The sequence below is a fragment of the Peromyscus californicus genome, unplaced genomic scaffold (genome assembly GCF_007827085.1).
Source record: "Peromyscus californicus insignis strain IS unplaced genomic scaffold, ASM782708v3 Scaffold_4__1_contigs__length_199733344, whole genome shotgun sequence".
Lineage (NCBI taxonomy): Eukaryota > Metazoa > Chordata > Mammalia > Rodentia > Cricetidae > Peromyscus > Peromyscus californicus.
The window spans coordinates 67295672-67439850 of NW_026294562.1; the positions used below are offsets into that span (position 1 = coordinate 67295672).

The window sequence follows — 144179 nt, forward strand, 5'->3', positions numbered from 1 at the left end:
TCCTCCCACACATCCTCCATGCTTCTAGAAAGGACTTGTTGACTTGATTCCTCTCCTTTGAGCTGTGCGGGGACTTGGTCCATTAGGCCACTAGAGAATTGTGTGGCACCTCCAGTAAATCCATGTTCCCTGACCACAATCAGTCTCATCACTGGAAATGGAAGAAGTCAGAAAGCTACTACAGGGTGTGAAAATGAGGGACTGAGGTCCGTTGAAACCTGTCACAGAATCTGGGCTGGAATAAGCAAGGTTGAAAGACCATGAAACACATCTGTCTCTATCCTGTTATGGAGGAGGAACGATGCACTTAAACTTCGAGACTCAGCTATGAAAAATAAGGGCTGCAGTGTATTTACTGCAGTGAGGAAGGCAGAGCCATTAGCACTCGACATGCCAGCGCCTTGGTGCTAAGTTACTCCTTTCTTGGATAAGTCATCTTAAATTAAATATTAAAGATTAATAAATATAATGCCCATAATAAACAGTACACACTAATTTAATTAAAAATAGATGGTGGATTTTACAAATGGGGCATTACAGGGATGACAGAGAACAGACTTGTTATGCTAAAAATGTAGTATTGAGGGTATGCAATCTTGCTTCACATTACACCCTTATTGTGTCTCATTAAAATTTTAAAAATAGCTATTTTAATTGTCAAGCATTTGACAAACTGCTATAAAAACTTGACACTTAAGTTTCAATTTTACAATATGCATTTTAATGACTCCCTTTCCTCTGCATGTTTTGTTATCCATAATCCCAGGTTCTTTTTTTTTTTCAAAAAAAATTAAAATGTCATCTTCCAGTAGTGTGTGTGTGTGTGTGTGTGTGTGTGTGTGTGTGTGTGTGTGTGTGTGTGTGGTTTTCTTCAGAGAACAGAGTTGAGCTTGCTGCGGGGCTGCCAGAAAACATTTTAAATCTTTACAAATAAATATGAACATTAGAGCTCTATTTTATTTCTTCAGCAGTCTGTTTCCCTGTTGTTTGTGAAGCCTACAGGGGTACCAGGGAAGGAAGAGCCTCGGGGAGCTCCAGCCCGCCCTGGAAGGGCTTGTCAGAGACTTTTAGCACCAGCATTTTGAGAGGACTTCCCATGTCCTGCTCTTGGGATGTAAGACAAGATGACAGACGTGACTCACAGTCACCAATGTGTTCAAACCTTCTATTAAAGAAAATGAACACTTTTTTTTTTCAAGAGCCTCCCTGAAGGGCACTGTGGAAATGCTTTAGGCCTATCTGAACAGTCCAGTGGGGCCTTGAGGGCCTCTGAACTCCTTGCTACACCCTGGAAGGAAAATAGAATAAGTCAGGGCTCTCTAAACGCCTAGCCATTTAAGCAATTGGAGTTGCTAAAATCTCTCCTGCTGACATCATGGCAAACAATCTGTTGTTAGTATGAGAGTTGCTTTGGGTTAGAAAAAGTTCAACCTCCTTGGCAAACCAAATAAAAGGATGACAGTGATGGAATCCTGTGGTACATACTGACAAATAGCCTCTGTCTTAGTCAGGGTTCTATTGCTGTGAAGAGACACCATGACCGCAGTAACTCTTATAAAAGAAAGTGTTTAATTGGGATTGGCTTACAGCTTCTGGGGTTTAGTTCATTATCTTCTTGGCAGATGATGGTGGCATGCAGACAGATGTGGCACTGGAAGAGTAACTGAGAGCTCTACATCTGGATCTGCAGGCAGCAGAAAGAGAAGGTCACTAGGCCTGGATTGGGTTTTTGAAACCTCAAAGCCCAGTGACACACTTCCTCCAACATGCCACATCTACTCCAACAAGGCCATATTTCTAATGCTTCTCAAGTGGTGCCGCTCCTTGATGTGTTCAAATATATGAGCCAATGGGGGCCATCCTTAGTCAAACCAACACATTCCACTCCCTGGCCTCCATAGGCTTTTAACCACAATAAAATGCAAAAATACATGCAATCCATCTTCAAAAGTACCCGTAGTCTATCACAGTCTCAACACTGTTTAAAAGTTCAAAGTCTCTTCTTAGACTCATGGCAATCTCTTAACTGTAAGCCCCTATAAAATCAAAACCAAAAGTAGACCACATACTTCCAACATACAATGGCACAGGATATACATTACCATTCCAAAAGGGAGGAAAGAGAACATAGTAAGGAAATACTGGACCAAAGCAAGACCTAAAGCCAGTGGGGCAAACTCCAAACTCTACATCTCCATGTCTGATGTCAAAATACTCTTCAGATCTCCAACTCCTTTCAGCTTTGTTGACTGCAATACACTCTCTCTTCCGAGCTGGTTCCACAACTGGTCTGCAGTTTCCCTTGGCAGGTATCCCATGACTCTGGTATCTCCAACATCTTGGCATCTCCAACACAATCCAGGCTTCACTTTCACAGCTTCATGTAATGGCCTCTCTAGGCTTTCTTGCAGAGACACCCTTGACACGTGCTTGGCCTCAACAACCTCTAATCAGCATCCAGGCATGGGATGACTTAGCATCTTCTCTTCATAGGAACAGATAAAAGGGAGTCTTGGTGATATGATAGAGAGCCACACTGAAGCTCCTCAAAATGAAGGACTCCTCTAGTGAGGCACAACTGTATCCAGCTGGGACCCTCTAACAGCAAGATTCTAGGAATCTCTTACCCTAAAGTGTTCTAGTGGATTCCATGGCATTATATGCAGATTCTGGGAACCCACAGTAAGCTGTTTCCAAGAATCAATTCTGGGTGCTCGTTCATCAAGGCTTCCAGCCACCCTAAGTGGGTACAGTTGGCAGAGTCCTTTCCCACCCATCTACCAGTGCCCACCATACCATCTTCCAAATAACTTGACACGTTCCTGCTGAGACTGTGTATACAGATATCCTAAGGCTTCCTTGGACCCCATGCTGAGAACAAGACCCTACTGACACACTGCTCTTGAGCTGAAATCCATCCTGCCTGCTCCTATGTGTAGGTCACCTGGAGCAGCCTCCCTGAGAACAGGTAAACCAATGGAGGAAAGGGTATCTGTGCTGCATGGTAAGGGGCCTTTTGATCAGCTGACTCTTAAAGACCCTGCACAGCCCTTCTTGACACAGTCTGCTCCAAACCACGAGCAGCTGAGGCTGTCCACATTGACCTGAGCACCCTGGGGAGCATAGTGCCCTGGATGCTTCCACTTGCCTCCTGAGCGGGCCTTTGCAGCGTTCATCACTTCTCTTGTCATTGCAGCAAATGCCTGATGGAAGCGACCTAAATAGGAAGGGTTTATTTTGTTGTAGTTTGAGAGTGCACAAGCAGTTGATGTAAGGTATGGTAGAGTCCACAGCAAAAAGCAGAGTAGCAGGTGCCTAGAGCTAAGAGGGATGGTGGGTGAGGAGCAGACTTCACAGGAATAGGAAGGAAGCCCCAGGAGTGTGGGGATATTCTATGATCTCTAGACTCATTGGAGAGGTGTTTGCACAGGTCTGCACAAAAGACATAACCTGTCCAACTTCGAGTGGGCACCTGTCTTATATGCAAACCGCACTTTAAAATAATGAGTTTTAAAGAAGAGGCCAAGTACAAGACCAATGCCTGAAACTGTTGGGTGTAAGCATTGACCCACAAGCCAAAAAAAAAACAATCTCTATCTAAAATTCAAGATGCAAACTAAAATAAAGCAAGGCAGTCTTAAATCCCTAGGACCAGCTTAGGTTTTCATGAGTTTGCTTGGCAGTGAACATGGTGCTCTCCCATCAGATTTCTGCTCAACTTACCTGTGAGGTCATCTGGAGTTTCTGTGGATGTGTTGTAAAGAAAAAATTCAAATGACTTAACAGCTGTGTGTCTGTTGGGTTGGTCTATTTTAAGCCAGTAATGTTAACACACTTTTGAGAAAATTCCCCACTTTGTCCATGATTTCAAATGAACTCATAGAGGCATGGGATTTCTCTCTCTCTCTCTCTCTCTCTCTCTCTCTCTCTCTCTCTCTCTCTCTCTCTCTCTCATGAACAGACAGATGGACAGATGAGGAAAAAACTGATGATTAAAGGTGAAGAAGCAAAATAGTCAAGAGCAGGGAGACAGAGGAGGAGAGAATATATATATATTTCTCTTTTTAGAGAAATAGCCTTGTTTCCCTGAGTTCTCTCTCTTCTTTTCCACCTCAGAACATTCAGGGTCTCACAGTTCCATGACTCACAGCAGCTTTCCTTGGATTTATGTGACTATTTCTCTTTGAACCTTTTAAAATGGCCTTGTTGAAATGCAGTTGATGTATAAGTGAGCTTCTTAACATGCTATTTAATAATAGCACATATGTACACATCTGTGAAACCATCACCACCCTCAAGGCAGCAAATAAATACATAAAATAAAGCATCCATCCTTTCTGCGTAGTTTCCACAAACCGCTTTGCCCCCCTGTGTTCTAACCTCCCCATTCCCAGCAACAACCAACCCACCTTCCAGCATTATGCATTTTCTAAAATTTGATGCAGTAGACCTTCTTCAGAAGTCTGTTTTTAATCGACATAACTACTGTGTTTCCTCCATGTTGTTGTATCCACCAGGAATCTCCTTTTTGTAACTGAGCAGTATTTCATGGTATGGGTATATCACAGCTGCCTTATCTATCCCCCTGGTAACAGACATGTTGGTGATTTCCAGACTTTGGTAGTCACATATAAATGGTCTCTGTGTTCAGTAAGTTGTGTATTCTCACAAATTTTCAACTAGTGTTTGCAACGTATGATGGGTCTATTGGAACACAATCCCATTGTTAGTGTAGGCACAACTTTATTCTGGGTACAGGTTGTTTTCTTTGTAGGGTGTGGGTCTTTCCAACTCCTTTCTCTGTCTCACTTTTCATTTTGTTTTGTGATAAATTTGTTCTTAATATTGGTTAAACTTAATTCATCAGTTCACCAACTATCTTTGATATGAAATGTGTATCTAAGGAATCTTTTTCTAACCCAAAGTTACAAAGATTGTCCCTCCCCCAGGAATCTTCTGGAACTCCTACAGCTTTCAGTTTGACATTAGGGTCCTTAATCCATCAAGTGTTCAAACAAACAAAGATCAAGATTCATAACTGATGATGGCAGCTTGTGTCCTGTGGTTGTCTTGACCTGTCCTACCATTTTAACACTAATTACCTAATTACGTTAAAATTTACTCTATTAGAATTTAAGAATTTCATGTCTGACTGTTGTGTTGACCCCATGTGCACCCCACGTTCTCCCCTCCCCAGCACCCCTCTGACCTCTTCTCTCTCAACTTCACCACCTCTTCCTTAATTATTATTGTTCCAATATCAAGAACCAGTTGAGGCCTCGTTCATCTTCTCCACCGCATTGCTGCTTCTGGTCTCCATTTCTGCCTTGATTCCCCATTGTGTGCTGGTGTCTTAAGAATTTGTTTACCAGCTTAGATGGATAAGGTGCAGGTTCCCCTGGTCTCTAATGGGCCGTTAAAGCTATGGATTCCTCCTTTAATTGTGGCTTTAGATGCATCCCACGTGTCCTGGTTGCAGATTATTATTGTCACTTAGCTTGAACCATTTTCTCATTTCCACTGTGACACTGTGCTTTGACACATTATCTACTTGTGTGTTGCTGATGTGCCAGCCTTGAGAGGTTTCCCCTTCTCAGAGCATTTTCAACATGAATTTAATCAGCCAGAATTAATGGAGATTTACCTTATTACTACATATCATAAATTTCAAGTGTTTCTTCTTCACTTGAAGGAAATAAATGTTATTTAGGTGTTTGGAAAACTAATGCATACATACAATGCACACTGTATGGCCAGATAGAGATAAAGATGTCCATATATAGATATATATGAGTTGTAGATTTTGATTTATGTCAATTAGATCAAATTTTTTAAACTCTTTATTCAAATTCTGAAAGTTAAGGTTTATTTTATCTGTTTATCTAGTTACTTGACTGGAGAGTGGGAGGAAGAAGGGAGCAAGGGAGAGGGATGGATAAATGTGCAGTAATTCTTCCACATTTTATAGATGTAATTGTTTCCTCTGTGTCCTACATCTTGGACCTTCTTGTCTAATACACAGGATTTTTTACATTTTTCTGTATTCCTGGTATGTGAATCTTCTGTTCCTTCATGCTCATTTTACCTGTGACAACACCCTGCCATCTCCTTTCTCTGACACCTTCATAACTACACCAGTTTCCTTTATATGGTAGTTTCGTGGGATCTTCTGGCATTTCCTGCTCAGCTTTCTGTGTGTTTGCACATAAGCCTGTTTCCTGTGAACTGTGAGCAATGGTCTATGTGTCACCCAGTCCTGTGAGAGGGGTTGTGTTAACCCCACTGCCGCCTCCCACTCACCCAGTCTGTCGTCTGTCCCTACTCATTCCTGGGCTCATGGTCCTCCCCTCCTTTTCTCCCTTCCCTTCGGGTTCTTCTGTTTATTTTCTCGTTCTGGCAGTGGGTCAGGCAGTCCCATACCTCCTGTTCTTTTCCAGCACTGTCTACGCACTCTCGCACAGCTGGACTATGACAACCGCTTTCACGAAGGGACGACCTTAACATTTGATGTCCTCACCCCCTCTTTTCTGAAGCACAGCTGCAGTAGTGGTTTTCTAAACAGTATGGGCAGGGTACTCTAGTAAATGCTCATACAAGAAAGAGTCCACATAATTCTAAGATGAAACAGAATGGAATTACAGTCTCTCATAGGTCTCATCTGTAGCGTAGCACTGTGCATATTATTACTAGGTTTTATGCCTGTGCCCATCTTGGCTTCCTGTGTCAGCTTGCTTTTTCCTGCATCTCTAAGCTGTTTAGTGGGACCATTCTTATTATTCTGGAGGAACATCATATAGTATGTCCTTTAGTGAAAGCCTATGTTAACTCCATCCAGCTCTCTGAAAAACAGCTCTTTCACCTTTGGTATAAATTGCTGCTTACATGTTTACATTGTGTCCCATATATCTCTCACACCATCGTGATGCTATTCTAAAAACGGAGGAGGGGCTTTCTGCATCAGCCTGATGATTTTTTTTGGAGAACTGTCTTCCAATTCCCCAGTTTTGTCTCTAGCTCTGTGGAGTCTGCTGTTGAATCACCCGCTGAGTTCTGATTGCTTTCTGGGACGCTTCCTGTTGGGGCTCCAAGCCAGAACCTTGCATTTTCTTTGCCACTATTTTTCTAACAGTAGATAGACCTCTTAGAAGGCCATAGAAGAAATCAATGCGTCTCTGTTGTGTCATTCTATCATGGTTTGCTTACAAGCTCTAGCTTCACTGAGGGCAGAGACATGCCTGATGTGATAGCTCGGTGGTACCTTTCAGCAGCTGTCCTCATGGATGATTCAAGTCCCACCCAGCATCTTTGGCAGTTGTTATAAAATAGAAAAAGCAGATAAAATGGTCAAGGAACTGCTCTGTGTTGCACATAGAATTTAGGGGAGTTACAGTGAACCTAACTATCCTCACAGCTGACAAAGGATTTCAAATAAGAAATGACCTCCAAACCTGCCACATAGGAGAGAGGCCCGAGGTAGTACAGAGACAAGAATGAAGTCACGAGCACATCTGTAGGATGCTGTGCTTAGAGCTTCGCAGGGTGGCTGTGAATGATTTAAAAGCCCTCTTTGGCAGAAGGCAGAGTATCCACATCTCCTAAGAAGACTACCTCACAGTAAGCTAACAGACCGGATGGCCTATGTAGCCCCTGTCTCAGAAGACAGAGTGTCTACTGTCTAGTGGAATAAACTACAGAAAGGCTGACAGGAAACTAAAGGAGTTTTTTTTAGAGAATTGTGCTAGCAGAAGCCCAGCCAACATGGACCAAAAGGGAGGAGAGAGCTCGGATGAAAACCACCAGGGCTGCCAAGCTTCAGAAGTTCATAAGTCGACTTGAAGACTACCCAGAACAACCCAGCCATTTTACAAAGGAAACCAGAAACCAGACCTCAGCGCTGCACAGAAACAGGAGTTATTTGCAGTTCCTAACCAAAGTTCCCTAACCAAAAGAATTTGCAAGGAGTGTCCTACCTGGAGTTTGAGTTGACTTAAGTTTGGATCTTGTCAAGGCTTCTGCTGGGTCCTCTCTCCTCCAAGGTGGAACATTCCCCCATCCCCCACCCCCTACCCCCACTACCCTGCTAAGATGGAGAAGGGGTTCATAAGGCTCAGGAAACAGGAAACTTGAAGGGCTTAGGAAGCTCAAAGGTTGCAAGATCACATGGCCCCTCCCCAAGGTTACATAAGCAGTAACAATCGCTAGGGAAAGGAGATGCTTCAGGGGAGCTGCCTACAAGTTGAGCAAAGAGCTAGAGTGATGCAGCTTTCTTAGTGGTCACCCGTGTTGAGGTGGGCTTTTCAGTGACGTGTCTGCCTTTGAGTCACCCAGGCTCACCCATACTCCTGTAAATCGCCTTCACCCATACCCCTGTAAGTAACCCTATTAGCTCACCAAGCTTAACTTGAGTGGCACTGTTTCTTCTCTTGGTACCTATGTAGGGTGTATAGACATTTGTTTCTATCTACCCAGTAAAAATCACACAACAGCTTCCTGTCATACTCCTTTTGCATGGCTCTTCTGTGGTAGGCCCCTTGCTTGCCTTTTCCCTTCATGAGGCTGTAGGGAATCTGTCGCCATGAACTCTACACATGCATTTCAATTCATAATAGTCAACGCATGCAGCATCTCTGCCACACCTAGATCTGATTTTTTTTTTTTTTTTTTTTTTTTTGGTTTTTCGAGACAGGGTTTCTCTGTGTAGCTTTGCGCCTTTCCTGGAACTCACTTGGTAGCCCAGGCTGGCCTCGAACTCACAGAGATCCGTCTGGCTCTGCCTCCCAAGTGCTGGGATTAAAGGCGTGCGCCACCACCGCCCGGCCACCTAGATCTGATTTAAATGACAAGACCCTAAACTTCAAGCCAGTTATGATGTGGGAAGACTTTAGTAGTTGAGGAAAAGGTGAGGGTGACAAAAATATAAATGATTTGTATACAATGGGAGAACAGATTAATTGTACACACCCGTGCAGGGCTTTTCTCTTACACTAGCTCAACATTTTCCAGTCTCATCCACATGAAGAGGACACTTGAAAAGGAGCCTGCCTGATTTCCCTTGAACCACAGGTAAGCCAATAACCTCTATTGGGTACATCTTTGTGTTCCTCCCAGCTTACTGACTTGGCTCACCCAAATATAACCACCAGGCAAATTTGCTTGTCAATCCAGGAACCTAGGACTCTTCCATCAAGTCTTATTTATCCCCCTTTCAAAACATCCATCCAACCTAATCTGCCAGCTCTCTTTCTCTGGGGGACCCTGCACAATATACAAATTAAGCTCCAACCACTGTGTTTTAGATGCCTTTCTGGGGAACACAGAACTTTGTTCATGTCTCCCCAGGAAAAGCCACATGGTAAGAAAGAACCTAGCTATAGCATAGTTCTTTGTTTGTTGGGTAAGGGTGTCTTAAGAGTTCTAGTTTTGAAGGTAGCTAGTTTTTTTTTTTTTTTTTTTTTTTTTTTTTGGTTTTTCGAGACAGGGTTTCTCTGTGTAGCTTTGCGCCTTTCCTGAAACTCACTTGGTAGCCCAGACTGGCCTCGAACTCACAGAGATCCGCCTGGCTCTGCCTCCCAAGTGCTGGGATTAAAGGCGTGTGCCACCACTGCCCGGCAAAGGTAGCTAGTTTTGATGGAGACTGAAGAGTTAGAGATTGGTGTGGAATAAGGACTCCTGAACTCTGCATGTCTAGGAGAACATAAAGAGACTCTGGGAATGAAAGACATACATGGCTATTCTTGGTTGTCAACTTACATCTGGAATTAACTAAAACCCAAATGGGCTGGTTATACCTATGAGGGATTCTTCATTTGAAATGAAAAGGCTCACTTCTAATCCGGATCTTTGAGGTGGGAAGATCTACATTTAATCCGGGCCACACCTTCTGCTGGCAGCCTATATGAAGGCTGTGGAAGAAGAAAGCTTGTTCTCTCTTTGCCTTCTTTCTCTCATTCTCTTTGGCAATTTCATTTCCTCACCAGCATTAGAGTCTATTTCTTCAGAATTCCAGCATATACTGAAGATCAGCCCTGACATCCAGCCTTGTTGACTGAACAACTACTCGATTCTTGGAACTTTCATTGCTAGTCAGCCATTGTTGGACTAGCTGGACCACAGCCCATAAGCCATTCTAATAAAACTCTTTCTATACATATAGAAGTTCATCCTATAAGTGCCACTCCTCTAGAGAACTCAGACTAACACCTTTGTCTTTTTAGGACTCAAGTCTATTGATACTGGGGAGGCTGGAGTTACATTTGCCATTCAGACTCATCTTGGTCAGACACAGGACTGTAAGACATAGGACTGTGAGAAATCAACCTTTGCAGTTCATTTGCGGTGTAAGGTAAAGTTTAAACTTCATCAGGGCTACAGGTAAACAGGAAGAGCTAGGTCCCTTTTTCTCTTGGCTGACGGCTGAAGCTAGCTTGTCTCAGAACTCTGAGATGGAGAGTCACACAGCTTGTTCATTAGACACGGCTCTATGTTCTAAACAAACAAGATGAAAAATCTGGAAAGAGAGAAGATCCTGGCCTGTGAGAGAAGAGACAAGGGTGAGTTGAGATCAAAGTCTATAAAAACTACAGTCTTCCACCAAGGAAGCGTGGTAGCCATCTTTGCCTTTCCTACACCTTCTGCAGAATAGAATACTAACAACTGCTTCCATCTTCCCTGGTCTCTTCAGCTTGCTATTAGCTTATTTCCAACACGACCACACTCAGAACTGCCTTCAGTTAAACCTGAGGATAATTGCACTTAGCCAAGGACACCCACTTTCTGGCTAAGGACCAAGAACTGAGAGGATCTGCCGCTGTTGCTGGAGTTGCGGAGCCTAGCACAGGTGCGCGTCCCACTGTAATTGGCTCTTTTGAAATTGGTGATCGCTTCTTTTTTGTAAGCTGGAGTGCCACTGACAGGTAGGGCTGAGAGAACCCCACTGCATACATCAGCGACACAGGGGACCTTCGTGGTTTAGACAGGCATTGTTAATTGTCAACTTCTCTGAAACCCCCAACATCCTGGGAGGGACTCATTACGAAGACTCCTCTGGAATAGAGATGAGGTCAGGCTTTCTATCTCCTACAAATCATTTGTCGGCGAGTGTGTTATCAAAATATGAGCCAGCCCCTTCAAATATATTTTAAACACCGTTAATGTATTTCCACATGTCACCGGCTGACAGCTCTGCCATCCTCTCTCCTGCCACCAGGGAAATTTACATGCATTTGAATTCAGTGGGCCAGGCTCAGCCGCCCCACACTGACAGCCCCTTTAACTGGGTGATAAGTTAATCTGTGTGCCGTTTGATGGATTTCTGTCTTTTACCCAAAACAGAGTTTACAAAAACGAGGCTCTCTAGTTTCTGTGGTACTTGGGGCACTTTGAGAGGTTGGACTACATGGGGCCCACTGGGCCACACACTGATGGCTTCCTACCTCATGTGCTTTGACCTGCCTTACAAGCCCCTGCTCTTTCCTTCCAGAGACCTCAAGCATCTCTCCAAGGGAATGAAAAACTGATAGGCAATATGTCAAGACCCAACTAGACTTCAAGAGTGAGATCATCTACCTAGGTACTTCATGGTAATAAAATGCCTGTGACCAAATGCCCTGTTGGCTTTTCATTATTTCATTAGATTCCTAGGCTTGCAGGGTGGGTGAACCAGGGGCAAGCCCTCATCCAGCACGGACCTCAGTTGACCTGGATAAGGACTCCAACAGTGCTGGGAAGGAAAGGCGCTGCAGAGAAGCATCTCTCTGAGATGAGACACTCCATGTGGGTGTTGTTGCATGCAGGAGGCCATGATCACAAAGGAGAGAGCAAGGAAAAGTAATGAGTCAGAGACAGGAGCACTCCTACAAATGAGACCAAGAAGGGGAGATAGGAACAAAATTGGCTTTGGGTAGGACCCACGTTGTTCAGTGGGCCCAAAGACACTGTGGTCGTTTGAATGTATTTGGCCCCCATAAGCTCATAGGGAGTGACACTATTAGGATAAAGTGTGGTCTCATTGGAGGAGGCTGGATGACACGTGCCTTTAATCCATACCTTGAGGCTGGAGAGGCACACCTTTAATCTGGGCCACACCTTCTGTTAGAAGTATGTCGCTATGGGTGGGTCCGAGGGGATGGGGGACTTTGAGGTCTTTTTCTCAAGCTTCACTCAGTGTGACAGTCAACTTCCTGTTGCCTGCAAGATGTAGGACACTCAGCTATTTTTCCAGCATCATGCCTGCCTGCATGCCACCATGTTCTCGCCACTATGCTCCCCGCCATGATGGACTGAACCTCTGAACTGTAAGCGCCACCACAATTAAATGCTTCCTTTATAAGAGTTGCCGTGGTCATGGAGTCTCTTCACAGCAATGAAAACCTAACGACGACAGATACAGATGGTGGTAAGTAGAGATGGCAGTGGGGAAGGTAGGCTTTCTTATGATTATGTCTGCTCAGGGGAGTGTGGCACAGAGTCCATGCTGAGTAGATAGTAGTGTGTGGGGGGCGGGGTGAGTGAGAAACCTCTGAAAAGACAGAGAAAATTGACTGGAGTGATTCTCTGGAAGAGTGGGGATGGGCAGGCACATTGACCTCTGTGGCTGTCTTCTTTGAATGACATTCCTAACTTCAGGTTGAGACCAATCAGCGTGATTGGTCAGCCATGTCTAGACCCTCAACTGCAGTTGCAGGGAGATCTGGCCTGGGCCAGGCCTGGCAAATTGCCAGTTAGGAAGAACAGAAGCAGGAGGCCAGAGGTTTAGTGGTGCTCAAGGGTTACCTGCAGAGCATGTATCAGATGAAGTACCCAAGAAGATGTCTCCCTGAGGGAGGAGGGCGCAAGGGAACACATGTCAGCTGACTGACCCCATTTTCCTTCAGATATGGGGGGAGGGGTGTGGAACTCCCTTTTCAGCCCTTCCCCAGGCCAACCTCCTCCCAAAGAGCACACTTGCCTCTGTTCCACACCCTGGTCAAATTCAAAACCCATGTGCTTCCTCTGATCTGGTATCATAGGTCTTGCATATCCACACTGTCCTTGGTCCCCTGTACCTAGAATGAGGATCTCTGACCTGCTCATCTTCTAATGCACCTTCATCTGGAAGCATTTCTTCACACCTTCAGCCACCATGGCCCCATCTTTCAAGACTCCTTACAGCCTGCGCTGCCTAGGAAGACGTAAAGCCCAAATCCTTATTGGGAATCAGCCTATTGCTCTGAGTGTGCAGTCTCCCAGAAAACTCCCATAGGAGAGTGGTCAGATATGGACTCTCATACAGCTATGCTTATTCCTGAAGCCCTATGCGGACATAGTGTTTTCTGGAGCTTCTGAACACTCAGGACGAAATCCCGAAAGACCCACTAGAGGAGGAAGACACTGCCCAGCACCCATTACTTCACCCCACATGAGGCGGAGTTGGATAAAGCTAGGCTCAGTTGAGCTCTTTCCCACAGCATCATCCTCTCTCAGAGATAGATGTTTTGGTTTTGGGGTAATCATGAGGGCAGCGCCTGTAGTGGTTCAGAGCACCTCAGCACTTCCGACTGCTAACCAGTTCCCAAGCTAGAAGCACCTAGGCCTCTCTCCTGCGTGCTGCCTGTAGGAAATTTCCACTGTTGTTTCTAGATCATGAAACACCTGGTGGAGTTAGCATTTTCTTTGAGCCACCCACCAGTTCCCAAATAAAGACATGGAGACTTATTGTTAATTATGAATGCTCAGATTTAGCTTAGACTTGTCCCACTTTTTTTCTAATTTAATTTAACCTGTTTCTACTCATTATCTGTTTTGCCTTTGGACTTTGAACTTCTTTTCCTTTTTTTTCATTTTTTTATTAAGAAAACTTTTTTTTCATTTTATACACCAATCAGAATTCCCCCTCTTCCCTCCTCCAGCCTCCCTAGTCTTCAACACCAACTGACTCCCCATTCCCCCCCACAAGAAGGCAAGGCCTACGGGAGGGGAGCATATCCAGTAATGGTAAGTCCAAGCCCTTCCCCCTGCCTCAAGGCTGCATGAGGTGACCCATCCTAGGTAGTGGGCTCCCAAAAGCCCGCTCATGCACCAGGGATGGATTCTGATTCTACCGCCAGGCCACACCCCCCCCCCTCCCAAAGCAAATCAAGCTACACAATTGTCTCACCATGCAGAGGGCCTAGTCTAGTCCCATGCAGGCTCCATAGCCATTGATCCAACTTTCATGAGTTCCCACTAGTTTGGTTTGGTTGTCTCTGCAGGTTTCCCCATCATGATCCTGAAGCACTTGCTCATAGAATCCCTCCTCTCTCTCTTTGACTGGACTTCTGAAGCTCTGCCTGGTGTTTGGCTGTGAACCTCTGCATCTGCTTCCATCTATCACTGGAGAAAAGCTCTGTGATGACAGTTAGGGTATTCACCGATCTGATAACTGAGTCAAGCCAGTTCAGTTCAGGCACCCTCTCCACTATTTCTAGTAGTCTAAGCTGGGGTCATCCTTGGGGATTCCTGGCAACTTCCCTAGCCCTGGTTTTCTCTCTATCCCCATGATGTCTCCCTCCATCATGGTGTTTTTCTCATTGCTTTCCCACTCCATCCCTGTTCCAGCTTGACTATCCCATTCCCTTACGTTCTCATCCCTCATGCCCTACCTTCCATCTTTCATTCTGTATGTCCTACTTTCCTGCTTCCATTGTGTCTGGCTGACTGGCCTCTGGCATCTCCTTTTCCTTCTCTTCCAAGTCTAAATTCCTCTTCCTACTTATTCTCCCTACCCAGAAGTTCCATCTATACCTCCTCTCTCACTATTGGCCATCAGCTTTTTATTAGACCAATCAGATGCCTTAGGCAGGCAAGGTAAAACAGCAACACATCTTTACATAATTAAACAAATGCAACACATCTTTACATAGTTAAATAATTATCCTGCAACATAAACAAATGTAACACATCTTTGCATAGTTAAACAAATGCAACACATCTTTGCATAGTTAAAAAAAAATACTCTGCCACAACCCAGGAATACTTTATGCACAGAATCTGAACAATTCAAGTGCAGTGTCTGTATTATCCTTCCTTGAGCTGGTTATCAAGGCTGCCATCCAGAAAGGGGCATGCTTGTCATCCAGACTGCCGTAATGTAAATAAATGGTGTCTTAATTACTTTTCTATTGCAATGAAGAGAAACTATGACTGAGGCGGCTTATAAAAAAAGGGTTTATTGGAAGATTGCTTACAGTTTCAGAGGGTTAGAGTTCATGACCATTATGGTGGGGAGCATGGCAGCAGGCAGGCACTCATGGCTGTGGGGCAGTAGCTGATAGCTCACATCTCATGAGAGAGAGAGAGAGAGAGAGAGAGAGAGAGAGAGAGAGAGAGAGAGAGAGAGAGACTGAGAATGGTGTGGGCTTTTGAAAGCTTAAAGACCATCCCCAGAGACAAAACCCCTCCAACAAACCACACCTCCTAATCCTTCCCAAACAATTCTACCAACAGGAAACCAAGTATTCACATCTATGAGCCTATAAGGACCATATCATCCAACCCACCACAGGAAGGGCAGTGTTCCCCTCCTGACACCAGCTCACTTCCCCACAGAGGCTCTGCAAAGGCTAGTGCCATGGAAACTAACAATGCATCACCTTCAACAGGAGTGACCAGTACTGAAGCAGCAGATAAGGGCTGTGGACCTTGGAGAATAGCTTATCATGGCCCAAAAGAAGCTGGAAAGTCCGCTTAACAGATGAACATTCTGGACATTTAATAATAGTCACAACCACAGTGTATAGTCTCACCCATATCTTCTCCCACACTGCCTGTCTGCGTTTCCTACCACAGCTAGCAGTAGCCTGGCCCCTGTGAAAGTCCCACCTTCTGGAAGCTCTTACCTCTGCCTTCTGTTCTCCCCCCAGGTTGCTGTGAACCACCAGGTGGGTCTGAACTGACAGATCTCCTCTGCCCTCTCCGTAAACACGGGGATAATGTGGGGTGAAGACGCCACCAGGGAGGATAAATGTGTCATCCTAGATTCAGCTCTGTCGTCACAGGCCTCCTCATCAGGCCTCAGCAGCCCCCACTGTGCACACCTGCAGCTGTTGACTGTGGAGAAATGAGAAATTCAGAGGCTGCAGGGCACCCTGCAAATTCATAGAACCAGCCCAACCTGCACCGAGGTATTTAGCACAGGTGTTTCTGTAATTGTGATGCATAAGGAAGCTTCCCAGGGTTCAGTAGTAGGCGGCCCTCACCAAGCCTGCCTCCACCTGCCAGAGGAGGCTGGTGGCATGCGTGGGCCCAGGGAAGGAGCTAGACAAGAGGAGTCTGCTGGCAGAATCTACACACATCCCTTTGGCATGTACCCACTGAAGCTTCACCTCAGGATTTTCTGCAGCCCAAGAATCATAAAGAAAAAACAGCATGGTATTGCCAATAATCATGCCAAAAACTGTCTCTTGGAGCATCAATAATAAATTCAATTTTTTACCAAAAAATATTTCAAAAGCCTGGAATACTACTGCACTTGGTCTAATTAGTTCTAAAATTTTATTCTTATGATGTGAAGATGTAGTCATCAAGCATGCAAACAAAATTTGAGGGAAAGGCATTTAAATGTACCAGGCTGTTAACTAATAATAACAGTGTTTTCTGAATCCCAGGGTTATATACATACATACATACATATATATATATATATATATATATATATATATATATATATACATATACATATACACATACATATACATATACATCCTTTTCTAAATGTTTCATGTTTGAAACCTGTGGTGGTTTACTTTATTTTTATAAAGACATCCACATTTGTATCTCATTAAAAGGTTCTGAATAGAGCTGGATGGTTGGCTCAGCAATGATGAGCACTTCACTGCTCTTGCAGAAGACCAGGGTTCGATTCATAGTACCCACGTTGGGTGTTTCACAACGGCCTGTAACTCCAGCTCTGGGGGACACAGTGTCCTCCTCTACCCTCCTAGGGTACCCACACATATGTGGCATACATAAACAGAGACCCACACATACACATAAATAAAAAATAATAGAAATAAATCTTTTAAAAGATCTGCAGGCCCTCTGGCTTTGCTTCCTCCCAGACCACAGAGGAACTGCCAAGCACCTGCTAAGGCCCTGGAAGCAGCAGCCACAGACAAAGAGGCCAGCAGGATGTGGCCACGCTTGCACCTGTTGGCCTGATGAATTTGGAGCCCTGGAGGAGGTCAGCCAAGAGAGCTGTCAAGTGGTAACAACGGACTAAGGCAGAGAGTTTAAAGGCAAGAGTCAACTGGAGCTGCGGCCTGCCAGGGGTGAGGGCACCAGGGATGAGGAAGCCTTGACACGTGGATGGCCTGAGGTTTGAGCAGTCAGGCTTGGAGCTGAGAAGGCAGCAGGGCATGAGGCAGGGGGCACAAGGGCCCACTCTTCTTCCTGCAGCACAGCGAGAAACCCTGGCTTTTTTCCTGCCCCTTCCTCCGAGGTCACTCCCACTGATCTCCCCAGCTTCAGACTCACATGATCATAGGTAGGCAGGAGAGACTAGACCCACTTCAAAAGTGACTACCACTCTCCAGCACCTCCTGACTCAGTGGGTAGAGTGGACTGCAGCCACATGATGTCCCTTTCCCAAATACCAAATGGAGACTCACACTTCCCCGTTGTCTGCCCTTCGGCTTATACCCCTGGGTTAAGCAAGGAGGGAGAAAGCAGGAACAGGGAGCAGGACAACACTCCCTGACCTCACACTGCAAGCTCACACACTTGGCCACATTCTCCAGGCACACAAGGAACGGGAAGGGAGGACAGTGCACCTGCAGAGCAGCAGAAGGACACCCAGGAATGCAGCCTGAACCCACGCCTGGGCAATGCTCAGTCAGCCCTGGAATGGTCTTGCTTTTGCAAGTGGCGGGCTCCGTCCTCAGCAAGGGAAGCATCTGCAATCCAGAGTGCCATTTGGCACCTCTTTTATTTTTAACGTACTTTTCAATATTATTTCTCCGTCGCCACATGGTGAATTTTGTCCTTCTGAGAGCCAAAGACAAACACAGGCATGCTCCACATACACAATCAAAGAGAGCTGTTTCCTAGCAACAGGAGCCCTGGGTGGCCAGGAGCCACCTTCCCTTGCAGGGACTGGAGCTCGGCCTATGGGCTTAGAGGCTGGCACTGAAGCCAGACCCACGCAACCTGAGAGGAAGGCTGGGAGCCCGCATCTCCCCGTGCTAGTGGTCCAGTTGCTTGACATATTTGATGCATGTGTACAATCTCATATGTGTGCACAAAACACATGTACTCTCACTGCAAGCACACAGGGTCCCCTTTGCCTACATAAGCTGGTCAAGGCAAAGCCAATCACAGACCTGTACTCAGTGGGACTGTGATGGGGTTCCCTAATCCTGACTCTACCCTGGATTTCCTTAGATTACTGAAGCCAAAAGGGTGAATAGTGTGGCTCCCCAGGCATCTGAAGGACTCCTGTACCACTAGAGACCTACTGGATGCCCTATTGAGGCCGCCGCCAGTGTCTTCATACAGGTCTCTCTCCCCAGGTAACCTGTATGATTCTGAACCTGCCATCTCTACAGGGAACCTATCAGCTGCTCAGAGCTGTCCCCACAATGCCCCACTTAAGAGTGTTGTTACCCTAGGGTTCATCCACCCATGTCTATGCCAGTAGTTTAGAGAGGCTCCATGCATCCCACATGGGAGGATTTCTCGCGTTCTGTGAAGTGTCTCACCGCTCTGGGACTGGTATACATGTTGGGGGGGATGCAGGAAGCATCCCCCAGTTTTGACAGCTTACCTAGCCAGTGCTGTACATAAACCCTTTAACGGACTCTGTCACTTAAAAAATATGGTTGCTGTGGCACTGCTAGTGAAATCTTCCTACTTGATACAACCCTTTTTATTTTATTTTATTTTTGTTTTCCCACTTTCAGTAACAGATGCTGTCCCATGCCTTGCCAAGCCACCTTGAGCACAGAAGGATGACACCCAAAGGTTTTGTGGGATGCTAAGATGACAATAGCATCTCCCAAAGGAAGACACAAAAATTGTCCTGTGCTGGGAAATGAGAAGCCACTTGTAGGTAAACTTGAAAATCACATTTTCAGCACTGAAAAAAAATGCAAATCCACCCCAATATAACAGTCAAAGACTGAGTCACCCCACACTTTCTTCTCATTTGAAAGCTAGTGACCCCTCCCACTGGAAGCACCTCACCCCATGACATCCTCTCATACCTGGGGACCACCCTGCCCAGAGCAAGCAGTACCATGACTAAAGCAGCTTGGCATCTCCAAACCTGGGAAGGCACCACAGAGCAGAGAAACTCCTAAAAGGTAGTTCCTTATCGGCTCCACCTTTCATTTCTAATTTGGTTTCTGTTTACTTTCCATTTATTTATTTATTTATTCATTCATTTATTTATTTATTTATTTATTTATTTATTTATTTATTTATTTATTTATTTATTTATTTAGTGTTTATGTGAGATTCCCCAGGGATTGTAGATGTTATTATTTTGGGGTGCGTTTGCAAAGGAGCAGTTCTTGGACATGTTTCTCACTTCCCAACTTCCTAATTTTTCTGTCTGCTTGGAGAATGGAGCTCCACCCCCGCCTCCACCCCAGCCCAAAGCCTCTGCTCTTTGAAGTTAATTTAGCTTTTCTTTGGGGGCTTTGTTCGGTGTCTGCCAGCTTGTATGTCTGGATCAAAGGGTAATCTTTTAATTGGAAGGTTTTATGATTTTTATTTATATCTTCTCCAGTTCCAGAGAATGCTTCATGGAGACAGGAAAGTCCTGCTTTGGCAAAAGAGCTGTCCATATGTCTGTTTACCCTTAGCAGGCTTCCCTGTGCCCTCATCTGAGCTGCGATTCTTGATAGCAGTGAAGGGCGGCCGATCTCTCCCTGCAGCCATCTCCCTGGCCATAGCCACTATTCCCCACCGCTACGTTCTCACAGTACTTTAACTGCCTTGGTGCCGGGTTATGTGACCCTACTTAAGGAGTTTAATTAATGTCATGCATGCATCCATTTGGTTTTCTGGTTTTATCAAAAGTAATGGACATGCTATCTAATTCCTTAAATGAAGTTTGCTTTATCTGTTGTCCTTCCCAAGCCTTAATCCTCTTTTATCTGTAGCTGGATGTCTACCAAGCAGCATCTTGTAAGATCTGATTTTTTTCTTCAATCCACTGAGGGACATGTTTTGATTTTGAGGGGTGGGGGGGGTGGTGGTTTTGTTTTTTGTTTTATTTTGTTTTGTTTTTGTTTTTCCCAGTAGGTGAGCTTAAATGCTTGTGGTCACCAATGTAACTGTGACAACTCTCTAGTTGAAAGGCTCCATTTCTGCTGAGTTTCACACATTAATCACATTCTGTCTGGGCACTGTTGGGTGAGTACACATTCCATCCCTCCCTCAAACCAGTGAAATCTCCAGGCATGGGCACATAAACTCTGCATCTGCGGTACTTCAGAGCATCTCTTCCCCAGGACCCTTCTACCCCTTTTTATGGAGGACGGTGGCAGTTCACTATTTTTGTATGACTTGAGTCCCATGTTCTGAGTTCTTGTGTGTCCCTCTCTGCCTCTGGCATCTTTTGTTGAAAAAGTGTGTGCTCAGTTCACCCCCCTCAAGTGTTTCTCTAACCCCGGGGACGGTGACAAAGAACATGAGAACCAGAGTCCATGGTCTGAGGCTTGATCTAGGGGAAGGGAAGAAGACAGTAGCGGCATGGCAGATGGCAATAAGAGCCGTGAGAATGATGTAGTGGGGTCACAGGGAAGGAGAATCTCGGGTGAGAACTGTTCCCTGTGGCGGCTGGGGCAGCTAATGGGCTGGGCTGGTATTCAGACTGATACCTCAATGAAGACAGGAAACGAGCCATGGGGATATCTTGGGGAGGGGAGAGGGAAGGAAACAGAAGGCTAGCCAGTGCAAAGGCCCTGAGGCATGTGGGGATCTGAGCAGGCTGGGGTAGGGCGAGAGAGTTGATGGAACCCGTGAGGTTAGGTAGGAGGGTCAGGAGAGGAGGGTGGGAAGGCAAAGGGAGCCTTAAGGAAGTTCTGAGCAGGGACTTGATTTAGGTCGTGTTACATCCTTAACATTCTCACTGCTCAGTGGAGGCCAGAACAAAGGGTCACCAGGGGGCTGATGCCCCGAGACTGGTGAAAACAGGAGGAGTCCAGACCAAGCCAGGTGTGTCAAAGCCACGCTGTCCCACTGGATGTGAGGGGACAGAGTGCAGGAAGTTGAGGCAAACTGATAGCTGTAGTAGCTATCACCAGTGAGTCAGAGAGCCGCAGACGCTCCATTTTTCCATTTACTATCCCTCCGTGAAGAGCCGCGGACCCTCCCTTCTTCCATTTACTATCCCTCCGTGAAGAGCCGTGGACACTCCATTCTTCCATTTACTATCCCTCCGTGAAGAGCCATGGACACTCCATTCTTCCATTTACTATCCCTCCATGAAGAGCCGCGGATGCTCCATTTTTCCATTTACTAATCCTCCGTGAAGAGCCGCGGACACTCCATTCTTCCATTTACTATCCCTCCATGAATGACCGTCTGGTGCCTTGAACATGTGTCCTCAAATAATGGTGAAACACAACCCCTTGTGTGGAGGCATTGACAAACAGTGGCCCCGAGGATGTGAAGAAGTCTGAGGGTGGAGCCCTCAGGAGTGAATTTCTGCCCTTACATGGATTTTCCACACTTCTGCCCTCCTCCTTCAATCCTGTGAGGGTAGGAGAGCAATGCTCCATCCTGGAATCAGAAAACCCACAGTAGAAGTTCCTCACCAGACACCAGTGACCTTGACCTGGCCTTCTGCAGACTCCAGAACTCTGAGCAATAAATCGCTACCTTTTATACATTTCTAAGCCTCTGGTATTTCATTATAGCAGCACAGATAAACAAACTCCTCATCTCCCACTTGTGTGGTATATCTTTTCTCTTTTTAAAAACGGACAGTTTCCCAGAGTGCCGTGTTCATTTTATATCTGTGTAAAGTAAGAAGAGCAAAGCCTTCTTGTGATCTCTGGAAAGAGACATTGTGATGGTATGCTGTGGAAGTACCAGGCTAACGGGGGCTTTCCACTGCCTTCACACAAGAAGGTCATTGTTGTTTATGGACAGACTGTACTGCACCAATGCCCTGACTACCCCAACCTGGGAACTTCAGAATGGAACTATATTAGGACACAGGGCTGTTAAGAGTAGTTCAATCAAAACTAGTCCTCTTGGTCCAGTCTGACTGGCGTCCTTATAAGAAGGAGAAGCTTAAACACAGAGACACGTGTAAGGACACAACACGAGATGACCTTGAGCAAGCCAGAGAGAGGGCTGGAGAAAACACAGCCCGCCAACATGGGAACTCGGCCTCCAAAACTGACGGAAGATAAGCACCCATCAGTCAATCCCTTGGCCTCTGGAACTGTATTAGAGCCCACCCCCAAATCCACCACAACTGCCGTTCTTTCCCTTTAGAATTAGGAAGTTGAGGTTCTACTTTCTACACTTGGACTGTTGTCCTGACCGTGATGTTACCCTTACTGAGGAATTTCTGAGAGTGTTCTTTGTTTCCTGGCAACACATGACAGTCACAGTATTTCCCATCATCCAACATGGCTTGGAAGCCTTGTATTTTTCCCATAGGCCAAGCTATCTGAAAAAGGCCCTGATGGTAAGGGGAGCAAGCAGAGTTTCTATGGCAGAAGGTTCTGGGTGCTGAAATGATCACAGAAGGACTTGGACAAATAGGGATAAGGGGTTGATGCCCAGGAAGCCACTGCGAAGACATCTCAGTCTTTGCTGAATGCAGAAGGGTCACCTGATACACTGGAGAAAGTGGGCTACAGTGAGGACCCCCAAAGGATGGTGCTTCTGGAAGCATGCAAAGACAAGAAACCAAGCAAAACCATGGTGTCGAAGCGGCTAGGATCACAGCACTTAATGAGGAGTCCAACCCTGTCCAGGTTGGAAGGAGGAGGGGGAGAGAAAGGAGAAAGGAAGAAGGGAAGGAGGTGTCTGGATAGCCCGATAATGAAGACAGCCAACACCACCCACTGGTGCCTACCCAGGCACTTGAACCCCACTCCTGTCCCGTATGGAGACAACCCAATCCACAGCCTGAAGCATGAGTAATACTGGTGCCAAGTCTTCAGCTTAGACCCTAGTGTAGGGTCTCATGGAATTCATTCTGGAATATTCTAGCATTCTAACATTTTTAGAGGTAGCTGTTCCTGAGACCCTTTAGGGTTTCATCTTCCCATGACCCAGATATTTTAGTGTTTTGCAGAAAAATGGAACCTGGACCCCAGGGCAATCTCCTTAACATCTTTCTCTCCTTTTGCCGCCCCTTTGTGAGACCCTTTCTCTGTGTTCTTTCAAATACTATGCTTTCAGTAAGTTGAAGGTGGCCCCACTCAGAACCATGCGTCCTTTGAATGACATTTTTGGGGGATTGTGTCCTCGATGTTTTTTATATAAGAGGTGTTCCTCTGAGAGGCTGCCAGGCTGGTCTCGTCAGAAGTTGATGAGAAAGACCAATATGCTCGGTGCTACTGCCGAGAGGTCTTGGCAGGCTCGGGCTCCAGGCAGCCAGACTCACCCCGGGCTCCAGCACAAACACACAGACCATTCGGGCTTTGTCCTCAGCTGCCTGGTTCCAGAGTGGTCTCTGGGGCTGGGCATTCTTGCCAAAATGCTCATGACATCACTCATATTATTAATAATTACAGGTTATTCACAGATGGGTGGGCAGATGGACACACGGCCAGAGAGATTTGTTTCATCTCAGCCAGGCTATTTCCCCTATGCACCCCCCTTGGCCTGCTCTTGCTGCCTCCCTGGGGAAAGAAATAATGAAAACTAAAATTTTTGTGAAAGAAAAAATGAGAACTCTGCCGGGGAGTTGGTCGGGTTTTCTCCTGCTGGAAGAAAACTAGACCTAGAGCTCTTCCTTCACTTGACAGGGTCTGTGAGTTTCTGAACTAAAATGTTTTGAAGGGCTCAGGTTCCTGTCCCTCATCAGACCCTTGGATGGCTGTGGCATCATCTATAAGCCAGAATCCGTGGTGGGTGAAGAGACATAGCTGAACATGTATATATACATACATACACACACATATACCCACACTCACACCACCTACATATACGTAATGCATACTATAATTATATATATTTGTGTAATTATGCATAAAACATATAAAATGATTGTTATATTTAGATAGATAGTGGATAAATGATAGACAGATGACAGAAAATAGATGGGCAGGTAAATAAATAATAGATAAATAAATAATAGAGAGATATGCAGATAGATAGACAGACAGACTTTTTTAAAAAAATTCACTGTGTGATCCACAGTCACTTCCCAGAATTCTGGGAGGACCATGGAGACCTTGCTGACTGGGGAATAACAGGGCCTCTGCAGAACAGTTGAATACATGATCCTACAAATTTATCATTAATGGAGTTGAGGAGAGGTTCAGTGAGACAAAATTCTTGCCCTCCAAGCATGAGACTTGAAGTTCAAATCCCAGCATTTGTATGAAAGCAAGTCAGGCATGTTTGCCCATGTATCCCCAACCCTGGGGTGTGGGGTGGGGTGGCAGAGATAGGCAGATCCTAGGATCTTGCTGGCTTGCCAGCTTAGCCAAAAGGGTGAGCTTCTGGATGAATGAGAGATCTTGTCTCTAAGCAATAGGGTTGAGAGCAATAGAGGAAGACACTTGATGTCTTACTTTGGCCCCTGCATTCACATGTATAGGCACGCATACTCACATGTTCACATACATGTAACACACACAAATGTCATTAGAAAGACACACTGTGCTCGGCAAGGCACAGCTGTGTGCTGCCTTTTTCTTAGAATGTACCAGTTCTCAATCTGAGGCCTTTGCTCATGACCAAAATCATAGCAAGAGCTTAACAAATGTATTTGCCTTAAATAAGAAGATAGACAAATCTAAAACATGGATTCCATCCTCCCCAGTCAGGTCATCCAATCCCAGTGCAACAGGCAAGGCTGTTTTGAAATCAGGGAATGCTGGAGAGAGACACCAATCAGACCAGCCTGGTTGACACATTGCCCATGGTGTATTAAATATTGAAGCTCCTTATGAGAGTGTGCTGACCGCAGAGTCCACATCACCCATGGTGACTGAGAATATGTGAGTCGCATGAGTTACAACCCACTGCATACAGAACTTTCACCACACCAGCCTTTGGCACTGCCCCATGGGACCAAAAGAACGTGCCACAAACCAGCAGACACCGGCACTGGTGATTTTTTTTTCTGATGCCACAAACAGATTTATGACAAGAGCCCATTATTCTCAGCCAGCGGAATGTACATACAAGCCAATGAGCCAGGTTGGGGCTCTAGTCTGAGACCAGCCAAGGCAGCCAGACTAACTGGGCCACCTGGGGCTCCTACTTTTGACCTCAGTTTCATTAGCACAGTGCTTTTGCCCCATGAGCCAAGCAGACTGCTGAAATATAAATCAACTGCCTTCTCCAATTCCCTCTTCCTCTGGCCAAGGTGCTAATGAATGAGGCAGTGACCACGGGGTGAAACAGGGAGAAAGAATGGACTCTGGGAGGTCACAAATTGGATAATCTTGTTCCAAACAATGGTGAGGCAGATTACAAGGTTTTCTATGCAAAATGCATCCTCCTCCATGTGGGCCTTCTGGTCAACCTCATGCAGTTCTCTGAATCCTCTGTACCTCCATCCCCATGTATACCTCTCACAGACTACAGATCCCTACCCCTACAAGCTCCAGAACTGAAATAAAATGCTGTTCTGCCAAGCCTCGGACACACACAGGCTGTGGAAGAGGAAAAGGTGTGTGTACTGAAGTTAAAATTGCTTTTCTCTAAGATGGACTCCACTGTGAAATGGGTTGCTCAGCCCACTGGAGCTGGCCCTTGGTGGAGGTTGTCTCCCAGCTCTACTAGGTCTCTGCATCAGTCTTCCCTATCAGTGTCTCTCACCCACAAGCCCAGCTCCTGCTGCACTGGATGGTCCAGAGTCCCTGTAATGACCACCAGCTCCTGCCCTTTGTTCTTATCACTCTCAGTTCAGTCTCCTCAAATCCCGGGGCAGTCTGATTTCCCTTTGAGGAAATTTCCTAAGTCCCTGCTCCTTTTGGACTCCACGACCTTGATTGCCCTTCTCAGATGGATATTTTCACCAGGATGCGTTGCCACGATCTCTGCTTCATCTACACAGGGCTGCCGAGGCCCGCATGGCAATTCCATTTTTCTTAGCAGAGCTAAGCAATCATCATTCGTCTTAAAAATTGGCACATTCCTCCAAATACATTCATGAGATGGTTGGGCGTCTGCTTTGATGAGAGTGGGAATCTTAAAGAAGACCTCTCCGCCCACTTCCCCACACCCCAATGTAATGCAAAAAGAAAAGAAAAAAAAGATGGGTATGATGTGCCCTATAGAAGGAGGGATTTGGGGGCACAGGCATTGAAATGCATGAGGTGATGTGGGTCCAAAACTATAAGCTCAAAATTCCACTCTGTAATGAAACAGGTACCAAGTAGAGGGAAAAATTCTAATCGCATATAGAGAGCTCAAGAACATATTGCATTTCTATGTAAAACAAACTGATTTCTCAGAACTCTGTGAGAAATTAGAATTATTCATTCATAACTTCATAGATGAGGTTTCTCTGCTAGCATCTCACTAATCCCTGTTTCCATCACAGCTAGGAAGTAAGACGGACTCAAGCTTCGTACTTTAGGGACATCTGAGCTCCAGGAGCGGGGAAGAGAGGGCTATAGACTGTTTTGTGTGTCATCAATAACCCTGGGCTGAGCTGTACACCCAGGTCTTCTCAGAGCACCGTGGGGTTAGGAGTTGAGCTTCCTGTATCCCATGGGCCACTGCAGTTTGCATGCCCAACCTTGTTCCCAAGAGAACAGGAGAGGTAGCCGGTGACTCAGGGAATTAGCTCACAGACACATGGTCCAAGGTAAGGGTTTGTCACCATAGCCAAGATACATTCTATTATCTGCAGATGGTCTTGTAAATATAAAACCATTTGCCATTTGTGAGACCATGGGCACAAGGGGTCAATTCTATCATTCACTGGGAAATATCAGAAACGTTCCCCAGCCTTAGCTAACAGTCAGCACCATTCGGCAGCACAGGATAGCTCCACTTACAATGCCCAGAAAGTGTTGACTATAGAGACAAAGGCAGGGAAATTATGATTTACCTAAAAATTCTTATGGTTTCACTTAAGCTCCTGATTAAAGTTGAAATCCACAAAAGCAGTGGCTGTGTTCATGAGTTGCTATTTACATACATACACAAGTATGTGTCACTGTGTGTATGTATGACATCTGTGGCTGTGAAGAGGTAGCTGCTCACAGTTTCCTGACCTTTACTCCCACTATCTGGGTATCCTCACCTCCCCTTTCCCAGTGGGTGGTGTAGTAAGGTAGAGGGTGACAATGAATTCTAGAAGAAGTTGGGTAATGTTTTCTTGGCCTTTATTGCTTTTAGAATCGCCTCTGAAATTTAACTGGCAAGTTGCCAGGTGTTTCCCGGTCCTAGTATGGAACTCAAGGGATGGTCCTAAATCTAACGTGTGTTACTCTGGTACAAAGACAGCCTCCTGCTGAAATAGTAACCAAACTGAAGGCATCCACACGTTGGCTGTGAACCCCTAAACATATCCCAAGCTAATGCATCTGTGGTGCCCTTCTTTGACTCTCCTCCGTGATTGCCACCTGTGACCAATTTCCCACCATGGTTGGCAGATGTCTCTGAATATAGGGGAGATGATCACCCCATCTAGCTATTCTTAGTGAATAATTTTGGGGCTCATCGACAGTACACTAACTAAAACTTGATACCTTTTATAGATCAACTGTACTTTAAACACAAAAACTGACTTTAAAAAATAAGAAACATGGTCCCTGTTTACATCACTTAGTTTTCTTGTTTCCTTCTATAACTCCATGAAGACTTCTTAGCTTGTCTGCAGATAAGCAAAGTCATGGAAGCATAGGTAACACTTTTCAATGAGAGAGGTGATAGCAAAGATTCCACCTGGTACTCTGGCCTTATTGGCCTCTTGGTCCCATGAACTCCAGGCTCTAAACAAGACAGAACTTCCTTTAGGTATGTTATGAGTTTAACTGTCCTGTAGGCTATGCTGAAGTCCTAGATTCAAATGAATGTGACCTTATTTCCATCTTTGCAGCTAACTAAGTGAAGGCCACCAGGATAGGCAAAGATCCACTGGAACTAGTGTCCCTGTGAAAGGTGGAAATTTGAAGAAAAAGACATGCGTAGAGGGAGGGTTATGTGATGACAGGGAGTGATGCTGTGTCCCGGCCAAGGATCTCCTGGCATCCAAAGCTAAGACCCAGGCTCAAAACAGACTCTTTCCTTGGAAGCAACCAACTTTGATCTTGAACTTCTAACCCCGAGAACTGCAAGACCATGAATTTCTGTCATTTGAGACACTCACACCTGGTACTTTTGTTTTTGTTTTTTGTTTTTACAGCAGTTGCAGATGACCAATAGAAACCACTCACTCACAGCTAAACTTTTCTCCCATCTTGGCTCCATCTTTTCATGGAGTCATCTCCCTGGTGCCCTCAGAGACCTTGGAATTTTCTTGTGTTAATTTTCACATAATTAGCCATAGAAAGCTGAACAGATGTGCAAACAATGTCCATACCATTCACAGAAACACCTCTGACCCAAACTCTCTGAAGAAATTTGCTCAAAATGGTCAGAAATTGATCAATAATGGTCATTTTCTTTCATTTTCATGCCTGCTTCCAACTCAAGACCAACCAGAACATGTCAAACATGGTCCTCAGGTGAACCCCATTGGTCACCCCTCTTCCAATGAATATAACTCTAGCTCCCCAGCTTCCAACAGCACACCACTGTTAATACCATTTTTTTGCCTTCCTCAACCCAGCCAAACTCTAGTGGCAAATGATAGCTGGCTTCTTTAAAGGAGAAGTTCTGTTTATTCTCACTTTGGTGAGGGGAATCTTCACTGATTTCCTCATCTGTCTCTCATATCAAGTCACAGGTTCCAGGGAGAGAGCTCAGGGATGGTCTACCTATGGACTGTATGAAATATTTAGGGGATGGAAACAAAGTGAATGAATGTTGCAATAGTAAAGAAGTATCTGTTGGATGACTGAATGGGTTTTGTACAACTTGGGTATCTGGAAGAAGTCCTTGCTGAACATAAAACACAACCATGAATTGTGTAGCTTGGGTCTGATTGCCTCTGGCAGCTCTGGGCTTTGGTCAAACTAAGGGGGAAATGGCCAGATTGTGAGTTTCCAGCTTCCAATACAATAGGAATTATTCTTGCAGCCTTATTTATTGTGGTATTTTTCAAATTATAATAAATTTGCTTTCTTCTGAATATTCAGCTGCTTCAGAAGTTACCCAAAGGATGCAATTAGGCCCTAGGGAAATATGCCATTATGTGCACATATCATGCTTTGCATAGGGTTTCCATCATCTACATAATTTATGTGCTTCTGCATAATTTTGCTCCTTTTTATGTTTTCTATGTGTTTGTGAGATAATCTAGAAGCCGGCTTCTCACCATCAGAAACACAGAGAGAACTCAAGTCCGCCTCGATTCTTCACCCAACCTGCTTCACATCCAGTGAAGCCCTGATGGAAGCCCGGGGAGACAGCTGCCTTTCACTGCTCCAAACATCAAGGCGTGAAGAAGTAGAAGGTTCAGGGGCTTTCCAGAATGAAACAGAACCTTGTCCGTTTTTTTTATTCTTCTGAGTATTCGCTGAGGTCTCTGATGAATGGTGCTAGCATTTTAAAGCTCTTTAAACTGTTTATAATCCTCACTTGGGTTTTGAAACAGAAAAATAATGCCAAAATTAGTGGCTTTTTAAAGCTTCTGATGTGAGGTGGTTGCACACAAATTTCCCTAATACTGAGCAAGTCCATCACCTGGGAAATAGGTGAGTTATGTGCAGCTCTTGTTGGGCTTTTATTTTTCCCCTCTTATCAGTCTTTTCTACTTTCCATACTTTTAATTTCCTGCCTCTTATGATTTCTGGACTGCTCAAATATCTTTATAGTACAACTCTTCGATATGAGACTGAGTTACCAAGATTGAGTACTGGTTCAACTTGGAAAGCTTTGACTCAGTGGCCTTTGCTAATAGTCCACCTTGAAAACCTCTAGACTATGCCAAAAACCCTCTAGATTGTCTCTCTCCTCATCCCTAAGGTACCAGAGGGAAGCACCTCTTGGAACTGAGCAGAGAAGATAATGGGTAGGAAAGGATTCCTGACACTCAGAAGCTGTTTGCTCAGCAAATCCTTGGGCAGAATGTGATCTTCAGGCTTATGGAGTCTTGTGTCTGGGAGGCTCTGGGTTAAAAGGGTAGGAGCTGGGATCTGATATAACTGAAAGATGACACAGAACCTTTCCAAAAAAAAGTCACAGAAGTGCAAGTTTTTAGGGTAAGCTCAAAGGCCACACAGGCTATATGACAATCTCAATCACCAGAGGGAATGACTAGACAGCCGGGGTGACTTGATTATGAATGCCATGCGGTAGAGGACAAGCTTAACAATGTGAAGGAAACAGAAAACTTCAAGTGACAGTGGATTGAAAAGGGACTGAGAGAGGCCCTAGAAATAAAAAATGCAAGGACTGAAAATGTAATGCAATAGACACACTTAGCAGCCGGGTGGGCCCAGCAGATAGTGTCAGAGGATGAAGAGGATATCAGGGACGAAAGAAATGACAAAAAAAAAGAAGCAGGGTGAAAAATGGTGGGCAGTCCACAGGAGTCAGCTCAGAGAACTGGTGCTCTGGGAAGGCATCACACATCTGCTCAGAGTCCCTGAAGCAAATGGGGAAATGTCAAATAGGAAAGATCAAAAGACAACACGAATAAGAAATTTCAGGATCAAAATCAGCAGACGCTTACACTCACCCACAGTTTGAAAGATCAAGATATTCCCCACCCCCTAATAAAGAAAAATAAATAGGAGCCTAGAAAAGCTAAATGCACTGTCAGGAAACTGAAGATCAGAACAAGAACTCCAAAGGCACGAAAGTAAGAGATCTTCTCCCTTTGAGAAGGCCTTCAGTGCATGAGTGAATCCTGGGAAAATATGAGGGACTGTCGTGAATTCATGGTTTGAAATGTCCCATCAGGCTCCTGTGGTTCATGTGCTGAAGTCTTGGTCACCACCTGATGGTGCTCTGGAATCTGGAGGTGGGGCCTGGCTGGAGGAAGTAGGCCACTAGGGGCAAGTCCTTGGCCACTTCCTGTTGCTCTCTGGTTCCCCTCCCTGATAGGAACTGAGCCCTTGTACATTGTCTTCCTAAGCACTATGGAACCAAAGTAAATACCAATACTGAGAAGATGGAGACAGGGAGATTCCCAGAGCTCAGTGGTCAGTCATCCTAGCCTACTTGGTGATGTCCAAGAAGTGAGAGACCCTGTCTTGAAAAAGCAAGGAAAGACAGTCGAGGCTGACCTCTGGCCTGCACATCTCCCCCCACCCCACCCCCCCCTACCCCATGCCTACATGAACATTTACCACACATGCATCTATGCATACATGAGCATACACACAAGGATGTCCAGAAAGGAGACCCTGGAGGGTTTTCTATGCAAGACACAGAGCCTGGCCCAGCAGGAACCACACAAGCAAGTAAAGTGAAAGAATTAAATTATTTGTGGCACATGGGAGGAGTACCTGCTGTTCATCTTCTCTTTTAGTTGTCACAGTGAATGTGCTTAACTCATGCAGCTCACAGATGCATGGAAAGGAAGAACTGAGAAAATGGGTATATCTGATTTTAAAAGTTCAGATGACATTGAAAGTATTGGAGGCTTAATTAATCACAGTGGTGTCTAGTTACATAAAAACATACGGACAGATGTGTAAAATCAGCCCCAAAACAACTAGCAAGATATATAGTTACCAACCAAATTCTTTCCTGTGCTCCTCTGGGGTATAGTATCCAAGTTGCTTTATACATTATGTTCAGTGTGGAAGATGTCATAATCCAAAACTCAACTTGGTCATGATCTCATTTAGGCATCTTAAAACATAAATGCTATTATCTAAAGTTTTGGCATCATTAGGATTTTCTACAATGAGATTTATGGCCTGAAGCAGTATTTTTCATACCAGTACCCAAGGCTGCTGGGTGCATGGACATATGCTGTGTTTCATAAGTTACTTGAGCCTTTTCGTTTTCTACCTTTTTTCCATTGTCATTTGGCTAGAAATCTTTAAAAGTATATATTTTTGCAATATTAAAACCTCTGCTCTCCTGTGATGATTGCCTATCAAAAGCCATTTCCAAGGAATAAAGTTTCGGGGTCTGGGGGGGCTGCTCCTCTTGCTGAAGCCTGCAGAATCCCCCTGGGCTTCTCAAATGCACTTCTGGGATTTCCCTACTACTCTTTTTCTTACAGAAACATAATTGGATTCTGATGCCACAGCTTAAAGAAATAATATACCTCAAATCGACAAGCCTATTGTGCAACCAAAACCTTTTTTTTAAGAAAAAAATACAGACAACATTTACCCGAACACACAGGCAGATACACACACACACACACACACACACACACACACACACACACACTTATATTGGGTATGTTGTTATTTCATTTTTGTAAACTGACTTAAGTTGATGTGTGTGTCTTGGCATCTCTTCAGAAACCCATGATCCCCACTATCTGGCATTCACACCCAGTGCAGTCCCCTGCCTGACCCAGGACTGTGGGTGAAGACTGGGACTTGTTGACCAGTTGAGGGTAGAGAAGCAGAAGGGTGAAAATGAAGGCCTTGTGTGGATTGTATAACTCCTTCATCAGGAGATGCTCCCTTGTTGGTTTTGAGTAAGCAAGCCGGATGCTGAGCTACCTCATGGAGAAGACCATGTGGAAAGGTCCCAGCCTCCAGCCTATAGCCAGTAGGAAACTAGACACCCAGTCCTGTAGCCACAAGCACACAAAATTACCCACAAACACATGCTCCTGGGACAGAATCTTCCCCAGCTGGGCCTTCAAATAATAGTGTGGTGCTCACACTAATACTTTGATTAAGGTTTGCCGTAGACACAGTTAAGCCATATCCAGCCCTCTGAATGACAGAAACTGTGCCTCCATCTCAGATCCACAGGATTTGGGAAACGACCATCATTGTTTCCATTTTTGACATGAGGGAATTGGTGTCTAGGGACTCTCAGGGGCCAGAGCTCATCAGTGTCTGGATCAAGAACCCCCAGGCTACCTCTCCCTTCTCTGAGATCTGCTTGAGTTGCCTTGCTGGACTAGCTTCTTAGAAGCCTAGACCTGCATAAGCATTGGGCCTGAAGAGGTTGTCAGTCAGGGACTGAGTTGAGTGTCTGCTCTGTGTCTTCAAAAGCACTTTGCACCCCAATCTATGTCTAGGAGGGAGGCCAGCCTAGGTGCAGCAATTGGCTTCTTTACCCTCTAACTTCCTATGTGGTTCAGTCAGTGAGGGGTACCTGCAGGAGACTTGGGGGACAGAGAGGTTAGACTGTGGTTTTCAGGCCTTCCCCTCAGGTCTCAGGGTAACTTCCTTCCAAGGCAGAACTGAGAAAAGGTACCAAGCCATGTGGCTAAACATAGATAAGAATTATGGGTTAATTTAAGTGTAAGAGCTAGTCAGTAATAAGCCTGAGCTAATGGCCAAGCAGTTATAAATAATATTAAGCCTCTGAATGATTATTTTATAAGTGGCTGTGGGTCCGCATGGGAGATGGGGGAGTGGGAGGGTGGGGAGTGGGACCCGAGAAACCTTCTGGCTATAAATCCCCAAATTGAGCAATCTTCTGTTTCCTGCCAACTCTAAATACACAAAGACCTTGCTATGCTAGACTTGGGGCCCAGCACCCATCTTGACAGCTCTCACGACCCCCAGTACTGGTCTAGAAATAGCAAGAACCACTTCTCAGGATGCCCTGGTTGTTACTGAGAGCGCTCCCCTTCTTCATTGTTCTCTCCCAGTTACCAGCCATAGTGCTGAAGCTTGGTGCCACCTGCCTCTAACAACACATCTACATCTCCTAAGAGCACCACAGAATGTCAGAATAGCCATGTGCCATGGTTGTGCATGTGGAAGAATATGCCTCATTCTTACCAACTTCCCTTAGATGACTAAAGCTGTGCCATTCATTATTATCTGTCTGAGCCTCCTCCTGTACCTCCCACACATTCCAGGAAGCAAGTGTAATATCCGTGAAGAACTACACAATAACAGTGAAACAGTATTGAGAGCATAGTTTTAATGATGTCGATGGCCCTGGGCCGATCCATTAGCCATTTAAACACATCTTACATTCACGTGATGATGGGCGATGGAATTCTGGAGATGCATGCATAAAGACAGCTAATACTGCCTCACTTAGCCCCTCCACTATAACCCACAAGCAGGGCTGTGCGACACAGGTGGCTATATGGAAGAACTCCAACAGCATGCCAAGACAGCCAAACCCCAAGCTCGGGCAAGTTCCCCACACGTACAGCAGAGATTTTTAAATAAACCCAAGTAAAGTCAACAAATACAGTGACTCCCACTTCTCTGCAGAGACACCTGTTCTTAAAGCACAGCTTAGCACACCAAGTGCAGATTCTCAGCTAGCACAGGAAGGGATTTAAACTCGACACAACGGATTTACATTCACTTGGCTCCATCAAGAGGCCAACAGACTCATCAGTGACCATGTGGTCTCTGATCCCCGTGGGTGGTGGGAGCACCAGCCTTGCCCACTGAAATGGGCAGGAATGATCGGGAATGATGACAAGCATGAGGAGGAGGTGCCACCATTTAGTTCCTTAGAGATGGATGAGCCACTCCAGATAGTGGAGAATGGTTTTGAGTCTTGATGGATGTGTCCATTCTTGGGAAAGTTATGTTCTCTCTCTCTCTCTCTCTCTCTCTCTCTCTCTCTCTCTCTCTCTCTCTCTCTCTCTCTCTCTGTGTGTGTGTGTGTGTGTGTGTGTGTGTGTGTGTGTGTGTGTGTGGTCTCTGGCAGTCACAGGCAAGTCTAGAGGGTGTTGACTTTGTTCTTCCTAATCTAGGTACCATCCTTCCGTGATTTCTGTGACCCACCCCTCAAGAATGGATGTTATTCGTTTTGAGAAATAGTGAAAGTTCCAACACATCCTGAACTTGTATCAAGCCCCTCCAGTTCAAGTATTCCTCCCTCCCATGGTCTAGAAGTACTGCCTTTTCTTGGGTTCAGACTAGACCCCATTCTCAGCTTTCTTTACCCTTAGACGTGTGTACTGGTTAGTTTTAACTGACAACTTGACAACCTACAATTACCTAAGAGGGGGAGTCTTAATTGAAAGTTTGACTAGATCAGATTGGCCTGTGAACCTGTCTATTGGGGGGGGGGTGGAATTCTTTTGATTGTTAACTGACCATGCCCATGGTGGGAAGCACCATTCCCTAGGCAGGGTGTCCTGAAGTGTGTAAGAAAGGAAAAATCTAGCTAAATACTGAGCAAGCAAGCAAGGAAGTCTATGTTTTTCTCTCCCTCTCCCTCTCCTCTTCCCCCCACAACCATACCCATTTACCTCCTACTCCCCCATCACTATTTCTTTCGGTGGACGTGATGTTTTTAAGGTTCAGCCTTGATTTCCCTACAACAATAGACCGTAACTTGGAACTGTAAGCCAAACAAACTCTTTCTTCCCTAAGTGTCTTTAGATCAGGGTGTTTTACCACAGAAACCGAGAGGAAACTATGGTCATGAGGTGAAGCTCTCAGCCCAGTGTGAGCAGGCTCAGAAGCAGCTATCCTTGGCATGTGAACCTTCCATCTTTGACTCTTGGCTCCTTCCAGTTAACCTTGACCCCCCCACTTCAGCCTTGGAGCTTCCCTGGTAAACACCTCAGCTGGTTACCATACCTAGGCATCTTGGCATTTTCCCAGGACTGCTACATTTGAAAATTACACAATGATGTTCTCATAAGCCATCTGAAGCGCAGCTCTTTGTCATTTCAGACACACTCACTGTGACCAACGACTTCTTTCCTTAAAAGTTGAGATGAAGAAGTTCACATGAGTTGGTCAAATGTATCTTTAGTATGATAGTTAGTCTCACTGTCAGCTTGACTGGATTTAGAGTCGCCATGGAGATGTGTGTGTCTGTATGGTGTTTCCAGAAGGGTTTGACTGAGGAGGGAAGACCCGCTTGAACATGGGTGAGAGCTCTCTTCTGGTTGTGTTTCTGTTGTTGTGATAAACACCTTGACAAAAAGGTGACATATCTGAGGAATGTGTTTATTACAATCCCAAGTTATAGTCCACCATTTCACGGAAGTCGAAGCAGAAACTCCAAGCAGCTAGCCTTATCACATCTAGAGCCAAGAGCAGGGGGCAAATGCATTGTTGCTTGCTTACTCTCTGCTAACTTTCTCCTCTCTTAGGGTTCCCTGCCTAAAAGATGGTACCACCCATAATGGGATGAGTCTTCCTGCATCAAAGCCAGTTTCCCACAGGCATGCCCAAAGGCCAACACAATCTAGATAATTTCTCGTTAAGATTCTCTTCTCAACTGATTCTAGGTTGCGTCAAGTTGACAGCTAAAACTAACTAGCAAACCATTCCATGGAATAGGGGTCTCTGACTAAATAAAAAGGAAAAAGGAGAAAGCAAGGCAGGCGCTGTCATTCATCTCCCTGTGTCTTGATTGTGAATATGACGGGACCAGCCACCTTACATTGCTGCTGTCGTGACTCCCCTCCCATGATGCACCAGGTCTTTAAACTATGAACCGAAATAAACTATTCCTTCCTTCCTTCACTTGCCTTTGTCAAGTGTTGGTCACAGCAGTAAGGAAAGTATGTTTGGCAGAGGCAATTCTTCAGGGTTAACACACATGTCCCAGTGACGTGTCCTTAGAAGCCACAAACTTTCGTGAGGTGCTGTCAGCTCTGATCCAAGTTGTGAAAACTTTCTCAGAGCCCATAAGCACCATCTCTGGTTCTGGAGTTGAAAACACAGTGTGATTTAGTAGTTACTTTTCCTGCCGTGCTCCTCCTGCATGAAGGCAACCTCCATTTCCTCGTCCGTCTCCCGTGTCAGGGCCCTGCAGGCACTGAGATAGTGTGTTGGAATAAGAGACATCAAGTTCCAAGCTGTTATGGTTTAGAAGAGAGCTTTCCCTCACCAGCTCATGTGTTTCAACACTTGGTCCCCAGGTGCTGACACTCGTTTGATAGGTTCGAAAACTTTAAGAGGTGGGGGAGGGGTGTCTGTGACAGGAAGAAGGTCACTGGGAGAGGGACTTGACTTTTACAGCCCAGCCCTACTTTCTCTTTGCCACTTTCTGCTTTCTGGTCCAAGGAGATTCAAGCAAGCAGCCTCGGGATCCTGCTGCCAAACTCCTGAGATCATCTCACTGCTAGGCCATCCCCATCATGAGGGACTATACCCATAAGCCATGAGCCAGACAACCCTGCTCTCTTGAGTTGCTGTTTGTTGGATACTCGGTACCCACGATGAGAAATGTAACTAATACATGAGAAAACACATCACTGTCCAGGCCACCCTCTTGGAACCTAGCACTAGCCCGAGCACAGCTCTCCTTCCTAACCCTGAGCTTGCTCCCAGAACATCTTGCTAGCCAAGGACCTTCTTCCACCTCAGTGACATTTAATCCTTGTCCACAAACATGAGATGGTACTTCCTCCTGTTGAGATAGCCTTGGCTACATGGCTTGCTTTATCCAACATCGAGGTAGAAATGATGTCTGATCCTTCCAGCAGCAGCTTTGGAGCAAATGTCTGTCTCCATCTTTCCTTTCCCTAATGAGCAGCTCCATTTGTCTAGGATCCTGTATTTTATGGACTGTCCCCATCAGACTGTCCTCAGCTAGAGAAAGGACTTTCCATTTCGAGTCACTGAGATTTGAGTAGGCTTGTTACAGCAGCAGAGCATGGTCCATCCTGCTTACCTCAACACCCTCCACTCAGCTTCAGTGTAGCCATGATCTTTCCTCCTACAGCATTAGTTTAATTTGTGAGTCCTAGGTCCCAGTGAAAAGCCCTGTCTCAAAACACAGCTCCTGAAGAACCACACATTTGCAGAATACATGCTAAGCATTTATCTGCTGACCTATCTCCCCTACCATTATTCATCCTTTTATCTCAGGGACCTCGTCAGAGCCTAGGACATAATAGATGCTTTCTGAATGCATCTGAATTCCTGGTGATCAAATGGGCCCCGGGGTACAAGGGCGCCACCTGTTACAACTCCTCCCAATGACTCTCTTGCCTTAGGGACATTCTCATTCTGAAATAAAATGTCAGGAGTGCTTGTGATTCAAGTTCCAGGTCCTCTGAGCTTCTGTCTATGTGGTGAGCACAGAGGAAAATGGGGGGATGGAAGAATAAATCCCACCATAGTGATGGGAGGGGGGAAGAACAAGAAGGCAGGCTCTCCAGCATTGGGGAGAAGCCTGAGCAACTGTGTACCTCCTAAGCCAGCAGCAGCTGCACCCAGGCTCTGCCATTCTGTTTCACAGCCAAGCTGGAGCCCTGGGCAGTATGCTGTGGAATGACATTATTCTCTGTGACAGGGACACTGAGGGATACTGGATGTTGTCCACATGGAAGGCTGTGTGAGTAGAAAAGACCAAGAGCAGATGTGGGCATTAGGGAAAGACACCAGTAAGAAAGACTACAGGCTCTGACCTCAGAATGGGGATGCCTGTCGGCTAAGTCCAGGGCTGGGGAGAGTCCAAGGCTCATTTCTTAAAGTGACTGCTCACAAGCATGGGACCTGGACTTGATCCCCAGCACCCACTTAAAAAGCCAGATAAGGTAGCATGCCTAGTAATCCCAGTACTAGAGGCGGGGGAACAGGCAGAATCCTGGGGCTCACTGGCCAGCCAGATTAGTTTAATTTGTGAGTCCCAGGTCCCAGGGAAAAGCCCTGTCTCAAAAAAAAAAAACAGCTCCTGAAGAACCACACATAAAGTTGACCTCTGCTCTCCACGTGTGCATACCTAATAAACAAATTGAACAAAATCAAAGCTTACATAAGCTTCGGGAGTGAAAAGCCCCACCTTCTCCTGCATCTGCAATAGTGCGGCCACAGCTGTCTAGAGACTACCTCCACCTGTCCATACCTTCCTCTGTGAGAGCACAGACTCAGCCTCGGAAATACCTATTCAGCTCCAAACAAAGTCAAGAGGCACTGAAGGAGCAAGTTAAGTCTCCCAGGCTCCTAGTGACAGAGGGTCACACTCAGCAAAGGATCAAGTCCCAAGCACCGTCCCAGTCTATAGGCATCACTGTCAAGGGTCCGGGAAGGTTGTGACTTGTTTCTTGCTGAGGGGATGGGCCAGGGTCAAGTGTGTGCTATCTCAGCAGCAGGCATCACAATAGAGGGCACTCTGGGCTGAGTAAGAGGCATGAGGAGCCCTAGAGGAACACTTGCAGCTTTCTGAGTGGTGAGAGAGAATAAGAGAGCGGAAGAGAGGCACCTGTGTGCAATTGTGATAGAAGCTGAACAATAATCCTGAAGCAGAACAGGGAGACTCGGGTGAGCCCACAACCCAAGAGTAACCCCAGGAAGAAAGCAGGGAGACTCAGGTGAGTCAACAGTTCCAGAGTAACCCCAGGAGATGAGCAGGCAGACTCAGGTGAGCCAACAGTTTCAAAGAAACCCCAGGAGATGAGCAGGGAGACTTGGGTGAGCCAATGGCTCCAGAGCTCAGGCCCCAGAACACAGCTTGCACAGCCATCTTGAAGTGGCCAAGGCTTTGCAACAATGAACAGAGGCAGAGGCAAGCCTAGCCTGGAGCTACACAGAGCCCTGAAGGGGTGAGCCCTATGCCAACCCCAGCTCCAGAAGCTAATGTTGGCACATCCTGTATCACTTCTATCACTCAGTTAACCAACTCAGAACTTTCAGAGTCCAGCCTTCAGTGGAGCCAACGTTGTGACTCATGAAAGCTGGGGTTGAGTTTTTCTTGGGGTAGAGAGTTAACACCCTGTCAGCTTTCTAGGAATGTGATGTGACATTCCTCTGTCCCCATTGACTGAGTCAGATCTCTGCCAGAATGTAACTCAACTTCTTTCCAATGTGCCTATCCAAATATTGGCCTGGGGACTTATGGGCAACAGATCCAGATGCATTTGGCCCAGGACTCAGCATTTTTAACTAGCCTCAGGGTAAAATGGATGCTTCTGGTCCTAAAACATCAGTTTTAACACAAACAACATACCACACTCCAAGTGAAGGGCCTCTTGTATCCCAGAGTACCCACACCAAGGGCTTCTTTGAGTAACTGTGCTATACCACCCTGACCCAATATGACTTCATGGTCCACAAAGCCCAATGTGACCAGACAGTGTCTCCACCATGTCCCAAACACTCCTCATATAGTAAATGGACCAGGCCCTGGACTTCCCTTCTGGACCAGAGGTGAGTGTCCTGGCTCAGCCCGGACCCCATACCTGGGCACCAGCCACTCCGGGGAAGACCTGCCCAACTTGGCCCCAGGTTCTGCTCTGGTGATGGGATGGCCAAACACCCTAATTGTCATGCTAGAAACCCTATCCAACGACTGAGGGATCTGGATGCAGAGATCCATGGCTAGGCCCCGGGTGGAGCTCTGGGAGTCCAATTAGCGAGAAAGAGGAGGGTTTATATGAGTGAGAATTGTTGAGACCAAGGTTGGATAAAGCACAGGGACAAATAGCCAAACAAATGGAAACACATGAACTATGAACCAATGGCTGAGGGGTCCCCAACTGGATCAGGCCCTCTGAATGGGTGAGACAGTTGATTGGCTTGATCTGTTTGGGAGGCATCCAGGCAGTGGGACCGGGTCCTGAGCTCATTGCATGAGTTGGCTGTTTGAAACCTGGGGCCTATGCAGGGTCGCTTGGCTCGGCCTGGGAGGAGGGGACTGGACCTGCCTAGACTGAGTCTACCAGGTTGATCTCAGTCCGAGGGGGAGGCTTTGCCCTGGAGGAGGTGGGAATGGGGGGTGAGCTGGGGGGGGGAATGTGAGGGGGGCGGGAGGGGGGAGAACAAGGGAATCCGTGGCTGATATGTAGAACTGAATTGTATTGCAAAATAAAAAAAAAAATGGACCAACTGTGCATCACAAGGCTCCTCAGGCACGGCATGGTCTTCCCCCTAAGAAAGACTGCACGGAAAAGAAAACTTAGCATCCTTCTAGATTTTCAACTGTGGTTTAGAATCACTATGGAAAGAAACCTCTGGGTTTGTCTGAGAGGGATTTTCTAAACTGAGTCAGCTGAGGTGAGACAACACCTCCTAAATATGGACAGGCCACTCTATGAGCTGGGGTCCTGGACTGACTAACAAAGAGAAAGAGAGCTGAGCACCAATGTTCATCTCTCTCTGCTTCCTGATGGTAGGTGCAGTATAACCAGTTGCCACATGCTTCCACCATCATGCCGTACCCGTTATGATGGTCTGTACCATCAGACTGTGAGCCAAAACACTTCCTTCCTTATGTTGTTTTTGTAATAGCAAGTAAGAAAACTTCATTATGCCAATAAGGAAATTAATTAACACAACCCACAGCTGATATAGATCTGAAGATGATACAGAGGACTGCATGGTTTTGCATACTACCTGGGGTGACAGGATCTTTTTGAAGGCTATCTCTTTTCTTCATGTAGATTTTAAATAAGTTGTCCAATTAGCACTCATAAATACCAAAGTATGTAATGTGTGCTCATTGTGAAAACTTTGAAAAGAACTATCAAGAAGAGTTGAAAAATCATCTATAATTGCTTAATCCTTAACTGCATGCATATAGATCTTAAGATCATAATGTGTATGACTTTGTATCTTTTATTTTCACTTATCATTTTAGCAATGTGATTGTCCCATTAGAAACCCAGTAAACCTCATTCTCATTGAATGGATAAATACTCTGTTATGGTCATTTGCCTTTTACTAGACATTTAGGTTCTTCCTTCAGTACAGGGGAGGTCACCCTGAATTGAACCACTTATTTACATTGTCTCTCAGCTTGCCTAGGTTTTGCTTCTCCTCCTTACTAGACACTAATTACTTTCCTAGGGCAGCTCCACAGATTTGGAAGAATGAGGTTCCATGGTTGCCAGCCATATATTTGCCACATTGCTCTTCAGAAAGTTGGAGACAATTTCACATTCTTAACAGCAGTCCATGGAAAGTCTGGCTAGGGCCCCAACCTTTAGAAGCACCGAGTTTTATGAGTTTTTATATTTATTTTTAAAGACTATTTCCAAGGCAAACACATACTGTCTTCGTCAATGGTGCTGTCTGTCGGGGTCAGGCTAGTGATCAACCCTGTCCTTCCATGCAGGGGAACCCTGTGTCTTCACTGGTACTATTCCAGGCAAGGCTTGTGGGCCAGCTATAAATGAGGAATGGGGAGAACCCAGCATCTCAGAATTGATTAGCTAGTGCAAAAAAGAGAAGAAAATGGTCACAGGTGGGGATGGCAGGTGTGACAGCCCAGGATTCTTGGCAAAATATGACACACATTTGATTATGGGGAGGGGAGCTTGAAGGCTCTGACCAGCCACGTGAAACTCCTTTGTCCCTCCACAGCCCTGGATTATCTGCATTCTCATTTTCTCTGTTTACTTTTTGCTCCTTTCTCTGAACACTTTCATTGGTGACACCAACAGCAGATGCTGTGTGAAATTAGATGCCTGAGTGGGGCTCTAAAATTTTCTCAATAAACAATGCCAACAATTAGGTGTTTCCAAACACACTATCACTGTCAGATCTGGAAACAGATGCATGACACCTTGAAAGGCAGGCGCCATACACGGAACTTTTGGCAAAGAGCCTGAAGCCACTCTCGGACTAGGCACCAATTCAAAATGTTATTGTTATTATTATTGATAATTAGTGCATACTAATTGCTTTCTAACTTTCTTTTCTGATTTAAAAAAAAAAAAATCCTCTTCTCCTTTTCTGGAGCCCCAAGGGAATGTCCCTGGCAATCTAATTTGGTAACGAATGTGCCAGGATGAAAGAGACAATAAGTACACCAGCCAGGCTCCATCATGGTCCCCACCACTCCTAAAATCAACCTCCCTGGTGAAGAGGTTTGGGAAGACTTTGGCTTCAGGAAAGAAAATCGGAACTGTTGGTGTGCCTCTCATGTATCAAAGACAACTCCATTTGCATTTCCCCACTATAGAAGGATTAACAGGCAAATGGCTCAGAATCTGCAGCCCGACTGAGTTGAAAAGCAGTTGAACACCACCAGTTAGCACGAGGAGACAGATTAAGCCATCCTGGCTAGAAAGAGAGCCTGTGTCCACTGCCACAGTCCCAGCAGAACATCTGTGAAGGCCTGAGCCTGAGTCCTCTGCAGCCCTACACTCACTGTATCATTCTGCCTTTGCTCTCATCCCAGAAGCTAAAACTCACCCGTGGCAAAATGTGCCATTTGTTTGACTTGCTCTCTCCAAGGTCTTCTCTGAGGTCCATAAACAGCAAACCTGATAAATTCTTCCAGAAGAAACAACCTTTAGAGAAAGAGAAGCTTCAAGACACTAAAAAAAAAAAAAAAAAAAAAAAATCAAACGCACATGAACACCAGTCCCCAAAAGGAGACAGTCCAAAAATGCATACACTATCATCTCAAGAGCTATCCTGCTGGGAGGGAGAATTTAAGTCTTTTTCTCCACTTTATTCTATTTAACTTGCCTTCCAGCTAAGATCACTATTAGGCATTTTCTGCCTAATGAATTGAATGAGGTATGGAGAGGAGCATGACCAAGCTCAACTGAGTTCTGTTTTACCTCAGAGGGTGTTCAACTAGACCTTCACATCTCAAATGCTGCAACAGCTTTCTGAGGTCTCCTTGTCAATGACATTTGGGCTACTTAAAACCAGCCTGCATTATGAGAGGTCAGTTGTGTCAGGGGGTTCCATCATGTGACTAGGCTATGGCTTTCCTCAGACCCTATCTGTTCCTGTCTGAGGGAAATCAGTCAAACTATGTCATGAGTGATCTGCAAGACTAAGTATATGAGTGCTAAGGGGTGGTCCATCACTGCCTGTGTAGAGCCGAGCCACTGTAGACAGGCAAGGACAATCACTTAGATTACAACTAGAAATGGGAGAGAATACAGTGGCTAACAACTTTCCAGACTCATACATATCTTCATTAATAGAGCTGCCAAATACCATGTTAAGGGAAGTAGATAGATGAAGAATGTTTGTATGGTGGATCACCAAACAGGTCCTCTGTCATGTGGCCACATTAGACAGCTCTACAGAAGCATCTAGCCATGACTGTCTGAACAAGAACTGTGTCTTTCTCTGCTTAGAAAGGCCTCAAGCCCGCCCCCATCCAGCTGTGCTGCTCTGCACACAGGGATGGCCACCTGCAGCCTCAGCATGTGCTGTGACAGTCAGGTTGGGGGTCACAAGACCTCGATGACGGGCTCTGTAGGCCCAGGCCACTGTGTCCCTCACCTGCTCTACTTCTGTTCCTGCTTCCTGCACAGCCCAGGCCTGCTCTGCACTACCAGAAGCCATACCACCAAGAACAGGAATGGACTTCAGATGGAGGCTGCTGGCACCCTTGGGACCACAGAGCAGCTCCAAGGAGACTGAGAGACCCATGGAGGCTCTGAGGGGAGATGAGGCAGCAGAGGAAGAGTCTGAAGAGCCTGCAGTATCTCTAAAAAAAAAAAAAAAACTAAGAAAGAAAAAAAAAGGCAGGTCTCATGGAAGATGCTTTTAAAAAGTGGACTCAAAATTGAGAGGCAAGACGGCAGCTTGAAGGGTATGAGAGATGTGGGAGTGTGGCCGAAGTGGGCAAAGAATGCAGTGTTACTGAATAGTGCTGGTCCTTGTCCCAAGGGCCAGCCTGAAACATGGAGCTGCCACTGCCGCTCGCTCTGCTGAGAGAAAGACAGTACAGACCATGGCTCTGCTCACAGGCTGCACCAAGGGCAGGGAGGTACACAGCAGCCTGGAGCTCTTGTGGCTCCTGCCCCGGGATGCCCTGCCTAGCCACAAGATCACCCTATCTCTGGGCAACAGCAGGATATCCAAGACAAGTCTGGGCAATGGTGCTTCAGAAGTAAAAAACCTTGAACCAAACCAACGACTCATTGTAATGAATATTTGCAGGTAAAGCTGTTTTGGGCAATAAAATACACTGTGTGACACACTGCAGCTTGTAATGCCTCTTCAATAAATATATGATGGAGAGGTAAGAAAAATGAAGGAACAGAGCTGTGCTTACGTGGTGGAGAGAGGCAGAACTAAAGATGCTCCGGCAGTGACAGATATGGGAGAAGGCTGCTGTGGCCTGGGGAACATGTGGTTGCTGAGTAGGGCCAGCCGGTGGTGTTCAGCAGCCTGGAGCTTGAGCAGGCTCTGGCCCCTGAACATGCTACTCAGCCACACAATCACCCTGGCTCTGAGCAAGGATAGAATGTTCAAGATGGAGAATGGTTCATTTTCCGGATTGGGCCTCCTCAAAAGTCCTCCATGGTCTATGCTGCCCCCGGAGGCCATGTTGGCATCTGTGATCCAACTGCAGACAAAGACCATGCTGATGTCTGGTCCGTGCTGCAAGAAACCAGGTGGACGTCTGTGGTCTGTACTACAGATGGAGGACAAGCTGATGTCTGTGGTCCTTGCTACTGCCATGGGCCATATTAGTGTCCATGCTTTGTGTTGCTACTGAAGGCCATGTTCATATGTAGAGGCCTGTGCTGCAGCCTGAGGCCATGTTGGTGTCTGTGGTCCTTCTGTGACCAGGGACCCTGTTGATGTTTATGGCCTGTGTTACCACCAGTGACCATGTGGATATCCATGCTCTATGCTGCCGCCTGAAGCCATGTTGATGTCCTTAGGCTGTGCTGCCATTGAGGGCTATGATGGTGTTTGTGGCCTGTACCGCAGCCAAGGGCTGTGTTGATGTCCGTGATCCAGAAAACACGTGGAAGTCCATGATCCATGCTGCTGCTGGATGTAAAGGGCAAGGAAGCTCCTTTTGCAGTGGTATTGATGACTGCACACTCATAGTTGAGAATGAGAAACATGGAAGGCTTCTGTGACAGCCCCCCCCCCCAAAGAAACAGTCTTGACAAGAAGCCATGGAAGAGAACTCTTAAAAATTATGATAGTGGTGCTAAAGTGTAGCTCTTCACAGTTGATGGCTTCTGGTGGAGTTTTGGTGGGGATGGACTCAGTTTTCTTTAAGGGGCCAGCCACTGGGAGTTTGACTATGCTCCAGTGAGTATATGGAAAACATAAATTGGACTTGGTATTTTTTTTCTTTATTTTTCTTAGAGCGGGTAGACCTAAGAAGACCAGGAAGTGAGTGTGAACAGGGCGCATTATGTGAAATACCCAAATAATCAATAAAAATATTATGTTAGATAGATAGATAGATAGATAGATAGATAGATAGATAGATAGATAGATTCAAAAAGAAACTTCCAGAGACCCTTTCTTTCCTGGGTGATTTCTAACTGACCCACTGTCTAATTTTCTAAATTATTACTTGAACAATCTATGTATTATTTTATAATTTGACATCTGTAGAATCATGCTATTCGTCTTTGAATCACCCTTTGTCCTTCTATCTATTAGCAGGCATTATCTGGTGGACACCAGAGACCACAATGGGCACTCAGAACCTAGAATCAAGCAAGAGGCAGCTCTCACCTTAACCAAGCTCATGCTAGAGGCAAGTGACCCTGCCAAGAACTAATGATCTGAGACGCCAGCCACATTATCAGTTTGTGTGTCCCAGTAGTAAAGGGCTCTCTGTGAGTTGGTAGAAATTAATGATGCTTTGGAAGGCACACTTCCATGGGACTGGATTTCTGATATTGGTGAGTCACAAGATTTCACAGTGAACCCTGGAAAGAAGTGATGGATTTCAGCTCATCCCAGGATGCTCCAGCGACCATCCACTCTCAACCCGTCTCTATGCTGGTATTACAGAAGGGGATGAACTTGGGTTGAACTAAATCAATGGATGAACCTGCCCTTGGGCTTCAGTTAGGTTCATTCAATGAGCCATCAAAAGGTGGTCCAAGTACCAAGACAGGGAAAGTCAGGTAGAAACATGCATGGCTCCAGCTCTGGCTTTGCCAGCTCTCCTGGGCTGACTGTACTGTTGGGTGTCCTCATCACACAACCAACTTCTTCCTGGTTAAGTAACTGTTCTGCTATTATCTTCTCAAAGAAAGCAATGTTCTGCCCCTGATCTCCCTAGTCCTTGTTCACACCTGTTTATACAGTGTCTTTATTATGACATCTGAGTGTGCGCCGCATCTCTTGCCAGTACCCTAACTGACAACTCTAGCTTATCTAGCAGTCTCTCAAACATATTCAGTGAAGACTTGGTCATATCATCCCAGATACCTCAAGCCAGAAAGCCTTGCTTTCCTATCCTAAGGGATTGCTAATGACAACACTCCATCATCTCACAAAACTGAGCAAATCCAGAGATCTAACCATTGCTCCTGGCACACAGGTTCACAGATACCAGGAACTCCATACAATCTCAATATTCATTGTTTTGTTCTCACAAGTTTCCATGGAAACACAAGCACCTATTTGCAACACAGCAGTGTTAAAATAAATATGAGAAAAAGCCAAGTGTTGGCAAGGACACAGTGCACTGAAAACTATTAGCATTCTGTCTGTGGGACACAAAGTCCTACAACTGCTTTTAAAAAGAGTTTGGCGTGCTCTAAGCATATGCATATCCTGTGTCTCAACAATTTGTCCCCTAGGTATGTATAGGAAAGATGAGAATGCATCTTTTTATTTTTTATTTTTTTTTGAGATTATAAGTACATCATCTCTCCCTTCATTGACCTCCCATATACCCCTCCTTGCTCTCATTCAAATTCATGACCTTTTTCACTAATTGTTATATAGATATATTCATACACACACATATATATATATACATATATATATATATATACCTATATATATTCTAAATACATAAACACAACCTGCTCAGCATGTGTAATGTTCCTTATATGTGTGGTTTCAGTGTTGACTGTTTGGTATTATTTAACCAATGAGTGTGTTCTTCCCTGGAAAAGACTATTTCTCATTCTCAGCATTCCTTAGTTGCCTGTAGTTCTTCATCTAGGTTTGAGGCCTCCTGGGCTTTCCCCATCCGTGTTAGCATGTCTATTGTTGCTGTCCTTGTTCAGCTCATGTTTAAGCAGTCATGTTGGTGAGACTTTATGGGTGTAGCTTCTGACATTTGCAGGAGACACAATCTCACAGTAAACTCCCTAATCCTCTGGCTATTAACAATCTTCCCTCTCCCCCACCCACCCCAGCCCCCACTAGCACCCTGTCTCTTTCTGTCATTAACCCCTGAGCCTCAGGTGTGGGAGTTACGTTGTAGATCATCAGTTGGGGCTTGGCTCTACAATTCTGCATCTTTCTATAATGGTCTCTGTTGCGAAGAAAAGTTTCCTTGTTGAGGGGTGAATACTACACTTATCTGGAGGTATGAGGACAAATACGTAGAATGTAAATAAGGATTCCTTTGGTTTCACAAAGTGGTGGTTGTAGGTTCTCTTCCAAGATCCATGACTCCACTATCCCTGGGTAGTTGACTAGGTTGCCAGTACCAAGCATGATTTCCCCCTTGTTAATCAAGTCTTAAGTCCAATTAAAGAGCTATTAGTTACCATCAAGGTATGCATGCCACTACCACACCTTTTCATGGTACCATGCTGATCATTGTTAGGGTCGATAGCTTGGTAGGACTATTGGTTGCTTCCCTCCTATTGAAGCTTGCTTTCTGATACCATGAGAGCTAGTCCTCAGGGAGGAAGCTTTCAAATCAGTTCCAACTCAGGGGCCTCTGGGCCCAATGTCTAAAGTGTATGGTATTTTCAGCTGGAAGAACTTATTTCTACCTCTGGGGGTGGAAACCAAGGGCAATAGCAATAGTCAGTAATGTTGCAGGAGTCTCTTGGGAAACCCTGACCAACAATTCAAAAGAGGCATTCTCATGTCTAGTGTTGGTGATTTTGTTAGATGGTCTTTGACTCTTGGAAAGAGCATTGTCAATCCAGATGGGAAATTTTCATTTAGGGCATAGATAGATAGATAGATAGATAGATAGATAGATAGATAGATATAGATATATAGATATATATGTGTGTGTGTGTGTGTATGCACTCAGATTTATGTTTATTATGGGATTTTAATGATTCCTTATGACTTTTTCAATATCCTGTTGTTGTTGTTGTTTTAATTAAGAAATGACTTCCGCCAGGTGGCGGTGGAGAACACCTTTAATTCCAGCACTTGGGAGGCAGAGCCAGGCAGATCTCAGTGAGTTCGAGGCCAGCCTGGTCTACAGAGCAAGATCCAGGACAGGCACCAAAACTACACAGAGAAACCCTGTCTCGAAAAACCAAAAAAAAAAAAAAAAAAAAAAAAAAAAGAAGAAGAAGAAGAAAAGAAAGAAAAAAGAAAAAGAAAAAAGAAAGAAATGACTTCCATTGTGTTTTCTACACATGTCCAGCATGGAGTCCCGGGACATCAAGGGAACAATTCCAGCTCCTGTTTACAGAATACAGACCTAAGGCAGGAGGAGGTTCCAGACCTAAGGATCATTGTCCCCACGTCTATTAGCAATTAAGAAAATACCTCACAGATATGGTCTCAGGCTAATCTGCTCTAGGCACTTCTTTAGTTGAGGGTCCCTCCTCCCAGCTGACTCCAGGTTTGTGTCAAGCTGACAGTTGACACTAACAATGACACATGTCAATGAAGAGGTTGGTGTTAATCTAGAATGCCATGCTGAGGAGATGCAGAAGACAATGGCAACAGGAGACTGCATTCGGGAACCTCAGAGCGCCTTGTGCCATCATGATTATTTGGCTGTGGGAATTGCCTCAGAATGAAAATAATGACCTTTACCAAGAGATCTATATGCTGTGTTTTCACGACAATGTCATGTTAGAAATGACCTAAAATATACAGCAAAGAGGCAACTTCTGGACATGCCAACAGGCTGGAATTCTGCAACTATCTGAGACTCTGTATGGCTGTAAGAGTCATAGCAAAGCTCCTAATCATTTTCTCATGTTCAGTAAGAAAGAATAACAAGCCGGGTGGTGGTGGTGCACGCCTTTAATCCCAGCACTCGGGAGGCAGAGGCAGGCGGATCTCTGTGATTTCGAGGCCAGCCTGGTCTCCAAAGTGAGTTCCAGGAAAGACGCAAAGCTGCACAGAGAAAACTTGTCTCGAAAAACCAAAAAATAAAAAATAAATAAAAAAAAGAAAGAATAACAACATAGTCTACAAAATTTTCCTGCTTCTATGCACAGACATGAGTATAAAATGGAAGGGTAGCTGGGTGTGACGACACATCCCTATACTCCCCACACTCGTAAGATTAAGGGAAGATGACTGGGAGTTTCAAGCTAGCCTGTGCTACAAAGAGAGACCTTGACTCAAAGAAAGGAAGAGAGGAAGAGAAAATGAAATGCCTAAAATCAACTCTAAATAACAGAAATCATTTCTAAGGTATTATTGAATATTATTTTAACAATGAATAAAGTTGAACTAAAATGAAGTTTTTAGGCAATTCTCAGTACTCAAAATATTTGCCCTTGATGGTGATTGCAGTGGTATTTGCTCTGCCCATGACCTTGGGCTATATGCCCTAAAGGAGGTGGTGCCCCACGTGACCCTTCTCCCTTTCCTTATAAGAGGTCACATACAATGTGAAGCACCACCTCCTTTGGCCTGTATAGTCCAACGTCATGGGTGGAGCAAATACCACTACAGGTGACAAACAGCAGTAACTCCTCACTCTTCAACAGGCTCCTAACCCTTCCTAACTCTCTTGTCCCTGGGAACCTTTCCTCCCCACCACCCACCACAGGGGTACTCTGTCCCCACAAGAAAGAGTCTCTGTTCCACGGTATACAGAGCCTTGTGATACCTTAGGAATGCTGGCATCAGGAACAGATGTGAGCCTTCTTTATCCTGATTTAAGACTTGCCTGGGAAAATAGTAACCCACTGTAAGAAAGCTGCCTATGGCTGAGGGTTTCCCAGAAAGCCTTCCAAGTATATATTTATGAAAGAAGCCCTCTCCCAGAGGACTTCAACTAAAGCTGAGATAAGCGAAGTATTCCAGCCAGCACAGAGGCCTAGTTGACTATAGGTTTACCCTTGCTGGCTAGCCAGGATAATTAGCTTTCTGCTCCTCACACAACCTGTTAATCAATCCCACAAAAAATGAGTCAAGAAAGAACAATAAAGCTCAGTGTTTGACCAAACGTCCACTGGCTCATTCCATCCATCAAAAGAAGAAGATCCTCACAGGTAAGAGGTAGACAGAAAACCAAATGAGTCCGTGCACAGACAGGGCCCAGAGGAAATGACTCATTGTTGTGAGTGTACCAGGTTCTTGTGCATCTCTGCAGAAGAGCCAAGCAGATTAGCCATCTAATTAGGCACAGTTGGGGTGTCATTTGCCTTATCCGAACAGTCCTTAAGGTTTAATCAGCTACATGGCCACTCACTGGGGTTTCCATGATGGTAGATAGGAGCCCATGGCCCTTTGCCCACAGGTCCCCAGGAGCACCATGACCCTACCTAACAGGCCACACCATTCTGTAGCCATGCAGCATTCCTGCCGGGAAGGAGGCTCTCACCTCCCCCATGCTTCCTGGAGGCTCATTTAGGCCTTGGCAGGATGGTAAGGACAGAGCAGCTGTTCCCTCTGACTCTTTCCCATCATTTGACTGGTGTTTAATCCACAACTACACTTCCAAAATTGAAAACAGAACCAGGTTAGACTCCCAACCAGGGCGGAGCAAGTGCAGAGCTGGCTGGATGAACAGAAGCCAGTGCCAGAATGAAGATGGATCGCTGTGAGTGCCTGGCTCCTGGCGGGCCAGACGCAGGCCTGGAGGCTGCTGCCTTGTGGGTGCAAGCCAGGCCACCAGCCATCACAGTCCTCCTGGGCAGGGACACATCACCCCCACACACTGAGACACCCCGTGACCCTCCACTGAACATCAGGGTTCTCACTCCATCTTGAATAGACCATCGGAGAGGTTTCTTTAATGCCTCTCAGGACATTGAGATAAGGGACAGCACCCACCAGGTGCTGCAGTGTGCACTCTGGGACCATTTCAACATGTTCGTCACACTGTTTCTCATGTTTCTCCCGGTGTCCCCCCCCCTCTGAAACACACACACACACACACACACACACACACACACACACACACACACAAACACACAATTATGACAAATATAGAGAAAATATAGAAAACAGAATTTACTATTCCAACCATTTTTTAAGATTTATTTTTATTTATATGTATGTATGTGTCTTCATGTGTACATGCTCGCATGTGTATGGGTGTCCTTAGACACCAGAATGGGGCATCATACCTCTTGGAGATGAAATACAGGCTGTTATATTTGGCCATATGGATGCTCAGGGGTTATTTTTTCCCTGCTCCTCTCCCATCCCTGGCAGCCACCACCCCAATTTCTGTCCCTATAAATTGGACTTCTCTACTGTCCCATCTGTGTGCAGTGAGACAGTTCTGTGACTGTGTACTTCACTTGGAATGATGCCCCCAAGGCTCACCCATGCTGGATTAGCATGTGTCTGAACTTGCTTCTTTTGGACTGTGAGGGGCTTGATCCCCAAAGGATACCTCTGCAGTGCAACCCGACACCTCAGGCTCAGGGAAAATCATGGAAGAGGAGATTGTAAGAGGCACAGGCCCAGAACTCCTATTGCTAGGTACTGACCCCCTAAACAAGACAGAGAAAACAGACCCATGGAATCTCAACAGTACAATTGCCTAATGGCACCATCAGTTGATATGCCAACATGGACAGGGGAAATGCCACATGATCCCACACCTGGATGAAGGGCCACAGGTGCTCAATACCTGTTGAGTTGGATCGGTGCATAAAAGCATATTTGAGAGTGAAAGTGTAAATTCCAAGGTCAAACTCACAGCTTCAGAATAACGATTCTAACTATATATACAGTTCATTGAGATATATAGCCTTTGGGCCTGCCGAATTCTGCTGCATGTTTCTTTTTTTAATCTTCAAGTTATTTAAAATAAAGTTTTAATAATTTTTTTAAATAGCTATTGAGAATTAACATCTGGGATGAACTCCCACAGAGGTTATTCAATCCCAAATGTTCAAGCCCTGTGTACATTGTACATGTACATTCAAGCAACACTAAGTGGCCTTAGTAGTATATATATATATATATATTTGTCATACATATATATATATATGCATATATGTAGCTGCATGTTACAATAATAATTAAAGAAGGGGCCATGAATTTGGGGGGGAATGGGGGAAATTTAGAGGGGGAAGGAGAAAGGACTGATGTAGATATAGTGCTCTTGTATGAAAGTCTCAAAAAAACTATAAATCTTTTGTTATTTATAATTAAATTAAATTAAAAAGAAATTCTCTTCCTTTTTCAGGTTGAATGATATTATGTGGACACCTCTTATTCAGCTTGTCTAGCACTCGCTCAGTGTATGTGTGTGTGTGTGTGTGTGTGTGTGTGTGTGTGTTGCTTCTACATTTTAGCTGTAATGAATAGATGGGAGGTGAGCATGAGTAAAACTCCTATCTGAGCTCTAACTTCCCTTCTTTGTACAAACCCAGAAGAGGAATTCCTGAACCATCCTGAAATTCTACGGTTTAGGGAGGCAGGTGTGGGGGAACTACTGTGACATTTTCTCTTGCTTTTTTTTTTTTTCCAAGACAGGGTTTCTCTGTGAAGCTTTGCGCCTTTCCTGGAACTTGCTTTGGAGACCAGGCTGGCCTCTAACTCACAGAGATCTGCCTGCCTCTGCCTCCCGAGTGCTGGGATTAAAGGCGTGCGCCACCACTGCCCAGGAGCAACTGTGACATTTTCTATGGCAGAGGCACCATTTTGCATTTCCAGTAGTAAAGTAGGGGAGCCTCAGTTTGTCCACACCTGTCTTAGTTAGGGTTTCTATTGCTGTGAGGAGACACCATGACCACAGCAACTCTTTATCATCATCATCACTATTATTATTACTAAAATAACTTTTATTGATTCTTTGGGAATTTCATATCATGCACCCCAATCCTACTCATTTCCCAGCCCTTCCATGTCTACCTTCTACTCCTGAAGCTCCCCACAAAATAAAATAAAAAAAAATAAAAATAATTTTTAAAAAGCAAAGCACTTCACTCCTCTACCCTTCCTGCCCACCTCATCACATAATCATTTGTTGTAGCAGATATGGGAGCTTTGGTGTGTCACACAGTACACCCTTTTCCTCAACAGCTTCTTTTCCGGGGGGGCAAGTTTCAAGGCAGGGTTTCTCTGTATTTTTGGAGCCTGTCCTGGAACGCTCTCTGTAGAAAAGGATAGCCTCGAACTCACAGAGATCTGCCTGTCTCTGCCTCCTGAGTGCTGGAATTAAAGGTGTGCGCCACCACCTCCTGGCTTGCAAATATTCATTGAAATAAGTTGTTGGTCTGGTTCAAGGCCTCTGCCTTCTGGTACACCATCAATACTGGACCCTTACTGAAACCTCTAAGATATTCTGCTGCTGCCCTGAGTCATCACAACTCTTATAAAAGTAAAACATTTAGTTGGGGCAGGTTTACAGTTCTAAGGTTTAGTCCATTGTCATCATGGAGGGAGGCATGACAGCATACAGGCAGACATGCCACTGGAGAAGTAGTTGTACATTCAGGAAGAAAAATGAGGCACTGGGCCTGGCCTGAGCTTCTGAAACCTCAAAGTGAAACCTCAAAGTCACCCCCAGTGACATGCTTCCTCCAACAAGGCCACACCTCCTAATAGTGCTACTCCTATGAGGTCCATTTTAATTCAAACCACCACAGCACCCTTGCCAAAATTTGCTGTTTTTACAGAATCAGTACTATTCCAGTAGACATGTAGGGGTATCTCATTGTAATCAGACTTCTCTTTAAGGATAAAAAAAGAAAAAGGAATATTTGCATATTGCAAAGTGTGTTTCCTGTGAGTGTGTTCTGTTGGCCTAATAGCAGTACAGACCACACAGCATCCTCAGCAGCAGCTTCTACACTACCAGGCTCAACCTTCAGACCTGTACTAGAGTGTGCATTTTGTGTGCCACAGTGTCCACGGAGCAAGGCAATATTTGGGGACAGGTATAGCCCTTAACTGTGAAAGGATTAGGGAGCAAGCCAGAGTAAAATGATCTTAAACAAAGCACTGGGAGAGAAGAAATAGAAGCCAGAGGCCCTAGAAGGATCTAGTCCTTTGAAACTTTGAAGGTCTCTCTGGGTGAACTCAGAGAGGGCCCTCCTCATTAATTAGCAGCCTGTACATATGGAAGTGGGAGTGGCCCACTAGCCCAGCCAAGATTGCTATCTCAGCAGGCCGTCTGAACAGCAGCCAGCTCCACAGAGCAGCACACTGAGAGCAGGTCAGGGATCATCTTTCGATGAGTAAGAACCCAAGAAGGCATCCTGGCTAATGAGATGCCACCACGTGACAGATGCTGTACGATTAAACCAGAAGATGCCCGAATACTATAATTAAAAGAAGTGAGGGACAAGGGGAAGATACCCACCTTCCAAATAGCAAGCACATGTTTAGGAGTACTGACGGACCACAGGGAGTACCTGTATGCACCAGTTTCTCCACCTCAATTTTTTTCTCTGTTGGCCTGGACCACTACTGTATCTATGCATCTTGTACCCTGCTTATACTTCTGCCAGATACCTCTTCCTTCCATCCATTTTTGGTGTTGGGATTATTCTAGGCACACCACACCTTGTTCTGTTCCTTTCATCTAAGAGCATGCAGCAGTGGCCACAGACTCCACAAATGAAAGGCCAATGGTACCTGCCCTGACACATTGTTCTATCCTGACCAACACAGTCTCTCTCCATCTTGTACTGGACAGGATGAAGCATCTCTCCATCCACAGCATTCTACCTGGCTCCCTTCCCATAATGCCAATAATGGCTGTCATTTATCTAAATGTCAGTGGCTCTTCTTTTCTCAGTCACATTCTTAATGCCACAGTCAACAGTCTCCATGTCTCACCTCTTCACTATCAGCTGGAGGATTGTACTATTGACTTCTACCCTCCAGGACTCTAGGCCTGTGACCAGGGAAGTTACACAGGTCAACATCCAAGAAAGCCTCAAGCTCAGTTTATGCTCTTCCGTCACCATCTGGAAGTTCTAGGTGACTTTTTAGTGAGATACTGTGTGAAGTTGCTTTTGTCTGGTGTTTCAACACAGTAATGAGAACAGTGACAATACCCTGGCAATAGGCTGAACGATAAAGAGCCCTTTTCACTACAGTGGGGAGGAGTCTTAGCAGTCCTGCGTGTCCTGAACATTTGGGACCAAACCCCAGTGCCGGATTGGAGTGACAAAAGTCCCCAGTGCCTTCAGTCTGTCCCAATTCTTGGTGCATGGGGCTAAACTCTCTAGGCTGAACTCCTTGCAATGAATTTGATGAGAAGAAAGGACCTGATGGAATAACACCAAGCTACAAAATCTTCACTGGGAGCCCAGCAAAGACTACTTCTAGCTCTTGGGGCAGAGCATTGATCTGCTTCCTATATAGACATTTTAATCAGCTAAATAAGATATTTGTTCACCCATTAAAGAAGACATTCCCTCACCCGTGTTTATAGGTTTGGTCTGAGAAAGTAAGAGTTCAATAGAGCTGTCAGGGACAACATAAATCAACAGATGCTCCAGAAAACACAAACGACTTGAGGAAGCCCAGTTTAGCCTTTCTTCATCATTTATGGCAGGCATGGCTCCTTGTAATATGTTTCTAGAAGATTCTACTCTACCTCCCTTCATAACCACCCATTCATTAACATAGTTTTGCCTTAATATATGCAGTAACTGTACATGTTTGTGAGCTCAATGTGACATATAAGAAAATGTGCATACTGTATAATGACCATATATATATAAAATGACCACCAACAATAATAGGGTCATTGGTGCCTATCATATCAAACATTTCTCTTACTTTTGGGTCCAGAATATTCAAAATCTTTACTTCTTGCTACCTTTCAATATTCAATTAATTATTACCAGCCATAGTGATTCCCATGTGCTGAAGAGTATTAGAAGTTACTCCTTCCGTCTAACAGCATGGCTGTACCCATCAACCACTCTCTTCCCACCCCTTTACCCATGGCCTGCCCTGGCTCTGGTAAACACTATTCTATCTTCATCTTCTTTGATGTCAACTTTCAGTTTCCATATCTAAATGAGAACATGAAGATGTGTCTTTCTGCACCTAATTTGTTTTGTGGACCTAATGTACCCCGGTGTAAGACGAATCTTAAATGGTCTTATTAAAACAAACAAACAAACAAACAAGCAAACAAACCTGGAGTGGGATATTGGAGTGAATGCTGAAAGATCAGAGAAACAGAACAAGCCACAGCCAACCTCACCTCACCAGCTCCTCAGCTGATCTTGTTTCCTCAGACTGAAAGCCTCTGAGTCCTGACCTGAAAGGGATCTCAGCTGAATTGCTTAAAAGCCTCTAGTTCCCGGTCCTCATATCTTATATACCTTTCTGCTTCCTGCCATCACTTCCTGGGATTAAAGGCGTGTGTCCTTCCCAAGCAAAGATCTCAAGTGCTGGGATTAAAGGTGTGTACCACCACACCTGTCTCTATTCCCAGTGTGGCCTTGAACTCACAGAGATCCAGACACATCTTTGCCTCCCAAGTGATAGAATTAAGGGTGTGTGCCCCCACTGTCTGGCATCTATGTCTAATCTAGTGGCTGACTCTGTCCTCTGATCCCCAGATAAGTTTATTAGGGTACATTACTAGGTTACCCAATATATTGGGGTACACAATATATCATCACACCCCGGTTGTAAAAAGTAACTGCATTCCTTCTTTTATGACTAATAGTCCACTGTATAGAGAGACATAATTTCTTTATCCATTCATCCATCAATGAACACCTAAATTGATTCATATCTTGACTATCATGAAGTATCCCACAAACATACAGGTACAGCTGTCCCTTCTACACACTTCTATTTATGGTTATGTCCCTATGATGGCAATTCTCAACTTGACACAACCTAGAATCACCTGAGACTAGGGTCTCAGTGGAGGACTGTCTAGATCAGGTTGGCCTGTGGACACATCTGGGTCTTAATGTGGGAAGACCAAGCCTGAAAGTAAGTAGGTGGCACCATTCTCCCTGAACTATACAAGAGTAGAGAGAGCTAGCTGAGCACTAAGCACGCATGCATTTCTCTCTGCTCCTCACTGTGGATCTGATGCTACCAGCTACTTCACGTTCCTTCTTTAACTTCCCCACAATGATGGACTGTAACCTGGAATAGTAAGGCAAATAAATCCTTTCGTCAGTAAGCTGCTTTTTGTCAGGGTCCTTTGTCACAGTAACAGAGAGGAAACTAGGACACTACCCAGTAGTGGAGCCGACAGCTTTCTAACCAGCTAACTAACTAGCTTTCTAATTAGCTAACTAACAGCTGTACGATTTGGACAACTTTTCTTGTGGACCGTGTTCTGGTCCTGAGTGTGGTGCATAGAATCACACAAGGCAGGCCATTTTCTAGTAATCAGCATGAGCCATGCAAATCAGCATCCGATTAAAAACAAAATTCATAGGACCAGCTCTGTGGACTTGCCCGCTCACCCTCTTCACTGTCAATTCTCTGTCACCATATGTGGTGGTTTGAATGAGAATGTTCCCCATAGGTTCGTGTATTTGAACACTTGGTCCCCAGTTGGTGGTATCCTTTGGGGAGGTCTAGGAGCTACAGCCTTGCTGGAAGAAATTCATCATGATACAGCACAAGGGCAGACTTTGAGGTTTCAAAAGCCTCATGCCGATCCTAGTTTTTGCTCTCTCTCTCTCTTCCCCCTCTTTCCCTCCCTCCCTCTCCTTCTCAGCTTTGTGCTTGTGGTTCAGGATGTGAGAGCTCAGCTTCTACTCTAGCCTCTATGCCTGGCTCACTGTCACACCTCCATTCTACCATCATGGACTCTTATGCCTCTGCAACCATAGGCCAAAATAAACTCTTCCTTTTGTAAGTTACCTTGTTTGTGATACTTCAACACAGCAACAGGAAAGTAACTGATACACCGTACTTTACACACTTTCTCAGGTCCCTGCTGAGGAAGATTCTGTGATCTTGCTCAATCGGGATCTCCACAGGAGCCAATAAGTCCTATAGGGCAAAGCCTATGCTGCCTTGGCACATTATGTGATCCCAGCTTCCCACACAGCACCTCACACACAGCTCAAGGATATGTACCTCAGGGAAACACTATAAGCATTTACTATCAGAAGGGCAAGACGTTGGTGGAAATTTTTAAATGAAGTTCATCAACATTATGGAAGAGAGATGACTCTCACTGAGGTGCAAACAACAGAGTGGAGAAATGAATGAGGTCCACCGTGGGAAGTTTCTGGACCTGGCAAATTCACAGCCAAATGACCTTTTCTTGTCTGCCTACCAAAGTATGCATGCCTTGTTCCACGTCGGCAAAGCATGGCCCAACTGTGGAGAGCAAGCCTCTCCATCACCTGATTTCACCTTAAGGTGAAATAATGGGTCTAAGTCTGAACCAAGCTGATGGGTATAGCCAGGATACACAGATATGCAGATATGACCAGGCTACATGTAGTAATCAGGCTGCATGAAAGTGGCCAGGTTCCATGAATAACATGGAAGCAATAAGTCAAAATGCATGTAGATGCTCAAGCTACATGGATATGACCAGGCTGCATGGAGGTATTCAAATTGCCTTGGTTTCAAGGAGGTAAAGCAAGAAGCATGGAGGTATCCATATGGCCATAGCTGCATTTTTCTTTGTCCGTAATAATCCACTCCATGTATCGTGTGGCCACTATTCTTTTGCATAAAGAGCTATGTTACAGCTTAAATCACAAAAGGACTCCAAGTAGTGCTTATTCTCAGACTTTCTGTACACACATACACACACACACACACACACACACACACACACACACACACACACGAGAGAGAGAGAGAGAGAGAGAGAGAGAGAGAGAGAGAGAGAGAGAGAGGCACATGCACACATGCATGCCATGCACATTCATGGGAGGGGTAGCTATGCATAATACAAAGTAAATGGAATTTTCTTCCCAAAACGTTGGAACATATAAAAATATCTGTGGACAAGTCATGTGTACGCCGGATATTAACATGGACCAGACCCTCTTCCACCTTCATCACCATCCTCATCTCCCTGAAGGCACAGATTGTGCTCACACGGACCAGACCCACTTACATCCTTCATCTCCATCCTTATTCTCCTGCTCTTCCTGAGCCCAATAAAAGACACAAGACAAGAACTGACATCAAATCTATTTAAAGTATATTTAGTTTTAAAACAATCAACAACTTTATCTTGGGAAAATATGACATTGGAAATAAACTCCCATTACTTCACTTCAGTATTATCTCAGTCAATTTAATTTTCTATCATTCATGTTCACTAAGTAAATTTGTCAAAAACACTAAAATTCAAAACAAAAACAAAAACCCTCTTCCTGAGAGGTAACAGTAATGATTTTTTTAAAGATTTCAAAACAATTAATGACAGATACTCAGGAACACCAGCTGCCCATCCAGGAGAGCAGGACAGCCAATGCTAGCCTTCCCTGAGCTCCCTGACAACATCTTAAACTGTTGACCAAAACTGGAGAGCAGGGGAGCTCTCCGACCATGCTCTGCCCAGCCCTTGAGTCCCAGCCTCGTGGTTCCGCAGTGGAGTGTATAAGAACAAGGAGACATAGAGCCCACACTTTGAGGCCCAGGACCAGTGTTCTCCCTGGCAGCCCAATGCAGCAGCATCTTTACCTCATGGTTGTTCCTTCAGTGGGTTCCAAGCAGGCACATCCCAAGTATGTTCAAAATTCTTCATTTTTTTTTTCTCAACCATTAGTTATAAGGCAGAAGTGGGCATGTGTCCAGGTTCCCAGTCTTTAGAAGATTCTGAAGAAAGGGATGAGGTATTCAAGAGCTTTTCAAAATTAAGTCTTCTCATCTTCCTTCCGTCATCCTTACCTGGGGTTCCTGTCACTGCTGATCCATGGGAAACCGGGAAATGGCTGGAGCCGATGAAATACCCCAAACACTCATTCATTATTCTGAGGAGAGTGATGGAGCGGTGATGGTAGAGGACTCTGTCATCTTCCCTGCGGCCATTTGTAGAAATCTATTTTCTTTTTAATTCTCTGCATCGAATGAGTTGGGTATGTGGAATATTCAAGCGGAGGGAATGGGATTCTGATCATGAGGAAGGTCCAGGTTGATGGGGATGCTGACACCCCTGTGAATTGCTGCGCCTACATCCTTCCTCCTGTCAGACTCCACTCTGTCCCCACCCCATGCACCTGCTGCCCTGAACCTAGCTGTCTGGTGTGCAGCTCCTCATTTGTTACAATATAAAAGTCCCCTTAATATTTTCTACCATTTCGCATTGCCGGTGCGATAATGACACCCTCAGGAACAACTCTTCCACCCATGTATATTTTTAACGCTGCTGTCATCTTCTGCAATTTTGTGAAGGTTAAAATGAGCTTTTGTGGTGCTGGGGAGAAGTGACAGACTGCTGATTTCTGAGCCCAGATGCTTCAGCCCCATCTGCCTGTCCATTTACAACAGTCACGCTTGGCCTATGCCACTGGCCAGGCCCTGGCAAGCTCCCACATAGACCTGGCCACCACATGCCACCAGGGCCGGCACTCTCTGTGAGCAGAGGGCCCTACCTCGCAGATTTCAACCATTCTGCTTTCCTCCCAGGAAGCTCCAGAGGACATCCCTACACACCCCATCCTGGGAACAAGGTCGATGAAACCAGAGTCCGTCAGCTGCCTCTTGTTTTGTCTTTTATTTCCTTTCCTCGGCCTTTGCTTCACTTTTCTTCTATTCTGCCTCAAGGCTGTTCTGCTTAAGGTGGCGGAGATGCTGGGCTCTCTTGGGAGTGGATGCTAAGTGACTCTGTGACCACTGCCACAGACTGTGAGGATCCTGTCAGCGAGTGTGTCGGGAGCATTTTAAGCGAGTTGCAAGTGATGGGCTCTGACATGCGTCACTGCAGGAGCAGTGCCCACTTACCTCCTGCCCCATAATTGTCCTTAAGTGCTGCCTTTTGGGCCATGGGGTCAGCGGCCTTGGAGTCACCAGCACACTTCTCCACACGGGCACCTCTTCTTTCTCCATTTCTCATTCTGCCTGAGAATTTCAGCAGGGCTAAGTGTCCCCTCGGAGTCCCAGATCGATCTTTCCACATCAGAGGTTGGATCTCACCGGACCTTTCCTGCCCTTGCCCTGTCCCATCCTGGCGGGCAGGTGCCTCCCACCCTGTCATTTGTTACAGGGAAGTGTTTCCTGAGAGCTACCTCTTGTGTGGCCCTGAGTGAGAGAGGGCAAGACTCAGGGACAGCCTCCTCCGCTGGGATGAAAAAGAACAGTCTGAAGAATCCAAAGCTAGGTCACAAGTTAGCGCTTCTACCAGCTTTATTGCTACTGTTATTTATGTGTGTGAAGTGTGTGTGTGTGTGTGTGTGTGTGTGTGTGTGTGTGTGTATACATGTGCACATATGTGTACAGGCCAGGGGTCAATGTCAATGCGTCCAGTAAACCCCAGGATCCTGTCTATACTTCCCCAGCTCCAGGGTTGTAGGATGTGCCCATCATTTCAGCTGAGTGCTAGGGCTTGAACTCAGGACCCTGTGCTACCCAACAAACACCTTTACCAACGGAGCCATCTTCCCAGGCCCCTACTCCTGCAGCCTTAATAAACGAAAAATTTGTTGTTAGTTTTTTTGTTTGTTTGTTTGTTTGTTTGTTTTTGAATGAATAGATTTTCCCAGAGAAGTGCTGCCCTGAGCCCGGGAACAGCATGAAAGACTCAGTAGTTGGAGAAAGGAAATTTTTTAAGTGCTCCTAGGTCTGGTGATTCACATCTCTAATTCCAGCTCTTGGGAGGCTGAGGACAGCAGTCAGCTCACAGCCTAGACTGCACTGTAAACACAGGACAGCCTGGGCTACAGAGTGGGAAAACAAATACAAAATGTAAACACAAAGAGAGCAGCAGGATGAACCCAATGGCCTGGTTCTCATCCCTGTTCTCAACTCTGCCATGGTCCTCCAATAACTTCCTGAACTTTCTCTACCAGCTGGGGGAAGAACAGTGACCTCAGGAGCGGAGTCATCCAGAAGGCATGCAAGTTCACAAGTACACAAACCAAATCAAAATACACCTGTTGCATATCTACTTCTCCATCCATCTCCTGAGGAGGAAGGGAAGGTGGAGAGGATGCACAGGAAACATACTCCGTGATTTCAAGAATAAATATGGAGGTGCAGGGACCACAGGTACCCTACGACATGTCTGCTTCTTTGATAAGTTAATATGTCCTCATAGCATAAGCCCTAGGCGAGTTGACATTTGAATCATTTATAGCTTGGTAGGAGATGGAAGCAGTCTTATTTTTTCCAGGAAAAAATCTTTATAAGCCAAGAGAGGGGCACTGAAGGTACTTGGGAGTTTTTGGTCATAAACCATGTGTTTAGGGGTTGGGCCACTTCGGTCTAGAAGTTGTTGTTCGACAGAGCTCTGACAGCCAAGTGCCCACTATGTACCAATGAGCACCACGATGGACTTCCTGCATACGGCACCAAGCAGATGTCAGTACAACACAGTAGTCACAAGTCTTGATGGCTCACACATTACACAAGAATCATCACTTCTATCTGGCCAATGCATCCTTGGCAGGGTGGGGAAGGCTTTGAGGCAGCTGAGAGGGGTCGTCTTTTTTGTAGCTTGTAGTCTGAACCAAACATACCCTACACATATTGCCTGTAAGGTTTCTGAGATCACTTTGGTTCTCAGGACCAGTGCAAAAGATTGAGAGGTATAGGAGCTCTGAATATGAGATGCAGACAGTTCTACTGTGCTCAAAGCATCTTTTCACCCATATGTATAATTTCCTACATTCAAACTGCAGCTCTAACCCATCCATCCTCCTCCTGGCATCATGGAAGCCTTGGTCTGAGCCAGCTTTGTAGGCCCAGAGGGACTTGGCCTTTCCCTCTGTATAGCTAAGTGTCTTTGACTACAGAAAAGCCAAGGCCTGTGCCATGGGTGTCCAGGTAAGCAAGGCCAGGGGAGGGGACAGAAGGAGCCATCCTCCTGACTCTGTGTCCTTTCTCAATGTCAAAATTAGTCTGATCCCTAGTTGCTCAATGTCACAGCCACCTGCCATGTTAGTACAAAGGAAGTGAACTTTGGATAAGACCAGACTGGGGGTCATGAGGACCACCCACCCACTCTCATCTGGGATTGATTTTCTCCCAAATCATTCACCTGCTTCTGCCAGAGTAGAATGAAACCACCCCTCCCTGCAGTTCCCAACTAGTTCATTCTCTCTCTCTCTCTCTCTCTCTCTCTCTCTCTCTCTCTCTCTCTCTCTCTCTCTCTCTCTCTCTCTGTCTCCTCTCCCCAATGGCCTGGTGCTCAGCGGTAACCTTGCTTCAAAGCAGCCCCCAGTGCTTAGCTTCCTCCAGAGTATCTTAGGAGCCTTCTCCTCACCTTCTACCTCCCTTTCTGTCCTTGATTTCCAACCCAACACCCACCCAAGGTCTTGTTCTTCACTCTTGAGGATCTGTGCTGCATACCTCTCCCTCTTCTGTGTCCCGCAGCACTGGTCCCATTGGCACAGTTTGCTGGATGCTGTCTACTTGTTCCTGGCCTCACTGCGGTATTATACCCTGGCAGCACAGCTGCCATCTTGCAGGCCTGCATGCTTAGCTTCCACTGAGCTCCAGCTTGCAGTTGGGAAGACCTCGGGTGACTGACACCCGCAGGAGACTCCATGCGTGTCTTAGAGAAGCGCCTCCTGCCTTACCTAATGATAGATTTCAATCGAAGTGGGTCTGGGAGGTGCCCTCTCCTGAGGAAGCTGATAACTCTGTCTGGTGAGGCCATCAGTCTTTCATCCCTGCTCTCCCCACACAGCAGCTTGATCTCAGGACAGCTGCCATGATCTCATGGCTTTTCTGCTAGAACTTCAGGCTACAGCTCGATCAAATTCTTCCCCATATTTCATTTATGTACCTGTGTTTTGTGTCTTGGGACTGAGACAGTGAAGGATATGAAGTGAATGGCTCAAAACAGTAGAAATGTATGTCTTGCAGTTCTAGAAAGTTCCAGATACTGGAAGTCAGACACACTCAAGCGTTGACAATACTGACTCTCTCCCATCAGGTCTATGGTTGCAGATCCTAGACATGCCTCAGTGTCGCCTGCATCACTCTGTCTGTCTCTGGGCCCTCCCTGCTTCTCTGTCCTGGTATCAGGATCATCCCCTCCTCTCTCCTACAGGCACCTGTCACTGGATCAGGGCCTTTCAATCACAAGGTGATGACCCATCTTAGTCAGCATGGCCTTGCAACATCTATGACTATTTCCAAAGAAGTTACAATCACAAGCTCCAGAAGTTAAGATGTGAACATCTTATCTCCCAGGATCTGGGCTAGGAACTTCCCCAGAGGCCCTAGACTGTAGGTGTCCATATTCCCTCATCCTCCTCCTGACACCTCTCATCCCAGCAAATAAGTCAACACCGGGGTGTTGCTATTGACCCCATCTCTTGTCATTGCCACCAAGCACCTCACTTATCTCACTCTTTCTGCCCCATCCCTCCCCACTCATACCTGCAAGCTGCCACTCATCCGAGCCATAACATCAATGCCCACTCTTGTCTCCTGGGTCACACCCAGATCCCTCCTCTATGTTAGAGATTCTCTTGGTAAAAACACAGCTTGGATCTGCCTATGCTCTGTAGACTGTCTTCAATGATTTCAAACTGAGCATCGAGATCTTTGATGGAGTTTCAAAGCCAAGCCTGCCATGCCCACTCCATCTTCAGAGTCACCCTCATCACCCACACCTCTTTGTGCTTCCCCTCTCCAGCTCCCCCTATCCCCCCCCACACACACATACTGACCTTGCCTGTAGAGATAAGCACCTCTCCACTTTACAGACTTCTGCTCACACATCAAGAAATCATGTTTGAAACTCAATAATAGCTTGGGCATCCCTCAGCATGGCACCAAGATGCCAGGTGTGCCCTCCTAACATAAAGCTCAGCTTATCACTTTGGTATTGCCTAACTATTGACCTGAGGACACCATTTGCACCCATACTACCAAATGATGGAAGGTGACTGTCATTCACCACCAATCTGATACCTGGTCCATGTCTATGCCTCAGAGGCACTCCTGACAGGACAGTAGAATACAAAGCATGCCTCCTCATCCAGAGTCAAGCCTTAGAGCCAACAGACTTGCCAGGACAGCAAGCTTCCTTGGGAAGTGTGGGATTCCTGGCTGAAGTAAGCGGCTCCACAGGCAATTGTCTTGTAAAGTGTTTGTTGAAGCACGAAGCCTGGGGAAATGAGCTTAAGATGTTCAGCTCTCCCATCAGCCCCACTGGAAAGGTACATCATGATGGACTGCCACCACAAAACGCGCTGTGGATCTGGGTGATACAAAATGTGTTTGTTTCATGAAGCAAATTACCTGAGCTGGTCTCTGGCCTCTGGAGTCTGAAAAGGTAAACCAGCTAGCCTGTTTGTCATAGGGTCTTTGAGTTATTTGAGAGAAGGCAGGTAGTATGTGTTTGGGTTGGCCCTATCCCCCAAGGAGTCTTTGACCTAATTAACTCCCATAAAACCATTGAGAGTTAGGGGAGATGAGTTAAAAGTCAGACCTAACTCACAAGAAACCAGGGGACCACATCTCAAAATTCACACTTTCAAACGGAGTCTGAGCAGAGCTTCCATCTAGAGGTGGCTGCTGAGTGGGGCAGATGGGAGTATTGCCTCCCATCTCCCAGCAGATGTTCCACACTACCACCAAAGTCACTGCACTCAACTGTCTTCCAGCTGCCTCTTCTCTTGGACCACCGTCACCATATCTCATAGGCTTGCACCTGGTGTAGGCCCAGGAGGAAATCCAAAATCCCACTGCATGGGCGAGCGTATTATTACAAATAACAGACATCTGGTGACAGTAGACACCTCCATCATCAGAAAAGGTGTCTTGCAAGCTGACCCCTGTATTCCACCTGTCTACGGTTGCTTGGATGAATCATTTACCTGTGGTGTTGAAAGAAAGGCCATCAGTGCTTTCCAACACTACACATACCACAGAAGCTTGCCGTGCCATCTCCTTTTGTGCTGAGAGCCCAGGTTAGGTCCATTTGCAGAGCACATTCCCCCTTGTAACTATGTGCAAGCAGATGGCAGTAATATGCACAGACTATAGTTCATAAGACGTAACATCCAGCGGCACACAGGCCCATAGAGACAGTCATAAATAAGTCTAGAGAACAGAGCAGCAATTCAGGATGGAATAGGGGCTGGGAGGATGAAGAGAAATTCCCGGTGAGTACAGAGAGATACAGTATAACTCTCCCAACTATGCTCCAGAAGGAAATGAAACAAACGAAAATCCAAAGGGGAAGCTGCTGGCCACACAAGCCCTCCTGAAACAGCAGAAATCCCACATCTGCCAGTGCACCCAGCCAATCCCTGAGGCTTTTCTATTTACCCTCCCTCAGCCCCTGAGAGGAGCATATTAAAAACCAGGAAGTGAGAGGGATTACATGCTAAAGATAATCTCTTACGGTGGTGGCATTGGGGTGTGCCACCCATCACAACACCACCTAGCAAGTTTGTCATGGGCAAAGTGGACTGCATCCTGGAGCCTGGCACATGCCACAGAATCTGAGCATTGACAGGGGCAAATCCAGTATCATCAGAGCACTAATAATTCAAGGAAGGGAAACGGCAAATGTCCCCTGTATAACAGAAAACGAGCAGCACACACACACACACACACACACACACACACACACACACACACCTCCAAGTTTCTGATCCTTCATTTAAAATTGTTTCACCAAGCTCAGCCAAATGAGGCAGCCCTGACATAGATGGAGATAAGGCTTTCCAACTCCCCTTCTTGGAGGCACTAAAGGAAGCAGGTCAGCTGACACTCTGGCTTTGAACTCCTACCCATCCCTCTAGACCTTTCAGCCAAGGCCAAGTCTCTAGGGGTAATCTGTAGTCACTTACTAGAAATAGAGGTGGTCGTGGCTAGCCCTAGAGAATGACAAAGTAAAGTAGTAGTCATAAAGGGGGCCACACCACCCAATACAGGTCTCCCCAGCAAGTGGCTTTGAGCTCATTGGAATGGCATAGGTGTCAATCAACGTGGCCTCACAGTCTGGTGTCCAGTTCTACTGTCACTCCCATCACAAGGGTCCTCTTATTTAAACCTGTGCTCTAGGCCCTACCTCTGTGCGTCTCGTGAATCAGTTTCTTTGCAGAATTCTCCTCTTCTTGTGTTCAATATGGACTCCTTTGTCATCATTCAGCTTGGTTAAGAAATCACGAGCTGGACTGGAGATGCCATTCAGTAGAGTGCTTGCACACACACAAAGCCCTAGGTTCCACAACCAGTGCTACATAAACAGGGTGTGTTGCCACACACCTGTAATCCTAGTCTTGGGAGGTGAGGCAGAAGGATCAGAAGTTCAAGTTCATCCTTAACTACATAGTGAATCCAAAGTCAGCCTTGACTACATAAGAGCTTGTTGCAAAAATAAACAGATGAACAAACAAACAAAAATAAATAAATAAGAAATGGTGAGCTGTGCTTGGTCAATCTTGGTCAATTTCAAGGAAAACATGACATGTTGATTACTGATAGACTCCTCATTAGAGGATACCACATCTAAAAATCTAACCCATTAGTCTCACAGGTCCCTGGTCTTGAGATGCTGGAGTAGATGGGAACTTGACTCCTGACACTATTCAAAGTGGCACATCCTAGGCCAGCCTCACTCTATGAGACTAAGGATTCCTGGAGTCAAGAGCTCAGGGAGGTGGGCAGAGGAAAAGCTCCCTGCTTTACCTTTTCCAAATTATTTTCTTTTGTGGGTACTTGTATGTGCGTGCATGAAGATGTGTTTTCATGCAGTAAATACCTCTGAGTTATTTTTTCTTAATTAATAAAAAAAAAGCATGCAAGGAAATAAATGCCTTGCTGCAGTAACAGAGCCTGCTCTGTGTGATGGGACCATGCTGCACCAAACTCTCTCTCTCTCTCTCTCTCTCTCTCTCTCTCTCTCTCTCTCTCTCTCTCTCTCTCTCTCCCCTCCCCCGTCTCTCTCTCTCATATCTCTGCTTTATTCTGCACAAGCTCTCACACCTCTCCTGCAATTAAGAATCCTCCCTGAACCACACGACTCCCTTAACTAGAGAGAAACCGAAGGCTTTAACCAGCAGTTCCAGGGCTTCCTTCCCTCTAGACTTCCCCACTCACTCTTTTCGGTTCCACCCTCACTCACAGCAGGAACCTGGCACAGAGAATAGAACAGGAAGAAAGTACAATCAGCTTTTAGAGACCCCCATGGGCTGGCTGAAGGAGAAACAAATGATCACAGCAGGATTCTAATTTGTAAATAAATCATCACTGTATAAGAGCCTGTGCACAGGAAAACAAAGCTCTGTGGAAGACTCCTTTCTGAAGCCACCCTGGTCTGGAGTACATCTGCATGCTCCTCTCAGACACCCCATCGTCCCCCCCCCAACTCCCGCCCCAACCCCTCTCTCTTACCTGGTCAGGCATGCTTTAGGTTCTCAGTGCCAAGACTAGTAGCAGTCTCCTGTGTCTGCGCCACATGGAGATGGTGCCCTGATGGATAATCAATTAGAGGTAAGTATGTACCTCGTAATTTCGTTTCATTTCAAGAAAATTAACAAAAGACAGGAGAAAAAGATTTGGAAGGGAGAGAGAGAGAGAGAGAGAGTATTGGGTGGTGCACATGCGTATTTGGGTGTGCATACGGAGGCTAGGGTTCTATCTTAGGTGTCTTCCTTAAACATGCTCGCCTTATTATTTGAGACGGGATCTCTCATCTTTACCAGGACTTCGCTGGTTCAGCCAGACTGCCCCACCAGGGAGCCCAGTGATCTTTGTACCTCTGCCTCCCTAGTGCTGGGATTACAGGCAAGCTTTGCCATGCTGGGCTTTTTAAAGTGAGTTCTAGAGCTCAAACAGGAGTCCTCACACTTGCACAGCAGGAATCTGACTGCCTTTCCCCTGCCTACATTTGTTTTGGAGATTTGGGGGTGGTGGTGGTGGTGGTATTTGTTCTGTTTTGCAGTTCTGGAAATTGAACCTATGATCTTAAGCATGCAAGAGAGAGCGAGATCAGCGCTCCACCACTGAATGATATTCCAAGCCCAGAAGTTCCTTCGTATGCAGAGTGGTCAAGGAAGTTCTTTCTTGATGGTATTGGAGAAGGCCTATGAGACTGTGTGAAAGGTGATGTGATCAGTAATGTGGCCATCAGAGGGAAACAAGAAGGCACAGTCCTGAAAAGCTCTGTGCTGGTCTGCAGAGGGTGAAGAGTGTGGGCAGATGGGGGGGGGGGGGGGGTAGGTTCAAAGAACCAGAGAGCTCAGAGCCTTACAAACCATGAAAGGCCAGTGAGTGTTATTGTCTCTTCTGCTGGAAAGGATTTGAGAAATGGCAAGTAAGCTGAAGGGTTTCTAAGTGTCTTCATGCCAGTGTTAAAGAGGCTCTCTTCGTTGGGTTTCTCTTGCTGTGATGGAACACTGCCTTTGTTAGGTTTCTATTGCTGTAAAGAGATACAGGAAAACATTTAATTGGGGCTGGCTTACAGTTCAGAGGTGTAGTCCATTATCATCATGGTGGGTAGCATGTACAAAGACATACTGCTGGAGAAGGAGCTGAGAGTTCTACATCTTGATCCACAGGAAGGCGTAGCTTGAGTATGAGACCTCAAAGCCTGTCCCTCACAGTGACACACTTCCTCCAACAAGGCCACACCTCCTAATAGTGCCATTCCCTATGGGGGCTGTTTTCTTTCAAAACACCACAAACACCATGACCGAAAGCAACTTAGAGGGGAAAGGCTTTATTTCAGCTTATAGTTCTCCAGTCAAACTCCATGACCAAGGGAAGTCAGGGCAAGAACTCAGGGTAGGAACCTGGAGGCAGGAGCTGATGTAGAAGCCATGGCAGAGTGCTGCTTACTGCCTCACTCTTCCTAGCTTGCCTGGGCTCCCTTCTTATACAACCCAAGACTCAGAGTGGCACCACCCATGGGTGGCTGGGTCCTTCCACATCAATCATTAATCAAGAAAATGCCTTACATACTTGCCTGTAGGCAATCTAATGGAAATACGCTCTCACCTGAGATCCCTTCTCCCAGATGACTCCAGCCTGTGTCAAGCTGACAAATTCTAATCAGGATAGGGGGATAGTCACAATTCCAAGTGTATATTCCTCGCTGAGCTCCTGGGTTCAAGGAACCTCTCATTTTGTGTCTGTGTACAAAGTACTTGGGGATGTGGCCTTGAGTGTGAACTTGAGGAAAGTTACCAGTACCTCTTCTAACAACAAATGAAGTGGTGAGCAACTGACTGTGTCTACATGTGATTTCATGAAGACATGTTGTTCATTGATTTCCTTAGTTTAACACCTTGTTCTATTCAGTGAATTAGAAACCCACACAAATAAAGTGAAATGGTATGTGTGTCTATAAATTATCAGTTAAGTCAACTTCTTTTTAAGTTTTTCTTAAAAGCAAGAGTGTATACATAATGAGCACCCTGGTCTTCATGGCTTCCTGCCTGGGGTCACCAGATCTCATTCTAGCATGTCTCAGAAAAATTAAAGATTAAGATTATGGAAATTCTGCATCACTTACAAATTACACAAAGTTCGAATTTCCAAAAGCTGGTGGGGGAAAGCACACATTGTTATTTAATTATAATTAAATCATTATTATAATTAGTGATGAAAATGCTCTGGACAGTAAAGAACACAGAAAAAGCACACAAGTAAGATAGCTCAGTAGTAAAGATGCTTGCTCCAGGCCCCAAGCCTGACAACCTTAGCTGAATCACTGGGATCCACATGGTGGAAGGGAAAAAAAGAGTCCAGAAAGGACTTTGTGGCATACATGGAGATAGACACACATGTTAGATAGATAGATAGATGGATAGATAGATAGATGGATGGATGGATGGATCGATCGATCGATCGATAGATGGATGGATGGATGGATGGATGGATGGATGGATGGATGGATGGATGGATAGATAGATAGATAGATAGATAGATAGATAGATAGATGGATGGATGGATGGATGGATGGATGGATGGACGGACGGACGGACGGACGGACGGACGGACGGACGGACGGACAGACAGACAGACAGACAGATAGATAGATAGATAGATAGATAGATAGATAGATAGATAGATAGATAGACAGATAGATAGATGGATGGATCGATAGATGGATAGATAGATAGATAGATAGATAGATAGATAGATAGATAGATAGATGGATGGATCGATAGATAGATGATAGATGGATGGATGGATGGATGGATGGATGGATCGATAGATAGATGATAGATAGACAGACAGATTTCTAAATCTCTAGGAAGAATATGGAAAATGCTTTTAATGTTACTTAACAAAAGTAAAAAGAAAAAATTAAGACTCTCTTGGCTGCTGAGCTGAATGTATTTCTGTGACTAGTAGTGAACATGTGTACCACCATGTTTCTTCAGCTGGTGACCAATCACCTAAGACCAACGTCCTTTTGCTAGCACTCAGAGAACCATAGTAATTTCTCCACCTCATCCTTCACAGCCACCTTCATTAGATCAAAAGACCAGTATGGAAACCACTAGCTGAGTCCCTCTAAATAAGCCAGTAAGCAATTATTACCCCTTTGCTTTCAAAACAGCTGATAATTAAAGCAAATCCAACCTAATATCTTCAAATAAATTTGAAGTCCACAGAGAACTGTCACGCATGAACAAATGCACTCTTAATTTTTTTCCTAAAAATTATAGCTTATGGTGTCCCTAGACAGAATGAAACAGCCTATCAGAGAAAACAAAGAAACTGTTCTTCAAAATTTTTTCCTTGCTTCGCATAAAAAGCTGAAATAGTCAACCATATATTTGAACCCGTCACTTTTAACTCAGAAAATCAGAAATAATGAGCATACAATAAAGAAGCTATATGTTCCTATTTCGTACTTAAGGGAAGTGAGAGTCTGTAGCTACAGAGGATGTGTAGCATGAGCAGGGGGTATAAATATTTAATGCTAAAACAAAGACAGATGAACCACAACTGCCTTTCCCCTCTTATTAATCAGGCCATTCGAAAAGTAAAGTTAAAAGTAAAAAAATATATATATGCATCATTAGACCACTTGTATCTATAGGTACAAAGGAGTTTTTCAAGGACTAGTGAATAAAATTCAAAACACAGTAAAATAATAGAAAATAGACCGGAGGAAGTGTTACTCAAGAAGAAAGGAGCCCTAGTTTACTTTCTGTTGCTGAACCAAAAGCAAGTTACAATCCATCATCGAGGGAAACTAAGGCAGGAATTCCACACAGGAGCTTGAAGCAGAAACCAACAGAGGAAGCTGCTTACCTCCTTACTTCTGGCTGCTCATCTGCCCTCCTTAACACAGCCTGGGTCCACCTGTCTAAGGATGACACAGTCCACACCGGGCCAGGATCTCCTACATCAATTAGCAAACAAGACAATGTCCCACAGACACACCCACAAGCCAATCTGATGGAGGCAGTTCTGCAGTTGTGGTTCCCTCTTCCCAAGTATGTCGAGTTGGTGGCCAAGACTGGCCACCACAGAAAGGAAACAATGCACAGGATACATCAAAAGTAGTGGTTGATGCAGCTTCAACCAAGTCTACTTAAGATTTCTCATACAAAAAAAACAAGCAAGGCATGGTGGCTCATGCTTGATTTTTCAGGACTGAGAAAGTTGAGGCAGGAGGATTACCACAAATTTGAGTCCCTCCTGGACTACATAGTGATTTCCAGGACAATTGGCTAAATATTGAGACTCTGTCTCATAAAAAAAAAAAAAACAAGAACACATTATAAAGTCCCTCCTGTCTAACATGAGAAAAGATAGTAGTTGCCAAGCAACATCAAGCATCATCCTTAGACTGAGACACCATAGAACTTAATCACCATGAAGGACGTCTAGGACATGCAAATAAGGATGGTGTTGGACCACCTCAAGGTCCCAGCCCTAGAAACAGTTACTAACTTGCATGGTGGCTCCCTAGAAGATCCCACTTTTGCAACTGTCTTTATTCAGCCTGATCTGGAACATGTAGGGGGAGGGAAACTCTCCTTTAAGGACATTCATCAAGACCAATGAGTGATAATTGGCTAAATCTCAGCAACAAATCCAGGAAACTCCAAACAATCTAGATGGATGAAGTAAAAGAGATGTCCTCACCGACACTTCATAATTGAAGCCAAAGACAATGATGGAGTCCTAGAAGCATAAGACGGGTTATTTATCACGTGTGAGTGTAACAGCTGATTTCTCACTAAGAAAACCAAAAGACAATAGGATGGGACAACATATCCAAATGCCAACCAAAATAATCAACCAAGAATTCTATGTTCAAAAACTATCCTCCAAAACAAAGGAGAAATTGGCATTCTGGATGAATAAGAACTAAGAGGACCACTGAATAAGTAACCTTGTCCCATAAAAAGTGTTAAAGGAAGTCAGTTAGGATGAAATCAAATGACAGTGGATATCAGGCAGCAAATCAAATCTGCAAAAAGAAAGAGAGTGCTTGGATAAAGGTACTCAACAAGTCAGTATTAAAGAAAAAAAAACCCACAGTGTCAATGTATATTTTGTTTGTAAATTTTCCTCCAGTGTGATTTAAAAGGCAATTAAATAAAGCAATTGCTTTAAGTCTGTGTTCATGGGCAAACAACACATAAAGATGTAATTACTAACTCACAGTTCATATATACTTTATAGCACAAAGGGAATAAGTGGGCCTAGAGCTAAACAGGAGAAAAACACATATAATATTGAAATGAGTTGGTATTAATCTGAAAGTTATAAATTAAAATGTTATTTGCACTCCATACAGTGACCACTGAGACACGAGGCACAATAAAGAATTTAAAAAAATAAATAAATTAAAAGTCACCCTAGAAGATGTCTTCATACAAACTAGGGATGCTGATTCATGCCTGTAATTCCAGTGCTCAGGTGACTGAGGCAGGAGGACCATGAGTTTGAGACCGCCTTGACCTATATAGTGAGGCCTGTCTCACAAAGCCAACAACAAATCTCCAGGAAAGGAGACACAGGATTGAGAACACAGCTGATACAACCCATACAAGAAACAGACACCAAAATGGCAGGCATAATGCACGCCTCATTAGTAACGTCTTAGACAGTAAACAGAACGACGGGTCCAAGGAAAAAGCAGATTATGGCAAAACAAGTTTTGGAAAACAACAGGATCCAGCTGCATGCTATCTACTTTAGATTCAGCCACTACACTGATAGCAGAAGAATATACAGAATAACAGTGAAAACAGCAAACAAAACCCAGATGGACTGACTGAGACAAACTTCAGTTCCAAAATTGTTACCAGAAACAAATGTGGATAGTTTATGAGGATGAAAGGGTAAATCCATCAAAAATATATGATCAATAGAAATACATATACTCCTAAAAGCAGAGATCTAAAATACATGAAGCAAAGGCTGATAGACTTGAGAAAGGAAACAGAAAATGCAATAATAAATTTGGAAACTTTGACGCCTCACTTTCAACAAGAAATAAAACAACTAGACAGAAAATAAACAAGAAAATAAATAGAAAAACAGACAACGCTGTAAAATACTAACAGATATCTATAGTACATTCCACCTCACAGCAGAAGAACATACAGTGCTCCCAAATGCACAGGAAATAGTCCACACAGGCCAAAGATTAGACTATACAGAAAATGTCAATGCTAACATATTGAAATCATGTAATGACATGAAATTCATAGTGAGTCACAGAAACAAGCTTGAAATTCACAGATATATAGAAATTTAGCAACACATTCCTGAGTAAACACAGCATCAATGGAGAAGTAACAAGGAAAGATTTTTATAGACTTCAGTGTGATAAAAGCCAAACTACAATGTACTAAAACACTTGGATGCACAAAAACAGCATTGCTTGAAGGGAATCTTATAGCTGTGAAGGTCCGTATTTAGAAATGAGAGCATTCTAAATTCAATAACCCTAACTCCCAAACTGCGAAATGAGAAAAAAAAGAGCAAGTCAAACCATATGTGAGCTTAAAAAATAAAGTGAGAACTATTGGAGCAGAAATTATCAAGCTGGATAATAAAAAACAACAGACACCGGTAACACCAAAAGTTTGCTCTTCAATATAGGACTAAGGATGACAAACCATCTGTTAGACTGACCAGGGCAAAGAGGACACTTCAAAGACTCACTTTAGGAATGATGAACTAGCATTAGCACCAACTTCACAGAAATATAAAGAGATTATAAGGCAGTATTATGAATAATAATTTGGCAGAAAAATTGAAATTTCTAGTTGAAGAAAAATCATCATAGACTGGGAATGAGTAAAGATGCTGAATTCACTGGATTATAAGCTGCTCCTCCTACCAAAAAAAATAATAAAGCTTAAGGAAAATCCCAGGAGTACATTGATTTAGTAATAAATTTTACCAAGCACTTAAAGAATAGTTCATACCAACCTTTCACTAACTTACCCTTCTCTCCAGAAGAGGACGTATTTTCAAGCTTGTTCTATGATGCTAATACCATCCCAATTTCAAAGACATTACAAGAAAATAAAACTACATATCAATGTCCCTTGTGCAGATGTATTCAAACACTCAGTAAAATACTAGCATCTTTGAGTGGCAGAAACAGCTCAGCAAAGTGCCCTGGCTGCTCTTGCTGAGGACCCAGGTTCCATTCTCAGCACCCAAATGAATAGTGGTTCACAGCCCTCTGTCTGTAACTCCATTCCCAGGAGACTGAACATCTTCTTGCTTCCATAGGCGCTACATGCCCATGGTGGTGCATAGACGTAAGTGCAGGCAAACACTCATACACATAAAATGCTTTTTAAGTATTAAAAAAATACAAGCAAATAAATCCAAAAGCACATCAGGATTACTATATACCACAGCCGAACAAGAAAAAAAAAAAAAAAAGGAAAAGACATGACTGCTCTAGGTATGGTCTAAGAGAAAGTTTATTGTAGATAAAGGGAAGAGCGTAGTCAGGAGCAGGGACATCTGGGAGAGCTCAGAGTGAACATGACCAGACTGAGATGGGCCATGTGAGGAGAAAGAGGAGGGGAGAGCAGAGAGGAGCTGCCACCAAGAGGGACAGCCTGGGCCAGGAAAATGCCATACCCAAAATGATGTATAGGGAAGGGCAGCTGGGGGAAGAGCAGCTCAGCTTCTGAGCTGGAGAGTTGGGTTAGAGGGCAGGGTATGCCAACCATACCCTGTAACAAGTAGGGACTGAGGGATGTTGGGAGATTTGTTAAATAGGCACGTCAGCCATTTGTCCTGGGCTTGAGACTTAACAGCAGTTGAGCCCTAACAATACCCGTATTGGAAAGGAAGAAATACAATAATATCTGTTTGTAGATGACAGGATTTTGCACAGAAAAAAAAAATCCCAAGGAATTAAAACTAAGAAACAATACAAAGGAGTACATCCATAGTATCACACAGATACTAATCGATTGATCAAAAAGCAGTGAATTTCTACATTCTATTAATGAATAAGTCAAAGATTGAACTAGGAAAGCAACTCCACTTCAAAGTATCAAAAAGAGAGTAGGATAGTTGGAATAAATTTAACAAAAATTGTGAACCTTGTACACTGAAACCACAAACTATTGTTGATAAAAATTAAGGCCACTCTAAATGTAGCTGTATTTATGTGCTGGGAGATGATTATTAAGTCAGCTATGTCCCCCTAATTGTTACACATGTTCAGCACGTTCCTTTGAAAATTCCTACTTCTGAAGTTGGGTCTAAAGTTAGTATGAAGAACTAATATCCAGAATAATCTTTGAAAAAAAGATTTAAAGTTAGATGACGCATCTTTCTAAATTCAAGATCTCCTACAAAGTAACAGTAACCAAGTGGGTTTAACCTCAGAGAAACTGCAGACATAGCAAAACCAATGAAGTAAGTTGAAAAGTGAGAAACAAATGCAAATATATATTTATTTTGTACAAGTTTACTTGTACAAATTTATTTTGTACAAGTGTCCTAAGACAATTTCACCATACTAAATAGATATCAATATTCAAAGAGTGAAGTTGAGCCTACACTTCATACTCTATACAAAAGTAAACTCAAGATATATTCAGGACCTAAATGAAGAGCCAGAAAGCACATGTGCATGAACATACAAAATTCATGACCTTGCCTTATAGTTTCTCAAAACATTACCAAACAAAATAAATATATATAAACTGAGCTCCACTGAACATTAAAAATCATTGTACTTCAAAAGGCATATCAAGAAAATGGAGATGCATTCCACAGAGCAGCTTGCTCAAGATAAGAGCAGTTGATAGAAACTGCTACTCTTTAGTTTATTGGGGTGCAAGCCTGAAGTCCAAAGCTTACTGGAGTGAAAGTCTGGCCTCCTCAGGTGGCTTAGACACCTCAATACATGAGATCTGCAGTCTCAGGGACATGTTCTAAGAACATCCAAGATTCCCATGTAGAAACCATGAGGCTCTTTGTGACATTAATTTGATGGTTACATAGCATCTCTCCGTGCTATTCATTGCTCAAGTCAAGTGATAAGGTTAGCCCAGGGTACAGGGAAGGAAGAAGGCACCAAGGTATAGCTGTGAGGGGGCATAGTGACTTGTGAGTTAGTTTGAAGGATCCAGGAAATCCACACCTCAGATAAGTGCCAGACTATTCAGTCTTGAAGGGAAAGGATGCAACTCAGAAGCACACCAGTGGAATCCTTTTTCAAAAGGTCCTGTTGCTGTACAACTTTCATGCCATTTCATTTACCCATTTGAAGAGTCAAAGTCATAAAATTCAAATAGGAAAGAATGTATTATGTATAATTCAACTACACATTGGGTCAACGGTACTTAGTATATTTGTTGACATCAAAAGGAAACTCCACACTGCTCTCCTCTTCCAAATAAAACCTGTGGTGAACGAAGTGAGGACTGTAGAATTGCTAAATCTGAGATGCATGTTGGTGCCATCAGCTTTAGTCATCCATCCTTCCCCTCTTTTATCATCTCAAGCTCTACTCTGGAGTCCTACAGCATGCAGGAGGCAAAGTGCAATCCATCATTCTCTGAAGTCTGTTCTGTCAGCAGGCTAGGGACTGCAAGTGATTTTAGGACAGCGAGATCTGTGAGCTTTCCTGCGTGTGTCTTTTTTTCTTTTTTATTTAAATTTTTTTCCTTTCCTTTTACACACTAACCCATTCCACCTCCCTCCCCATTTCCCTCTCCCCACCACCTAACCCCATTCTCCCCCCATCTGCTCCTCATAGAGGGTAAGGCCTCCCTTGGGTAGTCAACACAGGCTGGCATACCAAGTTGGCCAGACCTAGCCCCTCCTCCTTAAGGGTTTGATGTAAACAGACACTGGGAAGGTAACAAGGGGTTTTCAAAGCCTAGCCTGTTAGGTCAGGGTGACTCATCCCCAGGAAACAGGTGATCCAGCTGTTGTACCCAAGTCAAATCCCAAGCAAAAGAATGAGTTTGGGGAAGAATGAAGGATGGAAAAATAATATCTCCAGGGAAGGGGGTGAAAATGGGGAAAATCCCAGTTATTAAAACAAAACAACCAGAAAAAAAAGAAAAAGAAAAAGAAAATGTCAACTAACAGTAGAAGAAATGTTCTAATGCCGGCAGCTCTAGGTATCTAAAGTCAGCTGGAAAAGGCAAACTTCTGAGAGGCCCTGAAAACCCAGCAACACCAGTGAGCAGGCTCAGGGAACACACACACACACACACACACACACACACACACACACACACACACACACACGCCCAGACACTCACTCCTCGCTGGATAAACAGAAAGCTGGAAGCAGCTCCCAACACCCCAGGTGATGTGAACAAGATGAGAGTGTAGCTAGAGTTTTCCTGCCTGGCCCACGGTCAGGGCAAATCTCTCTCACCTGCCAGTCCCACAGCCGCTCAGACCCGACCAAGTAAACACAGAGACTTATATTGGTTACAAACTGTATGGCTGTGGCAGGCTTCTTGCTAACTGTTCTTACAGCTTAAATTAATCCATTTCCATTAATCTATACCTTGCCATGTGGCTCGTGGCTTACCGGCATCTTCACATGCTGTTTGTCATCGTGGTAGCTGGCAGTGTCTCTCTCTCAGTCTTCTACTTCCCAGCTTTATTCTCCTCCTTGTCCCGCCCATACTTCCTGCCTGGCCACTGGCCAATCAGTGATTTATTTATTGACCAATCATCAACACACTTGACATACAGACCATCCCACAGCATGAGAGACCCCACTTGTACCTCCACCTCAGCAAGGGACCAGCTCCTCACACTGGGTGGCATGCCCTCAGTAACGTCCGGTATCTGGTATCTAACCAACAGCACGGGTTACTTTGTTCTTTGTCTCAAACAAGTGACTAGGGTAGAGAAAGCCTGGGAACTGGAGCAAATCATCCAACACAAAAATTCATACTCATATGCAAATCCCTTCCCATAATCAGGCTGCTGGGAGACCCACTCAATTGCACCGTTATTTAGTTTCTCAGATTCTGTCCATCTCAAAACCTTAGATTATTACTCTCCCTAGTCCAAAAATCTCATGAATTTGCTTTCCTAATATATCTATTAATAGTGAACTCTTAATGAAATTTCTTTTCCCTGAAGGCAAGGAAGCAATGGGAAAAAACACACCCCATTCATAAAACTCAACTCACATGAGAGATGGGTGGAAAGGGCCTCATCTGCGGATTGGCGTGCAAACCTATGACATCACCTTTTTCCAGTGTCTGGGAGCTGAACATGTTCCAGAAGGAAAAGTATCACTGACAGTCACTGCTCCTGACAGACCCTGGTCTTTGACCTGCCTTGTGCTGCCCTAAGCCATGATGCCTAATAATTGGATTGAACCTCCATGTTTATTGCCCAGATTTCCTGACACTGAGTCCCTGTAGTGGTCTCTTTGTGGTGACATTAAGGACCACTGGTCATTAAGCATGGTGGCAAATCTAGAAAACAGATGTTCCTTTGTTATCTGTAGCTCTGATTTAAGCCACATCTTCTTTCAGAGCTTTCTCCCAACCGAGCTCCCTGTGGCTGTTAGCTACTATCCCTGACACACCTAATTGTGTATCTCTGCTATGGGTATGTTGAAAAGTGAGTTCTGTTCTACTGTACCCCATGCTACACACACACGTGCACACACACACACACACACACACACACACACACACACACACACACATACACACTCCCCTCATGAGATTTTGCTCCCTGGGTAGGCTGAGTGGAAATGGGGATGCTTATTTATTTGTATTGCTGATATCTCTCAGGGCTTTACTAAATCTTTAAATTTTACTTCTCTTCATAGTTGAAATGTTCCCAATAAACACATAGTCCTTATTTCTCAGAAGCAAATGAAGTCATCCCAGTGTATCAGCTAGGGTCAATTTTGTGCCAAGTATATCACAAGCCCATGGAGACAAATCCCACACATTGCACTCAGGCTACCGCAGATCTGAAGACCATTGTCATTGGCTGTGGAGAAAGAGCACATCACCTATTTAGACAGAACATGCTTGCTTCCTGACTGATAACCAGGTCTGTGGCTGCCTTCCAAGCTGAATTCTCAAGCTTTTGATCTGTACATCTAGGAGACATGTTGCAGGATTCCAACTTCTAGAATTATCTGAGGCCTGAGGAAGAGCCCCTCACTTTTCTCCATGTGTCTGGAACATTCTGGGAGCCTACCTCCAGATTCCTGCCTTTGCAGGCTAAGCCAGTCATTGGTCCCAGTGTGTGCCAGGCCGGGCTTCTCAGCAGGGCTGCCTCCATTGTGCCCCAAAGCCTTGGGAAGTGGACATGGCTGCTAGTCTTCTTCATCTGGAAAGCTGGTATCTGCCCCTTCCTTCCAGCTCCCCATTACTACCTGGGATTTGGCCACAATTGGAAGCAAATCTTGGCAGCTCCATTTTCCACTTCCCACTCCCTTTCCCCCAACGCCTGAAATACATTAACGGAGATCATACGTGACATTCATCTATTTTGGAACAATGATTAGAATTGAAAGCTCTCACCCCCAATGTAAACAACTGCAGAACGTGTTTCCATGTAAGTCTTCTGAGAAATTAGCTGATTCTGCAGCAGCGGCATTGATTTAAGACAACAGTGGTGCAAGACAGAGCCAACAGGCAGGCCCTCCTGACATGCGCTAAACATCTTTACTCCCTAAAATGGAATTACGTATGGTGCAGAAACGCTTTGGAGCAAAATTATTCCTGTACTCCACCGACAATGTGATTTCCTGGATTTACAATGAGCACTTAGGGAATTGTGTGCATTGCCTAAAAGAGTTAATATCTCTCCCCAAAGTGCTTGATTTTAATATTTGGTAAGTTTATAACCTAGTATACTACATTGCTTTACAAAAATGTCTCATGGCTATAAGCCTCCACGCATATGAAAATACTTGTCTTTGTGGGTAAAGATACTTCTCTTGACAAAAGTATTAAATAGAACAAGTTTGGACTCTCTAAATCCCATCACTTAAAAAACTCTGCAGTTTTCACATTAACACAATAATAAAAATAACCTATGTAGTTATCCACCACCATTCGGCCAAAGGGCCATTTCAATGGTTGGTTGCACAAAGATAAATCACATTTCTCTTTCACCCAGTCTTCTTCCTCTGTCGTTTGCTGCTTCTCAAAGCAGCATCCCTGTCAGTCCACAGCAGCAGCATGCAGAGAAACTGGGAAACTAAGGGTGATGACAAATGTCTGTCTATGGCAAGAACCAGGGGCAGGGCTGGGGCCTTAATTAAACAGTAGCCGAGTTAGAAGGGAGTATTCGGTCACTGGAAAAGTGAGACGCACAGCAGCTGAGAGATGGCAAACATCATGATGGTATTGTGTGAGAAACACTGGGAGACAGTAGAGATGTTTTCAGCCACGTGATAAGCAGAATGCTCCCTGCCTTTTTCTGAATGAGGAGCCACTATTTTTTTCCAGAAGAAAAAACATAGATCTTTGTTTAAACGATGCTCACATTCTCTCCCTGCAAGGACCATATAAATCATCCCCCACTCAGGCAGCCTACCCTTTGAAGACCAGGACTGTGTTGGAGGAGCAGTAATCCTCCCCACTGGGGGCACCATAAATACAGCCCGTTATCAGCCAGCATCAGCGCTTCCAAACCCGAGGCCCCAGAAGTTGGAGCCCAGATGAAGCATGGACTAAGATCCAAGTTGAATTGTTCCTTGAAAAGTTTGACTCCAGCTCTTCTGACTTCCTGTGCCTGCCAACTTGGAATGGAACCCTCCTGAGAACACATTTTCCTACAAAATTTACAAAGAGCTGTGCTGCTGCGAGCCAGCAGCTGGAAAAAGCGTGCAGCCAGCCCTGCTCCGGGAGCTCATTGCAGACAGCCTTCTGGCACCTCTGGGCAGCGCCTGGCAGATGACCAAAAGCAAGAGAGGTAATAAAGTATAGGCTCCCAGGCCAGCTCTGGCCAGGCTCCTTCCCGGGGAGAGGATGACTAATGCCAGGCAACAACAGAACCATGTTTTCCTGCTCTTCGAAGAAGAGACTCAAAGGATAACTCCAGATGTCATGTCTACCTCACCTGTCCCGGATGACAAGCACAGAGGCAGCTTCCTCTGTGTGGAGCTAGGCAGCACACGCTTAGAAGCAGGAGTGAGCCTCTACAAATAAAAGTTTAATTGACCAGCTTCCATCCTAAAGTGATCTGAAACAAGTGTTGTCCATTCCCTGGGTGTTTTAAAAATAACTGGAAGCCAACCTTCCAGGCAGATTTGGGGTTTACCCGGGTTTCGAATCCTCTTGCCTGATTTACATAGCTCTTCCTTTCAGCAGAAGAAAGGCAGGGTACTAAAAGCCAGAACCTATGGACCCGGGAGAGAGTCCTGTCCCATCCGCACAGTAACCCAGAGCTGTCTTTATTCCCTGTGGGTACTCAAAGGGACAGTCTGTTGCCCCAGACCTAGTGGAGGAAAGGACTTCCACCACTACCCCCAGATTATAACTACCATCTCAAGTCTAATGCATTGTCTTCTTCAATGTCTTCCTGGTTCTAAATATTAATGTGTGCTGTACAGGACTAACCTCTGAACCATACTGCACCCATCTTCGGGAGTTTGGCTGGGCCTGCTCACAAAGGATTATAAGAGCAGGGCTTCTTAACTGTTGACATTCCTCATAGAAAGAGAGGAGAGGAGGGTCTTAGGACCCTCCCTTGAGTATCCAGCCACCCCTCCCAGCTAGCTGTATGTAGTTCCTAATTACGTGTGGTCTAGGGTCTCACGGAGGGGTTAGAATACATAGGGAAGAATTAGGAAACTGAGATCTACTACACTGCCATAAGGGAGTCAGCATCTATGCTGGGTGTCCACTTTCCACCGTGGCTGCTTTGAGTCACCCATGCCCCTGACCATAACCCCTCACCCGTGTCTCTGTAAATCAGCCTAATAAATTCATGGATTCTCCAGCATAAATTTGGGCATGAACATACCTCAGTTTGTCAATGGGACCATAGGAGGAACAGGTAGACATTGTTAGTGTCTCCCTGTTTTAGTAACAGTGTCTTCTCATGGTCACATTGCAGTTGGGTCCGGGGATATAGCTCGGAGAGTGGAATGCTTACTTAAGTAGGCATGAAGCCCTGGGTTAGCATGGCATAAACTAGGCATGGTGAAGCATTGCTGAAATCCCAGCACTTGGGAGATAAAGGCATAAAGATCAGAAATTCAAGGTCATCCTTAGCTACACGGGGACTCTGGGGCCATCTTGGGCTACATGAAACCTTGTGTTGACGAAAGAGTAGGGAGGGGGCTACATCCCAGTAATGGCCAAGCTGAAATGTTTTGATAGTCAGACTACCCACTGGCAAGGCCCAAAGAGATGCCATGGGTGTGTGTGTGTGTGTGTGTGTGTGTGTGTGTGTGTGTGTGTGTGTGTGTAGGGGCTGCTTTATTCGTTCAAAACCATGGTCCTGGCAAAGCCCAGCCATCTAATAGTGAAGTGTGAAGACCCCACTACCAAACAAAACCACTTAGGTCAAGGGAAGGCATGAGGCCATGCACATGAGCTATCAATAAAGTTCGCGGCAGCGCGCATGCCACATGAGATGCAGGCTGTTGAAGTTAAACTCAGAGTTCAGGTAAACCGTACATTGTTTTTAGCAAGAGTACATCCCATGCAGTATTGGGGGTATACGTGTTCTAATACGTTACTTGTTCATCTAAAATCAAACTCACAATTGGTATCTTCATGGGCTGAGTCTTATCATTTTCATGTGGGAGCTCTTGCTGCTACTGAGGCAGCTGAGTTTATTCATCGTCATGCCCAGAACAGCTGAAGCACTGTGGGAACCTGGCCAGCCCCGAGGACCCAGCAGAGCAGGAGAAAGAAGCAAAGCACACTTCACCTCTAACTCCTCCCCAGCTCCCAACTCCAAGGGCTTCTTTGAAATGCTGGGGATTAAAGCAGGCTGCCATAAGCCAGAGAAGGAAAAGGAATCAGATTTGAAAAGAATACACCAGGCTGTAAATACAGGGCGTGTAATCAAGCAAGAGGAGGGAGCTAGGAACCATTGTCTTCTCAGAACTTCTAGGGTAGAACTGTCTTCAGCTGACTAAAAAGTAAACAGAGAGAGAGGAGAGCCTAGACGCCCAGCCTTGCTGGAGCTGCAGTCTGATCTATGAGTGCCACTGAAGAAGAGAAGCACATCCAGAGAGTGAGAAGTAAGGCCTGGACCACTTCCTTGTGGGGCTTTTAGCCATCTCCTTCTAGGATAATTCTAACTGCTGGTGAATAAGAAACTGAGTGTCATTGCAAAGACTTCCAGAAACTCAGAGGAGGATAAAGAAGAAAATGACAATCACTCGCATCCCTGAGGTTGAAAGACGACCCTTACATCCTCTCCAGTTAGTCATCTAGGTACTAATGCAACTTCAGCAGCATTGGAGTTTCGAGGCTTCTAAAACCCTTACCGTTCTGATCAGCCAAAGGGCCCTCCTCCCAACAGCATGAACACTCCTTCAAAGGCTCCTTGAGAACCTGTAGTTCTGATCAAATAAAGACTCTCACGTATACTTGGCCTTTGTGTTCCCCCTGAATTGTAAAGGGTGTTATTATATATCACCACCCCTGATGCTACAGTTAAGAAAGGTGAGGGTATTGTGTGGTGTTAGGCATTTTTAACTTGTGTGTGCGTGTGTTTCCATGTGTGAAGGTGCATATTCATATGTATTTTTGTGCATGTACAGTTCCAAAGTTGGCATCAGGTGTCTTCCTCCATCACCCTCCACTCCGTTTATTGGTGCAGAGTCTCTCATTGCATCTGAAGCTGATTAGTTCAGGCTAGCCTAGCAAGCCAGCTTGCTGCAGAGATGCCCTGTTCCTGCTTCCCCTATGCTGGGCTTGCCAGGAGCCTCCATTCCTGCCCTGCTTTTCCACAGGTTCTGGGGACTGGAACACCACTCCTCGTGTTTGTACAGTGGACACTTTGTCCTCTGTGTCATCCCTCCAGCACTGTGGTTTTCAGTGTTTGATGTGGATACATCTTTTCCTTGTCCTTCCACTCCGGTCCTTGTTCTTCCTCACTCGCTCTGAACCCAGAAGCCCAGGGCCTTCTTCTCCGGGCACTCCCAGTTCTCTAATGCTTACCCTTTCACTCTGCTGAAATGCATTTCCATCTGCAAGCGCTCAAGAGATTCTTGGCCAAATAATTAACTTACCACCATATTGCTCACTTGGATAACCCAGACTTCTCCTACATATTTGAAATGTCACAATTATCTTATGCTGATCTGCTAGGTCTCATATGCCTGGGAAGCCCTTCCTTCTTCCCCGTCACCATCATGTCAAATCTCCCACTTACAATCTACCCTTAAAGCTGTGGAATACTGCCTGATTGCCCCCTGATATCCTTTCTCTCTGGTAGCATTCAATAATGGCCATTCTTCTAGAGGAAATCAGAGTCCAGACTTGTGTTAGTTGCTACTCTCATAGTTATAATGAAATACCTAACATAGACAGCTTCGGGAAGAAATGGTTCTGGCTTACAGTTTGAAGGCACTTGTGACTAGGGTTGTGAAGTGACAGGAGAGGCTCTAGCTGTGATGGCAAAAGCACAGAGCAGCTGGTCACACTGCATCCATACACAGGAAGAAGAGAGAGCCACACTGGTACCCATCACACTTCCTGGCTCCTTTTCCCCTTGAATTCACCGAACTACCTAGGGTAGGTCTTCCCTCCTCCATTAACCCCTCTGGAAAACCCTCATAGGCACCCCCAGAGGTGTGTCTCCCAGGTGATTCAAAAATCCCACCAAACTAACAATGGAGAATAAACACCACGGTTCTCGGTTTCTATTTTGATTGGGATTGTCTGAAAAGGCTACGTAAGTTAGATGTGGAGGCTTTGGCTTCTCCACACAGAACCACAGTGTCTGTTTATTGAAGATTCTTTTGATGTCTCTCAAGACCTGACATCTCTTCCTCAAAAAAGCTCCAAATGAGCCTCGCTGGGTCCACCCATAGAGTAGACTATGCTACCTCAAGCAAGTGGCCCAGAAATCCTTTATTACTTCATTTTCCAACTAATTATTAGTGTGAAGTAGGGAAATTAATGATTTGTGTGTGATACCATCAAAAGAAACTGCTTAGCCGCCTTCTTTAACATACTCCCTGAGGAATTCTAGGCATGTAGCTTGTGTTAATCTTTTTGTTGTTACACCCAGATATGGCCCAAAGAATAGCAGCCTAAGGGGAGGGAGGGTTTATTTGGGTTCAGAATTTGAGTTTACTGTCCACCATGGGGAGGAAGTGACCGTGGTAAGAGTGAGTTAAGTTACAGCAACAGGAACAAGAGGCTGTTTGCCCACATCTGAGTAAATGACAGGACAGCAAGCAGGGCTAGGCCCTGAACTTCAAAGCCCACCTCCTCCAACAAAGCACCCCCACCCCCACCAAAGCTTCCATGGTCTATCCAAACAGCACCACCAGGACCAAGTGTTCCAACACACGAGCCCGTGGGAGGCGTTTCAAACTCACACCATCCACAGACTTCTGTCTACCCTTTAATCTTAGTTCTGCTCCCTGCCCTGCTGTACCAATGACACTAATAGTGGAACCATGACCTCGTCATGCTGTGGAGACTTTTAACAGAAGGACTTTTTCAGGAATCTTACTAAGTGATGCGCAGCGGCTGATTTCATGGGCTTTTCCTTTTTTTTTTCCCTCATGTCAAGCAACTGTTCTCCTATTCCTGTCTTATTAAGTTTTTATCAGAGATTGATGTAGAATTTTATCAGGTGTCCTCTGGGAGTTTATGGAGGTCTTTCCTCTTTTAATCTACCTATGTGATATCTTTTATTAATAGATTTCTGAATATTAAAACATTATTGTATTCCTAGAATGGATCTATATGGCATATGAAACTGTTGTTTGCAATGGACTATGTATTATTTAGGGCTTCCTGTTCTTTGATTCAGCAGCCACACACTGCACCACACCGGGGCCAGCCAGCTCTTATATCAGTTTCATCCTCCAACGAGAGGGATCTGGGGTTTCTCCCACTTTGCGGGTTTCACGCTCAAGTCTTAGGGAGTTCAACATTGAGCGAGAAGCAGGTTTGTTCCTCTTCTTTTGGTATCCATGCCACAAGGGAGCTGTTTGTCCTTACTCCCTTGTGACCCTTCACCCAAACCCTGGAAAGCTCTGGAGTTATTCTGTAAGAACACTGAATTAAGAACAAAGCACTGAATGGAAACAGAGAGGACTTGACACAGGTTAGTCTGAAAGTGGTTCAACACTAGAGGAATTAGGGTTCTGGGGAGGAGTCTCAGTGGGTAAAGCACTTACAGTGTAAACATGAGGACCTGAGTCCATATTCCCAGCCCCCACATAAAAGCCAGGTGCAACAATGTAAGACTGCGACCCCAGAGCCAGAGAGACAAATGGCAGAGATAGCTTGTCTGGATAAGATGGCTGTAGGAGACCTTGTCTCAAAAGACAACATGGAGAACGACAGAGGAAGACACCTAACGTTGACCTCTGACCTCTATACACATGCGCAGGTGAGAGTATACATAAGTAAATGAATTAACTAATAAGCTATTACAGTTAACCCTTAAGCAACTTTGGACAGTTTGTCTCGTGGCTACTAACTTGTAAGAGTTACTTTTTCAGTGAGACATGGGAATTTCTATTCTCCCGAGAAAAATCTGCTTCCTTGTTGGTTACTGAGTCAGACCTGGGACTGCTGAGTAGCTTTTGTGACCGTTAAGTTAATTGCAGGATCTTCTTCTTCTTTTTCCCCTCAATCACAGTCACAAACTCATCGTCTTCCACATTTGTTCTCCTTTCTCTCTTCTTCAATCAGCTTTACCAGTGACTAATCCAGCGTAGTGACAGTTCTTAACATTCTTGAATAGATCAAGTTTACTGATTTTAACACTCTAACTCCTAAAGCTCTCTTCTGTTGCCTTCATAGTTTATTAACGATCTTGAGATTCACATCTTTGACTGTTAACATCATGAACTTAAAGGTGTCTTTGGCGTGAGGAGTGTGTCATTTCTTTTCACTCTTGCTTAATAGCAAATATATTTATTCTTAAAAACAGCCTTCACCTACCCTTTGACAATGCCATACATGTATACAATGTATCTTGACCATATCCCCCTATTTCCCATCTCCACCTTCCCCCACATACATTCTAACATGTCCCTGTCCCCATTTCACATCCTCTCATTTTGGGAAGCCACTGAGCTCAGTTGGTGCTGCCTGCTGGAATGTTTACCAATCTTGGCTTGATCTTCTGTAGTAACCACAGCTGTGGTGAGCTCCTTAGTGCCATGGCCATACCATATCCAGAAGACAGCATTTCATGGCACTCTTCCCATCCTCTGGCTCTTCCCTTCTTCCTACCCCAGCTTCTGTGCTGTTTCCACAGACTGGAGTTAGGGTTGCAAATGCCTCATTTAGGGTCCAGAGACTGGAGGTAAGGGTTGTAAATGCCTCATTTAGGGTCCAGAGACTGGAGGTAAGTGTTGCAAATGCCTCATTTAGGGTCCAGAGACTGGAGGTAAGGGTTGTAAATGCCTCATTTAGGGTCAAGCAATCAATAGACACTTATTCTCAACACTCTGACCAGTTATGGGGCTCTCCATCGACTGCTGCCCACTACTAAAAGAAATGTCTGTAGCCACAGTTGAGAGCAGCACCGATCTACAGGCATAAATATAAATATTTAGTAATCATATTTGATATGATTCATTTGACCCTAAGTTGACTGTGGACATGTCCCCTTAATTTTCTTATAGTCTTATTTTTTAAGAATTCTGAAACTTCAGACATGGTTCCTTTTATCAATGTTCACTGGGTGCACGTGATTTTAGCTTTTAAGTGTTAGTAAAACTCTCGTCGATTTCATGAGAGTTGTGCCTGTGGTCTGTGCAATTTGTTCCTTAGAAGATGTCCTTAAGTGTTTCTTTATAATTAAGATTTTTCCTTCAATCATCAGTTCCCCATAGATACACCACAGACACGGTTCTCCTTTGATGATGCAAAGCTCATTAACCCTTGTTAAATGCCAACTTGGTTCTCTTTACATATGGCCTGTTTTTACTGTCCCTGCTCTGTTTTCCAACTTGTCCTGTGCAACTGTGGATTTTTTTTCTCTTATACTTCATTTGTTTATAAACGTTATATTCTAATAATTATAGTTTCTACATGAGGATTTATGATTCATACACATTTACGATTTCTGCTTTCTACCAATACAAAAATAAAACACTTAAAACTGCTTAAACTTTAATTTAATATGAATATGAATATCTTCTAGGTTATGTTTTTCATTTATCCATGTATGCCTTTATCCAACCTGTTATTTTTCAATCTTTTTTTCCCTTAATTTATACAAGGTGTTCCTATATAGCCAAGACTGACCTCCTGTCTTGGTCTCTTTGGCTCTGATATTACAGATATGTGCCACCATGCCTGGGTAAATTTTTTTAACTTTTCCATGCCATTTTTAGTTTAAAAATTACTAAACTTACCTTTCCATTGACTTAGTTTTGTTTCCTGGGGGGGGGGGGGACCCTCACAAAGGCAACTTAGGGGAGAAAGAGTTTGTTTTAGTTGGAATTCCATGTTACAGTCCATCACTGTGGAGACGTCAAGAGGCAGGAATGAGAAGCAACTGGTCACATCCACAGTCAAGAACAGAGAGGATGAGCACATGCACACTAGTGCTCAGCTCACATCCTTCACTCTTCTATAGTTCAGGATCCTCTGATTAGGGAATGATGCTACCCACCATGGGCAAGTCTTCTCACTTAGATTAATGTAGTCAGTCCCTCATGGACAGGCTAACATGATCTAGACAATCCCTCATTTAGAGGCTCTTTCTGGATGATTCTACAATGTATTAAACCAACAAACATAACTAACCATCACAATCCCACGCCCTGGTCAGCTTGACACACAGATGTCACACAACCATAACTTTTCACCCCCCTTGCCCAAGGCTGTACGTTTGTCTCATAATGTTAAATACAGACCAACTTTAAATGTCCCCATAATCTTTAAGAAATCAAACATTTTAAAAACCCAATGTGAGCGCCTACAACATTTAAAAAAAAAAAGTCTCATACTTTCAATATAAAGCAGCATAAAGTCAATACTCTTATTCCAAAAAGGAAGACATGGACCATAGAGGAGACCAAAACAACCCCCAAATTCAGCAGAACAAACAGCAAATCTTGCAACTTCATGTCCCGCATCTGGAGTTTGTAATATAATCAACTAGGCTCAAACACAGTTGGGTAGCCCCACCCTCCAGCCTGCCACCTGTGCACACAGATTCTCCTCCAATTAGCACCCCACTCCACACATGCAGCTCTCCTGAGTCAATGACTTACAGTTCTGACATCTCCGATATTCTGGGGTCTCCACTGCAACTGAGGTTTCACTTCCACAATCCCACACAGCAACCTCTCGGTATCTCTCTGTAAGAACTCCAACCCTGCCACACAGTGCCTGGCCTCTGCTGTTCTCCTGGACTCCCTTAATCTTGCATCATTCATGCTTCCAGAACCAGTTCCACATGGCAAGTTCTGTTGCTAGCTCAAAATGTAGGCTGGCCTGCGTGGACCACAGCTACATCAATTTCTGTGTGCTGACCCTAGGGAAATGCTTTGGGAGGCAATGAACTCCTTTAGCTTAGGCTTTTTTTTTCCTTCGAATACATTTTTTGTTATTGTTGTTGTTGGTTTTTCGAGACAGGGTTTCTCTGTGTAGCTTTGCGCCTTTCCTAGACCTCCCTCTGTAGTCCAGACTGGCCTCGAACTCACAGAGATCCGCCAGCCTCCTGAGTGCTGGGATTAAAGGCGTGTGCCACCACCACCCGGCTCCTTTGAATAAATGTGGACCATTACACAGTTGATCCTCTGATGAATGGGATTTTTCTCCCATTCTTCTACTACAGATCAAGAGTCTTCTCCACAGTGGTGCTGATCTCTCTCTTGATTACAGCAGCTTCTTCAGCATCAATTTGGATATCATCCTGCTACTCAGTCCATCGTCCCTCCATTCAACTTCACTCTGGTTCTCAGAAAGCAGGCAGAATGATGCCAGAGTCTTTACAAAAATGTCACATGAAAGGCCCCCAGCCCAGTTCCTAACAGAGTCCTTACTCACCTTTGAAACCATGTGAGCCAGGCCTCCACTGTGAACATGTCCCTCAGCAGTCTTTTCTTACAAGCTTCCTTCTGAGCAGTCCAGTAAGCTCCGTTTCCAGAATTTAAAGGCTTGTCTATCCAGTGTACAAAACTCTTCCACATTCCTCCTACAAAACAGTCTCAAGAGCTTAAAAGTTACACGGGTTTATCACAGAAATGATCCCAAATCCTGGTACCAATTTCTGCCTTAGCTTAGTTGCTATGATGAAATACCCTGACCAGAATATCTTAGAGGTCAAAGGGTTTATTTCAGCTCACAGTTCCAGGTTACAGCCCATCATGGCCAGGAAGTCACAGTGGCTGGAAGACACCTGATGGAGTTGGTCATGTGCACAAAATAAAATTACAGGTAATTTTTTGCATTGGTCTTTGAAATTCAATTCCATGATTTTTATGCTCATTTTAAGAATTTTGTGTATGTGTGTATGCATGTAGCTGTACATATCTATGATAAGCATGTAGAGGTTACAGGACAACTTACAGGAATCAGTTTTCTCTTTCTACCCTGTGGGGCTCCAGGAACAAACTCGATTCACTGGGCTTGATGGCAAACAAATGCCCTTACCCCCGAACCATCTCACTGGCCCAATTTTGTCTGGTGACACAAGATACCTTCATATTCCTCAATGATAGCTCCAGCTACTCCCTTGGCTGTATGCTCTCCTTTGGGGATGGCCGTTATGCGTATGTTTGCTCTCTTGCCCTCCAAGCTCACAATTTTCCCTTTTAACATTTTATTCATAAATCTCCTTTCTCTGGTCTTCTGTAACATCTCAATTTTATTTTCTAGCTCCCTAAATTAATGTTCTATCATCAACTGCCCACACTGCAGTTTTAAAGACTCAATTCTTTTACAGAACTGTTGAAGATCTGCTTTTATCCTATTACAAGAAATGCCTAGCCACATGTTTATCATCCTAGCGTGTAGGGGGTTGAAGTAGTGTGTTAGGAACTCAAAGCCAGTCTTGGAAACATAGTGAACTCAAGGCCGGCCTGGGCTACATGAAACCTGGTCTCAGCAACAGCAACAAAAAGCCTATTCTGATTTCATAGGTGCAAAGTCTCCCTTGATCTTGATTTTCAAAAGGTGGGAGGGGCTGGAGAAATGGCTCATCAGTTAACAACGCTTGCTGACCTAGACGCTTGTTCCCTTTTCTGGCCTCTATGAGCAATTGCACTCAGGTGCACATGCAGTACACTCACAGACATAGACATAATTAAAAATGAATTAATTAAAAGAAAAAATTTAAAATGAAAAAAAGAAGCTAGAAATGTTCTGGAATTTTCTACTTCTTTTTTACAGAGGTGGTTTCAGAGTCCGAAGAATTGTCTCATGATAAGTTGTGTCACTGCAGAGGAAGGCTTATTTTTTCTCCCATCATTGAGTTTTCCTGGGTGTAATGCAGACAAACATTTCAGGCACAAGATAAGGATGAGAGGTGAAGTTTCTCTAAATGTGTGGTCAGATTTCAGTATAGTTCATAAGAAGCAGACCCAGCCCCTTCTCAGGCCTCTCCTGAGTGCTTGGGAACGCCACACTTCCAGAAGTGGACTTCCTGTTCTTTGCCTGTCTGGTGATTAGTGGCTACTGGCTGGTGGTTGGAGATTGGTAGCTGGTGGCTGGGGGTGGTTGGTGGCTGGTACTGGTGGCTAGTGGCTGAGGTGGTTTGTGGCTGAGGTGGTTTGTGGCTGGTGGCTAGGGTGGTTTGTGGTTGGTGGCTGGTAGCTGGTGGCTGGTGGCTCATGGTTGGAATGGCTGGTGGCTGGTGACTGGGATTGCTGGTGACTGGTGGCTGGTGACTGGGGTGGCTGATAACTGGTGGCTGGTAGCTAGGGTGGCTAGTGGCTGGGGTGGCTGGTGGCTGGGGTGGCTGGTAGCTTGTGGTTGGTGGCTGGTGGCCAGACATGCTCTCCTTGGTCTCCTGGCTAGCACCTTCTTGGCTCAGGAGCAACAACACAGTCTGAAAGGTCTTTTCCAGAGAGTTCCCCGAGAACCACTCCTTCCTTGACCATGTGAGATGGTCCAGGTTGGCTGTTCAGTCCACACAGTCCTATGTGCAGAAAATGTGGATGGAGTGTCATGTGACTACCATCTGCATGTGCTAGGGTATCTTCCACTCCAATCTGGGGTCTTTACTACCTTCTCATTTTTCTGGTCCCTTCCATGTAATCTCGGTAATGAGGAAAGACAGATGTGGTAACTGTGGGAGAAAAACAAACAAACAAAAGAACACCAACCTAGCTGAGGATTCAAGGTCAGGGAGGGGGCAGGATAGGAAACTTAGTACCCACTGTTATCTCCATACATAAGAGAGGCCACTGCTGTGCTAGGCCCTGAAGGGCACTGACCCCACCCAACGCACCCCAGGGACAACTTGGCTCAGTTCTTCTGAAAGCTGCTGATCTGTAGAAGTCCAAGGAAAGGAGGCCCTTCTGGTTTCCCATGTCCCTGGAGATTGTACTCCCCAACCTCCGAATAGAGAAGGCAGAAGCTAGCAGGCTCTCCAGCAACACCTTCTGGCCAGACCCAGAACTCCACCCTCCACCCTGTGCTTCCTGGGGTCAGCAGATTCTGAAAGGACGCAGCCTCAGCCCTGCACCCGAAATCTATAACCATGGCTCCTCCATATAAGGAGGACTCTCCCGTGCTTGCATTAAGAAACATTCCTATTCTCTCCTTCCAGGCTCAGAAGCCATGAAGGCAAAACTGTGTGCTTCCCTTCACAGTGACAGTAACCTTTCTTTGAGACTTTCGCCGGCACCCTGAGACCAAGCAGATAAATGCGTACTTCCCCTACGCTTTCCCGCTTTGCCTTTGTTTTCTAAAGAAACCCTTGTTTTGCGTGACTGATGGGAGGCAGTGCGTGGGAACGCCTGTAAATCTGCAGGAAGGGAGCTGGGAGGGCAGCGGCATTCTTTATCCGGCTCCCCCATCGATCGCCTCTAATGAGCACCAGTACAGCTGAGGCTAATGGTACTGCGTCTGGTGTTAAGGGCAAACGTGGGAGAAGATTTTCAACCCAAGGGGCTTAACAGTTGCTGGACGGCCCGGAGCCCTCGGGGCGAGGATGCACTTGAGAGGTCACTGAAGCAAATGAGGGGAAGATTTGGTGCCCTCTGGAAGGAACGTGCAGGACTGGGTTTGGGGTTTTTTTTTTCCCCCAGCAGAGACTACGGGCATCAACAAAACCCTCACCTTCTCTTGCTAGTCATTAGTCCCTGACCCTCACCCGATAAGAAGGCTCCTACTAGAGCTGCCTTATCCTAATTATGACTCATCAGATGGCAGCAATCCTACCCAATTAGTGGGGCTTAAGCAAGGAGCACTTCACAGACTGAGGTCCAAGCCCTGAGTGATCCAAGGAAGGACAGAGCCCGCTCCAACGCCCTCCACCCTGCTCTGTTCCTTACCTAGGGGTCCAGGCTGCCATTTGATCTGATGTGCTTGATATTTCTTCCTCTGTGTGGCCTGCTGCCCCCCTACCTCAGAGATCTGAGAGGGGCCAGATGAGTGGCCATAACAGAGACAAAGGCCAGTGGCCTTCAAGGGACAACTAACTGGCAGACCTATAGAATGCTTGCGGTCACATGTCAGCACAGACAGGGGGCCACAGGTATTAGACAAGATTAAAAAAAAACAACAAAAACAAGACTGGCAAATGCCTTGCAGGGACCGGGCTCTACACACACCCTGAACTTTAATAGCATAATGGAGTCATTGCAGCTGGGAAAAGAACCCTGAGCCAGCAGGGAGAAAGGGTCTGCTGCGGCTGGAGGATGAGACAGTAGGGGAGAGGCAGGGCATGATGGGGAACGCATCCTCTGCTTTGCGAAATTGCCCAAACCACTATTTATTTTAATGCTGTAAATAAGCAATTTAAATAGTACCCTAGTTCCATAATAAGTAATGTGGTAATGTGATACCCTGAGGTTACAACAAATTATTTATTAGTTTTTTATTTTAATTCTAAGGCAGCATCTTTATAGCTAGGAGATTTCCATTGGATCAGATTATTAAAAATATGGGTGCAGGTATGCCCCCTAGGTTAGGAGAGCTACGCCCTGACACACAGATTTCTGTAAAGCCACTATACAGGTGCAGAAAGATCTTCAAAAACAGTTACCCCACAAAGATCACATACCCTCAAACCTACTCTACACACACACACACACACACACACACACACACACACACACACACACACACGGGGGGGGGGGGGGGGGGTTGGGGGAGAGCATTAAAAAACAAAAGAGTCCCAAGACCAGGGCTGGCTCCCCACGCCTTGAGTTGAAGGCCATGCACATTAAAAAGAATGGCTCTGCCACATTTAGAGACACTGCCCAGAGTGACGGAAAGAGCAGCAGGCTTGAAATCAGAAAGCTAGCTAACTGACAACCCACTATTTCCTGGCTTCAGCGTCCTTTTCTGTAAATAAAGTGTGTAGATTAGAGAAACCCTTAAAAACAAAAAAGAAAAGAAAAAAACAACCGTTCAGAGTGGCAAGAAGCTTGAAGTGTGTCTCCTGCATTCCTGGGACCAGGTCTGGAGGGCATCAAATTTAACAAAGTCTGAGATCAACTTTCTCAGGTCAAAGATCAAGAATTTCAGTAGCTTTTAGCAGGAAAGCATCAAGGGTAGGGGCTGTGATGGCCACCACCAACAAGGAAGAACTTTGTCTAGGGTGGGCTGAACACTTGTGTAGTCCTGGGGAGCACTCCCACACCGTCAGCTGAAGAACCCTTTTTGTAGGTCAGTGTCAGGCATGACTACACACACAGAGAAGCACAAATCCTGAGCTCAGAAGTTTTAACAAAGTCAAAGAACACTGTGGGCCAGCTGTGATTAGGACCCAAGGGAGAGACACAAACCCATTGCCGGTGCTCAGAGTGGGAGCCTCTGGGTGCCAAGGGATGGTGGGGCAAGGGCTGCAGGCACTGGCCAGGGCAGAACACACCCTAGAGCACGCAGTGAGGAGGCTGCAGAGTGGGAAATGATCCCAGGTGGTGGCAAAGACGAGAAAGAAACAGAGCAGGAATGTTTAAAGAGGATGTCAGATGACACAAAGAACACTCTCTCAACTGCATCAGCGAAAATACACACCCATGGTATTCGAAGGGGATATAGAAATGAAATGTATGTGTGGGTTATGTGTTGTGTGGTTTTTCTTCATTTCTAAGCACTCTGTAATGAGTAGGCCTGCACACTAGGTTGAGCAATACAGTGCAGTCACAAACACTGCACTTGTAAGTTGTTAACAGGCTGCTCTAGATGGGGAGAAGCCATGTGGGAAGGGACAACCTGGTCAAGGCCAGAGTCAGAGGCATGACCCCCAGAGAGTCAGATGCAAGGTCCTAGAACAGCCATGGCACTCCCCCAGAGGCCCAGGAATCACCACAGGAGCTTCCGAATCTTGCTCACCCACAAATCCAGCTAACTTCAACATCCGTGGCTTCTCCTCTACCCCACAGAGCTGTACCCTGAGAAACTTGCACTCTCCTCACATTGCTGCAGATGGCAGAGATGCAAAGCATGGTGGGAAATGAAGAATCTGGGGGGTGCTGAGCAGCTGCAGCTGATAGACTAAAGAAAGCAGAAGTCACGAGTCAGGAGCATGGCCACACACCGGAGATGGGAGTAGAAACCACTTTGCTTCTCTCAGGTGCTTGCCTACCTGAGGAATGTGGCCTGCCCCTGCCCCTTATGTACCCCATTCCTGCCCCTTAGGTTGCAATAAGAGGATAAAAAGGCCCAGTGAGACAGTGACAGAAGAGGAGGACCAGAGTCATATAGACCTTCTTTCCAGGCTTGGTTAGGGAGCTGGTGGACTCCCAGAGGACAGACTACAGTATACCACCCACAGAGCTGTGCTGAATCTGTCTGCAAAGCATAGCTGGGGGGTGGGGGGCTCTTCTGGGAGGCATTGGGTTCTCTCAGTGGACACTCCGAAAGTGAGTCTTCAATGTGAATGTCATCATACCTGAAGCAGAGACTTGTCCAGCCCAGAGGAAACGGATGGAATATAAGCAGAGAGTAGCAGAGATGATACCAGTCCCTAACACAGCCTGACGTACATCTGGGAGCTCCATTTCAGATTTCCTATTGATATGAACCCCAGCCCTACCTCAGTGACAAATTAATTAGGATTTGAGCAAATCTACAAAGCTGTAATCAGATCATTGACGTTGGTCAGGAAGACAGGTTCCAAGACCCTTGGTGGATCCCACCGTCCACAGCTTCCACATGGGCAGGGGATTGCAATAACAGAACTCAGCTGTTCTTGCTCTCTTCTTATTCAGAAAAGTCATGGAATTCCAGGATCTTCACTCTTGGAAGTTTAGAGACTTGCCAAACCAGTCAGTCCCCTTACTCTCCAGACTGATTTGCCTGGGCTCCAGGAGCTAGTGAGAAGCAAAGGGTGGCCGGTATGAGTCCCTTGTATCTGAAGCTGGGAGGCTTCTCACCTACCTGGGGGCTCACCACATGGAAGGAGACACATGACCTGGCTCCAGATACAGTCATCCTTGAACTCAGAGCCATCTCAGCAGGAGACCCACCTACAACCCAGGACTTACCATATTAGACAAGGTGGTCTATATAGCTCACATGGCCTACAGGAAGCTGGCCTCTCCACATCTTCCTTCACTTCCTTGTCCCTCTGACTTTAATCCACACACCAGTCTCAACATTCCATGATGCCTCCTAAGTTTGGACCTCACTCATGCTGATCACCCTGCCTCAGATACATTTCTCTTTTCAGCTTGACTCCTATAGTCTAAATGTCAAGGGTGGTTGACTGGAGGCCCACACTTCCTCTCTCCCCAATCATTCGGCAAGATGGACTCCCTGTGGAGCAACAATGGGCACAGAACTCTGGAGAGCTTTGATGTGTTTATTTCCATATCTTCAGCAACCAACAAATACTTGGCCCATAGGAAATCCTTAGTGGTGACAATGTCCAAGAGTAAAGTATCCATCGAGGGTTTCCTGTACTCATCCAAACTCAATCTTTATACCAACAATGTATAAGGTATACATTGAAGTAAGAAGATTCTGTGAGTGGAGACTCATTGACCAGGTGTGGAGCAGAGATTCCAATGGGCCAGGTAGCTACAGGATGCTGAGAAAGAGTTTTTAGGGCAAAACAGCCTGCTTCCTTACCACAGGTGCCCTGATCTTTACAATGACGTTCATCCCCTCTTTCTACTGATTCACTGCTCTGGAAAGACAGCCTAGGACTGGTTCTATCTAAAAAACATCCCGTGGACCATTTCGATGTGTGTGAAAGAAAAATCACGAGTTTGCAACTAGTTTTAGCTTTATTCCATCATTACTGCACATCAAAATAAGTGTGAGAAAATGGCTGCCAAATTAAGAGATAGATGAGGAGCATGCTGAAAGGATGGAGGTAGAGGTGCTGGTACCCCAACACGGTGAGCAGCAGAAGGAAGATCAGCACAGAGTAAACAAAATGTAAGTTCTTCCTGAGTTTGGGGTCCCTGTTTCCCATCTGAAGACCCAAACTGTAGATTCACAGGCAACCGGGAGATAGCGGGAGTGCACCTGTTGAAGTGTGAAATGCAACTTTGCTTCACTCTTCATGGAAAAAAACCCACTCTAAACAGTGACAAATCACAAGAACACAACAAGAATGTTTAAATAATTTATTTCTTGAGATGTCAAGAGGTCCCTATGATAGAACTGTCTTACACGGTGACAGTGCTCCACATATGTGTACACAAATCTACAAAGGCACTGAGAACTAAGGACAGACACAAGAAAGAGAATGTGAAAACAGCAAGTCTGGAGAAAGTCAGCAGCCTGCATGGATGCAACACCCTGATGCTGAGAAGGGACAATCACTACAATTGGTACCACTGAGGTTGGTGTGCTGTGGGATGGTCCTGCACACTGTGAATGTGTGTTGCCCTCATTGGTTGATAATAAAACTGTTTTAGTCTATGGCAAGGCAGGATAAAATTAGGTAAAAGAATCACACTGAGGACTCAGATGAAGAGGAGTGGGAGTCAGAAAAGACGCCAGTCAGCTGCCCTTGAAACAAGATGCCAGAGAACCAGCCAGTAAGCTATGGGCCACATGGCAATGCATAGAATAATAGAAATGGGTTAATTTAAATATAAGAGCTAGCCAGTAATAAGTCTGAGCCATGGGCCAAGCATTTATAATTAATATAAGCCTCTGAGTGACTATTTGGAAGTATCTGCAGGATGGGATGGGACAGAGAAACTCCATTTACAATGGTACACAGAAAGGCTTACTGTCCCTTATCACTGTGGTTCTACAGCTATCTCGGAGATAAATAGATCTTTCAGAGAAAACATACAATATTTTAGATTGCATGGAAATCATGGTACCCGTGGCAGGGATGGGTGTTGCAATGCTAGAGCAAGGAATTGCTTGCTTGTGCTCCCTGTCTCACTTCTGTTGTGCACTTTGCCAAGCCTTCCTCCCAGGCTCTGTTGTTAGGTGTTGTTTCTCTGCAGAGTCTGACTCAAGAGGACAAGACAAGCGTATGACACAGAAAGTCCTTCTCGGTGCGAATGAGCAAACTTCTATGTACTACATATCTTTACATTTTAAAAGCTAGAACCAAAGTGGGTGTGTACATCAGCTGGTAGAGTGCTTGACTAGCGTACAGGAAGTCCTGGGTTCAATTCCCAGCACTGCAAATTTACAAAAAAATTCTCAGTGGCACAGCAGGAAAAGTGCTTGCCTCTCAAGCATGAGGACCAGAGTTCAGATCACCACAACCCAGACAAAAGCTTTGGGCTGCACATCCTCTTTTCAGTCTGTAACATCAGAGGTCAAGTCCAGCAGTCAGGACGGAACAGGTAAATCTGTGAAGATGGTACAGGGGATGCTGGGGAATGCTGTCAGGTCTGGCATCCTATGTGTGCTCCAGCTCCACTCACACTGCTGCTGCAGCTCAAACCTCTGTTTCTAAGCATGAGAGAATCACAACCCAGTGAAGACCTGGCTTCCAGTGGCAGAGCAGCTGTTCACAACTGGAGGGTTCACCAACCACACGCCTGCCCTAGTGAGCACAGTTCAGATGCGGAATCCTTTTGCCGTCTCTGTCATTTGCACACTAAGCTTTAACTTGTTGCTTGTTTTATCATCTTCAAGGTCCTAATTCACTGCTACTGCTTTCACATTTCGCCTACCGTGTGCAGTGCAAGTGTCCCCTATAGGTCCTATATATGCAGTGTGCCCTATAGGTCCGATATATGCAAAGAGAAACAGCTGGCTAAGCCTACAGCCCCAAACAACAAACACAGGCTTACAGGCTACAGCAGACCATGAGCAGCATGACCAGAAGCCTGGGGTTAAGGTTTGTGATTAGATCTTAAATGACCCCCTAGAAGCTTATAGGATAAAAGAATGGTCCCCGGTATAATGTTGCAGAGAGATGGGGGAACTTCACCAATGGACTGACACACAATAGATGTTATAGCTTAATGGGAGGTTGGGAGATAATGGGACTTTGGAAAATCAGGGCTAGTTGAAGGAACCAGGTTGCTGAGGGAGTGACTTTGAAAGGTATATTGTGTCCTTGGTCCTTCCCTCTCCACATCTCTTTGCTTCCCAGAATCATAAAGTAAGAGCCTTCTTCCACTCTGTCCTTCTTCCTTGGTTATATGTTGTTATAGCAGTAGAACACTGGCTGATATCCCCTAATAGTTTACCCCATCACAGTGTGACTATTAGGATTTAGTGGAGGGAGTAATGGAGCACAATGACCACTCAAACAAAAAGAATTCCCTTCTTTCTGCAGAGGCAGAAGTGGGTCCCACTGTGGCCCGAGGGCCGGCCATGCAGACCACACTCAGGCCTCCAGCTCAGCTTCTTTCTGCCTTGTCTGTGCTATGGCAGATCCCTCCATGTCCCAAGCTCTAGTCCCTCAAGTTCATGACCTCAGAGAAAGCACACATCCTCGTGAAACCTCCAGTACAAACTCTGAGCAGGATTCTGCAGGTCTAGTGGGGACCAGGAGCCCATTTCAGGGCTGCCCGGGTGGTAAACCATGATTGACCATTGGGGATCTGGGGTTTTCCATGCAAGGAATGAGGAAAAGGGGGTGTCAGTGTACTATCAGAATCTGGGATTATTTTAGAATGAGAAAGGGGCTGTACTTCTAAGAAAGGAGTGTTGAGGAGAACAAGAATTTATAGATCCACTCCACACACAGCTCCTGAGGGTTGGCTAGAAACTGACTTCTGTAGGAATCTCAGATGTGATTCTATTTTTAAACTTAAAAATCTTTTAGTTTTGTGGTTCAGCTTCAGACACCAGAGAAGGAAAAATAGAGTTTCAGAGAACTTAATTTGCAAGGCAATCTAATCGTAAGAAAAAGGTGAGCCCCAGAACTATCTGCTCTCAGCTTCTGGTTGAGTCGTCTAGACACCAGAGTGGCTGTCCAGATGCCTGGAGTATGAAGAGTTCGGTAACATGGTTGTTGCGAGCCAATCCACATTGCTCACAGTCTAGGGAGCCTCCAAACACACTGGTGGAGATTCCAATAATATGTTTTCATGTCTTCATGGAGATAAAGCATTATGAGGAGAATTTAAAACTTGCTAATTGGTGCATGTTTTGTCCGCAAAGATTCCCATGAACACGTGTATATCCAGAGGTAGCAATTCTATCAGTATTTCACTGAACAAACCCCTGTTCTCATTGTTTAGAGATGACATGGTTTTACCACCCTGTATGCCCTGGGCTCTCTGGGTTTTGGAGAAAAGATCACACAGGAGCAGCAGGAGTCTTTGTCCTCTGCACTACGGAAGTCTCTTCCTTCAGGAATAATACTTGGAAAGTGAGTCCTCTTCAGAATCTCTACGGACTTCTCCTCACCAAAACTCTGGGTCCCAATGACCAAAACAGAACTGAATGTTCTCTTACTGCTCTCCTTGCTTAGACCAAATGCCTGGCAAGCTGCTTAAAGGGGGGCGGGCAATTGTAATGTATTGCCTAAGTTGGAATCATCAAGTAAGAATGGAGACTATCTGTCACAGCAGGGAAGGCATGGCAACAGGAACTTGGAGCAGCTGGTCCCATTGTGTGCACAGTTGGGAAGAAGAGACCAAACAGGAAGGAGGTCCAGGTCCAGACTAAGAAACTTCAAGTCCCATCCCAATCCCAGAGATCCAATTTTTCTAGCCAGGCTGTATCTGGAAGTACAACCCCAGCTGTGATTGGACCAGCCTAAGTTCCACCCCCCTTCCTAAGCCGGAGAAAATAATGAGGAGGAGTTTGCCTATGGTCCATAACTCCAGGCTTCAAGCCAGGGCAGCAATAGAAAAGCACCACTTAATGTCCAAGGAGTAAGAGGTTCACATCCTGCCTGTGTTCTGCACTCCATGCCATATTAAGGCATTTTACCAGCAGAGTGAATCAGTGCTCTGCTTCCTCTATTGGGAAAATCCATTGTTCAGTGATTTACTTGGCTTTATGTATTTGAGTGACACCTCTGCCTGGTAGTATTCTAAAAGGTTCTGAATATGCAAAAGGCATTTGGTGTGTGTGTGTGCATGTGAGTGTGTGTGAGTGTGTGTGTGTGTGTGTGTGTGTGTGTGCAAGTGCACAAGTCCATGAGTTCACCAGAAGACCAGAGGAGGACATCAGTTGTCCATTTCTGTCACTCTCTACCTTATTTGCTTGAGATGGGTCACTAAGTCCTGGGGCTCAGCTGATGGCCAGCAAGTTCAGTGATCCTCCTTTCTCTACTCCTGATAGTTATCCTGAGGTACCAGGCACACATGCAGTCACATCCAGCTCCTCATATACATGCTGGAATCTGAACTCGTTTGCCATGCTTGTGCAGTGAGTGTACTCTTGCCAATGAGACAGCTCCTTGGCCCGCAGGCCATTCTTGCTGCTTTGTCAGAGGGCACCCTCACAATTATGCTGCATGTGGCAACGGCCAACTCGACTGAAAGACCCGTAGTCTCATTCAAAGCAGACTTCTGCTCAGCACCAAGGAGTAAATTATTCAGAAGAGCAGTGCCCCCCAGGCGCTGTGGGCACAGTTGACCAGGCCCTAAGTGGCAGAGTCAAGAACAACCTTGCCAGGACTGCCCCTAAGCCCAGGCAGTCCTGGTTCCCAACCTGATGCTCCAAAGCTGCAGTACTGGCTTCCACAGTCAAACTTCATCTTCCCTGCTGTGGCAGGGGATCTCACCTTGAGCTCTCCTTTGCTTTCAGACATGAAAACCCCTCCTGGACCGTTCCGGAACCATGCCAGAAAATTACCCTTGCTAATCACAGCGAAATAAAGAGAGCCTGTGTGCCAGGGAGCCAGACTATACTCTCTCTGCAGCAACTGTCAGGGAACAAGCAATCCAGAGTCGCATTGAGAGAGAGAGAGAGAGAGAGAGAGAGAGAGAGAGAGAGAGAGAGAGAGAGCTGAACACTGTGCTCTCTCAGGAATGGAAGGGAATTCCACATCTTTACTTCTGTCTGCCAACAGATGTCTCTACCTCAGAGGACACTTTCTGCCTGGGAATGGGGTGGTGTTAGAGGGCTGGCTTGGACCAGCAAGCCCACTTGGATTCCTTGCTTCTCCATTCTTTGTGAGAAATACTAAATCCTGATGATATTTCCTGCAGAGACACATTAATTCTATATTGGGTCACACTAGAGAAGGCTGTATTCTTGGACCATGGCACTATACATTAATTCCACATGTCCCTGTTTCTGAGATCACATTTTTCCTTTATTGGATGTGTTGCTGGCACCTTAGCCTTTCTCAAAGTCTGGTCTCTGCCTGGGCCCCAGAGTTTCTTCCTGTAGTTCTCTTGTGGGTTCCAAAGACTTTGCATCCCTTATTCCCTACCCCTGGCACTAACACAGCCCTGGTTGTGCCTTATTGTGCCAACAGCTGGATCTAAATTGGCTTGGTGTCCCCCCTAGAATGATCAAAAGATGCCCCCATTTTTCCTCAGGCCTTTACAACATTACTTCCTTCTAACAAGAAGCAGAAACTAAGGAAAAGAAAGAAAGAAAGAAAGAAAGAAAGAAAGAAAGAAAGAAAGAAAGAAAGAAAGAAAGAAAGAAAGAAAGAAAGAAAGTAACAGAGAGAAATAGCATGCCAATCTGAACAAAAGTCTAAGACATACCAGGAGACGGTCTGAACTCTCACTAACTAATTCTCGGTTCTTCCTTCCTTTCCTGGTATTCTAAGTGCTCCAGGATTTTCTTTGAGCCAGAGAGCTATTCTTGTTCCCCTGAAAAACACAATCTCAAGGAAAACATCAGGAACACGCAGGAGGCGCAGCAGACAAGGATGCCAATTTGCACAAAGTTCCCTCTGCTTTAGGAAAACAATACCTTGCTTCCTCCATTTCACAAAACCATTTGGAACAGAAAAGACCGCCTGGAACAGAAAATCAAGTTCTGAGTCCTGAAAGGCAATAGATCAAGGTCTTTCATCTAGGAAATCTTTAGCTAAAAAGAAAGTGGGGAGAGAACATCAATCAGATATTATTTCCAATTATTTTTCAAATTGGAACAGAAAAAGCAAACACACACACGCATAAGCCTGACATGGTGTTACTGGACTTTGTTGCTGGAAGGGAAGCCCTTGCTTATATTGAAGTAAAGTTCTGAAAATAAGCAAAGAACAGATTTATTGATTTTGGGGGAGTCTGGGTGTAAAAAAGAGAAAGAAGAAAGAAGTGCTCTTTGCCCGCTCTGTCCAAATGACATCCCAAGTGGCCTCTCTAATGGTGGGGGAGGGGAGGGGGCAGGTGCCTATCCGGGCACATGGACAGAACTGCCCTTAGGCTAGGGCTAATGGTATTGGCTGAGCCTGCTGTAAGCCTCTCTCTTCTAATAGCCAACTTTCTATGTGCGAGAAGACAGGCAGATATTGATTGGCCCAAATGCCCTTGAGTTGACAACATCTGAAATGAAAATCCACAAGGCTAGCACAAACTTTCCGCAAGTTCAGTTTCTGGAATCTGATTATGACACTGGATTGTGAAACTGCTCGCACATGAAAAAGCACCCCCGACTTGTGTGTCCCCATTTGGCACCTGTAATTGGAAGGAGTTAAGTGGCTTCATCAAGTTTGTTATTCAAATGCCCAACAGGAAGCAGCAACCATGGGCTAATCTTCAGGTGACCACACGTCAGCTGCATGGCACTGGGCTGATGTCTAAAACAAAAAGGACTAAGGCCTCATATCAACCTCCACCCCCAAAAATGGGAGTTACACAGGCTTAAACACATATTATCTAAAAAGCAAAACTCAAACCTGCTTTATTTTTTTTTCTTTTCCAGAGTCCCTTAGCACCGCTCTGGAGAACCTCTCAGGTTCCATGAGTTGGTCACTTGGTAGATATTATTAGCCCTCTCGTTTTGTGTCTATTACTCTATCACAGTGAAATTGTTCCCCCTTTTCTCTCCTCTCCTGAATAAGATGCTGAAGTTGCAATTCATAATTTAAAGTCCTGGGAATAGGGAGGACGGCGCCCGCTCTCCAGCTCTTATTAAAACACGCCTCCACCTTCTACAAATTCCTCCTGATCAATACATTGGCTTCAGGACAGGGCTTAAATCGGGCACTTGCTACACCCCCAGTACACACTGGTCTTTCTTAGTAGGTTACTTACAAGCATAAAAAGGCAAAACCTTTCAAATTGGCATCAGGACACACGTGCCAAGGAGACCGCAGGTGGAGCCCACGTTAAATGCGTTCTCTCGTTGATCAGAAATGCTGATCCTCTTATGGCTTTCCCTTCTTTCCTCATTAATCTTACTTAACCTTCTACAAACAATGCCAGCTCTGTCACTCCACATCTCCAAAACCTGCCGTGCCGAGAAAGCTCTTTTCCTGCCATTGGCAGATTGGCTCACAACTCCTGTCTTAGGAAAGGCTACGTTCTTTAAAAATATACCAACACAGAAGAGAATCACTTCCATCCTTGTGGGCTGGGTGGAGGGATGGGTTAGAGGCAGGAAAGAGAAAGAAGGTGCAAGGCCGGCCAAAAGGGCAGGCCACAGGATGCTTCCTCTTCAAATGGAGAGGTTGGCTTGCCAGTTTTAGCCTGGCAGCCACAGGGATGGTAATTCTGGCTACAGCGGTCCAGGTCCCCTGCAGCCGGATCTAGGTGAGGTCAGGCCCACCTGCAGGGAAATGTGTTTGGCTGCCACAGTGCTGGAGGATGAGACACTCAACCAAATACACATTTGGGGTCTTGAATCATTTGATACTTCTAGTCACTGATGAAATAGTCTCAGTTGTAATTGTGTGTTCCCTCCATCCCAATAATGGCTGACTTATATGCACGAAAAACTAGTTCTTCACCAAGGAGAAACACTGAGGTTACATGTTGGCATGCCATCAGATAGCCCCTCGCAGCCTTGACACCCCTCATAAGGGCTCTGCTGACCACCAAGCCCAACTTCTTTGTCTTTTTCTCACTGCCCTCTGTAAAGGAGAGTAAGAGGAGGAAGAATATTAAAAAATCTTGGCCACAGAATTCTACAAGTCCTAATTAAAAGACACATGGGAAACAGCCAGAAAGCACTATCAACAGTCACCACCAACTACGGCACTGAGCTTAAGAACATTCCACGCCAGACTCAGAACCCCCACTTCAGCCATGAATGCTTCATTCAGCAATCTGAGACGCCAGGAATGGTATTGGGAAAGGCAAAAGCCCTTTCTGAATTTTTGAAAAGATCAGCATCTGAATACATATTAAAGATAAAGTCTAAATGGTTCAGAAGAGGCAGAAAAACACCAGTCTAACTTCACAAGGGTGCCGGGCCCTGGTCCCTAAGGAAGGAAACAGAGCCCTGGGGACATATGAGCTAAATGAATATATTCTTCTTGCATCCAAATACATAAGGCTCTAAATGGCAGGTCATTTTACTGGAAGAAAAAATACAAATCTCTCAAGCCAGCAGAAAATTGGAGGGAGGGGGGAAACAGCCCAAATCTAACACCAGAACTTTCAGACAAATAAAAAGAAAATTCCCCAGTCTTCAGATGGCTGTCCTCTGTGTATCTGGGAGGTTGGAAACCACTGTTGGGCTCATTCCTTACACTGTGATTGTGACACTTCCTTATGTCTTTCTCATCATTGTTCCCTGAGGAACGATGCAGGAAAAAAAAAAAGTGAGGACGAAAAATAATGCAAAAACCTGATCACAGAATTCTAAAAACCCCTAATTACAAGACACATGGATAACTCCCAGAAAAGCATATCAACAATTACCACCAACAATCTTAAATGCCCAGAACCAGCTGTGGCATGGGACAGGTGCAGCATTAGTACAGGAACAGGCTAGAACCCAAGCACCGTGGCCGGGGCTATCTCCTGGGACCTGCCAGGCTTCACACCCATACAAGCCAAATTGAAGAGCAGCTACAATCAAGTCATCTCTGAACTAGGTACCATTCTCAGCACAGGTGACAAGTCCTTCCACTCAATTGGCTTACTTGTATTTATTACGCGGGAGGCGGTGGGCACTCACATGCACACAGGCGTAGAAGTCGGAGGACAACTTGCTGGACGTAGTTCTTTCCTGCTACCACATGAGTCTTGGGGAACGAACTAGGGTTGTGAGGCTTAATGTCAACTGCCTCTACTAGCTTAGCCATCTCCCTGGCCCCGGCCTCTCATGTCTACACCCCTCCGCCCCTCTGCTACAAAACGGAGAGCTCCCCTGCCCTGCTGCCTTCAGCACTCAGAACACTCAGTGCCCAGGAAACCTAAACAGGCCTTACCTCTCCTCTGTCGGTCTCTTTCTCATGACACACTGCTGGACTGACTTCTGTCTACTTCCAAAGAACTTCAAAGAACTGAATTGGCCATTGCGAGATTAGTCGACCAAAGCACCACCTTTCCTTGAATGATGCTTAGGAAAGGGAGCCACTCTCAAGGTGACTCAAGGGGGACCCCTGGTGTGAGGAACCCCTTAACTGTCTGCAAAGTCACCACTCTGCCTTGACCTGAAAAGCAGAAGTCTTGGCCATGTGTGACTCAAGGTGATGTGAAGAAGGCAGAGGCCAAACCAAGGAGTTCAGATGGGAGCATGAGCTGAAGAATATGGCACAATTTTGCTGCATCAAGTTGCAATTTACTTTTTATATTTCTTTTGTCTGTGTGTGCATCCATACAGGTGTACATGCACCTCTCTCTCTCCTCTCTCTCTCTCTCTCTCTCTCTCTCTCTCTCTCTCTCTCTCTCTCTCTCTCTCTCTGTGTGTGTGTGTGTGTGTGTGTGTGTGTGTGTGTGTGTGTGTGTGTGTGTCGAGAATGCCTGGCATGCTGAAGGATTGTCAGGGTAGGGGTGTGGCTCCATGGGGATAATGCTTGCCTGGCATTCAAGAGGCCCTGAGTTCCATCCTGTCGTGTTTTAAATGAGAAATGTCCTCATGTGTGTGAGCACATGGTCTCCAGTTAGCGGTGCTGTTTAGAAGGTTGTAGAACCTTTAGGAGGTGGAGCTTCGCTGGAGGAAGTAGGTCACTGGGTCTTGAGATTTTATGTAGGCCAGCTCCACTTCCTGTCTGTGCTCTACTTCCTGAATACAGATGCACTGTGACCCACTCAGCCTCTTGGGCCTGCTGCCATGTCTTCCCCAATATGACAGAATGATGCCCTTGAACTGTGAGCCAGAAGTAACGTTTTCTCACGTAATTTTCTTCTCGTCAGGTGTTTGGTCACAGCAGTGGGGAGAATAACGAATACAGAGCCTCCACACTGCATAAAGTGGGTGTGATGGTGTACACCTGTAATCCCAGTACTCCTGAGGTGACGTTCAAGATCATCCTTGGCCACATTGCAAGTTTAGGCCAGCCTGGGGGGGTTCACAAAAACCTGTCTCAAAAAAACTGAAAAAAAAATGTGTTATAAAAAATAATTATTTTCTTCTGCAGTCATAAGCAAACCACTGCTGCAAGAGCACATTAAAAAGAAAAATGGTGTAAATAAATGCAGCCTAAATATCCATGTGTAGGCTCCTGCTCTCTGGCCAGGAGTCACCACTTCCTACGGACCCTACTAACACGGGCCCTGCCGGGCTGGCTCCTAGTGCCAGCATCTCTCCTCACCCTCACAGCGATTCTCCTTGCCAGAGTCAAGATCCTGGGGGTGAGTTTCCTCTGCCCCCCCACAGGAACTTGAGAAGCCAAGTTTAGCCGTCACACTGTTATCAGAAGGGCCCCGGGCTCTGCGGAGCCATCCTAGGTATCATCCCTGGAGCAGGAGCAGGCATGCCTTTCTCAGTCCATTAGCAGGAGTTGGAGGATGACCAGCTGTTCACAGAAGTGTGTCCTACTGGCCTCTCCTTCTTAGGCCAGCTCAGTGTGGGGACTAGAGACCAGACAGCTCACGCCCGCTTTTTGCAGAGAAAAATCCTGCTTGCTTGAGTACCTGGGGGAACTTCCTGGTATGCCTTCAGGCATAAGAATCATTTAAGAGAGTCCACTTCAGCCTCACAGCACAGAACTCTAAACTCCAAAGTGGGGCTGGCCCTTCAGCCTCCACCCTGTTGAGGAGGCCCCTTCTCTGCTGGTTTTGGCAAAGAAAACAGGCAGGTGAAATGCTATGTTCCAATTTTATCATAATACATGGCTTTTCACAGACTCATAGGAATGCAAAAAGAAAACAGGTATTTGTCTTTCTAATTACTCTTCCCATAATGACTATGATTTGGGGCATATTATCCTGATTTCTCTTCATGGCTGCACTTACCTTTTTAAAACTAAAATGCAGTTGTATTCTGCATGCCGTTTTACAGCCAGGCTTCCTCACTTTGAAACATAACCTAAGCAATGCTCTTCCAACATTAATGGGAGGATGGAGAGCCATGGATTCCTGAATGGACACATGGTGCCTCTGTCCTGTGTTCCAGTAAACAATGCTGTGAGGAACTCCTCCTGGCTGAATCTGTGCCCACACATGACTGTGTCTTTAGGATAAACAAAGAAGGAAAATGCAAACAGAGTGATTTCATTTAACTGGTTTGCATCATGTTTAGTTAGAAAGGAAATGAATTTAGAAAATAAATGGATAAAGGCTAAAGAAACAGTCCAATCAGTAAAGTTTTTGCCCATGCATGAGGACCTGAGTTCAGTCCCCATAACTCACACAAAAGCTAGGCACTACATCATGCTTGTGATCCTAGAGCTGGGAAGTCAGAAACAGGCAGATCCCAGGAGCTCACCAGCCAAACATCCTCTAAATTGACAAATCCCAGGTTCCAGTGAGAGACTCAATTTTAAGAAACAAGGTAGGGGGCTGGAGAGATGGCTCAGTGGTTAAGAGAACTGACTGCTTTTCCAGAGGACCCAGGTTCAATTCCTAGCACCCACATGGCAGCTAACAATTGTTTGTAACCCCAAGATCTGATACCTCGCACAGATATACATGCAGGCAAAACACCAATGCACATAAAATTAAAAAAAGGAAAGAAATAAGATAGCTCCTAAGGAATTACATCTGAAGTTATCCTCTAGACTACACACACATACACACACACACACACACACACACACACACACACACACACACACACAAGTGCATATACACCTGTGTGGATGCACACACAGACAAAAGAAATATAAAAAGTAAACTGCAACTTGATGCAGCAAAATTGTCCCATATTCTTCAGCTCATGCCCCCATCTGAACTCCTTGGTTTGGCCTCTGCCTTCTTCACATCACCTTGAGTCACACATGGCCAAGACTTCTGCTTCTCAGCATGACCTATGCAGGAACCACAGCAGTGATGCCCTCTGGACACCTCCACTGACCCAGAGCCCCTGTCTCCAGCCCCAGGAAGAAAGGAACACATCACTGTGCAGGAAGAGTTACATGGACCAGTTGTCACTGCCTACCCAGGGTCACCTTCCCCTAAAAGCTAGGAAGTCCACTCCCTGATCTGCCCTCCTTGTTCCTAGAGGGACAGGATCTAATTACTTTGTACTGGGTTCCCTGTCTTAAGGAATCATCACCTCTTAACATCCTTGCAGTGGCGATCAAGCTTCCAGCACCCAAAAACCTTTGGACAACAGACTCAAACCACATAAACCATTGTGGTCACCTAATACACCATGTGACAGACAGCACTTCAGCATCACAGGACATGGGGGCATTTGGATTTAAACCCAAATGAGTCCTTGAGATTAAAATTCAATTCCAATGTTAGGCTAGCCACACCCCACACAAGTCATGTTTTGGAGTAAGACAGAAGGAAACCCTACCTAACATGCACAGGCTCCTGGACAGTTCTGCCACCACGATGAAGCACATCACTCCATCTCTCTGAAGTGTCAAGATCTCTCTCCTGAGCCCTGGTCCCATGTCTGAGAAACCTGGGAGCTCAGTTCTCAGGTTCACCACATGGCAAATTTGTAAGACTAACTCCTCTTAGTGTGTTGGGTAATTCTTCTCCTGAACCATTTCATTGGCTCTTGGACAATAGATACATTATAAAAAGCCAGTTGCCCTTAACTGGCCTGATGCCAAATTCTAATTCCCTAGTACATTTGCTAAAGGAAGCCTCTCTCCAGACGCTGAAATCCCTAGAGACTGATCTTATTGGTGGTCCCCATCTGGTGAGTTTCTGGGGCCATCACCTAGGGCCTTCATCTTTCTGATACCCAATAGAGCCTCATAATATCCAGACTTGCTCCTCAGATACTTAGCTGCAGCTATAACTGGAATAGGGAGGAAGGGAGTGAATACCACCAGTCTTCATCAAACCCCCCAGAAATCCCTTGTTGAAGTGAGCCTCAGGACAAGGTGCAGCATAGTGAAACATACAACGTCATCCAGACTGTGAAACCTGGGAAGGAGAGCCAACCGCATGCATGAAGTCTCACAGGCGTTAGCCCCTCTTAGACACAAAGGGTTCTAACTCATATCCAAAGGAAGAGAAGTGACTAGAAATGGAAGCAAGCCAACAATTGCCACATAGCATGGAGCTTGTTGATGTGAGGAGCCAGGAGGGGCTGGAGTTGGGGTTCAGAGGGTGAGCATAAGGAAAGAAGAAGGAGAGAGAAGAGGTGAGGGAACAGAATCCATTCCTGCCCCTTTATGTGCCCCAGCTTGCCTGAGCCCCACGCTGTTCTCCACACATACACTGGCCCCTTCAAAACCAACTCAGTCTGAACTCTGTCAGCGGCAAATGTGAATATCAAGACACCTCATCCAGGTTCCTCTGGGATATTTGCCCTTGATGGAGGAATTTCTAACCCAGAAAAGCAACGAGGAGTCTTATGTAAGTGGGCCTGTCACATGCAGTTAGCAATGACCCCAGAAGCTGACAGGAATTACTAAAGGAACTGAAGACGTGGCTCCTCAGTTCAGAACAGGCACTGCTCTTGCAGAGGTCCCAAGTTCCATTCTCAGCATCCACACTGGGCAGTTCACGAGTGCCTGCAACTCCAGCCCCAGGGAGCCGGGTTCCCTCTTCTGGTCTCCAGGGGATCTTACACTCACTTACATGTAGTGGCACATAGACACATAAGCACACATAGTTCCAAGTTTTTGTTCAGTTTAAAAAAGATAAGAATTGCAATGAGTCTTGAAGAGAGGGTGGAGTAATTCAAAAGGCCAGAGAAGAAAGGAAGACGACCTGAGCTGGTCCCAACAAAGCAAAGACCCACAGAGACCCAGACTTCCCATAAAGCATTCGCTGACCAGAGGGCTGAGCAGAAGTCTGAGGGAGACCTATGGATCATTTCCAAAGGTGATCCCAGTGCACTTGGGCATGTGGGGGGTCTTCAGAGATCAAATCTAATGCATAGCTGGTGTCAGACTTGCACAGCTGTGCTCTAGGGCCTTCCCAGGGAAGAGCCAGATGTTGCTGGTGCCCAGAGGACAGTAATTCTGGGCAGAGCTCAGACGGGCATCAGCAGAGTCATCTAGAGAGATTCCAGCTCACTCTATATTTGGGCTGAACCTACCCTCATTGTCACTCTGGTGAGTGTCACAAATGACAGAGAGCTGTCTTAGTCCCTCCTTTCCAAGTCTCTGCCCCTGCCTAGGCGATGTCACCACCTCCCTGTGCTAGGATGAGATGCTTCCCCATTTGTAGATAGCGCCTCAGACCTCACCACTTCACATGCTGTTAGCATTGTGTCCAGGGTTACCATTCTAAATAGCACTGGCATCCTCACACAGATCTGGAAGGACCTTTTCTCCAAGACACTTTCCAATGGGACATAAAGCACCTTGGTTACATCTGCTGGCTCCACAGTGGATGTCCACACTGAAAACCAGCTCAGACACTCTTTATGCTCCTTCCTGAGTGGAACAGAAACCTGAGTGGGGCTCATCCTACCACAGAAAAATCTCCTGTCTAGTGCTAGAGGGAGCGGGTCCCATTCGGTTTTAAAAAGAAAAAAAAAATACAAAATGTCTTTGGCCTCAAATGAAGTCATCTTAATTTCTGAAGACCATGAGGTCTTCAGGTAATTCATTTGCAGGGGACTGACTTCCCCACACTGTATTTCCTAGAACAGCTGGGAAAGACTTCCTGACTGACTCAGGGAAGAAAAGGACGATCACTGCAAAGGTACCGACCCTGATCCCTGGCAGTGCACTGCAAAGGTACAGATCCTGATCCCTGGCAGTGCACTGCAAAGATACAGACCCTGGTCCCTGGCAGTGCACTGCAAAGATACAGACCCTGATATCTGGCAGTGCACTGCAAAGGTACCGACCCTGGCCCCTGGCAGTGAACAGCAAAGGTACAGACCCTGGTCGCTGGCAGTGCACAGCAAAGATGCTGACCCTGATCCCTGGCAGTGCACAGCATCACCACCTAGCTGTGGGCTCACACTCCTTTGAATTTGATTTCTTGCCCAAGCACCAATCTGTGTGGGATTGGTTGTGCTTTCCAATGTTAAGACGATTGGCATTCATATTCCTTCCAAAGGCCCCCACCCCCTACCCTGAGAGCCCAGACAGAGGGGCTGAAGTGTCCAGGAACTGCCCTTGCCTGGTGACTGCTGAAGCTACTAGCTTCTTCTCAGTAATCAGTCAGCCCCCAAGGGAACGGCTTAACAAAGCCTGTCAAAAATGGGTGGAAAGGCTCTTTCTCAACCCTCTGCAAAGAAAAGAAAACTAATGGAGGCACTATTGAAAACATACACACACACACACACACACACACACACACACACACACACACACACATCACACAGGATCACCTGATCTTTTGCCATGATGTCATCATGGGGCTGGGGCTATAGCTCAGTGAGTAGAGCACTTGCCCAGGATGCAAGAAAACCTGGGCTTCCTCTAGAACTTGTATAATCTAACCTGCAAGCTCAGTACTGTGGAGATGGAGGCAAGAGGGTCAGAAGTTCAAAGTCAGCCTGGACTACATAGCAAGTTCAAGGATGGTCTGGGTTACATAGAAACCCTGCCAAAGGAAGGAAAAAAGAGAAGAGGGGAGGGAAGGATGGAGGAGAGGAGGGAGGGAAGAAGAGAGAGAGAGAGAGAGAGAGAGAGAGAGAGAGAGAGAGAGAGAGAGAGAGAGAGGAGAGAATGAATGAATCACGTGGTCACACCCTCAGCCCCTGATCCCTTACTGGAACTAGCCTTACCTTCATCTTTAGATCTGCTCCCTTAAATCTGTATTTGCTGAAGAATAACCCATTAGCAGACTGTATTAATGACCTGTGAAGCTGCATGGAAAGCATCCTCCAAGATCTGAGCAAGAATTATTCCTACGTGTCATTCAAACTTTAACCTTGGAGGCAGAGCTCAAATTTGTGTTAGATTTAAGAGTAAATCATACAGGAGTATTCGTTTTTTAATGCAAAATCTGGGATAAATTAACAAGATAAAAATTTTCTAGAGTTAATGATAATCTTTCTTTATCTTGAGGGAATGGGAAGACTGTGACATCATTTAAGATGGGTGAGTGTGGGGAAGGACCAGCAAAGGAGGCAGCCTGGGCAAAGGCAGGATGAGATAGGAAGATGTTCCTCTGCCTCCTTGCAGGAGCAACACTGAGCTCCTAGGTCATCCTGCCCAAGAAGACAGAAAAAGTCCTCATCAGAGAAGCTGCCCTCCTGTGCTAGCACTCCAGCTGGGGCAAAAAGGAAAGAAAGCCAGAGTGCTGGGGAGGAGAGACAGCTGAGGTGGGAGTGAAGAGGCCAGAGACCTGCAGAGAGTGTGACTTAATGACATGGATGGACTGACAGTCTTTGGTAGCTCAGGACTTCACATGATGTTAGCACTGTGTCCAGGGCTGCCACTCTATGTGGCCTTGGCATCCTGGCACAGGTCTGGAAGGACCTTTTCTCCAAGACACTTTCCAATGGGACATAAAGCACCTTGGTCACACCTGCTGGCTCCACAGTGGATGTCCACACTGAAAACCAGCTCAGACCGGTTTGAGCTTTATCAAGTGTGTCTCTACGTGTAGGGTCACCAGCGGAGGGCAGAGAGTGAGCAGAAGTGCAGAACTCCCCCCGTCCCACACAGGCCCCGGGTTTCAGGGTTACCCGGCCAGGACGACAACACCCTCAGCGATCAGTCACCCTCAGAACAGCCCACACTGAGTCTTAGTCCCACACTGAGTCTTAGTATTTGGAGCTGACTTGCTTCATTGCTCCCTCCAGCCAACCTCAACAGTCTACCTCCCAGGAAAGCAAGAGGCCTGAGGGGGTCCAGCTTAGGTTCAGCGGCCACCCCGTTCTCTAAGCTGACAGGTGGCCCCACCATGTGGCTGGAACAGAGTTACTTGGGCAGGGGTTACAGAGACAAAGCTGGGGACGGGTGTAGGGACTGGAGGATGCGGCAGTGATGTGTGGGGACCCCCTTGGTCCTGCCTGTCCCATGTTCACATGGGCCAATGGCCCTTCCCACCCACCTCTGCATTGCATCCCTCAGGATGTGCACACGCCGGGTCTCAGCAGTCATCATGGAGAGCATTTAGATTAAGCTTCCTTACACAGTAAATGTTCCTAAAGTGCACCCCTCACCTGTTTCTACCATTAGATAAAAGAGAACACAAGTTGCAAAGCAAACCAAAGGTCATTTTCAGCCCCAGCCCAGCCAAGTATCCCGAGTACAGCTTGCTTTATGAATCCCAGCTGCCAACGATTGGGAGGCGGATAGAATTACACACTCAGGCCTGGAAGGAGCCTGGCCCCGTTAGTCCAAGCCCTAATTAGAGCGATGAGAACATTGCAGCCCCCAGTAGGGGCGTGACCTGCCCAAGGTGAGTGGGGAGGACCCGGAGACAGCGGAGGGCCCTGCTCCCCTGGCCCCTGCAGGCTGCTCCATGTCTGATTAACTCGTAGCTGAAGGCGGAGCTGTTTCCCAGACACCTGACAAAAGTCGTTTTCAGCGAAGGGTTCTATTTAGTCCTTACACATGACCTGTGTATTTTCTCTCCTGGAATTTGATACCTCGGGAAGCCTGCCAAGCTCTGGTCACTAGGGAGGGTGAGTATGTAAAATGGGAAAAGGAAACTCAAAGCAGGAAGGTGCTGGCAAATGGTTACAGGCTGGATGGATTTCTCGCCCTGCACTGGGGCCTGGCCCCTTATGCTGTGCACAGACCCAGGCTGCAGTCTGCAGGGTCTGCATGCCCACATTTCGGACTCTTGACTAGCCCTACTAAAGCAGTTCCTCTGCCATCACACCAGGGACCGTGGGCTTTGCCCTCCCCACTGGCAGTCTCAGTAGCCATTTCTCATGTTGTTTAATTGTTGTTCAAGAAGCAAATTTTCCAAACTCATCAATCAGTAGGCCTATGTCCAGAGTGATATTAACAGCAATTATCATTGTCAAGGCTCTTTAATTTTTTTTCTGAAAGATGGCTTAATCTATTACTGTGACGGATCAGGACAGAGGCCACTTATCACTCCTGAAAACTGCACGACACATGTACAATAACAGTAAGATGTAAGGCAAGGCTTCGGCTCTGATTTACAGCCTGCCTTGCCCCCAGCTCTCATTTGTCCCTTCCTTTGTTCCTTCTACAAATGCTCCCTGGTGTGCCTCATGGGTGCTGAGCACAGAGAGCAAGTGACCGTGACAGTCCCTGCTCTCCTGAGCTCACCAACAAATTACAGCAAGTGGGATGGTACAAATGCAGGTTCTGAATCATCTGAGGATCTAGGATCTACACCATATCACATCACGCATGTCCCCAGTAATGGCTATTTTTGCATAGACCCTCCTATAAGAAACCTTGAGCTCTGCGTGGTGCTGTCCAGGGCAGAGACAACAGATACAAAAATTCAAGGTGGGTGCTCATTGTGAAGGGGACAGCATGCTCCAGGGGAAATGGAACTTGAACCATCTTTGTGTGTGCAAATGTGTATGTGGTGTATTTGTGTGTATGTGCATCTGTGCATGCATGTGGAGGCCCAATGTTGACTTTGAGCATCTTTCTTGATCATTCTCCACTTAACACATTGAAGTGGTTCTCTCACTTGTACCCAGAGCTCACCAACTCAGCTAGTCTGGCTAACCAGCTTGCTCCAGGGATCCCCTGTCTGTGCCTCTTGTATGCCTGCCTGACATTTACATGGGTGCTGGGAATCCAAACTATCCTCCTCACACTTACATGGCAAGCACTTTACCAGTTAAGCTATCTCCCTATTCTCCAAGTTGAGTCATCTTTAAAGACTAGGAGAAGTTGCTGAGTAGAGACAACACTAGCCCCAGGAGTGTGGACAGAGGGAAACATCGAAGCCTGGTGAAGATAATCCGTGAGATGTGAACCAAAGAGCTCAGAACAAGGAGGTAAAGATGTACCCCTCAGCCTAGGCTGCAGGTACCACATGCATGCATCAGGCTGCCCAGAGGGCCTGAAGAATTGGCACTTTGTCCAGTTAGATGACGGCTAGCAGAGTGAAGGATGGTGAGTTAGGGGGATGGACGCATAGAGGTGTTCTGTTTGGCATGGCTTCCCCACATGCTACCATCTCTGTTCCCTCACTTCCCACTCCAGCTCTAGGTCTGTTGCTCTCCTCTGCAAATATTTCCATCAGAAAATAGAACGCTCATAAAGTCATTGCTACAACTGAGTTTATTTAGCAGGGTCCAGCCCCAAACTTAAAACTGAAGGAGAGCGCTAATTGAGCCTCAACACAGGACCCAGCAGGGTTTGAGCTGGAGCCCAACCCTGCACAACCTCCTGAGGTCCCCCTCAACCTCCCCCGAGCCAGTTAATTTATTCCACAGACAATCTTCTCCCAGTCCAGAGGGAATCCAGCCTCCTGGAGGTCCTCGTAGCAGAGGATTTATCAAACCAGAGTATATGCACGGTATGAACATCAGATCCATTATCTAAGCTGTTGGTTTTAGTCGAAATGTCAAGAAATGATTTAGTATAAAATCCGTCACAAAAGCATTTATGAAAAAATCCTTTCCTGCTCTTCATCTACAAACATTTACTGCCCTGCATACAAATGTCAGCAGTTCAGCCTAATATACTTCTTCATCTATTTACTGTTCATTCCTTCTGGATAAAAGCCAAAAAAGCGATGTCCCTAGAGGCTATCGAATAGTGCAAACCAGAGAACATGCCTCACTGCCTGATGTCATCCGAGACATCTGACAGAGGGGGTACACTTTGACAACAAGTCACAGCATGAAGGTCATGTCTTCTTCAGGGAGTCAAGTCTTCTTGGTGTGGAAGTTGCACTTACAGATGGAGATGACTGGAACTTTCCCCGAGAAAATAAATAAATTAAAGAATAATATGACAGCCAAGGAGATCCAAGTATGTCCAGCATGCCTTTGAGCCAATGTGTAAGAAAAGAAATCAACATATTAGTTCCTGTCTCAGCTCCAGATGACCTCATCGAAGGATCTGATCCATGAGCATCATGGGATGAACTCATCTCAAGTCCACCTAAGTCTCCACGAATCCAGTTCCCATGGCATCACAGAACACTGGCATGGGGAAGGGGGTCACACACCAGGACTCCTCCCTCCCTTCACTGGGAGGGAAGAGAAAGAATCTGAGCAGTGTGCCGAGGTCAAACAGCTGGCAGGTGACAGAAACAGACCCAGAACCTTGAATTCATGGTCTTAGATTAAATGGATGTCATTTGGCCCTGCTGGAGGGAAACAAGAAGGGATTCCAACAGCAGAGAGAGCAGCCAAAATAAGCAAACAAATATAGGCCAGTGGAGCTCAGGGGGAGCTTGGATTTCAGTGCCTCCACCGTGAGCATCGCAAACCACATTTCACCTCCAAGTGACCCTCATCTGCTTTCTATCTCCCAAATCTACCCACGACACGTCATCCTTACAACGGGATATCGATGCCTTCATTATGGGACCCGAGTACTCTAAATTGGCAAGGCAAACATCCAGCTGTTAAGCACGCTCCAAAGAGGAGTGGGTCACTCACAGCATGCAAGCAGGCTGGGCGGGCTGTCCAAATCACATTGTCGGTGGAGCTTTGGCTTTTGTGTGAATGCATTTTCAGAGAGGTGTGTAGAGCTATGTGAGCAAAGAATTTTAAGACAATAGGATGGGGGTACATCATGTCTCTGGTCCACAGAGCTTCCTTGAGATCTCTGCAGATGAATGGGGGGATGAGGAGGGGAAGAAGAGGAAGGCACAGAATCCAAGTAGGGGGAAAACCCAGAACCCACCTTCTCCACACCAGCCCCTGTGTTCCTTCATCATCCATCTTCTGAGTTTCTTATTTTCCTTCTCTTCCTCCTCTTCCCACCCTCTGTCATGAAATTGATGCTGGTGAGAGCAGGGATAGGAATAAGAATGGAGTCACTATGGCTGACTGCAAGAAAATCCAACACTCACTGAGCACACTCTGCCCTGTGCAGCACTCTTTGCAGCAGGGACTTAGTCACGGCTCTCAAGTGACCCTAGGAAGCACACACAAGTGCTGGCCATGCTCCTCCTGCATGACACTTCCCCTTCCTCACGCTTCTCTACACTGCTTGGTCTCTGCTGTCTGCCTCCACAACCAAACCACAAGCTCAAACAGCCAGAGCCCATCTATCCTATTCATAGCTATATCCCAGTGACTGGAAGATTCCACCTCAGAGATGGAAAACTGAACCTCTAAAAAGTGCCATTCTAAGACACCCCAGTCAGGATCAAACTACAGCAAGGTCGGGAGCCACTCATTCCACACACACCCTCCCGGAGCCAGTGGGTCACAGGCTTCTCCCTGGTGCCCTAGCCCATGTTGTGGGAGAAAGAGAAGCAAATCCCAGCTCCAATCATGGATGAGAGTCCGACCCGCCCAGTACTGTCACGTTTGAGAGTCCCATCCTCCCAGGTCTGCTCCCCCCCCCCACACACACACACACCGTGACTCCTGCTGCTTCTAGCCCATCTCCTCTAGACTGAGGCATCTTGCCAGGTCTGCCACAGCTTTCTCTCACGTGGGGTGTTCCTAGTGTGAAGTACATCAGCATCACTTAAAAGGAGAAAGCTCAATTATTTAACTCTACCTAGATTTAGTTCAAATATAAGAGTTACAATGTACATCCGAGACTTCTGGGAAATTGATTTTTCTGCTTAAGATCATTTCTTAGGGTTTAGCATGAAAATCAAATCGAGTGCAAACTGATCTCTTAGTAGATACTGAGACACGTTTCCTTCTTCTAAAGACCGGCTGAGATGAGAGCCCTGTCTCCTCCCCAGTATCTGCCACGTGTGATTTACAGTTTATGCACACCAGAGGACCCAGGGCCCATTATTACAGTAGTGCTTCACCTGTTCAGAGATGGCCAATGGGCTGAGAGGGACATGAAGCACCCAGTGTCTACCTTCACAGAACATCTCTGGAGCTGGGAGGGTGGGGGATTGGGAGGCATGCAGCTTATTTCCTGTCCCACAGTCATTGTCCAGTGGCTTCCACCATCTCCTCCTGAGAGCCTAACGGTGGCTGAGAAAGACTTTAAACCTCCCAGTAGAAAAACTGCCATCACTTGGGAAAGCATCATGACATGGCTCATCTTGATGTCTGCAATTACATTAGCTGATCAGTTTTGGGAAAGACTACCTGTGTAAACTCCGTGTCCAGTTCCTCAGAGGAGAAAGCCCCTATACAATTATGTGATGACACTGTCCAAGAAATTTCCAAAAGATGGCCACTTGGGAAATGGACTTCATGAGCTTTAGATGGAGAACATCTGTGAGGTCTCAATGACGAAGTGGTGTCATTGTGTCATGGGCGGTGTCCCCATTCCACTCTGCTCAGAGTCCTTTATGATGGGGTTTCCTGTGGGAAAAACAGTATCCGTGTGAGGGGCAGACTAAGGGGTCAAAGTCGCTCCACAAAAGGCATCATGAGACAAGGTGGGTCCTGCCAGCTAGGAAGTAGGCTTTGAAGAGAGGATCTGATGGGGATGGAGTCCCACAGTTACAAAAGGCCACTCAGCCCAGGAGGCGCTGCTCAAGGCCTGCAAGTTTTCCATCTGTGAGAAGAAGCACGGGATCCCTGTCCCATGTGGGACAAGCACAGGGTGTGGCCCTGAGAAGACGCCTATCGAATGACTGCTTGTTACTGTCATTATTAATGTGTAACACAGTGCCCCGCAGATGAAAAGGACAGGAAGTGCAGCTCCCAGCCATCTTCCTGTATGCTCCCCCACGTCTGATCACATCAAACAGCCTGCTGAAGGCTCTGGTGATGGGCATGAGGGCCTTGATCTAGGAGTTCAAATGTTAAGTCAGTTGTCAGGGATAATGTCCCCACCATTGTCATTCATCAAACGGAGGCAATGGGGACATGCCCCGGGCTGCTCTTAGAGCAACTGCACCCAACAGAACTTCCTACAGCAACAAAGAGAGTCTCTGTGCCGAAACCCATGGGGTAGTCACCAGCCATCAGTGGCCTCCGAGGACTTGAAATCTGCTGAGTGCCACTGAGAGAATACAAGTTTTAATTTCCTTTAATTAAGTAGCTTAGGAGAATGATTGACCATTGATCCATCCATTAGAGTGCATTTAGATAGCCACATGTATGTAGACGCAGGATTGGATATCATAATAGCTTTAGGAGGAGCCAGGACCTGGTATGGTGGACTGTTGGGTCGGAGACCATGTGGCTAGCCCAGGCACCATATCCCAACCCCCACCCCCACCACTCATTTGTTTCCCTCTTTCCTGTTTCTTCCTTCCCACAAGAAGTAGGGCTGGGCTGGCCTGAGCTTCTGCACACAGAAGCCTTTGGAGAGAACAGGCCCCAGTCCTTGTCGTGAGGCCTGAAGGACAGCAGGGTTGCAGACAGTGTCTGAGGCCTAGACTGGCTGTCCTCCTTCCACTTTCTCTGGCTCTGGCATATCCCCTGGTCTGTCTGCCTGTCCCCCAGGCCACTTCTCTAGACTTCACCCCTAAGTTGACTCTTCATCCTGTGCCTTCCCTACGGTCTGACCTAATCCAACAAGTGGTGGCCTTATAAGAAGAGAGAAATTTGGACAGAGTGGTCTGCAGTGCTGCAGCCAGAGACTGGGGCAATGTGGCTGGGGGGAGGGAGCAGATGCCATTGACAATTGATTACAATTGAAACTGAGAGCCAGAGACAGAGCACAGGTGTCCCAGCAGCAGTTAGAGCCTCAGACCTCTTGACTCTGGAGCTGTGCCTCAGAGACTCCCATGGTTTTAAGCCATCTCAGTTCAGACCAATTTGCGCTGACAGTCACCGAAAAGCAGTACACTGGCCTCTGAGGCCGCCAGCTGGTCCAGGCTTGCAGCCCTCTACTTGTTTACTGTTCAAGGACCTGGCACTGACCAGCATGTAAGAGGGAGCTACTGAATTCTGTGGGTTAAAGAGGAATATATGTGTAAGGACAACCATTTGGATTCTCTAGGAAACCTCATGGGGCTAAGAGGCACATGGGAAATCTTCGCACTGTGAAGTCTGTGTCTCACTCTTTGAGCACAGTCTTCAGAAAGACCCTCCCTGACATCTCTACCTGCCTTCACTTCTCCAGTCCCCCAACCCCTCCCCCAAGTCTAAGCATAGTCTACGTGGCTGCCGAGTCGGGTACTTGGTCTCGATTTGTTTCTATGTCTTAGTTTATGTCCAGAATTTATTTAACACTTCATTTTTATTTTTTTCCCACTAGCTGAAACATGTAATTGAATCATCCTAACACATCATCAACTTTTTCAGCCAGCTTTAGGCAGAATTTAAAAAAAAAAATGTCAGGGAGTGGTCCTTACCCCTGGGTGACCCTGGACCATTTTAGAAGGGGAGAAGGGCCAAGAATATAACCTAGAATGCTTGGTTGTGTTTCTTTCCGGGCAGAGAGATTTTACAGATGTGCTCAGATCACTGATCAGTTAATTTTAATATAGGAGCTCTAGGTGGGTCTAATCTAATCAGAACAGCCCCTATAGCAGAGAGCTCTCCTGGGCTGCAATCAGAAGATACGAGACAGGTAGCAACAAAATCGTGGCCCAGCTGAGAACAGTCCCAGCTGAAAGACATTAGGAATGGGACTTGAGCCCCATCCCTGTGAAGAACTGAGGTCTAAGAACAACCTAAGGGGACTCAGAAGCTCCCTCAGCACCCAGATGAGAGCCCAACCCTGCCAACATCTTGACTTTGGCCTTGTGAAATCCTAAGCAGGTGTAGAGAAAATGTACTGAGCTCCCAAATTCAGCTGGACATCATGAATGCAAATTGCTTTAAACTACAGAACTCGGGGCAACTTATTACACAGTCAGAGAAAACGAATTGGAGCCTAATATTATGTAAGAAGTCCCAAATTCATAGAGAAGAGAGCATCAAGTGAGAGTTGAGGGCAGCTGGAATGGCCTACAATAACATGGAAACCCACACAGAAAAACAACAGCCCCATGAAAAATGTGGGAACTGTCTGCTTTTCCACAGCCCACAAACTAAGAATGCTTACAACATTTGCAAATGGTTGAAACAATTAAAAGAAGAATAATATTTCATGACACGTGAAATTTCATATATGAAATTCAAATTTCAGTGTCCATAAATAAAGTTTGGTAGGAACACAGGCACGTTCATTTATTAAATGTTGCTGATGGAAGCTCTCTCTTGCCAACATCTGAATTGAGTGGTTGTAGCTGAGACAGCAGCGAGAGGGAAGCCCATGAACCCGAGGGACTTGCTCGTTTTGTCTTCTTTCTTTTTTCTTTTTAAAGGCAGGATCTCATGTAGCCCAGGCTGCTCTCCTGGAGCTTGCTACACAGCTCAGGGTGGCCTGGAAGTCATCTTGCTGCTGGTCACTGTGTGTCCTCATGCTTGGCTTCTATCTGGCTATTTACAGAAAAGGCTGTGCCCCTTCAACCCTCATCCTGATGTTTAGAGAACCTTCCCAAGTATCACTGAGACCCAGAGACACCACAAGTTCTTTATGCACACAGGACAGAGTGGTTTCCTGTTTGGACAAGGATGTGACTATCACAGCAATCTGAGTCAGGGGACTCCTAGTGTTTTCCTGTACCACGTATTGGTCAGTCGGGTAATTAATTCATACATGTTTACACATACACACACACACACACACACACACACACACACACACACACACACACACCATCCTTCCATTTTTAAGATTTATTTTTATTTATTTTATGTTATATGTATATGTGTGTGCCTGTGCGTATGTATGTGTACTATGTGCATGTAGGTACCCAAGGAGACCAGAAGGGTGTGTCAGATTCTGGATTCTGGGAAATAAACCTGAGTCCCCTGTAAGAGCAATAAGTGTTCTTAACTGCTTTTCAATCTCTCTAGCCCCCACACCTACCCTTTTGTACTAGAGAAAACCAAAGGAATTTTGTGACTTCCAAAATATAGATTATTTTTAGATTAGAAATGATATTAGAAAAACACAACAGGACCTGATTATTTTGACTGTGTGGATCATAACCTTCATGTAGGACTGTATTGTTTTGTTCATTCATTCATTATCGGGGGCCTGTTTTTGTTTTAGTTTTTATTGGTTTTGAGACAGGATCTCACATAACCCAGGCTGGCACTGAACTTGCCATGTAGCTGGAACTGACCTTAAACTCCTGATTCACCTTCCAAGTGCTGAGATCACAAGCATGTAACACCACACCGGGCATTTTGGAACTTTGGCATCAGATAAGGACAATCCAAAAGTCTCTTCACACAAAAGATCCAGTAGTTATTTACTGGGAGCAAGAGATCACGTAGGAGAGGGGACCTCACCAGAGCCCCAGATATCCAGGAGTCCACCAAAGAAACATCTGGGCTGGAATGAACACCTTAAAATAAAGATGAAGCGTTTATCCAAGGGACTTAGGGAAGTCTGAACCTCATTTCTTACAAGCCTTTATTTTTGTCAATTGACCATTACCCTAGGATTGCAGAACAAAATGCCCAGGGGTCAGACCCAGCCAGAGAGATAGGTCAGAAGTTATTTTCTTCCATAATGAGGCAGAAGACATTTTTTAAAAATCAGTCCAAAGAAGGAGGAGAAAGAAGTCATGCAGAGAAGCAACACATACAGAGATGCACTGCACACGAAATTTCAGATGGCTTGGTGACAGCTCGGAGAACCTGTCTGGGGATAATTTTATGGAAAAGCAGTCACAATGATATCAATTAGGAGAGCAAGAAGGATGCCTGCTCTGTCATTTCAGTGGGAGAATGGCTGCTGATTTTCCTTGGCATGCTCCCTCATAGGCACTTTGAAGACCTCTCAACTGAGAAGGGAAATCCACGCAGTGACAGGTTCCCCCACATGTTCCTCCCAGCAGTTACAACTCCATCTTTCATCCTCTACTAAGTGGGACACTCAGAACATGTGTCTGGGCCAGCTGTGCCTCCCTCAAGGCCCCCTGGATACCCCTGAGCATAGCCCAGCACCCCTTTTCTTTGGCCTCGGCTTCCTCATCCACGCGGTGGGAATGACACCTAGCCTTGCTTTTGGTCGGGGAGCCTGGCCAAAAGAAGGCTGGAAAAAAAAAAAAAAAGACGAAGCACACATCAGGAAGATTCCATTTGTCTCTGAGTTGCAACCAAAAGACCAGGTAGGTCAGAAAGCACTTCTGTGTGTGCTAGTCCACAAGCCTTCTGGTCGCTCAAAATGCATTTGCTACATGCAAGGTGGAGACTGAGTGCTGTTCACATCCAGCCAAACCAAGTGCCTTTTCTAGCCACCAGTACCCAAGAAAAATGTGAACAATCTAGAATCCAATTCTCCAGCTATCTCACACCAGAAAATGCCTACACATCAAGAAAGCTACATTGGCACAATCCTCAAGATAGAATTTTTCTGGGGGAACAAATGCAGAATGCCGAATCTCTGTGTCTCAGTGCTGGAAGACCTGGCTATGGTCTCCACGTCATGTAGCAGAAAACAAGGCTGCCTGTAAGTTGCAGCTCCCACGGGCAAAAGCCAGAGTCCTCACTGGTAAGTGCTGTTGCGAGCTTGTGGGGGCTAATACGCCATGAATAGAGATGTTTTAAATGTATTAAACATTGGTTCCCCCCTCCTCTTTTTGCTCCCCAAGATTACACTGACAGAACCTTCCTTAAACATTATTTGAATAAAGCCTCATTACTCACAGTCCAAAGAAGTTCATTAGGAAGAGATGGCTTTGGAAAGGAATCAAGAAGCTTCCCTTTCTTCTCAGCAGTGAATTACATTAGCTACTTCCCAGTTATTTAAACCTTGAAATAAAAGATGTAAACGCCGCAGTGACATCTTAAGATCATTGCGGAGGCCGGTCTTGCATGCACAAAAATGCCCAGCTGGTCTACAGATAAAACAGATTGATAATTAGTTGCAAAATGTAACATTTCATCAAGAATATTTTGAATAATCCAATTTATCTTTGTCAGATATGCAGCACATATTTTTCTGGGGAGCAGCTTTGTTCTTTAACATAATATTATAATTTCAGGCTGCTAATGAAGGCGCCCGCCGGCCGGCCCGGCCTTGATGTGTGGCGTGGCGGGGAGCGCACCGCGGCCCGGGGACCGGTGCGCCTGAGCGCGCTGCGCCCCGCTGCCGCCACCTGCCCGCCGCAGTGTGGGCTGCGAGCTACGGGCCTCGGGCCGCGGGCGATCAAAGGGCCGGCGGGCAGCGGGGAGGGCGCCCCTGGCGGGCGGAGCGCGCGGTGGCGGGCGGGGGGCTCGGCCGACTTGGCTTCTAATTAACCGACGGAAAGGCGCCCTGGCAGCCCGGGTGGTGATCACAGAGGCAGGCATAGTTTGGTGCAAGCTAGCAGGACCTGGTGCTGTCCCTGCTGGGGCCTGCTTGAAGAGGGAGGGGCAAGGACGGTTTGCCGGTCACAGGACTTGGCTGCAACTTGCTGCAGATACAACCATCCTGGATTCCCAATGACTATGCCGCCTAGGGCTTACGTACTGGCCCAGCCTTTGAGGCATTGGGCAGTTTCTAGCTCCTCATGATGTCTGCTTGAAACACTTTGCATCTCGGGGAGAGAGAGAGAGAGCGCAGCTGTGCTCCCTTGTGGAGACCCAGGCCTGAGCAAGAGGGAGTCACCTCTTACCTGTAAGAGACCCCAGCACTATTCTAGAGACCTTGACTGGAATGCCCAGAAATGAACTCAGGAATCATATTTCCCATAATTCCACCAATGTGGGCAGCGGCTAGGGCTGGACACAGGGTAAGTGTTGACTCTGAAAGCCCCTTCGCAAAAGAGGCTTGAAGCTTGGCAAGGAAGAGCAAACCTTCCTCCAAAGAATGTCTTTGCTTATATTTGCACAAATGGACACCAGGTACACTCTCTGTGTGTAATACTTTTATGTCATTTAAAAGTCACCATTTTAACTGTGCATGTGCAAGCCTGTTGCAGATTGGCAATATTTCACATTTTCAATCTTGCACCAAAATTGAAAAAGTCTATAGCTCAGAAACTGGTTGATTACTTGTTCTGATACCATCTCCCCCCCCCCCCCCCCCCCGCCCCGAAGTGTGCAGTAGACATTCATTAGCATGCCTTGTCTCTGGCCCCTTTGGCCTTCAGCCAGTCCTTAGGAGACCTAGCCCATGCCCTTGGGGTCATCATGGGGGCTAGAACCAGTAGTAGTGACTAATAATATGATGTCTCATGCAGCTGTTGGTCCATGCATGAGACCCAGCATGAGCTGAGGAATTCTTCAGATTGGAGCTTGAGTCTAAGAAGGGAGAAGACCTTCACTATGGTCATAAGGTTTGCTTGTATGTGAGCAGCAAAGAGACCTGAACTAAGGACCTGCAGAATGGAGACCTATATGCCTGATGAACTTTGCCCTTTGCAGTGGTGGGGCTGCTGCTTTTGTCTTGCAGCAAGAGGTTCAAAAGGCTTCTCTGTGAGTGTCCAGATCTCAGGGTGAACGCACACACACACACACACACACACACACACACACACACACACACACACACAGAGAGAGAGAGAGAGAGAGAGAGAGAGAGAGAGAGAGAGATGCACACGCACAAGCACGCATAGGCATGTGTGCCTAGGGAAGAGTTTTGGCCCTCCTTTTTGTAAATTCAGTGGTGTCTCTAAGTCAAAGCTCTCTCCTGTAGCTGTCTCCTTAGGACCCCAGTGACTCCCTGTATCCTGCATCAAACCTTCTTCTTGGGCCCCAGAGAGAAGTGAAGTTAGGGTTAGATAAATGAAGCCATGTGCTGTGGTTAGGATATGGCTTGTCCCTGCCAAAATTCATATCGAGGCCTAATTCCCCTGCGTGACAGCATGAGGCAATAGAGCCTTTAAGATGTATTTGGGTTCATGACTTGAGGGACCATCCCTCATGATGGATTAATGATCCTCTTCAGAGATAGGGTTAGTCCTCTCAAGACTGAATAAAAATGGATTGTCGTAGAGTTTGGCTTCCTCTACTGGCCTTTCTTACTTCTTCTCTTACCATATTCTCTCTCTCTCTCTCTCTCTCTCTCTCTCTCTCTCTCTCTCTCTCTCTCTCTCTCTGTATGTGTGTGTGTGTGTGTGTGTGTGTTTCTCCACTGGCCCTTTTTGTGACTTCCTCTCTTGCCATATTCCCCACCCCCTCACACACACACATAAACACACGCACGCGCGCACGCACGCACCACCACCACCACCACCACCACCACCACTGCTACCGCCACCACCACTATACCCGGTTTTCACACGGATGCTGGGGATTTGAACTCAGGTCCTCATACTCGGGCATTAAGCACTTTACTCACTGAGCCCATCTCCCCAGCATCGATAATTTTTTTTTTAATGTGAACTAAGATGAAAATAATATTTTTTTCTGGGATTCCCAAGAAAGTTTTACCACAGATCTTGGAAAGTCTAACATGGATGGATCTCTAGAACACCTCCTGCCTAGCATGGGAATGCCACAAGTGTGGCCACTGGTGGACATTCCTCAAATGTAATGGGGCCCGTGCCCCCAGAGTCCCTCCCTCCAAGTCACCCTGCCCTTCCCTTAGGCTCACACTCCCTTCATGGCAAAGACCCTGCAAACACTTAAACGCACCGGGGTTATTTATGTAACTGTCATTCGATTAGCCATCACCACAAGCAAATCCCAAGAGAAAACATAGGCAAGGCTGGTGAAGGTTGAAAGTCCCTCAAAAGCTTTGGAAAAGTTGAGCAGCGGCGGTGGCGCACGCCTTTTATCCCAGCACTCAGGAGGCAGAAGCAGGCAGATCTCTGTGAGTTCCAGGAGAGCCAAGGCTACACAGAGAAACCCTGTCTTGAAAAACCAAAACCCAAAGGAGAAAAAGCTTTGAAAAAGTTCAGCAAGAAAAGCTCCACGAGGGCTCACACAGGAGGACCCTGAGATCCCCACCCTCTCTGCACCAGGCCACAGGGCCTCCTTGTCGAGAGTGCCCTTCCTTCTTGTCCTTCTGGTGAAATCTCATTTAGTCAAGTTCTAAACCAGATGTTTGTACCGCTGGGTGGTTTCTTCTCCTGCACCCCAAAGAAAGTTACAGAGGGGGCTCCCCTGTGCACAAGCAAACATCAACTAGGTGTCATCGCAGAGGCTGCTGTGTGTCCCCTTGTCTCGTGACCTAGATTGCTGTGCTTCGTGGAGATGAGGAAAATACATCTGTCACAGTGGCGCCCCCCAGCACCTGCTAGCATCACAAGCAGGCACGTGAAGACCCCAAACTTGCTAGGTGGAAGAAAGATGGGGTAGAAGGGCGAAGGGACAAAGGGAGAAGAGGGGATCCCGTGTATGTGTCTGTCTGTCTGTCTGTCTGTCTCTGTATTTGTATGCACATGTACATGTTAGTGCCCACAGGGGCCAGAAGATCTGGAGTTACAGGTGGTTGTGAGCCACCATCCAATGTGAGTGCTGAAAACTCTGGTCCTCTACTAGTGCAACAAGAGAGCCCTTAACCACGGAGCCATCCCTCTAGCCCCGGTTCTATGTCATTCTTGCTAGTCTATGGCTGAGGAGGGCAGCTTTTATATTAATTTTAAAGTCTTTAACTTCGTTAGAGATAAAAAAAAAAACATAAAATTTGGTTATATTTTGTAAGATCTATGTAAGTGTCCAGATGTTTTGCCTGCATGTATGTCTGTACACCACATGCACACAGCATGCCCATGGATGCCAGAAGATGGTGTCAGATCCCTCGGCACTACAGTTACCGGTGGTTGTGAGTTGTCACGTGGGTGCTGGGCAGGGACAAGTACCCTTCACCAATGAGCCATCTTCTCCGGACCCCAAAATTCAGTTATAAGATGAAAATATTTTAGACTTCTCTGTCCCTCATCCCCAGCTACACAGTATTTAAAAGCCAAACCCAAATATCTAAGCTTGAAGCTATAAGAATGTGCTCCACTAACCCTACTAGGGACAAGGTAGGAACTTAGACAACTGGGCATAGAGAGGAAAGTGGGAGTCTTAGCTGGACCCTAAATTCAGAAACCAGGGAGGAAGGAAGACAGCAGTGTGGTAGGCGCGTCCTGGGGGAATAGATGGGCCAATATGAGTGTTGATACCACAAACAGTGCCCAGCCACAGGGGCAGAGACAAGCATGGACCCAGCTGGTTAGCACTGACCACAGACATCTGGGCAAGAAACAGGCTTCAGTGTTGGCTGAGCCTTACTGAGCCTCATACTGTGACAACTCTAGGGCTCATCTCCTTCCCCTAGACTCTCTTTGGCCCAGTGAAGCTGAGATGCCCTGAATACCTAACAAAGACAGCTCAGACCTAACTGCTCTTCCACTTTTTCCCTTGCCCTCCAAAGACCTCTAGAGTGAGGGTTTTCTCTCCTCCAAATTCTTGTGGTTTTCCCTCTCACTGTGCAAACCATAACGGGTAATTTTCTGTGCTACCCTCCTGAATTTACTTCCCAGCTCTCCCAATCAACTGCGAATTCAAACTGGGCAGAGACCACGCGTATCCTCCCCAGTGTTTGCGCACAGTAGGTGGTTAGGAGCTTCTGCAGGAAGGTACACATGTCTGCATTACTGGCATCTGGCTCAAATCTCTGGGCTGAGATGAATGCGAAAGCCCCAGAGAAGCAAAGACGGTGTGGGGGTTGACAGTAACCTCCATTCTGGGAATGAGACCCTGAGGCAGCAAGCTCATCTTCCTCACAAGCCAACGATTCCAACTAATCCTCAAAATATACTTTTCTAAACACCGCTCAGCATGATCACACATGTGACCCCATCGGTTCCCACACAGCTCACTTTACTCTGAAGAATTCTGAAGATGTCTGAAAAGGAGTTCAGAGATGAGCCCCCAACCCCATGGCATGCAAGGTATTGTGGGAAATTCGAGCCCTTTCTTGCAGTGCAGCTGAATGGCCCTGACTGCTGGGGACAATAGGCCCCTGCAAATCCCCCTGGACAGTAGGCCAGGCAAATCCTGGCAGCAGGATGGACACAAACAGGACACAGACAGCCGCAGATACCGAAATGAAAGGGCTCTCCTCCCACCAGTTCAGTCCGCAGTCTGCCTATCATCTGGGGATAAATCAATTTGCGGCAGCTGTAGACAGCCATTTCCGTGCGAGTCCTGCTCAGCTTAACCGGAGAAGCGTGTTAAAAGTTAAGGGGCCTTCATCACATTAAAAACATGAAGTTTTCCTAACCATAAATTTATTTCACTGGATTCCTGAGCTGTAAAGTCACCCCCACTCTTCCTTGTAAATCAGGGGGGTGGAGGGTACCCATTTCCTGGTGTGTGCCAATTTGCTATTTTTCCTGTAATTAGGGGGCGGGGGAATGCAAGTCACTGGAGTTACAAGTCCCAGAGAAGGCACAGAATGGAGTCGGTATTTAATATCTGCTCGATTCTATGCTTTTGGGGAAATTTTGTATTACATTCATTTATTTATTTTCAAAAGATGAGGGGACACATATGGAGGTCAGAGAATGACTTGTGAGCGTCAGTTCTCTCTTTCCACCATATGGATCCTGGGTATCGAACCCAGGTCCTCAGGCTTGGGGGGGCAACTGCTTTAAGCTGCTAAGCCAACTCACCCACCCAGACTCCGTGCTTTATAAAGAATGATTCTGTAGGGTAATACGTGAGCAGAAACGAATCAATATATACATGCAAGACAACGACACCCAACGCCAGGCACAGTGGTCTTTCCTCCAGGTGTGGCTCTGATCACCCAGCCACTGAGCAGCAGCAATGAGGGGCGGGGAAGCTGAAGACAAAGCTTTTAAGTGTGTGTGAAGAATTCAGACTGGGACCTAAGGTCGTTGGCACCAGAGCAGCAGACCAGGTCCCCTACACCCAGAAGCTCCTTGCTGAGCCCTGGACCCTTTCTAGGTGGGAATTGGGACACAAACAGCCCCGAGAATAGCTGCTTCCTGACTCTTTAATGGCAAAGACAAAGATCCCTTCTCATTCCCATTTTTCTTCCAAGTGAGAGGGATGTGCATGTGCCCAGTCTTGCTTTCTTTTCCTATGCACCCTAAGTTGTGCTCTCTGATGCCTCATGGTTTCGGCTGTGGGAGATGTCTCACTGTGGTCATCGATGTGCGCGGCATGGTTTCATAGCACAAAACAGCCCTGCTAACTCACTTCGGTTTTTTTGAACAGATGCTCGACTAACAGGAGCCGCTTCCCTTGCTGAAAAGCCCTTGGATGATCCAGAATTAAAGCAAATACTAAAGAGGGAAAAAAGGAATGAACAGCGCTCATACGGCCGAAACATCCCTTTAGCAAGACTTGAGACAGAGCTGAGCAAATGCTTCAACAATCAGCCTTTTGTAAAGAGATGTAATTTTGTCCCTACAAATGGAAAACGTGCCTATTTCCATTCATCCTCAAAATACAAAAGCCAGAACAACAATAGCCCAGAATATCTTCCTTAATTTTAATCAAGAAAGACCAAAAAAAAAATTCTTAAGTGCTGTTTTGTGAAAGCAAAAACACAGGCAGGGATATTTCCTGTTAGAGAGATCTTCTGGTTGCGCCTCCCACTCTGATTTCAGTTGCCCAATAACTCTAAAGGTGAACCACACGGACCCTCGCATCTGATCATCCCCAAGACCCTGGACTTCATATTTAAAATGTCATTCAGGCTGGCAGCTGCTGATGGGAGGAGCGATAAATAACACTACCTCCATTTGCACACAAGCCCTGCAGACGCTGCTCCAAATGCTTCTCTGCAGAACACCTTGGGACTCACTATTGGAATGCCACCCCGTTTGATGCCAGGCACCCCACACATCAGCTTTTAGGAGGGAAGTGAGGAGCAGCCTGCCCAATTGGAGTTGCAAGGGGATTTAGGAAGACAGAATGTAATTACCTGAACTGGAGCTGGGCCAAGGCACTAGGGCTGTTAAAAAGAGAGAGAGAGGGGGGAAAAAAAGTCAAGGAAAAAAATAACCTTAATTCTCCCAGCTGATAACAAAAGCCAAGCTTGAGCTTCTTTCTGCTTGTGATTTGGCAGCCTGAGCTGTTTAAATCATTACCAAATAATAAATACAAATAAAACTTCCAAATTCCAGCAGCCCCCTTTCACACCACCACAGCACATTGAAGGAGCCTTTGTCCCGAGTGGGTGGGGGCCTCCCGTGGTGCATGGCAGGGGGTGCTTCCTTCAGTACCCACCTTGCACAGGCAGCAGGGTCTGCCCACCGGCTGACCATGTCACGGTCACATTTTCCAAAGAGCAGACACCGTATCCAAGGCCACTGGGGACAAGGCACATATCGCTTGAACTGTTTTCAGTAAGGTTCCTTTTCTAAATCTAACCTTAATTCCAATGAAATAACTAAAATACTAAAATAATAATATCATACCAGGCACTTAAATTTTAGGGAGACCTTTAGCTAGGAATCTTTTCTTTCCTTTTGGCTCCCTCCCTTGACCCTCCCTTCCCCCTACCCCCAGCAAAAAAAAAGAAGGAAAAAAAGAAATTTGCCTCCAATGGCTCAGGGGTTGTCTAAATCAGTGGTTCTCAAAAATGTGGGTCAAACAAGCATTTCACAGGGGTCACCTAAGACCATTAGAAAACACAGATATTTACATTAAGATTCATAACAGTAGCAAAATTATAGTTATGAAGTAGCAACCAAATAATTTTCTGGTTGGGGGGGGGGTCACCACCACATGAACAACTGTACTGAAGGGTCACAGTATTAGGAAGGTTGAGAAACACTGTTCTAAATGCTTAAAATAGCCATCAGTTGGCCACAGAAGCTCCTCAGAGGATGGGGTGCCAGTGGTGTGCCTGATGTGCAAGGACCGCGTCCTCAGGAGCTTTGCCATGCTCCTGACTTCACCTACAGCAGAGGCATTGCCTAGACTCGCATGGCCACCATTCACTTCCCTCCCTGCCATGACATTCTGTGACAGCCGATGGTTAAGAACTGACTCCATTGTTAACGGCAGGCAATTGTCAACAGGACAATTGCAGCTCAGCTATGGCTTGTCGTTTTGTTTTTCCCCCCTGAAGGGGCCAACAGAACAGTCTAATAGGAGACTTTAAATTTTCATGGGAAAATGCACAACTGTATGTACAGCCTGCTAGAGCAGCGAGTTCTTTGTGAAGCCAGTGAAACAGTGAAGGCCGGTTTGCTAATACATCTGCAACTGGGAAGACCCTTTATTTTATTTTGTTTTTGAATCCTCCCAATAAAATTTAAATGAGAAATTTATCATCGCATCTGATCACCCACATTTCTATTATATTGAAAAACTCATTTGTTTGAGGCTCTTCTCTAGCTAAGATACATGTACAACGTTTTTAAAGAAAAAAAAAAGATACAGCATCCCATAAATTCTAAGTGTGAAATGAAAGAGAAAGAAGAAGCAACCAGGGCTGAGAGCTGGGAGCTGCTGAAGGCATTCTGGTGAAGACGGGCCGCCGCCCCCCCCAACCCCCCACCCCCCACCCCCGCGTCAGAAAGCCTCGTAAGAACTCCATCAACCCCCAACCCTCATTGTTCAGTTTTGCACAACTATAAATATTTCTATGATTCTTGATTGAAATAGTTTAAATTTTTAAAGTAAAAATGCCTTCACTCCTGTGTTTATAGTTCTACAAGAGCTCTCTTCATAAAGCAGGCTTGCCTCAGCTGGGAACCTCAGTGCTCCCTGGCTTAAGGAGAGCTGGTGTCCTGGAGAGCTGCCGGGATCTGGCCCCACTGCTCAGCCAGCACAGAGGAGCTGGAGAGAACCTGGTGGTCTCATGCTCACACAGGCAGAGTTGGGACAGAAGGAAGGAGCCTCTGTTAGCTGCTTCTTCCTGAACTCTGTCTGTATCCTCAGACCTGACTCCTCGAGCACCATGGGCTTGCACTAAAAAGCCACATGAGTCAAGACTAACACAGGCACTTCTGCAGGGCTCTCTGAATCGAGCCTTGCCCTCCGCTGTGTAGTTTCCATGTTTTCATGGGTCTCCGTTTCCAGACATGTGAACCCCACACATGTGTGACCCCAATGGCACAAGCTGCTCCCCACTTGCATGCAATGAGCGGCAAATGAATCTAACAGACACCCCAGCCCATGCCAACTCCCATAAAATCAGGGTGTGAAGCACAGGGGAGGGAGGGACTCCTATTAATAATTCATTCCAGGCAACCCCCTGGAGCAGTCTCACTGTGATGTGCTGTGCGGAATGCTTCAACACACTAATTAATATTTTCAAAGTGTTCCACGGGCTCCTTTTAAAGGCATTTTTGCCATCATTGAATGCTGCACATTATAAGGAAAAGATCAATCCTATCCCCCAATCCTATTGATGAGCTGTCTAACTGAGGCAGGGTATCTAGAGTCCACATCAGGTTTTTCTCCCTTTGCGATTACTCCCAGAGTGCTGAGCAGGATGGTAGCTCTCTTCTGAGACCAGCTGTTCCTCCCAGCGGTATTAGACACAAGCAAGGGAAGTAGCAACCAGAACTGTTCAGGCTCAGTCTCTGCCTCACACTGCCCAGCCTGGCACCCAAGACAAAGACCTAGGGGGCAGAGCTTAAGGTCCCAGGCACAATGTCAGGTCAGGGACCCCAGGTAGCATCTCTTCTGAGCCCCAAAGCCACTTTGAAGCTGAGGTTCTGATGTGTGGACCTTCCGATGCATGGACCAGCCTATTCAAGAGATCAAAAGTAGATAACCCCCACCCCCACCCCCGGACAGCCGTGAGACGCTCTCAAGCACTGGACCCTTAAGAATGGAACCCTTCCTTTTCATTGTCTCAGAGTCCCAGTGCTCTGCACAGTGTCGAGGTGTGACTCTCAACTAACTGTGACCTTTCAGGAGCAGAAGTGTCGCAGCCCTTCCCAAAGGCTGTATGGAGACTCACCTCCCACTTCACTGATGTTGACCTCCCAGTGACAGAGGAGGTTAGAACCCACAGGTTGTCCCCTCCGAGGGCAGAGACAGGCACTCCCTATGTAGTGATCTCCACGATTCTTCCTAAATGTTACCTGGAGACTATTTCTCAATTAAATCAATTTGCCTATCGATCTGGGCAATTACAAGAACAGGGAAGGGAGAGCTTTTGCCCTTTACGCTCCTGCATTCAAAAAAGTGATTTACAGAGTCAAATGAGTCAACGCAGAGACAACTGCTTTCCAAGGCAAAGGCTCCTCCCCTCGGGAGGTATGTAGGGGGCCTCATGGGAGGAACAGGGGGAGGCGCTCAGAGATCGTGGAGCCCTCCCTGGAGCCTGTGGCCACACAGCTCTCAGACAACTAACAGGTGTCTCCACCAGGTACAGGGCAAGGATGGGGATTTATTATTACAGAGGTAAACTATTCTCATAGCATACAATGAGCCACTTTACAGTGGCTCAAAGTCGTTGACGTCATTCCTCCTTGTGTACAACCAGCCTGTCTTTCTGGCTCCAAAGATGCTCATCACCTCTGAGCAGTTTCCATGTGCCTTCCCCAAGCCCCTGGCAGTGGCAGTCAGCTCTGGACCACATCTTTGCCTGTTCCAGATGTCTCATGTAAATGGTGTCCTGCAGCCTTTGGCCTTTTGTGCTTGCCTTCTTTCACTTAACAGGATGCTTTCTACCTTTATCCATGTTATGATGCACGTCAACATTCCACTGCCTTGTGGGGAAGGGAGTATGTGTATGTGCATATTTGGGCATGTTTGTGAGTGTGGAGGCTGGAGGTCAACATCAGGTATCTTTCTAAATCCTTCTGCTCTCCATCTAAGTTTTTTGAGACAGTCCCTCACCAAACCCAAGAGGTTACCCACTCATCTACAAAGGTAGCAATGAGCTCCAAGCATCTATGCATCTCTGCCTCCACTCTGATATCTGTGGTTGCAGAGGCTCACACCACTGTGTCTGGCTTTACATGGATGCTGGGAATCTAAACTCAGGTCCCCATGCTTGTATGGCAGGCACATTACCCACTGAGCTATCCCTAGCACTTCATTCCTTTTAGGACCCCATCTTGCCTGGCTCATTTTATTTAAGCACTCATCTTTTGATGAACATTCAGACTACTTACATCTCTGGTTATTAGAAACAGCACTGCTGTAGACACTCCCACACAAATATTTGTTCTAGTGCCCATTTCCAATTCTTTGGTGCATACACTAAGAAGGAGAAGCGCCAGGTCACATGGCAATTTTGCTTTTTAATGTATAGAGGACTTGGTGGTGACTTTAACAGAGTTAAATAATAAAATATGGGCTTAATAAAAATGGGCTGTTGCCGACAGGAGCCAGTGTGGGTGTGAGGAGGAGTACTCAGCTGTGTGGTAAGCTATTTAAAAGTTTGCAAGGAATTCTCTCAAAGAGTGACCACCTCCTCATAAGCATGTCATCTCCAATCACGGGAAACCATGTGACTCTATGGTAAGAAAGCAGGAAAGAGAATAAGAAAAGTCACAGCACTCCTATCTTGTCGCCTTACCCTGACTCTTGAGGCCCTTCCAGAAGCCTTCGACAGCCCTCAGCATTTTTCTTCCAGACCCCAAGCTCTCCAAACACTCAGCAGTCAGCCCTGCACACATCCCACTCCCCTGTCTCCTTTCTTGAGGTCGATACACAGTTTATTCCAAGTCCCAGGAAGACTTTTCATTTCTGTATCCCAAATTCACACCTTGAAAAAATGCCCACTTCCTCTTCCAGCCCCAACTGAGGTGACCCCCTCCATGTCTCTCCAGCCTGAGTTAGTGTTTTGCTCCTCTATGATCCAGAGCTTTCTCTCTCCCTCCTGTGTCCATTGTGACCTAAGGGCCCCAGGAAGAAAGATCGTACCCTGCGGCCATAAAACACATACCAACATAACAACAGCTTGAAGGATTATAAGAATTGAATTGAATATTGTAAGAATTGAAAGAAGGGAGGAAGAGGAAGCCACAGCACACAGAGCTACACCAACATACCACTTGTCACCTGGTATTTAATTGAGTTCATTTACCATTATTCTTTCCCAGTTGGTGGTAAGCAGCCAGAACTAGGAGCCACCCATGGCCTTCCCTACTGCTAGCTGAGGAGTGCATAGTTCATGTAAGGTGGGCAAAGAAATGTGCCCACAGAGGGAAGCAGCGAGTGAGTGAGTTAAAGGCACATGGACGTGAGGTGTGCATCCCAACGCCTGCTTTCTGTCAGATCCTCCTGTACACTGCCTTGTCTTCTGCCAAACCAGAGCAAATGCTCAGCTCCTGCAGGCATAGAGTGACAGCTTCAGTGCCCCCAAGCCACACAAGGATGGGCACCTCTGCTGTCCCTGTCTAAAGAATGCAGGACAGCCTCACAGTTGTACAACCTGGGCTTCTCCCATCCCAGGATCTCTCCCCCTGAGAGTGCCAGGGAGAAGCCATGGACCACACCTCTTGCACCCAGGAGTGCATGTGCTATAAATGTGAATTGCGTCTGTGGCATGCAGGTATCTACTCACTACACACTCAAATCCAAGAGTGGCCACTTATCTGAAGAAAGTGACAGTGAGTCACCTCAAGCAGCAGGAAGTAGCCGAGTGGGATGATGGGCAGACAGAAAACCTACGCTGCAAAAAGAATAATCCTTAGATAAAATTATGCCCTGGTGACAGCATCTGGTAAAACACCCCTGTTCTTATAAGATGGTGAGGTCAGGCTCATACCTACCTTGTCATTTCTGCCTCCACCTATCAGTGCCCCTGCACTCAACCGTGTCCCTCAGTTCCCCATCTGTCCTAACCCTGACTTCTTAAGCCTCTAAGCTCCAACCAACTTCCTAGCAGCTCCTACCACTGGCTCTCTGGTCTTACTAATCGCATAGTGATTCCCACAGACAACCCTGGAATATCGTCTTCCAAAGACTATTCAAACTCCCTGAGGGCAGAAGCCATGCTGGGACCTTCAGCGTGCCCACAGAGAATGGTCCTCTACCTTCTGTGTGAACTGACAAGATATTTCTGGTGAAGAATTGCTTAGGAGGAAATGGGAATCAGAACCCCAAAACACAAAAGGGCAAATCTTTAAAAATGACCTCAGCAATAATGTGCCCAAACCCTTTCGTGCATCAGTGATTATGTCTTTATAATACTCTCCAAGGACAGAGGCCCCGTCAGCATAATCCATACCTTGGAGCATCCACTCATTCACAAGTGCTCTTTGTAGAGATTCCTGAGAGAGGTTCAAGCACAGCTGGCTTGTACTGCCCTAAGCTTGGAACCCAGAGCTGTTTGCCAGATGAGAGGATGGAACAACTTTGCTCACATGTGCTGGGAAACAGGACCGGAACTGAGTTCCTGAGAATTGTCTTTACCGCAATACCCTAGGCTGGGGGACAAGGCTTCTTATCTTCGGAGGCTGGTGACAGTTGAACTCAGGGCTCTGAGGTAGGGTGTCTGGTCGCACTTATCCGGGCTGCATCCAGATTGTGTGGATAGATCCCGAGAGGCGGGTATCTGGGAAGCAGGTATCACCACCTCCCCACAGCTCTGCCGTTTCCTGATGTCTTTGGACTTATGAAGAGCAGGACGTGCCAGGCAGTGGTGGTGAGTGTGGGTTCCCTCCTGTCATTGTAGCCTCAAAATGTTGGGACAGAGGATCCCCAGAGCAAGCTGGCTAAAACCAGCCATATCGGTGAGCTCTAGGTTTGATTGAGAGAACCCGCTTCAGTGAACAAGGTCAGTGGAGGATGGTTCCCAACACCAACCTTGAACTTACATATGTGTGCAGATACAACTACACAGGTGTGCCCACACACGTAAAACATGCATATATATGTGTGCAACACACACACACACACACACACACACACACACACACACACACACACACACAATGGGAAAAGTAAGACAAAGAACGGAAGGCTCCCAACAGACACAGATAACAGAGCAGCAATCCTGTCCTCCACTACATCTCCAGATACTGTACTCATAGGCAAAGCCTATAAGGTGGCCCCTGATGGGCTCTGGAGTCCGCTAATGCTTACCGGTGGTCTCACAAACACAGCTACTGTTGAGAGGAGGCTGGAGACGGGTCCACAACAGAGTGGCAAAAGGAAGTATGAGATGGAAAACAGAGATTCACAGGGACACTCAGCATTTGCCAAGCCCCACTTTGCTGCTTCTGCTCTACTGTCTCCCCGAAGCTTGAAGGGGCCATTTTCATCCCATTGACCAATAAGCTCAGAGAGGCCAAGTGACTACTAAAAGCCACCTGCATTTAAGTGGTGCAGTCAAATAAGAACCCAGGTCCATGAATTTCTAAATCCACACCATTCCCTGATAGCGAGCTATTGATGACGCTTTTCAAATACATACACGCATGGGCCCTCATGCTCAGGTGTGCATGTTAACAGATAGACAAACAGGCAAGTCTCAATCCTGCCACAACCTCATGGCTTCTAGTGCACTGTGAGAGTGCTCCCCATAATATGAGGCACAACTCGACCCCTACAGTCTTCTCACAGAGGCAGCATTGGGGCTGGACATGCTCTTCAGTACTGTCTTCAGTTGGTGGGCATGAGCACCTGCCCAGGCCCCTTCAACTATGCGGTAGGTGTTCATACTTACTCCCAACATGCTTACTGGCCTGAGTCCTAGAGCGCATCCCCAACCCTTTCTCTTTGGTTCCCAGAGCTGATCTCCAGGGCCGATCTGACTTTCTAGCCTGTGCAGTGAGCCAGCTCTTGCCCATCAATGATGGGCATCTGGCCCTGCCAGGTCCCTGTCCTCCGGGACTCACAGGCAGACAGGTGGCTAATCACAGCCAAGGGAGACATGGGATTCAAAAAAACAGTCTCCTTCCCACAGAAGAGCTCTTGTATGCTCAGGGTGTCAGCCTAGTGGGAGAAGACCCAAGGGGCTTTCTGCATGCCCTGAGACCCTGCCCTGATAAGCCCTTGCCAATGTGGTTCTGGGCCACAATCAGGTAAGTAATGGTAGGGCCATCTATCAGTCTGGTGGGGCGTCCTGGACACAGGGGACTCTGCCAGCCCCTGTCCTCTGGGCATGGTGGTGTTCTTTGGGTCAGAACCTCCTTTCCTAAGCTGTTTCCTTTATTCCAACTCTGGAAACAAAGCCAGGGAGACCAGCTGTACCGGGTCTGCAAGGCCCACACAGCAAAATACCTGGGTTGACAGCAGGAGGTTCTGCTTGGTGGGTCTCTGTGCAGCTGCATAGCCCTAGGAAGAATGAGGCAGAACCCCTACCTGGTGGGTACCCGGGAAGGGACCTCAACTTTCTTCCCTCTACAGATGCTCTGAAAGGAGGCCGCTGGCCAGGGTAGAGTGTCGATTTCCTGAGGAGGCCAGCGCCTTTGAAAGCTTAAGAGTGCCATCTTGTGTTTGAGAGTAGTCAAGACAC

General features: G+C 46.0%; 1 long non-coding RNA gene across 1 annotated transcript; it reads right to left on the reverse strand.

Annotated features, from left to right (window-relative positions):
* Window positions 1-15199: 15199 nt before the first annotated feature.
* LOC128095339 (uncharacterized) lies at window positions 15200-61431 on the reverse strand. The gene is made up of 3 exons (XR_008213223.1): window positions 60933-61431; window positions 15855-16065; window positions 15200-15297 (listed from the first exon to the last, which is right to left on the reverse strand). It is a non-coding gene; the product is annotated as an uncharacterized LOC128095339 (long non-coding RNA).
* Between the last annotated feature and the right edge of the window lie 82748 nt (window positions 61432-144179).